Source organism: Chlamydotis macqueenii, chromosome 1 (assembly GCF_036417535.1).
Source record: "Chlamydotis macqueenii isolate bChlMac1 chromosome 1, bChlMac1.mat, whole genome shotgun sequence".
Lineage (NCBI taxonomy): Eukaryota > Metazoa > Chordata > Aves > Otidiformes > Otididae > Chlamydotis > Chlamydotis macqueenii.
In genome coordinates, this window is record NC_141556.1 from 79416216 (window position 1) to 79538111 (window position 121896).

The 121896-nt window shown below is 39.5% G+C and overlaps 4 protein-coding genes across 15 annotated transcripts; 2 read left to right on the top strand and 2 right to left on the bottom strand.

The window, feature by feature from the left end:
• Positions 1–27099: 27099 nt before the first annotated feature.
• On the top strand, positions 27100–67797 carry PPARA (peroxisome proliferator activated receptor alpha). 10 transcript variants are annotated; one of them, XM_086757903.1, is made up of 10 exons: positions 27100–27161; positions 27544–27747; positions 30411–30537; positions 50188–50264; positions 50640–50884; positions 53564–53724; positions 55116–55254; positions 57456–57658; positions 60587–61034; positions 62816–67797. In XM_086757903.1, exons 5-10 carry the CDS (start codon positions 50677–50679, stop codon positions 63061–63063), a joined length of 1407 nt encoding a protein of 468 aa, XP_086614029.1. In that variant the 5' UTR covers positions 27100–27161; positions 27544–27747; positions 30411–30537; positions 50188–50264; positions 50640–50676; the 3' UTR covers positions 63064–67797. The 10 variants fall into 10 exon arrangements, with proteins under 10 accessions (XP_086614029.1, XP_086614010.1, XP_086614037.1 ...); XM_086757884.1 differs by lacking the exon at positions 27100–27161 and adding an exon at positions 27172–27301; XM_086757911.1 differs by lacking the exon at positions 27100–27161 and adding an exon at positions 27172–27301 and having other exon boundaries at positions 30415–30537.
• A 1984-nt stretch (positions 67798–69781) lies between these two features.
• Positions 69782–93333, bottom strand: CDPF1 (cysteine rich DPF motif domain containing 1). Of its 2 annotated transcripts, XM_086757977.1 has the most exons (5): positions 93050–93330; positions 92723–92955; positions 82227–82350; positions 79884–79995; positions 69782–74184 (listed from the first exon to the last, which is right to left on the bottom strand). In XM_086757977.1, the coding sequence occupies exons 3-5, from the start codon at positions 82337–82339 to the stop codon at positions 74035–74037; spliced, it is 375 nt and encodes a 124-aa protein (XP_086614103.1). In that variant the 5' UTR covers positions 82340–82350; positions 92723–92955; positions 93050–93330; the 3' UTR covers positions 69782–74034. The 2 variants fall into 2 exon arrangements, with proteins under 2 accessions (XP_086614103.1, XP_086614111.1); XM_086757985.1 differs by lacking the exon at positions 92723–92955 and having other exon boundaries at positions 93050–93333.
• A 1436-nt stretch (positions 93334–94769) lies between these two features.
• Positions 94770–102755, bottom strand: PKDREJ (polycystin family receptor for egg jelly). Its single transcript, XM_086757995.1, has one exon. The coding sequence runs from the start codon at positions 102738–102740 to the stop codon at positions 94770–94772; it is 7971 nt and encodes a 2656-aa protein (XP_086614121.1). The 5' UTR covers positions 102741–102755.
• On the top strand, positions 95875–121477 carry TTC38 (tetratricopeptide repeat domain 38). 2 transcript variants are annotated; one of them, XM_086758013.1, is made up of 14 exons: positions 95875–95957; positions 106211–106288; positions 106733–106814; positions 107148–107319; positions 108326–108499; positions 109502–109577; positions 110729–110848; positions 113830–113889; positions 115007–115045; positions 115926–116007; positions 116894–117059; positions 119928–120087; positions 120379–120452; positions 121240–121477. In XM_086758013.1, exons 4-14 carry the CDS (start codon positions 107150–107152, stop codon positions 121331–121333), a joined length of 1215 nt encoding a protein of 404 aa, XP_086614139.1. In that variant the 5' UTR covers positions 95875–95957; positions 106211–106288; positions 106733–106814; positions 107148–107149; the 3' UTR covers positions 121334–121477. The 2 variants fall into 2 exon arrangements, with proteins under 2 accessions (XP_086614139.1, XP_086614132.1); XM_086758006.1 differs by lacking the exon at positions 95875–95957 and adding an exon at positions 103048–103131.
• The last annotated feature ends 419 nt before the right edge of the window (positions 121478–121896 follow it).

The following is a 121896-nucleotide window of genomic DNA, read 5'->3' on the forward strand; positions in this document are numbered from 1 at the left end:
GTCGAAATTGTCAGTATGTGTGTTAAAGATGGCAAGGATGAAAAATGAAATACTGGATTAATATAACACATCAAGTTGAAATAAACCAGACCTGAAAAGAGGCTGGAGAAAGATCAGACTTGGGCATCAGTGATCACAGCAGGGATGTGAAAGTATTACATCTACAGATGCATCAGAAATATAAAATGGAAAAGCACTGACACTTTACTTATGGCTTACAAACTCCCAGTATGAATCTGTCTTAACATCTTCCTCGCTTTGTACTTATTTAGCCTGTTTTCCCCGTACAATGGTGCCTTTATACAAAGTTTCAACTCTTTTGCAGCAAGTGTTACTGACTTAATATAAAGCTGCTCTTTGAAAGAAGAGTTACTTTCCCTTTTGGCACTTCTAAATATTTCTGTTTCAACTTTGTGCTCTGTTCCCCCCCAAGATCTGAGTTGCAGAGCTGCTTCCTTCAGTCCCTGGTGGAGGCTTATTTGTATTGGCTTTGATGTAAGCAGTAAGCTGCTTGGTTTAATTTTAACTTTTCAGGGGAAGAGTTTATTCACAAATGAATTACACAGCATGAAATCTTAAAAGCTGCAGTTAGATGCTCATGGAAAAAAAAAAAAAGCATAACGAGTTCGGTTGGGAAAAATGTTATGGAACTGATGTTCTCCTCGTCTAAAAAAAGACAAAGTGCTTTCCTGAAGAGGGAGTGGGCAAGATGGAAAAGGCAGGCTTCGACACCAACAAGGAAGGGCTGGATGTGCCTGTTAGGTGACAGACATGTGCAGACTGGAATGAGAAATGCTGCACAGGGAGAACAAAAATTTCTGACTTCCAAATAACACATCCAAAACACAGGCTGCTGAAGCGGCCGCCTTGCTTTTGGGATGTTTAGCCATGCACTTCATGATAGCAAGATACTCAATACTTTGTAAACATTACAGTTACTTTTTGTCATATCTTTTAACTCTCTGTGGTCATTTGTTTAGTACCAACAGTGTCCATCGTATTTAGAGCAATAATAAATTGTTAGGCTTGAGGCTGAGTAGCTCCTACAAGTAGTGTGTCTTTGATCCTGAGGAAGCCACAAACCTCACGGAAACTTGTAGACATCAAAGCTCCTTTCATCCATTTGGTTTATTGAAAGCTAAAGTAGTAAGTGCTACCATGACAGCTGCAAATCAGCCTGGCAATACCGGGGTAGGTCGTGAGCTGAAGCCTCAAAAATGGACCTCCTGACTCTGAAAGCAAATGTGGGAGCCAAGTCCTTGTTTTGGTGGAGTTGAGTGTGTCCAAAATGAAAGCCAGAAGCAGAAATGCAAGCAGAGAGGTGTTTTGGGGAAAAACAGCACTTTGAGTACCTTTTTCTGTAAATAAATAGGATTATATATATACACACACATATATATAAATAAGTACAAGTTGTATCTTTATCAGTTAGTCTTCCCAATGGAAATAGCACGCATGATTTTGAAAGCTGATTAACTGCTGGGGCTAAAGAGAATAAACTCTGACAGTTTCACAAAAATCAAAGGACCAAAATAATCTTAAACAAGAGCTGGATGTTTTCTGAAAATATTTAAAGCAACAGCAGGTACCTTCCCAAGATGAGCTTACAGGTGACATCAGATTGAGGAAATAAAACCTTCGGGGCAGCTACACAGTGTCTGGGCAAGTTGGGAAGCCCAGCTGCAATGCTGCCAGTTCAGATAGAGAAGATGGATAGATAAAGCCACCAGCCAGCTGGCTGCCACTGATCAGAAAATGTCCTACAAAGTACGGAAGAAGAAGAAAACTCCACTGCTTTGGCTTATACCAGCAGAGAGGAGCTGCAGCAGCAAGGAACTTGCAAAAGGAAATTAAAAGATTGTCTAGATTCCTTGATGTGCAGCCATGTGTCCTTCCAGTATCTCAAATTTTCTTTTACTTTAGATACAGGCACTAGTGTGTATAGACCCCAAAATGAGTGCCATAAGAGAGAGTGGAAGGTTATTACTATAAAACTCCAATTTTTCTAGGGACACAGCATCAATCAAGACCGTGTAGAATCATTCTGCAGCTCCTGCAATAGGAACAGTAAACTAAAATAGATCTAAATCATAAAGAGCTGGGATAGGGATACGAAGGATGGAAGTGATTGCTTTACCTTACAGTAACTAGAAAAGGCAAACATTAGCTGTAGAGAAAAATGTCTTATTTCAGCACACAGGCAAAAACCTTCCCTGAAGTTATAAAACCTTCCTCACTATCAGCCAGATCTTCTCCGTAAAGGAAAACTCACCAGCAGTTCGAGTACCGCAGGTGTATGCAAAATGTCACCAATTTTATGATGGGCAATTATTTCAAAATCATTCCATAAAGTCACTGTAATTAAGCTCATCAATGCTGTAATTGCCTGAGATGAGTAGGAGTACCAAGGCCAGATAAAATCCAAGACGAAGGATGGAGTTGTTGCCTTGCCATGCTTGCAAAACCCAGCAGTGACCCATCAGGTGGTGGCAGGAGAACCTTCTGTGGCTGGTCCCCATGTACAGTTTTTTTACTCTCCCTTATACAATGCAGAGCAACAGGTGATGATGTATTAGGTTTCATTAGAGACATTTATGATAAGAAATCACATTGTGCCTGAATGTAATGATGAAAAATTGCATAATGTCTCCCTAGGTCACAAGAAAATGTGGAAGAAAGTACAATTTATGGGAGCAGCAATAATGTGTCAGGTTTTTTTTTTTTTTCTGGGAAGGCTGCAAAGACACATAAAATACAGCAATGCAAACAAGGACAGTATAATTAATTTGCTTAATAGACACCACAAAGCCACACAAGATAAGCAAACAAGACAGATTGATGTGGTGCAAGGAGGGAGATTTAACAGCCTGTGAAGTAAGAAAGAGTCTCTCAAATTGTGGTGTGGTGTTTTTTTTGGTGAAAAGGTATGCTTGGAGGAGGTTCTCAGAAGTGAATAAATCAAAGCATTAGGAAATAAGTTTGTTAAAAAAAAATCTTGATTTGTGATTATAGAAGAGGGTTAGCAATCTATTGCAATGAGGTAGAAAGCAGGAAAAGCAATGCATGTGCCCAGGAAGCAGCCGTCAGGAGAGCACATGGGCTGCAAGGAGGGGTGGCGTTCTGCCGGAGGAGCTGGAGCCGTGGTCTGACTGAGGTGTGAGGAACTGGCAATTGTGTCAGGCTGCACAAGGGGGAAACTGTGGCATAGGCACCTGGCCGAAGAGCTGCTTACCTCTTGGTCCCATTTAAGAATTTGAGGACTTCAGTGAGACATAGGTACGATGCCAACCGTGGGCTAGCCAAGCATACATGTATCAGCTTTAGCCACCACAAAGATGTTTGGCTCTGCCAGTGACACAAGAGCTCGAAACCCTCCAGACTCCCAGCCCTCAGCCGATGCCGTTACCTCTGCTTACTGCGTGCTGTGTTGCCTCTCTTTCTACATCCCCTGAAAAAAAAAAAAAAGAACCAAATACGCCTGCAGCTGCAAGGGTTTCTCAATGTTATCCTGCCAGTAACGCACAAGGAACATCCTCATTCGCCATAAAGCACGCTCAAATTAATATAAATGTTTGTTAATCTAGGGCCCTTTTAAAGCTGTGTTACAGCATTACCTGTAATTCTCATTAGGCAACACTGCAGCTTGTATCTGCAATAACACCCAAACCCGTCGTTTTTCTGGAACATCTGTGTTCAGTTGGAGGAGGGAGGGGGATGTACAATCTTACTGATATAACCATGCAGCTAAAACACGTTTCTGCCTCTGAAAGTTAGAGAAATGACAGTCCTCTGCCAGCCCGTGACCTCAGGATTGGTGGGTATGGACTTCATCATGTGGAGCAGTCAGCTACAAATTAATAGAGAAAAAATTATTTTTTTGTCCTGTGAACCACATTATCCACAGACTTACGCCATTGTTTCTTTCTTCAACTGCTTTTCTGGTTCAGTTCCAGTTCAACTCCGCCTCGGCATAATCCCAGCCAGACTGAATATGAATTTCAGCTGAACCAAAATCTCTGCTGGTTCAATGCCCCTTTCTTGTTGTAATACATGTATTATCTAGGAATCAGAATGCAATTAAGATTGATGAGTACAAAGATTATTTTTCAGACTTTTTGTGACTCTCATAGCTGTATCTGTTCCAACCCCTAAGTCTTCATGACTATTGGAGAAAAAATTGAGAGATGATCCGAATACGTATTCTACAAAAGCAAGATATGACATCAGAAAGACGCTAAACAACCCCTGCAAGTACCACTTACAATGTGGCAGACATATCTTAGCAATATGAGAGGCCTATATAGGGACAAAACAAGAGCAGACGCTATCAGCCTTGGGTGTTTTGAAGCCAAGATACTCCAAACTGGACTGAAACTTTGTGACTCAAACCTCCCTCTACTGAGGTCAGAATTCATTTTTAATTCCAAGAGGAGATGAACCCCAATTTCAACTTACAAAAAATAAATCTGATTTTTTGGCCACCATGCTGTCATGTCAACAAAACTGGAAATTCTCAATTACTAAAATATGTAAAGAAGTTTCTTTTTATCTGGAAGAGGCCAACTTGTGTTTGCCCAAGGATCGTTATACAGCTTTGCAGCACTAGACTATATGTGATTTGAACACTGTATTTCTAAATGAAATAGTTTTGAAGTGCTCATTTCTCATATGCGTATTTTGCTGCAAGATAAAAGGAACTGGAATGTTGATTTCCTCTCAGCTGTCTTTCAGTTTCCCATATATATGTACACACATATATACATAGTGGAGCATAAATTCTTGGTACGTTAATGAAATGTCTAAGTTGTAGTGACCTATATATGTCAATTTGACCGCAAAGAATCTCTTCCCCATAACATTTCTTGGCATTTAACACTACTTGCAAAGTAAGTTAAGAAATTCTCACAAAATACTGTGGTGAAGAGGTAGATATTATTGTTACTGTTATTAATATGCTCTTTCTTACACAGTGAAACAAGGCAGAAAGAATTCAGTTCAATGGACCTGTATTACAGGTGGTACAGCATAGGGAGATCCAACCCCAAACCCTTCCCCTCTTCCCAGTCCTTTGGACCTTGTAACCTTTCTGCGTAGAGTAATATTGAGCAAAGACTATGATTTTGTATTATCATCTGACTTCTGGGTTGTCTATACTATTGACACAGTAAGCAGCTCGGTGGACTGAGAAACAAATAGCCAACACTGCCGCAGTATTTTTGGTGGAAATCATTCCGTAGAGCATCGCTGTTACTTTGAGAGGACTGCAGAGTATTTTGAACTTGGGTAAATTACAACCGTGAACTTTTTGTGTGCCAACTAAAACAGCACAAAAATATATTCCCTCCACGCCTAGCAGTTGCAAGGCTTTCACAAGAGAAAACGCGGTGATCTAACTAAAAATAGCAACTTAACTAAAATTAGATAGAACTAGCAGGCTCTCAGCTATGAATGGGAGCACTGTTAATATGCTCGTCAGGTACTGGAAGGGCTCCAAATCTGACAAGGCATGCTACGGCACAAACTTTCTGTGCCTGGAAAAATGAGCAGAAATGGCTGAATGAATAGGGCCAGGGATGTTTTCATAACTGGATAATAATGTCAGAGACTCCCTGAGCATGCTGATTAAATTTAAAGGGAGTACTGCAACTAGGGGTATTTCTCCATATTTTTTATTGCACTGCTTTGTTTGTGCTGACAGAAAATGCCACTAAATTTAAGGAATAAATAAATGTGGGAAGTCATTTAGGGGAAAATGAATACTGAGATAACTCAGTAAAGTTAAACGAAGCTGGGTAATGGTGTAAATTTAAAGCATGTAACTGCTTTTGGATGTTTTCATTCAGAAACGGTTAAGGCTTCTCTATACTCCTACACACTGAAATAACTGAACAGTGGATAAAAGCATGAATTGATGATACGCCAGGTACTTGGTACTAATGTGCTGCCTGTTCCTCTTCTACAGAAACACCAAAAATGCTATTTGGCTTTCTCCAGCTCAACACGGACCCTATTGCATAGAAAGTGCCATTATGGTCACAAAATGGTAGGGAAACTTCAACTGCACAAATGATATATGCTGACCTTCTGTCTACACGTAGCACCGCTGAAATACAATCACTTCTGCACCTGCTATCAATCAGCATACACTTCCATATATAGGTTTTTTTTCCCCTAAAAAAAAATCAAGTTACCTCATGCAAAGGCACCTTGAGGGCACGCTGTATTTCCACAAGGGAAGTCAGAGCAAAGTAGCTGATGAATTGTGAATTTACACTGAGCTTATTGTACAGTGTCTCTCCCGTGTTGATAAACCATTAGTTTACTTCAGTTTAATTCACTCTGAGCGTGAATTAAGTTAAGGTAATTATGGCCAGCTGACTCCTAAATGAATGTCCATAGAGAAATTATATACGCTTGAGTTATATTCGCTTTAAATTCACATCTTTTTCTGCTAATTCACTTTGACATCTTGTGTAGGACAAGCCATTGGGTATCTTGGGCTTGTGCCAAAGCACCCTGAAGATGAAGGAGATTTTGAACTAGTCTCAACAGACAAAGGAAAGATCTGGTTTCCAGAGGCTTCTAGATGAAATGTTGCAGAAATGTTTCCATTAAATAGAAAACATACAAAATGGCTTAAATATAAAAAGATGTTTAAATATAACTATGAGAATTTAATGGTTTTTATGAGAAACATTAAAATTAAATGAAATAGTACTTGGTCTACGCCCTTCTCAAATCAGTGCTTCTCAACCATAAGGGAAACACAAATTTACCCCTATTATGTCTCAATTAATGTGATTATTTAAATGAGCTAAAATATTTGCTATCATGGCTGTTTTTACAGAAATCGTATCTTTGTATAGCTGAACCAACTTGTTTTTAATGTACAAAATTATTTGAGTTGTACATAATTAGTTTTCATTCTGGCTTCATGAAATAAACATAAATTATTCTAACTCCAACTCAAAAAAATAATGACCCTTTGAAACTGATACTGCTCCAGCGCTCCTGCAGATTTGTCACCATCACGTTAAAAAAGACTGTATCAGTGGTCTGAAGGCTTCACAAAGCTTCAATGAAAAGTAGGTTTAACCTTAGCTTCCAGATAATGTTTTTGGCTTTGGCTTAGGAGAAAATTTGTGTAAACCAGCGCTTTGAAATCTAATCCTACAGGGGTTAAAACAAGACTGTTGCTTCTCATGGAGGAGATTTAATATTTGGATTAACTACTTGATTAGAAAGGTTATGACCTTTGTTTATGGAATAGCTTCTGTATTTTTAGCCCAAAAGGAATGAGGGCTTTGATGTACAGAGTGCTGATAGTGAAGTATGTATTTTCACTGGGGAAATGTTATGTGTCAGTTGAGAAGAAGGAATGAAGTCTAGTGAGGAGCCCAGTGTGCCTATTGAATAACCGCGTGTGCATGGAGGGGAAAGAACCAAAGCAACAAACTTACAAAAAATTTCCTATATGATGATATAAAACCTGTTAGAATATTGCTGTATTTTTTTTTTGGAAGAGGTTCACTGGCGAGGGCTCTCACCACATTGCCCAAGTCGCAGAAGACAAAAGCAGGGACTGGGAGAATGAAGAACTGCCCACTGTAGGAGAAGAGCAGATTCAAGATCATCTGAGGAACCTAAAGGTGCACAAGTCCATGGGACCTGATGAGATCCATCCGCGGGTCCAGAGGGAACTGGCGGATAAAGTTGCCAAGCCACTGTCCGTCATATTTGAGAAGTCGTGGCAGTCTGCTGAGGTTCCCGCCGACTGGAAAAGGGGAAACTTAACCTCCATTTTTAAAAAGGAAACAAAGACGACCTGGGGAACTACAGTCAGGTCAGTCTCACCCTGTACCTGGCAAGGTCATGGAGCAGATTTTCCTGGAAACCATGCTAAGACACATGGAAAACAAGGAGGTCACTGGTGAAAGCCAACACAGCTTCACTAAGAGCAAATCGTGTCTGACCAATTTGGTGGCCTTCTACAAGGAGGTTACAGCATTGGCAGATAGGGGACAACCAACTGATGTCGTCCACCTGGACTTGTGCAAAGCATTTGACACTGTCCCACATGACATCATTGTCTCTAAACTGGAGAGACATGGATTTGACAGACAGACTCCTCGGTGGATAAGAAATTGGCTGGATGGCCACGCTCAAAGAGTTGTGGTCAATGGCTTGATGTCCAAGTGGAAACTGGTGATGAGTGGTGTTCCTCAGGGACTGGTATTGGGACAAACCCTGTTTAACATCTTTGTTGGCAATATGGACAGTGGGATAGAGTGCACACTCAGCAAGTTTGCTAACAACACCGAGGTGTGTTGTGTGGTCAACATGCTGGAGGGAAGGGATGCCATCCAGAGCGAACTTGACAGGCTGGAGAGGTAGGCTTGTGTAAATCTCAGGACGTTTAACAAGGCCAAGTGCAAGGTCCTGCACCTGGGTCAGGGCAATCCCAAGCACAAATACAGGCTGGGCGGAGAATGGATAGACAGCAGCACTGAAGAGAAGGACTTGGGGGTACTGGTGGATAAGAAACTCAATATGAGCCAGCAATGCGTGCTTGCAGCCCAGAAAGCCAACCATGTCCTGGGCTGCATCAAAAGAAGTGTGGCCAGCAGGTCGAGGGAGGTGATTTTGCCCCTCTGCTCTGCTCTCGTGAGACTCCACTCGGAGTACTGTGTCCAGTTCTGGAGCCCCCAACATAGGAAGGACATGGAGCTGTTGGAACAAGTCCAGAGGAGGGCCACGAAGATGATCAGAGGGCTGGAGCACCTCTGCTATGAGGACAGGCTGAGAGGGCTGGGGCTGTTCAGCCTGGAGAAGAGGAGGCTCCAGGGAGACCTTATAGCGGCCTTCCAGTACCTAAAGGGGGCTTCTAGGAAAGAAGAGGAGAAACTCTTTAGCAGGACCTGTTTTGATAGGACGAGGGGTAACGGTTTTAAAATATAGGGAGGTAGATTCACACTAGACATGAGGAAAAAAAAATTTACAATGAGAGCAACTGGAAGAGGTTACCCAGAGAGGTGGTTGATGCCCTGTCCCTGGAAACATTCAAGACCAGGCTGAATGAGGCTCTGAGCAACCTGATCTGGTTGGAGATGTCCCTGCTCCTTGCAGGGGAGTTGGACTAGATGACCTTTAAAGGTCCCTTCCAACCCAAACTATTCTATGATTCTAAGTCCATGTACAAGCTTCTTAAGCATAGTAATAAACTCTGAAGATTCAAGAATAAAAGTTTCAGAAGCAAAAATATCCTGGATTCTGAACTGGGATCTCGATACAAAAGATAATTAAACAAAAACCAACAAAGCAACTAATGAAAGTTCAGGCCCCACCTCACAATTTCAGCTTACTCTATAACCATTTCTCCCCACCCCGTCCAACTGCCTCACTTCTTCCACATCAAGTATGCGTTAGTTATTGTGAGATAGCTGCCACTAGAGGTCAGATGTTTATCATTCTCTTTAGTGTCATTAATAACCATTAGTGCTGTACAATTTGAAAATAACATTATTGCAAACTGACTAAAATTATCGTTTTTCTTACTTATTTATATGTAGATAAATAAGAAATCAGAGCAAAGATTAATTTTGAACTTAGAGGTTATGCATTATTTACAGATCAGAACACTTAAAATTTAGTTAGAATTTCATGTAAGACATTTGTGGGTTTTAGTGTGCTATGTGTAAAGATGTAATTTCCCAACCCACAAAGAAATATTCATTGATTTGAATTATTGCTGTACTGAAAATAATAGAGAAGCTATAGTTTGCACATTGGTAATGGTGATGAAAATAATTGTTAGATGCGAGATTTGTACTTTTTGGAATGTGTACTGCAGGGTTTTTTACAATAATTTGCACCAGCCTAAAGTAGATAAATAAGCTTCTAATTTGGTGACAGATACTCCTGTCCCTTGCATTCAGCCTGGGTTCTGGTAGGTGAACAGTGAGATGGTGTGGACCTACCAACATAGACCCCACAATCTGACTTAAACCAAAATTGCCAAAGGGATATTACATTCAAAGAAATCAAGTCCTCACAAATTACAGAAAAATTGGCAACTGGATAATCAAAAGCAACATAGGTTAGTGTTTGCCTAGTGATGTGGTCTCTTACCACTGCAAATGTGAGTAGCCAGCTTGGAAGGTGGCACAAGCATAGGAACAAATCAGCTACTTTGCCCCAAAATGAGGGATGCTGGAGAAGTACCTTTCAGTAAAGGGCTGAAAACAAAGTACATGGAGATAGAGGAACTGGGGGAGAGGAGGTGACCAGCTGGTGTTCCCATCACCACAAAATGCATGGGCAATCCAGATTTGTTTGTTTTCTGGCACACAATGTGTGTATGCATAGAAACAGTTCTACTAAAGTAAGTCTTTAATTTTTCCAGCTTGATCCCAAAATCTTTATTAACTACACAATCGGTAATACTACCTTGTAGAAAAACACGAAGGATGTAAAAAGTTTATTGGGTTTGGTCTTTCCCAATGAATGCAGTGAATATTCATACAGACTAATGTGACTAGAACAATCATTCTAGGTCCAAATATATCATCGTTTCACAGCTCATGAACAGGTATGTATTTTTATACAGGATCATAACATAATGACTTCCTGAGCATATCAATTGCTCACAAGTGCCTAAGAAAAATCAAGAACTTAATTTGTTAAAAGAAGATGTTACTTAAATCAATTAACTAAAATAGCACAAGGCGGTGACATCACTGCAATTGTATCTAACTCAGCTAGATCCACCTATGCTGTTGCACTCCCAACATCAGGTCTCCATAGGGATGCTCATTAGAAGATCTTACGGTGATGCCATCTTTAGGCCAATGTCATGCGATAACCTGTGCAACAGGTATATAGTAGGCAGCCTTGCAGTCACTTGGAAATGCAGGCAGACTGCATCCCACTGATTAAGGGTGTCTTAAAGGACTAAAACAGCTCAGCAAAAGAGAAGAAACTCCTCAATTAACCTTCTCTTTCCTGAAATGATTTTCATGACGTGCCCCTGTTCCACAGATCTAAGCAAAAGCAGGTTGTTTTGCTTTTTATAGAAGAGAGAAAAAAAATCATCTTTGCTGTCCTTTCTTTGTCACATAAAACAGTTGGGTTCAATATTTTGTCAGAAACCATTCAGTAGTAGAAAAAGAGCTCTAGGCTACCTGGATGCAGCCCTTTGGAAGTGTGCTAATCAGCCCCAAGCATCGCTGCTGTTCCAGCACTTTAAACTTCTTGTTTTGCTAGCTTTTCACTGAAGACACGTTTCCCCAGGAAAATCTGGAAATAATCCAGCTTCTCTTTAACAGGTATTCCACCTGATATGCAGAATATCTCCTGAAAACTGCACAGCGACAATCTTCAAAGCTTACTCTTTCCTTCACTACCTCTTTCAAATGCAATAAATTCTCTTACATAGATTTCTGTGATGGGAACAGCAATCATTATGCATGTCCTGGAGCACAGCCTTTTATTCATTGTCATCACTAGGTTTTAAAAATATTTTCCAGCTGTGTTTGAAATACATAATTTTCATTTGTGATGCACTCTGTGCCTCCATGTAAAATTGCAGGGGACCTTTGGTGCAACGTTTTAGAACCCTGACAGGTTGAGGGGTGGTATAAATGTCATCACTGAAAAACTCAAAATGTGCCGATTCTGAATTTCAGAGAGATTCAACTTTATTATCCATTAGATAAACACAATAATTGATTAAACAGCTAGCTTTTAAAGGGCCTTACTGTCTTCTCAAGGCAGTTACCATCTTCTTTTTCCTAGACTTTTTCCTAATTTGTGTTCGCTTTGATCAATAGAGAATCAAGCTCCAGACCAATGGAAGACATTGAAATTACTATGGAAAGCCGTAGGCCAGAAATTAAAACAAACCATCATTTTCAAGACCGTAATTCAAAAAATTGCACTTTTCTCCTCAGAAATGCAGAGAAATGCAGGTCACTTCAGAATCTATTTGTAAACTCATTATATATATATTTTTTTTTTTTTTTTTTTTTTTAAACTTTCATCACAGCACCTGACTAACCTCAGGGCTGCTCTAGAGCTTCAAGGAGCTCTGCGATGCATCATTCAGGTTACCAGTAGTTAAAAGGTAAACGTGTAATCATGCTGTTAGCTGTCATGACAGAATGGAACATACAGAAGCAGAAGTCCATTACCCCCAATTGCTCAAGTCTCTTCTAAGTTGCTCAAGTCTCTTCTAAGTTACTCAAGTGTATTTTAGAACTTGCTTTACGTTTGGTAAAAGGATTCCTGTAAGTTCACTAGTATTTTACACTGAGGAAAAAAGTGTTATAAGAGCACGGCTCTGCAAAGCACAAGGTAGAGACAGCTGTAAAATCAACCATATTTGCAGGTAAATTGTGAATTTTGTTAGACTTTAAAACTTTGTCATTTTTTAAAAAAAAAAGCAACATGGAGATGGTCATTTCCTTGGAGTTATGATCCCAGAAAGGAACGTAAGAGTGTTTTGCATTGCAGAAACTGAATCAAGACATCAAATTCATGTCTCCAACTTCAAGGTCTAAGCACGAGGAGACTGTATCCTAAATTTCTTTGTGTTGGGACATGCCAGACTCCCCTCTCTTCAAGAGATAGATATGCTCAGTTTTTCTTCTAAGGGTTATCATTCAGGGAAGTGCACCATGGGCACTGCAGACAACATCAGAGATGAATTGTTGCTTTCTCTGCTACAGGTCTCTTCGATGATTTCAGAAGAAAGAATAAAAATCACAAAGCTTTGAGTACCGATCAAACGGTTCAGGCATAAGGAAGAACTGTGGTGCTACAAGTTTATTTGGGGTTTTGAGGGGCTGGGTTTTGGTGGTGGGTTGGTTTTTTTTGGTAGTAGAAGTAAGTCTTTTTGTCCTTGTTCAAAGGACAAATGGATATTCTTACAAGCAACAGAATGGAAAAGGGTGCAAGTTGTTTTATGTCCAGGTTTTTTCTAGTCTCTCCACTTTGTTTTTAACATGGCTTGATGCAACGTAATCACTGGTACAAAAGTCCACAGTTACTCAATGTCCATTTACTTCATGCAAATATTTTTGTTATGATAGAATCACTATTTTAGAGCACAGCATAATTGTCCTGTTACTATTTTAAACCAGCTGCTGGTAATATGAAACTATTCACAGAGTACTGTAGAATACTACTTTATGATTTGCTAAGACTGGATTTAGGGTTTACTTTAGTGGTTTTGATGGCTAAGTTGCTCAGATTCTGCTGTCTGTGCCATAAAGCTTTGTCTGCTTCTGAGAACATCTTCAGAAGAGGAACTACAACATTTTGATCCTATCAGAGAGTAGTTTAAACAGAAAGTTTCTTTTTTAGGTTTAAATAATTTCCAGGGCAGAGTATTCTTTGTTATTCATAGAGATAAAATTTCAGTGGGACTAAAAAAATACTAGTCTAAGGGAAATCACCTATTTATGTTCTTGTAATGCTGTAAGACAAATGCAAGGAGAAATATTTTTAAACAAGAGAAAACAGGTTTTATTAAATCTGAAAGTCATGGTGTGCTTTCCAACGAATCTGAATATAATATCAGTAGGTAGGCACTCATCTTCATTTTGTGCAGATGGTGCTTGCAGAAAAGTAATGTAAATATGTTGAATGTTAAAAAGTCATTCTAAAATACCACCTCTTATATCAAACTCCCACTAATTTGTCATCAAGCCTGAAATCTCTACAATATCTACTGTGTATGGTTTTAAATTTTTTTTTAATAGTAAATTTTCCTAGCTTCAGAAGCACCTTGGTATATGCTGAACTGTTATAGCAAGAAATGCTTATCCTCATGGAAAACATTTGTTTCTTAACAGTACCAAGATCTCTGTATCCAAGCAGAAGAGCAGTAAGGAAGAGAAAGTCACTTTTCTTTCTGTACTATGAACCTGGCAAAAAGCCACCTCATTGATGGCACCAGGACAAGGAAAACTTGCTTTGTAATAATACAGAAAAAAAAAAAAAAAAAAAAAAAAGATGAAAAAATTGCAGTCATTACATGGCAGTTAAACCCAGTCAATGTGCCAGATAAGCACGACAAATTCAACTGGAAAGAGGCATACCTAGAAGTTGTGAGTTTCTGAAAAGCAGCAGAAGGTAAAGCCCGGTGAATATCAGGTAAAGAGAAGCTATATATCCTAGTTAACAGAACATTCATAGCTCCTGTTCTGTGCAGCTGCTAGGTGCTGTGGAGAGTACGGCAATGTGCGTACGGCAGTATGTTACAATATGGTTTCTTTCGGTGTGCTACAGATGTAATTTCCATTTGTGCTGTAGGGCTGAAAAAGATGTGCTTATGGACTCGTTCGGGCTTCAGTACCATCTCATGTGGCGTCTGAGGATGTGTGTCTCCTGAGGTAAACACAAAAGGTTATTTGTTTTCTGTTTTTAATTATTCTATACATGCAATCCTTGTAAAACCTGCAGTAGCTAAACTCACTTTGAATAATGTTTAGAGGAATGGCTTGAACAACTTGTGAGTACGACCTGTCAGCATTCTCAGCAAGCTCTGCTCTTTTCTGCAGGGCTGAATTTTTAAAAAAGATTTGATGATGATGACTATGCACTGATGATACTCTTCTGAGTATGAGGTTTCTGTGGTTTCTGTGCATGTTGGCAAATAGGAAGAATAACTTGTTAACACTAGATGATTGCACTTCGTAAAGTTAAGCCACCGTAGATAGTCATTATTAATTTTTTTTTTCTGAAAAACAATGCTTTTAAAATCCATTTAATGCTAGAAAGGATTGTATAAAGCAGTGTGTTCTCCACTTCTGCCTTCATCTCTCTATAAGTTCTGGCACAGTTTTTGGAGGCATGTCAGTTAAAGGTGAATATATACATAAAAGATATGCATTCATATACGTTAGCCCTGAGAGAGGAATTATAACTTTGTCTTTGTTACGTGATCTGCATGAGAACTGACTTCCCATCAGCTGTCTCATAAGCTGTAGTTTTGTTGTGTTGACCACTCATACTTTTTGGTAAAGATATGAGAGGAAGACAAGAATGTAATTTTGCTGTTTGCTGGGGTTTTTAAAATAACTTTCTGGTTTTGTCTCTCTCCTACACCAGTGAATCTGGCAAGGCAAAAATAATCACAACACTTTTACCTCACAGAACCCCTGAAGAAGGAGATAAACCCTAGTCATTTTGCTCCAGCGCTCACAGGGTATGAGACGGACATGTTCCATGGTACAAATAGAAACCAAAAGGCAGAAGTGTCAATAGCTGTCTTGCCTGTAGGCTCCACTGAAAGTTCTTCACTGTCATTGTCAAAAGTACAATTTGAAGGTCTCCGTTTTTTTCCTCCATGATGTCTCTGCATCTGTTATATCTCAGCAGTACATTTTTTTTTCCTTTTTCTTATACCAGCTTCCCACTTCTGACCCTCAATCTGAATACCACCCATAAAAATTGATGAGGCAAGCTAAGTCCAAAGTGGCGTTAACAAAACACACGTGCCATGTCAAGCTTTCATCATGACTTTTATTGTGACCCCTGTGTACTCCTGCTCTTCCTGGGTGTTATCTCCTGCTGTAGCATAAGCTCCTCCGGGAGGAGCTATCCCTTTACTTGCTGTGAAGCACTCCACTTTCCCATGATGAATAAAAAATAACAACGGTGGGTTACAGTATGCATGGCATGAAGGACACGGCTGCCAAGAACGAAGGCTTGAGCCTCGTGTTCCACAAAAAGAATGGCTCAGTGTATTTAGCACATTGCTCCAAGTGATTAATCCAGCGAATAAAGATGTTTTTTTCCTGAGGCACATGAATATTTTTTAAAGTAAGTTTTAATTCTGCTGGAGCAACAAAGCCTTAGAATTGAATTACCTGATTTTTATAAGGCCTATGATGACTTGTGATCATGAATGGAAAAACAATATAAAATAGTAGTCTACTATATCAAACACATTTGCTCAATAATCTTTTTGGTATCCAGGAGCTTATCAGAAACCTCATATCAGGTACAGGCTGCTCTGGGTACAGTCTGTTGTTTCTCACTGGAACGGTATCCAGTTCAGCTATCCGAATTCAGAAAGCTGCAAACAGATATATATTGCAAGAAGCATTCAGTATAGATTTTCACGTTTGTATTATCAACCTTCTCTTTTAATGTAGAGTTTGTCCCTTCGCTATGGAGTAACTCTGCCTGGAAGCTATTTAGTGAACAGCCTTGCTGGACTTGCGCCCATTGGACACTACTTAATATTGTTTACGGAAGAGAAAAGCCGGGCCACCAGATTAGCAACCAAATCTAAAACTAATTTCAAGTACATTCTCTGGTAGTGCAGTACGCATCTTTCAAATTCACAGACATGAGTGCGTACCTGAGAAAAACATTAAATCAAACATAATTTGTACAAAGACAGCCTGACTTTCGGGCATAACATGTGAATACCTTCCAGAAGAAAACACTGTAGCTAGGTCTCAAAGGTAACTAAAATCTGACTAGATTAATTTAACATCTGTAGGTATATTTCTAAATCAAAGCATCATTAGTGTAATATGTATACCAGCTGTAAAGTTTCTGTTTCTGGAGTGAAAAAAAAACAATGTAAGAGCTAGAAACAGAAAAAAAATAATGAAAAAGGGTTAGTTGTTCCAACCAGGCTCTTCTAGGAATTTCAGCATTTTTTAAAAATCAGCATCATAGTAATATTTTCTTTTTAATCTGATATTAATTGGGTGTGGGTTAAGTACATTTTAGTTCCAGTATTCCACTCTGATTTTTTTTAAATTTATAGCTCACCTTTATTTACTTAATAATACATATTTTCCCATATATAGTTTATGGAATTGGTAGTGATAATGACTAATTTGAGTCTTTGTCGTTTCTCTAAAAGCAAATGAAAGTTGTTAAACTGTCTTAGGATCTTTAGCTATGTATAGGCAAAGAACACTGTACAAAATTCGGTGAAATTATAAGATTTTGCCCCAAAGAACTCTATACTGAGGTAAACAGGAGCAAGAATTCTAGCATAATTTTCTTGATAGCAGTCAATGAGAAGTTTACACTTTTTTTTTTTTAAAAAAAAAAGAGTTTGCAAAAGAAATAGGGCTTTAAGGACTGATATAAAGAGGACAGGAAAGGACAGTGGGTACTTGTTAAGAAGGACATTGCCCCAGTCAAGGGGTTTAAAGACACTGGGGAATAAAAGAGGAAGAACTGGAATAATACTGGTGCTATGGGTCCCACCAAACAACCCAATAGTGATTTCAACCACTCCTTGATCTACTTTTAAATATCCAAAGTAAGTGGCCTTTACCACCTTCTCGCAAGGTGTGATTTAACAAACAGCTGAACTGATGTAATACTTTACGGCTGCAAGGGGAAAGATCTCGCTTCCTCCTGCCCCCTGCTGAGGTCCTTTCCTCGCCCTCCTGCCTGCTCTAGTGTTTGGTGGCTCCCGGCTGAGTCGAGTCAACTCTCTAACCTACAGAAAACTATCCAGTCTGTTTGGCAGGTTAGTGAGTCAAATCTTGACTCACTAAGGGGTTTGAAAAGTACCAAAGCCCAAAGAAGGTGAATGGTGGAGCCCATGCCTGAAGTAAGGGGTAGGAGGAGGACATGGGATTTTCTCCTTTTCAGCATTGCTGAGCGACTACATCAACAGTATCCCAAAAGACTACTCTGCTGCCAGAACACCATAAAATAGTTCTCTAGCCTGTGACACCTCAGTTTGAGGATTTCTTCCTGACTCAGTTTCCAATTCTAAAATTAAGCTATGGCATTATCCTCGATAAGAAAAAGGATGCATTTTTACTGTGTGTTGTAATTAGAGCTTCACTGGGTCAAAAAAAAAAAGAAAAAAGCCTTGGGTTTGTTTTTACTTACACCAAAGCACTCGTCTTAGAGCACAGTGATATGTAATAGTTAATCTAACTGTAAAATCTGAAGTGGACAGACAGCACTTGTAGTTCTACTACCAAGTAATTAGGTGATGTCAGCAGACTCACACCCTTGGTTAATCTAGCCTCATTTACCCCATAATAACATAACAGTGCCTTCCCATCACCCCATTTTTTCAGTGGCACAAGTAGCTCCCTCTATGTATGTTGCACTAAAGGCTTGAGAGTGTGTGTGTGTGTGTGTGTGTGTGTGTGTGTGCGCGCGTGCATGTGTGATGACAAACCTGCTGACATGTGGGAGAGTGACAGGGCACTTTATCTTTTACATAGCTTCAACAGGTAAACTCCCAGAATATAAACATTTTAAGATGAGACATATAGGGTAGGTAGACAGACAAGATTTTTTTTTTCTTTCCAGATTAAACAGAAATAAATTTGAGGTATACTGAGCTATCAGACACATTTGAAAATCCCAGCCTGGACATTAAACAAACGTTTGTAAGGCTGAACCCCAGGGTAAACAGCAAATATTTTGTGTTCTTTAGCAAATATTTGCAGAGTTGCACACAGATGAATTAGGTAATCAAAGAAACTGGAATCAGGTAACACGACTCAAAATGCATGCATATGATATACCTCTAATTAAACACTCTCGTACAATGCTTCTTGTACTTAGCTTCTTCTGGATCGGTGATCCACCTGGTGCGTTTGCTTGTCTATCTTTGGCATTTCCCAGTGGCTTGGGAACCTTTGGGGTCTCCAGCTATGGCTGTCAAAACAGGGAATCCAGACAAGTGTATGCGAACCCTGAGAAGTAGGCAGCTGGCAGGAGACCAGCTTTGTAGTATTTGCTGCTTTGTGTTCAAATGTTATGAATTTTGCCTGCCAGTTTCTAGAGCCAAATGTACCTCAAGCTATCAACAGAAGGTTAAAAGGGAGAGAGGAAGACAATTATAGTAATATATGCAAAAGTTAATAACATTTGTTTCAGAAAATAAGGGAAGCCCTTTAAAATAACTCAGTTAGAAGCTAAACATCTGATGACACTACTATGCAGAAAAGCAGAATTCAAAGGCCTGCTGTTTATAGAAGACCTTGCTGTTGCCTTTTTTAAAGCATATAACCAGATTTTTATTCTGGCTCTCACTTCATTTGGAGTGAATGAAATGATCTGAGAAAAGAAGGTTTCTTACTGTTTGGTGTTTGTTTTTTTTTTTTATCTGGCAAGATATTAGCTCAGGGATCATTATGAGAAAAAAAAAACTGTTTGGAAAATACACTGAGTATTGAAAATGTTATAGGAAAGCTTTGGAAAACGTGCTGGATTTGCATCGAGCTCTGAATAAAACAATTTTTATTTTTTCTTGTAGGTTCAGTATCAGATTGTATCCATGAGGGTTCTAGAAGCGAATGGAGCATTTCAGGCACAGTTTCACCAAAGAGAGACAGGCCTCGCTGCACAAGGATCTGTCATGTGCGATTCTGTTTACTTCTGCCTGTTTGCTAACCTCCAACTTCAGTGAGTCACAGCGTATTTTTACTACCATGCTATCCATTCCATAGGCTTTAACACAGTCTTCCACTTAATTATTAACAAAGTCCAAAGGTATCCACCCATCTCCCACACAGATCTTCCAGCTAAACACAGCTCCGAAACCTCTTCTTATTTAAAATTGTTCTTTACAGTTTGGATAAGTACAGTGTTAGTAGTTTATGCTTTCGTGTTGCTGAAATAACATCCTTGCCCGGTTCTCCAAGCTCAGAAGGCTTTCAGTGTTACAGCTCCTGCTGCTGCTTACATTCCTCATGTCCAAACAACCAGGACTTGCTGCTGCTCCAGTCCTACAGACATCTCTGGCTTCGCTCCTCATTATCCAGTTGAAAACCACCTCCTTTTCCAGGATTCCCTGTAGCTGCCTTCTAAATAAAATAAGCCCTTTACTCTCTTTCCTTATCCCTCAGATTACCTACTGCAGTCATCATCTCTGTTTCTTTGGTCAGGCTTGACTGTGGTTTGATGCCAGGTGGATTTCAGAAGTAATGCATATGGAAGGAATTCAGCTAGCACTCCTTCATCTCAGCACACCACCTCTCCAGGACTTGAGGAGTGTGCCGTGAATTAGATCAGGAAATAATTTTTATTTCCTGCTGCTCTTTCTTATTATCTTTCAATGGAACAGGCCCCCTGATCTGGTTCACAGCATGGCCCGGCAAAGAGCTGGAGTTGGGAAAACTGAGGGGTGGTGCAGTATTGCATCAGGACAAAACATCCCCTGGGTGTTGGGATGTTTCTGAGGCAACAGGATCAGAAAACTGTGGTCTTTGTTCTACCGGCTGACATGAGCCTTTCCTCAATTTCTAGCAAACTTGTTAATATATCTTACAGTCCAGTAAATCTGCATGTGTTTTCAAATCTCATCTGACCTCCCTCTCATTTGCTTTCTGTGTTATTTAATGTCTTTTTTTTTTTTTGCAAATTGTTTTATTAAACACTTTAAACAATTCTAGAAGTACAGTCTTGCTTTAAAAAAATCTAGGTAGGAGTTACTTATGAGCAGTTCACACACACAAAAAAAAGCTGACCAGTCTAAAAGAACGGGGGGAAATACTTGAATGTGAATGTGGATGGACAAAGTAGGAAGGAAAAATGGGCACCTGAAAAGCATCAGAGCAACAGGATGTGTGCTACTTTTGTTTAAAAATCTGACTTGTAGATATGCAATGATTGAGCAAAGAGCCCAGAAATGAAATATATTACTGTTCTTCATGAAAGGCAGTTCAAGTGTACGCTCAATATATCAGTTGTGAATGCTGGAAAAGACTGGGTGTAGCACAGTGAGTGTTAGTCATGGCCTGGAAACCGGGTATGAAAACAATTTAAGCTGAATAGTTACTCAGCTAATTGCTTTGAGTAAGTCTCAGATTTACACACCCTACAACCCAAACTTGAAATTTTTACTTGATAGTACGAGACAAATACTTGCCCTTTCTCCAGGGGAAAAAAAAAAATATTAGAGGCTTTCTAAAACTGCATTTGCGGTAGTACAAGCAAGCAGGCAAAGAAAATGCTTGCATTAAGGATCTTGGAGAACTGCAAAACTGTGATTAGCTGAGCTCTGGAAAATGCACTGGAGTGGACACAAAGTGCCAGTGCTGCATGGTGCATATCCTGCCTGCTCTCCACGTGCTCCCACTCTGAAAGCAGCATGCAACCTGTACTTTCCCTTTAATTGCCTCAGTGAACAAAAAACACAACAGCTTAGCTTTAAACTTACCTTCAAAAGCCACTGGACTTTGCACCAAAACAAATATACATGTGCATGATTCATGCTAACTCTCCTTGGGTGCTCTGCCAATAACATAACTTTTAAAATCACCACATCTACTCGCTAAATAAATGTGCTTACATCTTTGGTGCATGAAGCACTTGGTCTGAAGTGTACATACTCAGTATAGAGGCAAACTAAGTTCCAACTTCAGTTTTCTTTTCTGCACTTGGACTGAATTATTTACAAAGAGATAAGATCACGGCAAGCTGACATTTACATGGTAATTCCTTCTTGAAATCTGCATAAAACACGAGCAAAGGTGCAGAAATTAGTGAAGCTTAGATTAAGGCTACAAATAAAGCTAGACAAGAGTAAATAAGTATTGATCGAAGTACGCTGGGAGAAAATACCAATTCCCGTGTAAGCTAATCTAGGCTTGCAAAGAAGTGCATACATGCTGCAGAACTAAATAGGAGGACACCTTTTAAAGACAATCAAGCAAACGTTGCTAATAATTGCATCAAGAAACATGTTCCACCATATATTGTTGCTTGTTTTTTTTTTGTTCTAGTATATCGTGCTAATATACAAGCTCTTCAGGGAAAGGGTAGATTTTCTGCATGATTATTAAAGGACAGCAGAGAGAGCACAGACTATTACAGGAAAGAAGGGCTGGAAATTGGAAGTAGACGTCAGAGAGGGGTACGGAGTTGACGTAAATAGTAGAGACTTGAGAGGGACCGTAAAAGATAGCTTTAGCTGGAGAGGGGGAGAATGGAGGCCAGCAAATGTTGCAATAGCTAACTAATGAATAAGATATGAATCACAGTTGTGGTGGTGATGACAGGGAAAGATTTCAAAGATGTGGCCCAAGACGAGAATCTCAGTGAGACAGATAAAACACTGAATGTGAAACTGAGATTGGGGAAAAAGGGGCAACAAAAACTTCATTGAGCCAACAGAGCAAAAGTAAGAAGAAGCGAGAAGCCTGGATAAGTAAAGAAACTCTTTCTTTGAAATAGGAAATGTTCAAAGAGTGTTCAGTAGAATTAGTATTTCAGTGGAAATAGTGTTTCAACAGAAATACAGGAATCGATGAATTAAAATGCATAAAGCAATTAAATTAAGAATTAATTAAATTGAGTATATCTATAGAATAGAAGAATAATAGGAAAAAACCTTACATACGGGAGGAAACTTACCCCTTCAGTGACACATCATGGCAAGTACCATGTGCATGAAGGGAGGAGCAAAAAACCCCAGTGACAGAATAATAAAACCTGTCCCTAGTTCAAGATACCAAGCAGTGATGTGTTTTCTAAAACTGTATAATCATATTATACTAAGTCTGATTTTTTAGCAGTTCTCAGAGACAACAAAATAATAAAAAAAAATCTGTTAAATTCTGCTAAAGCTGGTAATACAGTGTCTAGTACAAAAAGAAACGTACAGAAAAGGAATCTTACAATGAAGGAAGAAACAATTTGGTGAGAAGGGAGGGGGATTTGGAAAAGAAGAGCACAGCTGCATTTTAAGAGCAATTGCCTATTCTCATAATTTTTTTTCAAGTTGGTAATTTCCCCAATGGTTCCTTCACATCCCGCAGAAGGCTCAAGTGTGGGATTCCCCTCAGAGAAAGCTTGGGGAGGTGCTGTTTTCCCCCTCAATGTGTGCATCCAGCATTACTGTAAGAAAGGTGCTTGCTCACTGCAAATAGTTTTTCTTTAAATAATAACTTTTTTTATTAAAATAGGGAAATGAAACAGACTGACATTAATAATGGGGGGCCGTTAAGAACATTCTGGGATAAGAAGGGGTAATTGATAAGTTTAAAGCACCATAATCTTACATGCAACTGTTCTTAGTCTTTTTGACTAAGAGCTCTACGGCCATCTGGAATGCTTGATCTTGACACTGTGATGAATAATGAATTATTTCACTAGTAAGTAAGAGTAATGAGCAAATTTCAAATATGGAAATTATAGAATTTATATAGAAATTATTTGAATGACTGAGTTCATACCTTACATTGATGGGATGGCATGGAAAACATCTCTAACGAAAATTAAATATAAGTAACAAGTTTAATTGCTGAGTTTGTTGGGAAACAAAATCTCAGCTTAGATTTTTTTTTAAATATCCAATGTCTCAATAGTTTTGTGAAACATTAGACTTGTGTAAAGCTGTAACTTGCATCCTGGTTCCATCCCAAACCTGTCGTATTAAAATGAGGCAGATGAGCTTCATGTGATTTATCTTAAAATGTTTTCATTTATCATCTTTAGTCTCAGAGCTTTGTTCTAACCCAGCAGAGAGACGTGCATCTAAAAACAACCAAGGCTCAAGACCAACCTGCCCTAAAAACAACAACAAAGCAAAGTAGCATGAACATTTCCATAACAAGCCTGCTATGCTGGGACAGAGCTTCATAAAGAAATGTCAGGAGAGATAAATCTCACAGGTCTCCTCTATTTCACTAGTTTGCTTGTTTGTTGGGGTTTTTTTAAGGGAGTTGATTTGGTGAGAGACAACTACTCTTTTAACAATAATGTACATACTGTGTATGCATGTAACACACATATTAACTTAAATAAGTCATATGTAACCATCTCTTGTTCATTATCACATGGGACTTTCGACTTTCACTTATTTTGACCAGGCACAAATGGGCAGGATTCAGTATGCACAAAATTATACACAAGAAGTCTTAAATTACACTCAAATAGTTTTCTAGTGACCTCTGTTCATAAAATTTTTTGTCTGTGATGGTCCAGCCACTTCTGTGCTTTTAAGAAGAGTAATTCAATAATATTAAAATAATTTTAATTTAGTACATGTTATTTCAGTAAAACTGCAGAAATCACACAAAGAGAAACAGAACCGTACGTGTGCTATGTCAGCTTATAAAAAATGTTGACTACAATGCTTGGTGTCTGCAATTCCCATTCAAATAAATACCTAAATGGGAAGGCTCTATTTTACTTATTATATTGACTTGTCAGGAAAGTCTTTCATGATGACCCAGCAAAACCGAGGCACATTGTCTCTTAAATTCTTTATCATCAGATCAGCAAGAGAAACCACAGCAAATATTTGAGTATGGGGTCAGACCACTTCTTGTGTTTTACCCATAGTTAGAGGAGGTGGCGAAGGTGCTGCCAACTTTTCCTAGTATAGTCCATTTCCCAAACTTCTGAATGAGTCTCTGCTTCCACAGAATTGTTATGAGCGACTCCATATCTGGCCTTAAAATAAACTGAAAGGCGTTTTTGTTTTGCAAATGAAAACATTTTGTGGCAGAAATGCTGTGCATGACCGTGGAGACCTCTGCCAAAGCCAGCCGGCTACTGGAAAGATAGAAAATCAATGACTGCACAAGTCTGGCTGCTTGTTTCACAACTGTCAAGCTGTTAGGCAATACTAATATGGTTATTGCATATTAATAGAATATAAAACTAATTAAAGCTTATTCCAGCTAAAAGCCTAGTAAATAATCAAATTTCTGCTTTCTAAATGGTTGCATATTTAAATAGTTAAAGGCTGTTTATGATATTTAGCATGTTATTAAGATTTGAACTGTGATACAAATTTACACAATCCAGTCAGTAATCTACACTTCAAAAGTGCTTTTGATACAAAAGGAATCAGTATCGTCTCCTGGGTAAATGTTTTAAATGTGGAATACGTTTTTCTCCTTCACTACAGATTGCCTTCTGCAACACCAGCCATTTTTATGGACAAAACGTATGCAGCTTCTTTAGAAGAAAATACTTACAAAACAGGGATTAAGAGAGCTCTTCTCCATGTCCGGGATAACGCGGTCCTCTTCGCTGACCATGCTGTAGTCGGAGGTTGCTATGAGTTTGGTTATCAGCAAGTATGGGATGGGGAGCCCACAGCTCATAAACAGGAAATAGTCCACGACTTGTTTTACATTCCAATAAATATTTTGTGGTTTTATTGCCTTTGGGACAGCATTAAGAGTGTGAATCAGGACAAAATGTATGAGACATCTATTTGCCCCTCAGAAAAGTTAGCCAAGATCAACAGCTAATAATAAAGCCTAGAGAGTCTGGTATGCTTCTCACTGGCAACAGCAAAGCCCTAATGTGGTGAATCCCTCAAAATATGTGAATTCCCAAGGCAAAAGCCTGCAACCATACCGAGATCTTACTTTTGAGAATTGTACTGCAAGTGCTTATACAATGTCACCTTGGGGAATGGGAATACAAGTGCGCGTGCAAACAGACTTCCTAAATCCAGTCTGAAAGTTCAATATGGAAACTCAAACACAAGTGCCCTCACTCTCCGCAGCTTCCTTGCCAAGCAAGAGGGGAAACAGATTTAAGAGGTGATCACACACCCAAAGAAAACCAATATATATTTGTAACTGCATAGAATTTTATTTCGTTTGAGTATATATTAGGGTTAAAAAAAGAAAGAATTTTTAAAAACCAAACTGAATGAAAAGCTCGTCTGCTTAGATAACATCTTTTATGGAAATAGTCTCTGATCCGTGTTATCAGATGAGCTCTGTTACACACAGGCTGTGGGGAAATATGTAGGTGTCAAAATTGGGAATTAACTTTGTAAATCAGCTGAGTCTTGCAGTACTGGGTGTCGGCCTGGCTTGGGACAGACCTCGGAGCAGTACTACTGATTGAGAAATTGGGCCGTGACCAGAATTGGCTTGAAATAGTCTGAAAAAGCCTTAAATTACTGTAAATGTGAGGGCTTTCACTAGCTGGTTTTCTGCTGTTCATACTGACTGCTGTTCACATTGAGGCATACTTTCTGGTGGTTTTTCAGCCTCTACTTTTACTGTTACTCTTGTATGAAGTGCTCTGGCGTCCAGGTCCGTGTCCTTAACTCAAAAGTTGAGAAATCCATGGAGATAAACACTGGACTCGCTGCAGTAGGGGCCGAGCCTCCAGGACAGCGCTCTCCTTCCTTCCCTTCTGGGCCTGTGTTTCTATTTTCTGAACTGCCGCAACTGTGTTTCCATTGAGTAAAAATAAGCAGAAGCTGCACATGTGCTTGTCCTCGGTACATGTAAAACAACATCTGAAATAGGTCATGGTGGTTTCTCCTCCTGGCACCTGTGTTATTGACTACACAGGTCAGTAATGAAGTGCTGGGTTTTGGGGGTTTTTTTTCCCTTCAGATGGAGCGAGAGCATGAAAGTGAAAATGCAAGTGTATGATTTAAAACCGCTAGTGATTTTTTTTTTTTTTTTGTACAGTAATGACCACAATAGTGAGGATCATCAAGAAATGTAATATATATTAAGCAACTGAACAGCAGAAATCGAAGGAAGGGGTGGGGAGGGCGAAGCTGACCCCCTTTTTAAAACTGCTGCATTTATGCTTCTGGTTACTTTTCCAAGATTTAAGAGCCTCGGGAAGCCGAAGTCCGTTACAAAGCCTTGTTCAGGCATTTGCTGGGTTTTACTCAGGATTTCGGCTTTGCTTTACAGGCGTGACTCGCGATAACTTTCTCCACACCAGAAGGCTTTCCTCAGCCGGCCGAGCTCAAGGAGAAGCCCCCGCGCCCCCGTCCCCGCGGCTCCCCGGCAGCTCCCCTCAGGGCCGGGCCACGGCCGCTCGCCCTCCGCAGCCTGGCCCGAGCGGGCGAGAGGAGGTGAGCGCAGACTTTTGCCTCCCCGGGGCAGCCGCCTCGACCCTCCGCCCGGCGGGGCTCTATTCGCCCTTGAGGAAAAGCCCCGCCGCCTCAGTCTCGCCCGCGGGCCCGGCCTCCTTTCCCGCCCCTCGCCGTTGAACGGTCGGGGCGCGCGCGTAGGGACCTAAACGGGGGGAGGCGGGAAGGGAGGGTGAGGAACAGGGGCGGGGGGCGGAGGCGCGCGCCTGCCCCCGCGCTGCGCCCGGCCCAGCGCAAGTCTCTCCCCGCCCGGCCAATCGGGCGCGGCCATTGCGGGAGGTGTGTGCCACGACCTCACTTCCGGTACCTGTCACTCCGCCTGTCAGTCCGGCGCTGGAGCGGGGTACTTGTGCCCTCCTCCTCCTCCTACTCCTCCTCCTCCCCCCCGCCCTGCCGTTGCCCGTGGCTGACGGCGGTTGGGAGGTATTAACGGGCGCGCCTCTGGGCCCCCTCCGCCTACCCGCGGGCCGGCAGTAATGCACGGTATTGCCTTAGGGGCGCCTGCCCCCCACCCCGCTCTCTGCCTGCGTCCCGGCTGGGGCTCTGGGAGCGGGGGGGGGGGGGGTGTGTGTGGGGGCACGGGGAGGGGGCGGAGGCGGCGGGGTGACGCCCCCGCCTCGCTAACGCGGTGGCGGTTTTGTTAATGACCTGTCCTCTTTCCTCCTCCTCCCCTTCTCTTTTCCCTTTATTTATTTATTTATCGGCCTCCTCGCCGCTTTCTGAAGCCCTCTGCGAAACTCCAGCGGTGGCCCGACCGAGGAGAAGGCGTTAGCTGGCCTGGGGAGATGCTTTAGCTGTTCCTGCTGCTGCTGCGCTCGGGTTTGGCGCCGGCTGCCCGCCCGGCTGGGACCGCGGTGGGCGGCAGCCCCGGGTTAGAGGGGTAAAGGACGAACGAGAAGCGGCCCCGGCGGAACCTGAGGCGTTTGTAGGTAAAAAGAGGTCTTGGAAACTTTGTGGGGAGGCTTCAGGGTGCTGGGGGGTGGGGAACAGAAGAGAAGGCAATGTCCTGTCGTGTAAGGTGCTGCTTTGCGACTGTCATGTCTCTTAAACGCAGCACATTTGAATTGTCCTTAACCTGGTTTGAGAAATGAACTCGGGCACTGGGCAGAAAATACGTGCTTGGAAGTTACCTTTATTGGCTTGGCTTCCTCAGGCAGGTTGTACTTTTACCAGTCGGTTGGTCAGAGGAGAGTCCTAGATCCTCCTAGAGTGAGGAGTGGGTATGCGGGAGCTCGCCCTGTATTTGCTTTTGTGGTTTGATGAGAAAAACATGTCCTTGATTCTCCCTACGGGGCTGTCCGCTTGCTTTCTGGAAAGCAAGTGAAAAAGCTAGCATTCAAAAAGTAATGGAAAGGAGTGCTAAAAGGTATTGCATTGTATTCATATTAAGATCAGCGCAACCTCACTGACATGAGTAGCTGTTCCTAAGCTCTCTGATGGAAGAAGTATGAGTGCAGGATTCGTCAGACAGGATTATCTGGAATAACGATGTTTGGCACTTTGGTGGCATTGGATGTCTTAGCAGTGCGGCACAAATAAGGATGTTGCATAAGTTTTGTTGGGAAGGAAAATTTTGATCGAACTGTGCTTGTATTATAGAACATGAACAGACTTTCTTATTGGCATCTAACACTGATTACTGGATTGAAATCTGCGTGGTCTTTGCAGGTAGCAAAACTGATAAGCTATAAAGTGTTGCCTTTATAAATTCTGAATCACTGACTTAATATTGAGGCTACCTGGTCTCATGCTGAAACTGACGGCAGTCGTGGTTCATGTGATGTGGTCACAAGTCTACTCAAAGTCTAACCAGCATTGTAACCTTTGTTATTTGGCATGAGCTATAAAGCAGCCATTGGCTCTTAGTTACTTTCAGTGGCAACTATTTGAATTTTAAGTAGTGCAATGTAGTGTTTCAGAAGGATGAGAGTGTGCGCAGACTTTATCAGAGGTTTGTAGAACTGCGTAGCCAGCACGCTCCCTTTCTTTTCCCATGTTTGGAAGGAACACTTGGCATAGTCCAAAAAAAAGTTCTTATCAATCTGCCGATGCCTTATATTGACTGTCATCCTCTACAGTCAGGTGGTACAGGGAGTTTTGGCTACCTGTTACAAACCCATATGCCCTGAAAACCTTGTGGTTTTCTCACTTGCTTTTGAGTAGTTCTTTATGTATAGAAAATGAAGACATTACCCCTCAATAGTGTAGCCTTCTTAAAGGGCATTATGAATTTCAAATCATGGGGAAAGGGTTGCATTTCAGTTGTGATTTACTACCATTATGCTTTTAGTATTTTATGTATCGAGCATTATAAAAATATAAGAGAAGATAATATCCTACAGGAGAGCAGCATACATGGCCTAGGATATTAATCTTGTTCTAGAAAATAGACTGCAGTGTTCATTGTCAACCCGAAGTAGTGAAGGAAGGCAATGTAAATTTCCTTAATATTTTTGAGAAGAAGCTCTTACTTCAAAATCGTAAATAGCACTTTCTTTCTCTTTACTTTGCTTTAGCTTACCTGCTGAGATTTGAGTTCTGAGTTCTGTTTCTCTTGTACATGGCATATTTGTTGCAAGGAGGAAAAAAAGAGAACACCAGACTTGTCTTGGGAAAGAAATTAAGTTGAATTCATCTTTATAATAAAATACAAACATATTTTCTTACAGCACTTTGAAATTTTAACGTATTTATTTAGATGTAAGGAAGAAATTCTTTATTGTGAGGGTGGTAAGGCAGTGGAACAGGTTGCCCAGAGAAGTTGTGGATGCCCCATCCCTGGAAGTGTTCGAGGCCAAGTTGGATGGAGCTTTGAGCAACCTGGTCTAGTGAAAGATGTCCCTGCCCATGGCATTGGGATTGGAACTAGATGGTCCATTCCAACCCAAACCATTCTATCATTCCATAAACTGAATCTAACTGCTTTTGCAAAATCTCTCTGAATCTTTAATTTGTTTGGTTTCTAGTTGAGTAGACAGGGGAGTCAATTTAATCAAACTATTATTTATTTTTATAGCTATGTATGCTTTTTTTTTCTGTATTTTTTTTAAACAGGCCTTATAAAGTATATAAAAGTAAAATCTCTGCCTTTGGGGTGTAAATGGTACTTAAAAGGCCAATTGCAGAGATATCTTTTGGGACGTGTGTGTGTGCACCTCAGAAACCATAACTACTTTAACAGTTTGTCCACATGAAGACTTGGATGTTTCTGAGAATGCTCTTTATGAGTAAAAGTATTTTTCTTTATAACAGAGAATTAAAATAGCACAAGGTTTTCACTGTAGTGGTTAAGACCAGTTGAGTGCTTTGGAATTTTTATAGTGTGAAGAAAAAAGATCAGAATGATACTGCTTTACACCCGTCATATAGCCTAGTTAGCTACATGTCATAGTCTTGCTGTAAAATTAAGTGTTGTGTTAAAGGCCTCAATAATTTAAAAAGTAATTTTAGTCCAAGTGAAATGACAGTGGTCTTTTTCTGAAGAACCATAAAGCAATATTTAAAAGCATTTTATTACATTACATCAATATAAAATTAGAATAGTAAGTTTGGGGAAATTTTGTTGAATCTCTATTTTTTTTTTTTTTTTAAGAAAGAATGTCAGCAGTTTTTTATTAATGAAGAGCCACTTATTATCACCAATGTGCACATGAAATGGAAAGGGAACAGATTCTAGAAAACAACTTCTGTTTCAGCCTTGCAAGATGCTGCATGAAGTGGTGAGTACGTTTGTGGACTGGGAGCTATCTTGGCATTATTTTTGAACAACTAGAGAAGAAAAAACATTTGAGGTAGAATTTTTGTAAAGAGTGATTAATGTATAGTCAGCATAATTATAGATTAATGGAAAGTAGTAGCACAATCAGGAGAACAGAGTAAGTAAAATTTCCTTATGTTCCAGTATCTATTGCTGTGTTAGACCTCTATGTAAAAGTTTGTATAAAAGCGTTATCCAGTAGAATTCTGAAATCTTAGTATTTTAGAAGTAGAGTGCTCAGCATTTCACAGGACCAGGTCTGTAAAATTAAATATTGAATGACTTTTTGACGTAGAATGCCAAATATTCACTGAATGGAAAAGAACTTATCTGATAAGGTCAGGCTCTAAACCATCACTATCCTCAAAATAAAACTAAAATCTCTCAAGAGAGTGTGATATTTGGTTTGTTTTAAAAACATTAAATTGATATGAGCAGATTGTTGTGTGACCAGATTGCATGTGGCATTGAGATGTTGCCAAATCTGATTCCACTTCCTCATACCAGTTCTAATAGTTTCTGCTTATGAAACAATATTTATTTATAAGTGCATTGCATGTGTCTTTTAAGTATCTAGGAAGTATAATTTCTGTGTCCAGTGAAGGATTTCTCATGCACAGATTAATACAAATTATAAAATACAATTAATTGGTGTTCTAATCCAGAATTAGGCTTAGGTTGTTACATGACTGGTTTGTATGGTTATTTGCTGTGTTTTAAAATGCTGTAAGGAGAAGCTGTAGAAACATTATACTTTGCAGACTGAAAGATGAAAACTAACAAATAGGCATAGTATAGTGGTACTATATTCATCTAAATTTCTTGTTTTAAGTTCAAGTTGTCTCATGCTTGTGGAAACACTAACAGTATAAGATCAATTTGCAAGCATTTGGCTGATTACGTATCCCTTTCTAGAAATGCTAATATACTATCACTTTTTTTTTTTTTTTTTAATTATGAACTAAGAGATTGTTCTCTTAAACTTTCCAAATGGGAAAAGAATCTTGTTCTTAAGTGTGTCTGCCTTGAGGAACTCAGAGTAGTTAGTAGCTACTAAAGTTGTAAGATTCTTCGGCATTTGATTCCAGGTAGCTGAAATACATGTGAAAGTGAGTTAGTCCAGTATTTTTGTATTTCATATTTTTGTATCTCATTAATCCATTTTCAGTTTGTTGATAAGTACACAAAAGGAAACCAGAGCTGCTGTTCGGTGCGCAAATTAACTGCTGGTTGAGTAACTTCTTACTCATCTGTGACTGTATAAAGTCCTGGAGCTGAGAGCATTTATTGTTGTGAATAGTTTAGAGTTTGATATATTTTGCATGGAAAAATGATACCACAATCTGTCCTAATGTTACTTTGATTTAACAAAAAAAATGTAGCATTTGAAACTATTCTACAGCCTATGATTAAGGTTTGGAGGCAGGGTTTACTGTCTTATTGTATGAATCCACGCATCCAGCACAGTTATGCTGTCTGAGCAAGTTCTATTATCTGCGTATAGGCTTGTATTGCCATTCATTTTTTTTGTTACACAAATAAGAGTGCTACATGCCTGTTTTGTTTTGTTTGAAATAATTATTTACTGGAAATGATTGATATAACAATTCACATAAGAAAATACTGAAGTTAAACCAGAATGTGAGTGTTCAGTTGGTAAGAGGAACTTTTGGCTATTTGCAAAATCTATTTGAAAGTGAAGGCTTGAATAACTGTTGACATTTCCTAGCCTCTTGTTAGTGTTACTGCTTCAGCAAGAATGTTATTAAGTACACGGCATTGGAGTCATGGTGCAGGCTTATATTAAACAAAAGAAAACCTTCTCACATCTTTATTCAACATGTGAGGAAAATCTTCCGTAAAGTAGTAAGGCTGAACAATATAGTAAGGAATCATTTGGATTTGAGGGGGAAGAAGAGGGAGAAGGTGGGTATTGTGTCAAGAGGCTGCTTTGGAGACTCCTGGGTTTATTAGCAGGCAGTGCTTGACAGCATTCTGTACAATAGGTATGTACATTACAACAGTCAATGAATTCACCCACTCTGATGTTAAAATAAAATAAAATAAATGGCAACCCACAGGTCATAATGAATATTGTTGGCTTATCAGCAATTTTCAGGGGAAGATTAGAAAAACTATGTGTTACTAGCATAAAAACTATGTTTCTAATGGAGGCTAGAACTAAATCCTCAATGAAGGTTAGGAGTCCTAAGAATAACTTGAAACACTAGCCAATGTAGGTATGTAGAGAATATTGGACACTGAAGTTTACTCAGCAAAGCTGAAAATGGTTAAGTGTGGCTTTTAAAATGTTTTTCTTATCCTGTAGGTACACATTCAGTTTGGAGTAAGCGTGCTGCTTTGTGAGGGGGTTTTGAGTGGGTTTATTGTCAGTGTAAGATGCTGTATGGATGCAGTTTCACTATAAGAGAGCTATGTAAACAGGAGAATGTTCTGTCTGTGGTTGTTTCTGACCAGTTTGTTGTTGGAAATTTTGCTCCGTGGGCATGAGGTAGACTTACGTTGTTATACTGTGTATATGTGAAATTTAAAAATAGTGTAGTGTGTGTATTCGTATTCCACATAGATGCCCATGGAGAAGAGCACATAAGAAATCTGAACTGTTTTTTACCTCTGAAATAAATTTATTTATTTATTTATTTATTTATTCTTATCCACCCCAGGACAAAAGACTGCTGTGTGCAGTTAAGCAGGCCAGGCTGATTAGAAGCAAATCAGGTAGCAACTTTAGAATATATCTAACTAAGAAACAAGCAGCACAGTATACTGCTTTTGAAAAAAGCAGCAGCTGTACATTCTGTGTACTGTGCTTCCATAGAGATGAGACTGTACATAAATAGGCCAATACGTTCAAACAGCTATCAAATGTTCAACTTAAATGTATGTTTTGGGCACTTGATTTTCAGCAGACTGAGCTGCCGTAATTCTAACTGAATTTACAAGGAGTTGCATTTTTTGAAGATTACATTTCCATGGGATTTATTACAGGATTTATAATAGTGATTATCCTTTAAGAACATAGAATTGTTCTGTTTGCAGCTATCATTCACTTTATTTCTCTTCTACGTGCTATGCATGTGTGCGTGTGTATATACATATATGAACCCATAAATATGACCAAAAAAAAAATAGGATGTCCCCTCTCTGTGTTGTTCCTGATAGCCCTGCAAATATTAGGCTTACAGCAAGAAGTGTGGTTACACAGCATGGCCTGATCTAGCTACCCTTGTTAAAAGATCAGTCAGGCTCCCGCTCCATGCTTCTTTCCTTTGCTACCATCTGTATGTTTCTATCCTTCTGTTTTGCTGCTCTTTAGGGAGCCTGTTCAGCTATCTCTAGCTGTGCTTTTCCTGTGTTACATTTCTACTGGCTTAATGAGATGAATTGTTTCACTGAGACTGTGTCTACACTAGGGAAAAAAATATACTAGGGACCGTTACCTGGACCCAGAACAAAGTGGCAAGATTGCACACACCTAACAGTCTTTCTCCCTAAGCAGCATGGTTGCATCCAAACTGCCAGTGGAGAGCGGTTTGCTGCTCTACATCTGCTGTCCCCTTAACCGTGCCTGGGCATTTGTCTGGGAGAGTGCCAAGCTGGTATGGGCCAAAGTGGTGTCAGAGAGGATACTAACAGCATGGCTCAGGCCTGTACTCTGGCCCTGTTTTATTTACTGTTATGGATGTGGCCAGAGAGGTCAGACAAGTGCGAGAGCTAGGAGAGACGGGATGGAGCTGCGTGGCTGGAAATGAAGAAGGGAGAGGGAAGATGCAGGGCTGACAATGTCACGGAGCTACGGAAGGGATGTCCTTTTGATGTCAGAGAGCTATTATATTACTTAAAGTGGCTTGTCTAACTGTACTGCATAACTTTATTTTGCAGCCAACAACTTCAGTTTGGCTCTGCAGAGGGCTGTGAGCGCTGTGTCCCTATAACTGCTTTTTCAAAGTATGATTCAGTCAGCTAAAATGCCTTACAGAGTGAATTAAAACTGGTATATGAAAGTACATATATGATTTTTTAAACAGGTTTTCTTATCATGTCTGTTTCATTGGACTGTTGTTTTTCTTCCACTTTTCTGTTATTCAGGTGCTTCCTTAGTTAAAAGAAGCAGGGAGGAGAATTTGGGTGGCAGGCAGGCAGCAATGGTGATACTATTGTCAATATGGGGCTCTTAAACTGGTAAGTAGACAGCCTTCATGTCACATGAAGGATGAACCAAGAGCTTAGATGTCAGGAAGATAATTTGTTATATTCTGACATTTTTTGATCATGCAGGAGTGTGAGGCTTGTGATCTCTGTACTGTAGCAAGTGACCTGATTTAGAACTGTGAAGTCATGTGTCCTAAGAATATCCTCTACCTGATGTGTCAGTAGCTTGGAAGTACAAGTACTTGATGTCCATTTGCAAAAAAATGTAGATTCATGGCATTCATACCTGTTGCCAAGACTTGTCAACAATGCTAATGCAGTGTAAACTTTGGTTTTGTGTGATACATTTATCACAAAGAAAAACTTTTTAAGATAGGAATTTCTAAATTACCAGAACAAAACTGAAAGCCTTTTTTGCTAATTAAAAAACCCACCACCAACAAAAAGTGAAAGAATTTTGTTTCGCATTCCACTCTGGGTACTCTGAGTTGTGGCATGCAATTAAATCAAAGTAGGTTTATTTTTAGCAGTTATTTATTTATTTATTTAAATGTAATAGCTGAGCAACAAAAGCCTGTAAAAATACTTTGAAAGAATGAGTAAAATTGTAGTACACTGAAGAATAAGTAAACTACAGAATGCCGGGTGCTGTTTGTAGAAGACATTAGATTTTGTTGATGGATAAAAGAGTATGAAAACTAGTCCATTGGGATTACTCCATTGATTTTCAAAAAGACACTTGCAGGCAGAAGGGGGCTAAATCTGTAATATCTTGTCTGAAGGTCATTCTGTTTTACAGGATATAGATCCTTCTGTTAAGCTGAATTTAGGTTATCAAATATGTCTTGTTATTATGTCTGGGCAAGGGAATGAAGTTTATTAGTGAAACAAAACCACTGAAAATACACAGTGGTGGTGTTCTCTGCTAAGAAGGCGAATTCAGGCTTATTGAATCTCTTCCAGAAACAGATGTAAATTCCACTGTAGCTTTTCAAATAGTGAATAATCATGGTCTGTTATGTTTGGTGATGAATCATGCAAGGGGTTGCAGATGGTGAGAAGAGTGCAGCTGTGCATGTACTAGAGGGGCAGAGATAGAAGACTGGAGGACTCGAGGGGATGAAGGAGGTGATTTGAGGATGGGTTGACATGGCTTGTGAAAAAGAGGGATAAGACAGCTGAAAGAATATTGAAGCTGAGCGTGCTTCAAAGCCAAAACTGAAACCTGAGATTTAGGGATAGGGAGTGTGCTGGAGACTGCAAAGAAGGTATACTTCAGGCAGAAAGATATTTTTTGTTGTTGGTCTTTAAAGCAGAAGTTGCAGCATCAGATGCCAAAGTAACTGGACTTCTGTCGCAAGCCGAAACAAATAGACTGAGCTTAGATGTGGAAGTTTAAGCTGTAAATGAAAAGAGAAAACTAAAAGGCTTCATTTTCCTTTTAAAGGACTGCTAGTCATAAGTAGGAGAGCTATTGTAGTAACAGATACAGATGCAAAGTTGTGGTTTATTTCAATTGTTCTGAGCAGGACTTGCGTAATGAGATCAAGGTGGTAAAATCTGGTAGTTTGCCAGGTGAAGAATTTGTGTCTGATAAGGTGTTCTAGAAAGGGGGGATTGCAAGGCCTAGGTTGAGGCTGAAGGTAAGATTCAAGTGAAGCTTTTCACAGTCTTAAACCAATATGCTAAGAAGCCCAAAGCATCTTTCAATGTTTTGCATTAAGTAATTTTAATTTAAGATATGTTTTCCTTTTTTTTTGCCTTTCTTTCTTTTTAGATAAAAAGTATTGTTCCAAAACAATAGTTCTCTATTCAGGAAGAATGTTGCTATTAAGCTGTCTGTAAGAACTAGTATTTTTGCCCACAGGTCAGAAATCCTCAGCCAAAGTGAATATTTAACCACTATTTCAAGGACAGCCAATTATCTTTTCATTAATGAAATATACGATTAGGAGTCAAAGTGAGGGACCCTGGAAAATTGTAGAATACTCCAAGTACTGACATAACTTCATATACCTGTTGTACTGTTTCTGTGTTCTACAAACCTTAGTAAATATAAAACAAATACTGAAAGCAAACTGGGAAAAAAAAAAAAAACAAACAAACAAAAACCCAAAAAAGCAGGGGCAGAAGTCCAGATCTATCTTGGAAGAGAGTTATGCTTCAAAACTGCTATACTGAAAACTTTTCAGGATTGTTTTCTCATCTTTTTTTAGTCTACTTACCTAAGAAAGTCAGGTATATGCAGTATGGTCTGCTGTCCTTTCCCCTCACCCCATAACTTTGGACCTGCAAATCTTGTCAAATTTGGCAGAGGAGTAGTGCGAAGACATTAAAGTTCTGTAATTTTTGTGGAAGTTGGTAACTGGAAAGAAGAAAGGAAAATACATTATTGACACTACTGAGGAAATGATGCAATACGAATTCAACAATTATCTGTTCTGTTTGGCTTGTCAATTGCCAATCAGCATAGGAGCGCTAGCAAGCCAGTTGCAACATGTAGCTCTGAACCAGCTGCGGCGTGTTTGCTGTTTGCATAGTCAGTAGTTCAGGGACGTCGTGTGGGGAGGGAGAACTGTAAGCGCAGTGAGAAGGGGAAAGAGTGGGGAGACGTGATAGGACAATGTGGGGTGACAATGGTATGAAAATTGTATGTCTTTGGGAGCAAATCAATAGAAATTCAAGCTTTTTTATTTCTTCTCATCAAAGTTGCCCTTTTCCCAGTGTTTTAATGCTGGTAATAGTAAAAACAGACATGAATTCTACCTTTGAAATTTGTGTACTGTCACAACTTAATGCTCTCAAGCTTTTAGCATGTTGTGTAGGCTCACAAAATTATATACAACTTCAAAAATTTCATTATCAGTCAAGAAACTCAAAACTACTTGGTATCCATGAAATATTAATTATGTGGCAGAACAAGAATGTATTATTATTATATATAATATGTGGCCTTGGATTAGGTTGTATTCAGTTGAAGTATTTATGTCACAGGAACGTTCCTTTGCTCCTCTGTCAAAGAGTAAGCAAGGTTGAAATCATAAGGGAATAATAAATATGCTCTCAGAACAAAATATTAGTTAATTATTTTTTATCCTTCATTTTACTGTAAATTTAAGGCAGGCATTTTTATTTATAACACAGCAAGGATTCTAAGTTCTGAACAGTGTGTTACTGCCAGTCCTGCCAATAAGAAATTATCGACAATATGTATGAATTGCTATCACACATAAAGGTCTGTGGATATAAAACAGAGGGATTCTTATATCAGAGTTTGTAAGAACACTTTTTAAGGTATCCATACATATACATCAACCCCAAGGATCGCTGAAATATTATCAGAGTTTTAGAAAGTGTATCAAAGTCTTTGTTTGACTCTGTAAGTTAGTTGCAATTAGTTTTTTTTTTTCATAAATATAGTATGTCTAAAATTTCACATTTGTTAGTAAGAGTTACTAGATGGCTTTGTTTGTAAAAGTTATGATGTCTTTCTGGATAGAACAGTCATGTATGTTGTGGGGTTTTTTGTTTGTTTGTTTGTTTTTTATCAAGCACGTGAACAAGTAAATCTTCTGAGTTAGAGGTTTGTGTAATAGCACAGTCAATACTTTTAATGGGAAATAGCCAAAAATTTTCCCTGGCACTGCCTCTGTATGTATTAGATTATAATTTTAATCGACAATTTTAGTTGCACAGATGTCTTTAATTTGTTACCCTCTGAAGTTTATTTTTACCATATGTAGTGAAAATGTACTCTCCAGGAGACTTAGCAAGGGGCTTACATTTTATTTACTTCAGAAATTTATTATATTGGAGATAATCATTTAGTCACCACGCTAAAATGCAATTCGTATTTGCCTTTTACCCTCAGATATCTTTATCCTTCAACAAATGAAATCTCTGTAGAATATCAGAGTATAGTTAGAAAATAGTTGAGAAGCCACTTTGCATAATCTGAGATGCCGTGATCACATGTGTAAGGAAACAATGGCAACATTCCAATTTAGTCTTGAGGATCTAGTTTCCAGTAAGCAGCATGTTAGGACAGATAGGTAGGCTGTTTGTAAATGCTGTAGACGTCAGAGTTAACTTTGTAAAAATAAGTTTGACTGATGAATTCATATTATTTTTAGAAAAAAAAAAGGATAATTGTTTAGGACATCTAGTATATGCATGCAGTTTGTAAGACATCATTTTTGTGTGATTTTTGGTGTGTTCCTTTTTTAAAAACTTCTCTTAATTCTGGGCATACCATGCAACCAGATTTACCCTCAATCTGAGCACTGATTTCTGAAGTCGAGGTATTCCTAAGTGTTAATCAATTCTAAATCTTTGCTTATGTAGTTAGCTTGTCAGACATTTGTGCAGGAGTGCAAAACTTGGGAAAAAAACCATATGACTTCCAAATAAAGGAGTAAGGAGTTTTTGGACACATGGGGAAAGTAAGAGAGCTTTGAGTTCATTAATGCAGTAATAAAAATATAGCAAATACCCAGATGACACATTTGTGTGAACATGACCTTGGATCTTGGATCAAATAGCAAAGACATAAATGTCGTGTTTGTCCGAATGTGACCTTGCATTGGTTCAAATATCAATCATAAATCAAATCGTACCTTTTAAGACACATGTAAAGAAAACAGCTTCTTACATGATGCATCAAGTCTTTGTTTCTCAGTATTTGTGGTCTTCACATTTAAGTGTTTAGCAAACACACAGAGCATCTGTGTGCTAAAGACTGTATTCTTTTAGCTTCGTGAATGAATTAGAGTCTGTAAAAGTTTGAAGCACAGCTTGCAATGGCTGCTATAATTAACATGTAATCATTTACATCTTGCTCAAGTATGGAAAAATTTAAGTGGAACATAACAGTGACCTGAAGAGATATTGACATTGAAACGCATTGGATAAAGAGCAAAACCTGGACATTCTTTAGAAAGAAGAAAAGAAAAAGGGAGAGTGTTTTGCAACCATAAAGGTATATATAACAGTGAAGTGGGGTTTTTATTAGAAACTGTGGTGAGCTCTAAGTAGTATTTGTGGTGAGCTCTATTTGAACTTGAAAGAGAGCACATATCAGAGAACACAGAATGATCTATAACATAGTGGTTACCAAGATGTTGCTATGGCTTAGTTTCCTGCAGGAAAAAAAGCCCAGTCTATTGTTCTTTTGAATATCTTGTTAATAAAATATACTTGCTTCAATGGTTGTGCCTAAAAAATACTGGATATTATTAATTCCAATCTGAATATTTGCTTTATGTGTATTAATAACTAACATAATAAATTGGATAAATTTCCCTCATACTGTTGTCCAGGCTATTTTTATAATATAATATTAATAATATTATGTTTATTCTATAGATTAAGGTTGTAGTCAATTCTCAGCCATGTGTCAGAGCTCATTATTTACTATAAAAGTGGAAACAGAGACAAGATGAATAGAGAAAGAAAAAAAAATTTACAAATTGCCAGTTTTTCAGGATTTCTAGGCATCTTGACAGTAAATGTTGAAGCAAGACTAAAGAGTTTAACATGAAGTTTTCCACTTAAGTCTTTGACAGTGCTTGCCTAGTTTAGAGTCAGGAATCATCTAGACATCAGACTGTATTATAATGTAGCTTCAAAAAAACTCCCACAGAAAACAAACACCCCCCTCCCCCCCAAAATGACAAAACCAAACAGTCTCAGGAAAACCAAACCAAACAACCAACCAAAAAAAAAAAAACCACCCAAAACACCACCCAAAAAACCCAAAGAAAAGACCCCACCAAAAACACTTCTTGAAAAAAAAATGGTAAAGTGAAGGAAAACATTATAGATTACCAGTAATCTTAGTATAATAATGTATATTGTTTGTTAACTAGTATTACTATTCACTGATACTGAAGTCCTGACTAGCCAACTCTTACAAGAATTTAAATGATTCAGTAGGTATAGATTCAAAAGAGATTTGAAAGCTTTACTTTGACATATAGCTACTTCTGACTTTAGTTTCAGTTCAGCTTTCACTAGACAGAAAAGTCAGGTCTTCCTATTCCCAATTACAGAAACCACTGAAGTATTCACTTTTTTGATACAAAAACTCACATTTAGAAGAGAGAAAAAGAGACAGATATAAACTTCAGGTGACAAACGACAGATGTAAACTTCAGGTGACAAACCTGTAAGTCTTGTCTTTGGAGCCTGAAGGCAAAGGTTGCAAAACCTTTATGTGGCATTGCTGATGAAGTCAAATCTGGCTCCTGTTGTTCAAGGGGTTAGCAGTGGCTTATTTAAAGATGGGCTTCAGATCTCCTTGTACTGATAACCTAGAACTGTGGTATTTGCATCTTAAGTTGAGCTCTGTCTGCTGGAGGTTGACTGGTCTAATGTTGTGGATCAAATACGATGAAATGTCTTTTCTGGTTTCATATAAAGTGTAAAAGTCACGTATGTAAAAGTAAATTGTTCTCAACTGAGTTCCTAGTTACTAAGTTCTTGAGGACCTTGTTGAATTTAAGATTTCCCATTAGACAGATGTTTGATGCTGGGATGTTGATTTACTCTTTACAAGCAGCTAGTCTTTCTTTGAGCTAGATTCTACTTTCAGCTTAAGTTTTCAGCATTGGAATTATTATTTTATTTTCTTTCTTTTATTTATTTATTGGAGCACGTTGTTTCAATACAGAGTAAATGGCTGTATCTTGCATTACTAGTGCTGGAAAGATGATGAATAACTGTGGGATGTGCACGATCTCCCCAGCCTATATGACAGTTCCATGGCCTTGTCAAAAGACGATACTGCTTTGACTAATAGCGATGCTATCTGATCTGTAGAGCAGTTTTCAGCTCTAAGACTTAAGAGGCATGGCTGCCGTACTTCAAGCAATGCAAATACCTGGTTTACAAGTCCAGCCTGTTGATACAATCGTTGAATTCTTCAGAGAGGATTCAGGCTGCACATACATGTTTGTTAACCATGCAACACATGTATCCCTCTCCCCAACTGCTTATTTTTGCTCCCTCCACTGAGCTAGCACAAATATTTGTAAGGCTTTGCACTGTACTGCATCCCGTAAGCAATCTGATGAAAACGTACTGCTTTTAAAATTTGTAATCATGGCATCAAAGATCAGTCATGACTGGGAAGTCCATTGAGTTCTGCTCAGCCCAACCGTGTAAGTGATGTGCTTGACATTAGGTGAGATGAATACTCCTCTTAGGTCTGTTTGCTGAAAATTAGTTTCTGTTTTGTGATTTTTTTTTTCTCCGTTAGTAATTGCATCTGTTGTGTGAAAGTGAGAGGGTATGATATCGGAGATAAATAGTTTAATTATCTCCTGAATAGTTTTGTTGCTGTCCTGTTATTTGTTACTTCTTAAACAGTAATCTTGGCAAAGCAAGTGATTTTTAGAACTATTTAGAGTATAATGATGTGTTACATAATTGAAAGAAAACATTGGAGGGAATTGTGAATATATAATCATGAAGGTGTAGAAAGCAGCTGGACAGTTCTAAAGCAGAAATATTGCATTTAAAAGGAGGATGAGTGGCCCTGTTCAGAGACATTTTTCTTTCTTTAATATATTCTAAGCAATGCAACTGCACTTCAGAGAGTCAGGTCCCATGAAGTAGCTTCTTCCCTATGCCACTAAATCTTGGAAAGAAGCTACAGGGAGATGCCAACAGGAATTTAATCTGGCTCAGTAACTGCAAAACAGTTGAATGTGACTGTTGGTGATTATGTCATTGTTCTCTGTATTTTTTTTTTCAGTCTGTGATTTCCCTTGCTTCCTTGGCTGCTTAGTTGCTTTTTTCCTTTCTTTTTCTGTCTGTTTCTGTGTAGGGTCTGCCCAAACTTTCATAACTGAGCAGTGTTAAGCAATCATTTCAGTAAGTATTTTGGGCTTTTTTGTCTTTGTATGTTGTGATATTGATGCAAATGCTACATTTTTAACTGTGTCTTTGTATATATTGCAACTATAAGCAATTAAAAGTTCTCTTTCATAAGGAGATATGATATAATTTTGTCTAGCAATCCAAGATGACAATGTATGTCTTGCCTTTAGCTGAGTGTTTTTGTAATTATACAGGTTGAGGTTTTAGATTTTTGTTTGTGAGGGATGTAAATGTTAACCAGATGTTTCTAGAGTCTTACATTTCTGTTAATGCAGGTTCTGCATTATGGCTGCTTTGCACTTGAATAATATGTAAGGAATCTTTCGTCTTTAGTATGGCTACCTCCTCTTTGACATCCTCGTTTGTTTTCTCTACAGAATTTGTATCTTGATGTTACGTTTTACTGTTGGTAGTACTCTTCTTGTCACGTGGCAGGTGGTGTTTATGTTAGTATTGCCTTACATATGTTCTTACTTTTAGAAGAACTAGTGTGCACCAGTAAAATGTAGATGTGTAGCACTGACTTGTAAATTACATGTTATAATTTTATTAAGTAATTTCCTTATTTTTTCAAAGCAAAAATAGCTGAACGACTAGCAAAACAGCGACATCCTAAGAACTGAGATTTTTGTTAAACTAGTGGGAACCTGCATGACAAATATCATGTATATTGTGTGATACAAGAGTTTCTGGCAACGTCATTATACCTTTCTATATAGCTGGAAAACATCTGTTCTGCATATGCATAAATTTAATTTTAAAATCTCAGCACTTTGCCTAAATAAGCCATGTTGGCCTTATAATTACATTTTCTTTGATTAGTGGTAGGCTAACAGTACCTGGTGCTACAACATAGAGGAATTGTATATGCTCCTGACAGGCTGACAGAGTACATCTAGTGGAAGTATGCTTCGGCTTAGTGTAATGTAAGTCAGTCGCTCGTGTGGTACTGTTCGTGCCTGAGCTGTCATTAATCAGCACTGCTCTTGAGTGCTTCTTATTGCTGACTTACTTGTACAGCATGTTAATTTATCTGTTGTAGGCCTGTCTTTAAAAGTACTTGCTTATGGTGTTGGCTAATTACTTGTATGGAAAAGTTGATAAAAGTTGTTAATTTTCAATAAGAAAATCTTGCCTGTCCTCTCTCTTTTTGAATCATGTCTTTTAAAACCCAACGGGACAGAAAATCCTGCAACCAAAGAAATGCTGCTGCCCGGCTCAGAAAGTTCTGCTTGGGTTTGGCTGACTATTGTAAAACCAAAAAAATATTCCCATGGTGTTTTTACCACTTTTAATATCCATCAGCAAAATGTTTGGAGTGTTTCAAAGCTTTATCAACTCTTCCCATGTGAGATTAAAAGTGTCTTATCTCTGTGTCTTCTGATGCAGTTAGAGAAATGTGCTCAGGGGAGGAAAGTAAAACTCATCGTGCTCCCCATTTTCTGAAGCAAGTAGACTTGTCTCTGTGGCCTATATTCTTCCTTTGAGAAGCTCTCTAGAGTTCCTTCAGTTCTGCTTACGAATCAGAGAAAGAGGATTGTCTCTTCTCCCTTTTTTTCCTTAGGCAAGAATGTTCTTCCTTTTTGATAACCAATAAATTAACAGCTTTTTTTCCTGCTGCAGAATAATGTAGACCAGGTTGCCTTACAAGCTATGTAATTCTACTTCTGTCTAATGCACTGCCCAATTTTAAGTGGAGCAATCTGGGGAAAGAAGAACATTGTGCAGTACATATATACATTCTACCGTAGTGCATAAAAAAATAAGGTAGCATAATCAAGGTTGCATAGAACTTTTCATTAGTTAACTTTTAAGAGCTTAACTTTGCAATTTTAGTATAATTTTTCAAAATTAGAGTGTGTGAATTTTGATTTCTTTTAAAGGCAAGGATACTTATAACTTGTGTATGTACCTTGGAGTACAACTGTATAGAGGGAAAAAATACAAAGGTTTTCTGTTGGTTTTTTTTTTGTTTTTTTTTTTTTAGGAGGGGATGCAACTGGCAGTCTGGATAGAGAGGTAGCTCATGAAAGTTTTGCCTCATGTACAGTAAATTCTCTTTGTCTTAGGTTCTTAATACTTTGTAAATTTTAAAGTGTAACTAGTATGTAAGGTTACAAAGTATCAAAACTGAATCAAATGTCACAGGATAGAGGAGAAAACATGCATCCTTTCCCAGATAGGAGACTGGACTTCATATTTTAGGTGTCAAATTTTATTTTTTATTTTCAGTTACTTTTAATGTGTTGAATCAGGATATTGGAAATATCCTGTAGCTTATATATTTTAGGCTCTTGCTTTTCACCTAAGTTTTCTAAAAGTATCTACTGCAGCCACTAGTTTTAAATGTGCTGTGTTCAGCTGCAACATTCTCAAAGTGACCTAGAGGTAATGATTATTTCAACTTTAACCCTGATATGTGCAAGCAAGCCCTTTACACGATCAATTTGTTTATGCAGTAAATCCAGACTTTGTTACTGCTTCTCAGAGACCTTTGCATCTCAGAGAGCTGTTTCCTTACAGGGATTATCCCTTGCGCAGCAAGTATTAAATGTGGAAGTGCCAGGGGTTTAATCTCCTACCACGTCTTTCCAAAAATGAAGCAAAAAAACCCGATTGCTGCATGATTAGGTATTTTTCTTTGATAATCTGACTGTGATTTCTTTAAGACTTGTTTCAAGTTTATAGGTAAGTTACTGAATGGGTATTTGCAGTCTGGTGGTGGGAAAGGAGGACGACTTCAGAAGATAGGCATATTTCAGAGATAACAGACTGTGAGAGAGCACTAGTAAAACCTGTTTACCCCTAAAACCATAATTTCATGAAATTGTGTTCTTATTTTTCTATGTCATAGTCTTTTGTTTTCAGTTTACTTTGTGTGTGTTTGTATGTGGGTGTAGGAAAGGGAGTATGGACACTAAAATATTGTACAGGAAACTGAGAAAATCCCCTGCCGATGTCTTTGTGCCACCAAATTTTTCTAAAGTCTTAAGAGTAAGAAGAAATATTGACTTCTGCAGATGCTTGAGTGGAATCATTATGCTGCAGCTACCACATCTACTGTTGTAACATATAAAGCATTTTTTTGTAAAGCAAAATAATCTCTGTGAATACTACTTAAATAAACATCATACTCATTACCCTTTTTATTTTAGAAGCTTTATTTTCATATAAGCAAGAATCAATGCATATTAAGTGAAATCTGCCAATGAAAGCACTTGCATGTGTAAACATGCACAAAATAGAGAAGTCAGAATGCAAATGATTTATTGCATGAATACTAGACGTTTTACTTAAAGGTTTCCTGTGCTTATAAAAAAAAATGACAATTTTTTCCAATAATGAAAATATTAGTACATTTTGACAATCTTCATAAATGGTTATGTAATGGCTATGCTTGTTAAGGTAGCTAGTTAACCATCGACAAGAGCAGTAATGATTAAGCAGCTGTAATTTACTAGTAATGTATGAAAGCATCAAATGTTACGTAATTTAATAGTTAAAACAATAAGCACTTCATTTATGCTTCAAGGTTAGGTTCTTTTTGTATAAATTCAACTAAAAAGACAGCTGAATTTTAAATATTTACTGTGAATGTGGAAAAGCATGGTGCAATTTGGGCAATACCAGGCATGTTGCTGAAAGAGCTGTTGCCATGTTCAAAGTTCAGCTATCAAGCCTTTCCTTTGTTTTCCTGTCAAATAATGCCTGTTTTGTTTCAAAGCAGCCTTCAGGATTCAGTTCATCTTTTAAAAATACTTGTGCTGGATGAAGAAGTCATACTTGGAGAGATGCATGCGATTCAGTAGAGAACTTGAAGTAATGTTGGGTACAAGAAGCACAGTGCCTCCTGGAATCTCCCCAGCTATCCTGAGGCAGAATACTCTTGCTACATATCTGCAGAAGAATATAGTATTTCTGTGCTGTGAACAACTGTTCTAGCCTAGGAGAACCTCATGAAGAGCACACTAGAGGAGCAGTGCTGACCATATGCTCTGCCATTCCTTTCTTCCTTTTTTTGTTGATGGATTGTTAGGGAGACAAATTTGGCAGTCTCCTTTGGATTCCCGGAGAACAGTTGTTATTATTCTTGGCTATCATTACAAAAACAACTTACGTCAAGGTTTCTTTACTCGTTTCCCTCACCACGAAATAGCCATGTCACAAGGATAGCAATTTAGCTTTGCTTTCACAAATAAAATACATAAAAGTGATTCTCATTTCTCAACTGGAGTGTATTATCTTCCAGTTATATCAGGGATATCAGATGCATAATGTAATGTTTTGGACTCTGTTAGATAACTAACAACAAACAGCAGTTAGTTCCAGGTGTTATTGAGCTGGTTCATGCTGCCTCAACAAAGAAATTGCACAAAGGTAGTAAAGATTAAAAGTATTGGCAGATAATAACAGATTATATTAACCAGAAGTGCTTGCAGTTGATTCTTTTTCTTACTTTGTGAAAGTAATGTTTTGTAAGAGCACTCTACATCTGCAAAGTTACTCTGCATCTGGAGTCTTCATGAGATTGGAAGCGTTGCTCTGAATAAATGCAGGTGGTGTAGCAATAAAATCTTTGTCAGATAATCTACGGTAATCTGTGCTGTTTTCCTGTGGTGTACAACCATACATTCCTGAAGCATTAGGCTAATTATTTTCTTTTTAAGCAGTCTTTGATTTAGAGTCTTCATGTAACTGTGGTCATGTATGTTACAATAATTTTAATTTCTATTTTATTTTCTGACAGGCATCAATGTATCTGATGTAGAAATTTCTTAATATTTTGCCAGGTTACAAGGTGGTAGGATTTATAAGAGAAACAAAGGTGGTTCTTGGAGACAGGACAACTGTTGAGCTTTAAAAGAAAGTGACAATTGGAATTTATTTTACTAAATAGTTTCAGATTATGGAAATTCTGTAGGGGCTGTAACTGATAGAAATCAGATTTCAATTCTCTATGAGAAACAAGCTATTTTGTTCCAGTTTTCCAATATAATGTTCTGTAATGTTTTAAAATAATTAGACATCACAATCAGTATTGCTGGGATGCTCTTAAAATAAAAGCTGCACCAGCCTTTCAACTAATCCTTTCAGAGGGAAGTTGAGATGTGCATGAAAACTCTTGTATTGCTTATAAATGTTCTGTTACACTGGTGGCCATCTGGCAGAGTGTTCTAATGAGTATTTAATATATCAAATTGGAAAACTTAATTTGACTGTTATTTTTAAGTAAAGCCAAGGTGTGCATAGTGAGAGAGTAGCAATGTGACCCGTCCAAGTAAAATCAACAGTAACATATCTGTTGCCTGTAACTGGTGTTAGAAAATCTTGGATGAATTCCCATTCTTAATCTCCTAGATATTCTTGTTTGCTACAGCATGTGATATAGAACATACTTTCCTTTTCTAGTTAATACTGTCCTGCTTCAAAGAAATTGAGCAAATAGATCTTTTACTAAGGATCCTTGTAGAATGAGATGTCGAGCTAGTAATAGTGACAGCGTTTGGGTTTTTTTCGTACTCAAGGGAGAGTGGAATTCTGTCTCATTTGGTTTATAAAATCAGATATTTAGAGATCTGATTCTTGTAATTTGTGATTCCTTTCAGTCTTCAGCCTTCAGAACTGTCTATTATATTTGGCTTAGTTTTAATAGTCAAAATACAATGAACCTTTTGAAAACTTTGTCATCTCAGTTATGCTGGACAGATCCTGAAATCTTCAGTGTTTACTTTCATAAAGAACTCCATTTCACTGTGTGAACTGAGTAAAATGAGTAGAAGCTCTGGATTTTGCTATGTGTTTGTGTCTGCTGCTACTTTAGTTCTGTCCTTCCAGGTATGTGTAAGCTATTACACTGAGGCATTTATATCTTTGCTCTACAATGGTATTCGGGTTGGAAAAAAATGTAACACAAGCAAAATACTATAGCAGTAATATTTTCATGAATTGCAGGAAAGATAATCTAACTTTACACTGTTTAAGTAAACTCATTTTTTTTAGCCTCAACATAGTTTCTTTCAAAAACCAGATACAGTGGTGCACAGAGCTGTAATAAATTGCCCAAGGATATATAAAACATATTATTTTGTTCTAATCAGAATTTATGATTACCCTACCATTTCAATCTCCCCTTGTACCTGAGGGGTTAGCATGTTTATGTCTATTCACTTGGCTAGAAATGAATAATGGGTACACAGGATGTACCACTACAGCCATTTGGTATCACAATTTAAAAAAACTGTGTTCTTGACAAAACTTTCCTTTGATTTTCAAAGTCTAATGTATATACTTTGATTAGCTGGAAGGATGCAAGTTGTGCAATAGAAAGCCTTATGTAATACAGGTTGTTTTTTAATTGCTTGTTTGCTTTACAGTCATATAATGAACACACTGGAAAACACTATAGGAGTGATGACATACATGCTCCATTGGTTTTCCATGAAATAGCAGAAAGAAGTAGCAGTGTGCACTGATAAGTGTCCTGAAAAATAAATCATTTAAAAACAGCGTGCTCACTGCAGGTTGTTACAAGCATAACTTTCAGTCTTCTTTGGAGTAGGTCATTCTGCCCTTAGTTATATCTGTTTAATACCTTGTAAAGTTACGCAAACATAATTGAGTGCAAACTTTTGCCATCAGCCTAGGGATAAAAAGCTTGATTGTAGATATCTTGCTTCATAACAATTTGAAGTGTTTTTATACAACTGAATACATGTGAAGGCTGTCTTGTGTCATTAGTATGTTAAGCAGTGGTCAACACTTTTAACCATACCCTTTTGGTCAATTACATAGCCAAGAAATACATATGTTTCTCCAGAATAAATGCCTAATTTTCATGGGATGAATCTGTCACAGATTAAAAAAGAAAAGGATTGATTTCTTAGTATAAAATGTTTAGTGTCATAGGAATCAAACTAATTGATATTTGAAACTTTAAATAACATCAAAGAAGATTTTTTTTTCCCATAACATAGCACTTTTATTGTAAAATCAGCATTTGTATATTCCCATATTAGCCAGTTATTGGCAGCTTCAAGCTTTACAATAAACTCCAGTGAACACGTGTTCTTTGCAAAGGCCAGCGTTGAGTGGTAACCACAGTAACAGTCAGACCTTCTCTAAATGTCCCTGCATATTCATTGCAGCAGTACGTGTTTGTACGCGTACTGATTATAACATAGATGTTAGTTACTCGGTGTAAAAGTTTAGTTTCTTTTAGCAGAAGTATTTCTATGCTGCAGTAGTAACATTCTGCAGTACACTTATTAATTCCTTACCTGACAAGTCAATAGAAGAAGAATTAAGATTTGTGACATTTTCTTAGGAATCTCTGCTATTACTCAAAGTTGATGACACTAGTGGCTAGTTTTGAAGGCAACGTTAAAAACCTATTTCACTGTAGGCAATAAAACTAACTGTAGGAACTACAGACATATTGGATTGTATATGCTGGAGCACTTTTGCTGAAGGTGTTCTTTGACCAAAGTAGGTCACAAAGTATTAGTTTGTCCCGCTTCTACGAAGACTTTAGTATAAGACGGTATTTTGTTCTCTGCAGTGTCCTAAGCCTTATCAAACGAATTTAAGAGATGAGACCAGAGGACCAAGTCAACATATCTAAAGCTGTTAGATAAGGTGAGAAAAGACTACTCAAACATAATATGTATGCATATTGATCTTTGTTATTTTTCTACAAATTTTGGTGAGAAGTGTCTGATTCCCGCTATAGAAACACAATGTGTAACTTTTATCAGCAAAGGAGAGAAACCAACAATCAAGAGATTGACCATGTCATAACTTTAATTCATATTGAAGTATTTTGTGGATGTTTGGTTTTGGTTTTTTTTCCTCCCTGTCCTGTTGCATACATATTCTGTAACGACAGAATGTTGTATAGTATTTCACTATTGGATTAAAATTAATATATTTGGTGTGCTGTAACTGATTAAAATATTTTTTTAAATTCTAATATTTTAAGTACAGGATTTTAAAAAATTATTCTTTCACCAGCATAAAGAAGTTTAAGTGACTGCTCTACTTGATCAAAATGGTGGACACTGAAAACCAGCTCTATCCCCTTACTCCCTTGGAGGAGGATGATATAGGCAGCCCTTTATCTGGAGAGTTCCTACACGATATGGAGAACATTCAAGACCTTTCTCAGTCTCTAGGTGATGACAGCTCTGGAGCTTTAAGTTTAGCAGAGTTCCAGGCACTGGGAAGTGGTCCAGGTTCTGATGGATCAGTTATAACAGGTAAGAGAGTTTTGGTTTACCATAAAACTTTCTCTTATAAATACATAGTGATAGAAATTAAAAACTTTTAAAATGCAATAATTGTTGGTCTTGACTAAGTGACACTAGAAATATATAAGCTGATCATAGCATGATCTTAAAATATTTAACGTTAAAGTTAATTTATTAGACAAATGTCCCTGCAAAATTACTGTAACATAAAGTTGCTATTTTAAATTATCATTAGTATCAACACCTTTTTCAAAATAACTTTTAAAAATCCCTACTACTAGCAAAGAGGTTACTATGTATTGTAGTCATATAGGAAGTCACAATATTGCACTAAAGGAAATCCCCATTTTTAAAGTTTCTTCAAATCACATGTATTTGGAAAGAATCGTGAAATGTTTGCCAAAATATTATAATCTAACCCTTAAAAACTCACCTAGAATTCCACTGATGTTTTGAACATGCTGTTTTCTCCCTCTTCTCAAGAGTAGCATTGTTCTACTAATGACTTCTACCCTGGTTAAAGTAACAGTCTCAGAGTGCTAATACATTACATAGTCTTTAGTCAAAAGATCTTTCTGAGAGGCTTTGTTTGAGATGTCAAAATGGAAATCATTGAAGTGGTATGGGACACTGCAATAATGTCAATAAGGTATTCATTTTGAAACTGTGGTTTTACAAATCTTTTAGCAGTAGAGCCAATTTAAGCAGTTGATTATTAACTTTCTGGTTAGTTTACATTATGTTTTGTTTTGGTGGTTTTGGTGGTTTCTTACTTTTAATTGATTCACTGTGATCGCTATTTTACCTTATAAAAACTGCACTGATACAACTGAGGTGTGCCTCTCTGGTAAAGTGATTTAAATGAATAATGTGAGTTTTGAAGGAAGAAGGGAGAGATGCCTCTTGGCACTACTCCCCAAAGGAGTGTTTGTAGAAGTACGATTTGTGTCCCTTTTGGTTGCAGACCTTAACATTAGAGAGGTGCCTTGTACAGGAACAATTATTATGTGCTGGATTTATAATGTAGTCCTTCTGAGACATGAGGGTTTTTTAATTATTTGTGTGTATGTGTGTACAAGCCATACAATAATTTAGATCAACTTCTACTGTCACCTTCTAATTTGAGTATTCAGTGTTCATTGCAAAGCGTTGTAGTTCTGCTGTTAGGAAAGATGGAAAATGTAAACTTTTAAGTCTCAAATTCCATAAGGCAAGTAAAAAGAAATTAAAATCACACTTAAAAAAAAATCCTGGGTTTTAGGCTGTTCTTGATGACTCTGATGCCTGTGGGCTTGGCAGTGCTGGCAATGCAGACGCTGAGTTCTATGCCAAGGCATTTTCCAACATAATACTTGCTGGCCTACATTCATGAGTGTTTCTTAATCTTTCTGTTAAAGTAACACACCCATTAATTTGCTAAAGTCTTGTGGTGCAAGTTGCAAGATGGAAGATAAAAGAAATTCTGGCCTCAGAAAATATTTTCCTTAAACAAGGTGGAAATATTAATTGAAATAATTAAGGTTGGAATGTCTTAGTTTTGTCACATGTTCATCTAGTAGTAAAATGTCTGGGGAGTTTATTTCACTGTACAACAGTTCAAATATGTTTTTCCCGTTATACTCAAAAGATAAAATATCTGAGCAAGGCTTCTATTGCTGGATTATCTTAGAAGCAGACTTTTTTGTTACCTTCCTTGTAATATCTGTTCAGCCTTCCTACTGATGTGAAGCAGTATGCTTTCACTTAAAGAGCATCTCTGCTTTAGAAAAAGAAGTTGTCTTATTGCTTTTTAGGCCTTAGTTTAGGTCATCATTTAAAACTAGGAGTAGCTCTTCAAAAGTCAGTGAGGCTTTTACGTGCATCTTCAGGCACTGGGCTAACTCAGCATGAGCTAGGAGTATGGCTCGTGTCATACCATGGCAGTAGATCTGATGCTCAGCGCTACAGCACAAGAAATGGAAGGTGTAACAGCAAGATGTCAATAACTATTCTGGAAAGAGCGACTGACAGGTTGAACAGATATTGTGATATGAACTTGAAGTCATGGAGGGGTTCTATTTCATTGTGGAATTTTTTTTTTTATTTTTGTATTTTGTTTGTTTGTCTTAAGCAATAGATACATGTTGAATATTGCTTTTCAATTTCAAATTCGCGTTATTTGTGAAGACAGTGTATCTGCATTTTTATGGTTAAGAAAATTTCCTTGACTTAAATTAAATATTCGTTCAAGTTTTTTTGAGTTACTTATTTTAAGTTGTGAGATTAAACAATGTCATATTCACATCAAATTGAGAAACATTTGAAAAATTCAAAGTAAAAAATGGAACACAGGGAAATCCAAAAAAGCTTGGTTTCTCTTATTTTGTGTGGTGCATATTTATTGAATGCTCAAGAACCATTATCACCCTTCTAGTTCTTGTTATCAGAGTTACTTCAGTAAGGCTTTTTGTTTGTTGACATTGTATGTCTCAACAAAATTAGCAAGGTACACCCTGTATTTTGTGTGTTTGCACTGCTAATATAAATATTAATTATTTTTTAAAACCTTATGACCAAGTTATTAGTTCACTTAATGACTATTAACTCATTATTATTTTTTAGAATAAGCTCATTTTTGTGTGATTTTAGTATAGAAATGGTATCAGTCTTGATAGTATAGTATTTATGAAGTGTTCCTTTTTCTTTTAGACACCCTTTCACCAGCATCCAGTCCTTCATCCATTAATTTTGCCACAGCTCCAGGTAGCATAGATGAATCACCCAGTGGAGCATTAAACATTGAATGTAGAATTTGTGGGGATAAAGCCTCAGGCTACCATTACGGAGTACATGCTTGTGAAGGTTGTAAGGTACAGTCATAATTTTCTTTTTAAGAACCTAAATCATCTTGCTTTGTTTACAGGCTTATATGAAGATAAACATTTGTTACATAAATGTTTAATTAATGTAATTCTAGCCATTACAATTATTTCAATAATAAACACAACTGTGATCTTTTTTTTCTGAAATAAATTGTTCAGATACCATAACTGGATATTCTAACTCAATACCAGACCTTCATCAAGCAGGGGCAATACACAATGATTATTTTAATGCTGCTTTTCTGAATATAGTTAGTTAAACACTAAAACAACTTAAAACACTAAACTGACCAAAAATCAAAGCCTACTTGCTCCACTAGTGTTTTATTTGTGTTGAGAATATAGCTGTGCAAAGCATGCCAGTTTGCTACGTTTCCATTATAACACTAACAAATCCTGAATTTCTCATCTCCACCTCATTCTGCCTGAACCACTTAATATTGTACCTCTTGTAGTTTTGGGGCCAGTGCACGTCTCTGGGGCAAATTAATGTATCATTAATGTATAATTTTGGGGGTGATATGGCCCATGAACTATAAGATTTTTTTTTTCTTTTTTCCTTCTAATGTTTTAGTTTTCCATTTTTTTTTCCTAAATGATAAAGTAAAGTAAGAGAAATAATTATATATGTGTACACTTTTATTTCATGCACAATGTCAGAATATGATAATTCAAATATAAATTTTAGTACTAGAATATCTATTAGACATGGGGAGCCAGTTCATAGTCATTTGTGTCCCACAGTCTAAATGGTATGTTGTTATGTCATGTGAAGCAAAGTGTTGCAATGTCTCTAAATTTGCTAACCCTATGATTTCGTAGTACGAGACTAACCTTACATTGCAGTACGAGACTAACCTTACATTGCAGTATCAAGATGTCACGGTAAGATCTGTTGAGTTATAGGCTTTTCTGTAACGCTCATTTTTGTATCCTTGGCTTTTTCTATATACAGTGCTTTGTTGTCATACTCCTCACATTTGCTGGATGAAAAAAAATGATGTGTTAAATCTGTGTTTGTGTGATTTACACATATGAAAGATGAAAGTTATTCCTGACAGAGGATGCTGAGAGAATGTGTACAAAAGCAATATGTGACTGTTTTCTTAAAAGCAAATCTGCCTAAGTACTCTGGGCTCTTGGTCCTCTCCCGAGAAAGAGGGCTGAGAGTGACTTCCTCCTTTTGTGTTTTCCATTCTATACATGCCTTCATACACACCACCTTGCTGCATTGCTTCTTACCTGTGGACAGGTTATACTTTGTGTATTGTTTTGCTAGTGACATCAATAAACAATAAAAGAAAAAAAATTACCTGTATGATTGAAGTTTAGTAGTCAACATTTTTTAATATTAGATATTGTTTTCTCAATTTTTATAGGGTTTTTTTAGAAGAACAATTCGTTTAAAACTCATCTATGTTAAATGTGATCGCAACTGCAAAATTCAGAAAAAAAATCGTAATAAGTGCCAATACTGTCGTTTTCAAAAGTGCCTTTCAGTTGGAATGTCACATAATGGTAGGTAAGAGTGCCCTTAATTTGTTTGTTCCTACCCAGAGCCTGTTTCTGGAAGCAGGCACTTGGATAGTGTTTTTACTTATACATATGAGTTGAACCTCAGATTTTTACAGTATAGATCATGGCGGGGAGCACCAGTTTCCCTAATGAGTAGTTAATATAATTGATGCACAGCTGCCAAATGTACTGTTATGAGTTTTACACAATTGTGCTGGATGTCTGTTTGTGCATATGAATGTTCATTTAGTTGTTTTCTTCACCCAGAACTTTGGCACCATTACTCTCATTGAAACAAATTTCAGTACTGGAAGAATTCTGATCAAGGGCATTGTGGAGGAGTAGGAGGAGAACAACTAGCTCATTGTGGGAGGGAATGACATAGGATAGAAATCTGTAGGAAACCAGACTTCATTATTTTTCAGGTCACAGTGCAACAGCTCTTGGGCAGATGGTTCAGGGAGTGTGGGGGGAGGGCGAAGATCTGTACTGACTGTGAAACAGGAATCTGGTAGGTTACTTTTTAAATGGAATGGTAAAAATTCAGAGCGTTTAGATATCCAGTTTTAAAATTATGTTATTGTTTGTGTTAATGATTTAAGATAAGGCTGGTAAGCCTGTGGCTTACAGGCCAATTTCAACCCACAAGGCAGCTTTATGCACAGTATGTAGCTTGCTAAGCAACTTTGGTAAAGAGGGAGAGGCCAAGCCATGAGAAAGCATATTCTGGTTGGCCAGATGACAGTAGTTTGCTTTTCCGACGTGGGTCTGATAGTGGCAAGGCTGAACTTGGGAGCAGGTACAATTTGGGAGTAGGTGAAAAGTAGGTGAAAAGCTGTGGATTAGGAGACGAACTTCCTAAGGAGACTATGCAGTCAAGATAGCTGGGGTGGGGACGTGGTTGCGGAAGCTGCCTATGAGATTGTGGTCTAGACTCCTAGCAAAGACATGGGGAGAGCTGACTTTCTGGTTCTGGGGAAGTCTGGCTCCCTTGTGGTAAGCCTTGACTGAGATTAACGTCCACTGGGAGAGGGTTGGATAGTCCCTGCAAGTCTGGTGATAACCTTTCTGAAGCATCAGACTTGGGAAGAGTGTGCCAGGCAACAAAGTAACATCTCGGAGGCTGGAGTTAAGCAGGGAGCTGTGCTGGTTGGCAGATTCAGTTGAAGCTGTTTAATCCTGCTGAAATGCTGTGAGCACTTGTGCTCTAGCTGAAGGCAGTAGTAGCAGTTTTACTGCAGCAAACACATGGGAGGTAGTGGAGGAAGGAGATGACTGCTAACTGACAGGCGATACTTCTCAGGAAAAGAACTAGAACTAGATTTACAGCCATGACCTTAAAACTGTAAGTTTCAGTTTAGAACAGATATTCTCCCAGTTTTCCAATAGACTCATGGCCAGAATCTGAAAAGGCCTTCCATGTTGGACTTCCGCTGAAGTCCAAAACTGTATTTCAGTTCACGCCTAGAGACACCTCCTTATGTCATGAGACACCTCCTTATGTCATGAGAAAATTCCTTGGGCGTGTTGAAGGGCAAATTCTGCACATGCTCTGAGTTGCTCAGTCTAAGCAGTGAGGTTCTGTCCTCTCGCTGATTAGATGCTGAAATGTGGTAAGAGTGACCAGCTGTATTAGCATCTCAAAACCTTGCACACCATCAGAGGGTAAGGCCCTTTTTAAAACAGCGCTGGTCTAATTTTAAACTGAAAACTGAAGAAGGAAGTGGACATACCTATTTTATTGCTAAATGGCAAGGCCACTTGGCCAAGAACTGGGAGACCTCCATACCCAGTGGTATTTCAAACTCTTATCTCCTGCCTCTTAAAAGAATATCCTGACACGAGCTTTTCAGAATTCCCAAGGTGGACTTTGAATTTCGCATTGGGAGTTGTAGAACACAATAAGGAGAAAAGAAAATACGACTACTTAGGTAATGTAGAAGGCAAAAGGCATGTATTCTTGCTCATTGCAGGTACCAGTTTGTGTTTTGAAATATCTGATTACCTGCAGTTTAACGTATTGTCTTGACAATTAGTCACTGACTATGTTGGAAAGGATGAGATTTTTTCACTCATTAATTTATCATAATAAAGATACTACCTCTGTCTCAGTTTTTCTAGAGAAAAGGTCTTACTGCTCTAATCAGCAATGGTAAAAGACATAGGTTTTTGTATAACTTACATTTGTTTTGTTTTCCCATCAGCAATACGTTTTGGACGAATGCCAAGGTCTGAGAAAGCCAAGTTGAAAGCGGAAATTCTAACAAGTGAAAATTATGTTGAAGATTCAGAAATGGCAGATCTTAAATCTCTTGCCAAACGAATTCATGATGCTTACCTGAAAAACTTCAACATGAACAAGGTTAAAGCCAGAATCATCCTTGCAGGGAAAACTAATAACAATCCAGTAAGTACTTCTGTAACTTTAAAGTAAAGCTGGCAAGTATATAAGGTGATTATTATAATTTTTTTAAACTCTTAAGCAAATCTTTTAGAAAATAAATATCATGTTAATACAGACATGAAATATGCAAAAAGAATACCTATAGTAAATATGGTTGCTTTTAGCCACTATCAGAACAATAGGAAGCTTTAGGAAAATCAGGTCATTAATCTGTAAATGGAAGCTTAATTTGTTGTAGACATACAAGGGAAAGAAAACTAGTTCTTAATTAAAAAAAAAAGGTGACATCTAAATGTGAATATCTCTTGCTGTGAGTGGGTGAAATGATTCAAAATTATTTTTTAGTATGACAGTGAAAAAAATTATAATGTTTTTCTGCTACAAATGCCCGGATAAATACTGTTATATTTTAGGGTGTACAGGAGCTCTGTATGACTTTCATTTTAATCACAACAATATTGATGGCAGGAGGGGAAAAAAAACTTGAGTTTGTAATTCTTTGTTTACAGTTCTGGCCATTTCCTCACTTGGCCTTCTTGATCTTTACTGTGTGGTTACTTTGAAAGGGAGAAGCAAGCAAGGTTGTGAAGGCACATATGCTGTAGAAATTTTTCTTTCAGGATAATTTAGCCAAGGTCTACCTCATGCTATCAACTGCTTTTTGTTTTGTAGCACATGAGATTGTATAACTATTGTAAGGACTGGCTTGTTTCACTTTATGCATATTTTTAATTATTCTGTTGTGGGTTTTGTTAATTATGTGTAGAAAATAGGTATCTTATTTTACCAACAATTCAAATTTCTTTAAAAACTTGCAGGGAAGAGGTTTTACATATGCCATAATAAAAACCATGTAACTGTGTTACTGTGTAAAACCATGTAACAAGTGTTAAAACAATTGTAAGCAAGCTGTCTTCTAAATTATGGAGTTTGGCATTTTATAGTCTAGTCTAGCCAAGCATAAAGGCTTCTACATTAAAAGAGAGACATATGAATAATCCCAGTCTTTTTCATTGGATTAAAGAGATGCTTAAAATTAAGTACAGGCTTAAACTGTTTTGGGCGTACAAGCCTACAGTAAATATTATGCTTTAACACCTTACCAAGTAGCTATCTGCATAAAGTCCTTTTCAAGCTTGTTACCACATGTCAGAATCCTAAGTTACAACATGTGTCGTACATGCAGGGATTCTGGATCACTGCATCCTAATTTTTGTGTTTGCATTTATGCGACCAAGACTCTCAGGTGATAGCCATCCGACTGACTAGCTAATAGTGGCTTGCATGTGTCTTGGTGAATTTACAAGTAAAAATTAATAAGGAATCAGACCTAATATATTATAAACACACTGCTTCCTCATTCTTCAATATGCAGGGAAGAGGAGAGGTTTTTTTAAGCTATTTCATCATCTCTTGGGAAAACAAACATTTTAATTTTCTTTTGATTTTTTTAACAGAAAAATAAAAAAAAAATAGGGGTTTGTTGTTGGTAATTAGTAATCCACCTGTTTCTGAACAGTGCATTAACAGTTGATTTCCGTGAATCCTCATTCTCGGCACCACTATAATTGAAGAATGAACTAGCATTTTTCATTATGACATGGTATCTTTTTTAAATTTAGCTCCTAAGTCCTTGGCCGAACCTATTTTCTCCATAGTGAAATGATGATAAATTCCCAAAAGATTTACAAGATACTCTACGTCTTTTAAAGGGTTTAGAAAGGTGGTTGGTCGAGTGCTTTGCCACTTCCCACTCATACCCACATGCACATAGAAAGTTCTGTTCTGTGTAAATCTTAAATACTGAAGTGAGATGGAATATGTAGTTGCCATAAGCATTTTAAAAGTGGACAATTGTGGTAAACTAGCATGTTTGACAGTTTTCTAAGTGAAATAGGTGAATTCTGTGAGTTTCTAACAGAACACCAAGTGTTCCCTAGGATATTTCATGAGACAAGCAAAACTCCACAGGGAAGGTACTTTGCTTGGCATTTATGGAACTAGATTCATGTTCAAGGTCAATTGCCAGGACTTGGGTAGTCCGGGAAGCATTGGGTTTTGTTGTTTTTCTTTAGTGAATTGTTCTCTGTTTTGATTGCTGCTCTTCAGTTATGTATAAAAATATTTGTGAGTTCTGATTGTTCTTAAGAAAGTCTGAATCCTTTTTTTGTATGATGTTTTCAAGAGACTGGCTCATCAGTTTGTAATGCATGTACCTTTTTAAACTAAGGGTGTTATGGAAAAGACCATGATCAAAATGGAAATTTTGTGTTGTCTGACATTCTAGTGGGATTCTGGGTTTAGAGATGACTTAGGACTAACTGCAGCTAGAAAGATGAGCTGAATTTCTGTGGAAGATCAGCTCGGACATAGTCTATGAAAATCTGATACTAAAACACAAGAGTAGTACAGGGTTCACATTCTTGTGCAACTATGCTGTCCTATGTGCAAAAATGACTGTCTGTATTCCCCCTAGGATACTTCAGGAAAGCATCGTGATGTGCATCAAGTGTAGTTAGTTTAGGAATCGATAGGAGTGTAGGCAGAATAACCTGGACTTCTGGAGAAGGTAATACAAGTCTTTTGTGAACCTTCTGGGACTTGCTCGGAGATGGATATATGCATACTAAGCACAGTACTTCTGGATCCTCTCTATAACTACTACACAAAACTAGATTAAAGATGTGTCATACATATTTACATTTTACTGTTTGCATTGTTGTTTGCAGAGCAGACTTGTTCTTAGGTATTGCAGTTTGTAGTTCTGTAATATGTGGTTTCTCTTTATGCAGAAATAAGAAAGAACTCATGGTTTACTGATAGTTGAAGACTGATTAGCATGAAAGTTAAAGTTTATCAAAATTCCTATTCTTTAGGAAATCAATTAGTAGTCCTTATTTTGTAACTGACTTAGTATTTTTTTCTCTGTAGCCATTTGTTATACATGATATGGATACCTTGTGTATGGCAGAGAAGACCCTAGTGGCAAAATTGGTAGCCAATGGAATTCAAAACAAGGAAGCAGAAGTTCGGATCTTCCACTGCTGCCAATGTACGTCTGTAGAGACTGTCACAGAACTTACTGAATTTGCCAAATCTATCCCTGGCTTCTCCAATCTTGACTTGAATGATCAAGTGACACTGTTAAAATATGGAGTTTATGAAGCCATATTTGCCATGTTAGCATCTGTGATGAACAAGGACGGGATGCTGGTAGCCTATGGAAATGGTTTTATAACCCGGGAGTTCCTGAAAAGCCTGAGAAAGCCATTCTGTGATATAATGGAGCCAAAATTTGATTTTGCAATGAAATTCAATGCACTGGAATTGGATGATAGCGATATATCCCTTTTTGTTGCTGCCATCATTTGCTGTGGAGGTAAGCACTACATATTTATTCTTTAAAGTAGTAAATTTTAAAATTTTCTTCACATTAATTAATAATTTTAATGGAAAAAGCTTATATATTTCCTGAAGATTCAGTTCTACCACTTAAAATGTCATTTTCCGTTTTAGCGTGTTTCATGGAAGATACTGTGTAACTTAACAGACTTGATCCTATATTTTGCTTTGCAGAATTGTAGATCTGCTTGGAATTATGGTTTAACCTCACTTAGAGGAATCTAATCTAGTTACTCTCTGTTTTTAAAAGTGGTATGTGAAGAGTGTTCGTGGTTTTTTGTTTAGGGGTTGGAGGATTTTTTTTTTAGTGTTTAAATCTGGGTTGGAAACAGTATTTGCATCTGCCAAATGGGCACAAAAATACTGTGTAAGGAGACTATAGTCAGGTGCAGATTATAGCTGTACTCATCTTTGACACTTAATGGTTGGATCATGTAATGAGTCCTGCACAAATGCAGAGCTCTGTTGATGCACTTCCTGTGTTCTGATTTTAATATCACAGGCTATTTAAAAAAAAAACCAGCTTACTCACCTAATTTTAAAAAAAAATAGCTGATGGTATTTTAAAAATTATTTAATAGCACCTAAGGATATGGTGTTTGGATTTTTTTTTTAAATGCCCATTGTTTGAACTCTTTGTGAGTGAAGGAATACAAATGTAATCCTTTCTTTCCGCCAGAAAGTAAGGGCGTTCATATTTAAGGTTAAATTCAAAACTATCCATAAGCATTTTGAAAAAGGGAAATAGAAAAGATCAAGAAAGCTCCAGCAACTGCTCCTGCCTGCCTTTTCTGCATTCTGCCAAACTCATAGTATGTTTCACTGCCCCGGTTGCGTCCTCAGAAATTAAAAGAAGAGAGATACAATCTGTAGACGTTCAAAGGCTTCATGTGCTACTTTAGACAGCAAGTTCCCATCAAATCTTGAATTACTTTTGCACAATACATTAGTATTCTGACGTTTTCAAAAGTAAAGAGAATTCTTGCCAGGTAAAATGTTTTGGTGGTTTTTGGTTTGCGTTTTGTGGTTTTTTTTTTTCTTTTATTGTTTGTTTGTTTGTTTGTTTTCTCTCTCCTCTATCCTTCTCCTTGGAACTAGCTTAAGTTTAAGAAATTTATTTAGTCTGTTGCCCCAGACTTTTTACAGAGAAGTTTAATCTGGAGAGCAAAAATATTACAGGACTGTAAGTAGCAGAATATGAGATCATATATTAGAAAGAGTGAAACATCCTTACTAGGTCCTTCTGTACATCCTCTCAATAACTTGGGAACCAAGAGTGTTATTTCTGCTATTTCTCTCTTGCTGTATTGCTAGCAAACTGACAGAACTCTCTAGAAATAGTCACATGCTTTTTCTCCATCCTTACCATTTGAATTCAGTTATCACGACATACAGTACATAGAACTGGATACCTAGGCTGGATGCTGAGAATGTGGTGTGGGTTTTTTTCTTTTGTAGCACAGGTTGTATTTAATAGTATGAAATGTTGCCTCAAATGACTGTGGGCGTTGAAAAAACTTTGGCTGAAGGGATAAGGAAGACTGGTTTGGGGTTTTTTGGGTTTGTTTTTTTTTTTTTGTCTAGTTTTTTGGTTTTGTTTCTCTTTTTTTTTTTTTAAGATTCATTTTGAGCCTCATTGCCCTTAGTGTATAATGTAAATATACACAGTAGCCTACAATATAGAATTTATAAAATAGCCTACTTTAAAGAATAATTATAAAATTATGACACATATTCTTTTATTTCTCTTGAGAACAGATCGTCCTGGTCTTGTAAATGTGGGACACATTGAAAAAATGCAGGAGAGCATTGTGCATGTACTGAAACTTCATTTGCAAACCAACCATCCTGATGACATCTTCCTCTTCCCGAAACTTCTCCAAAAAATGGCTGACCTCCGACAACTCGTCACAGAGCATGCTCAACTTGTTCAGATAATTAAGAAGACTGAATCTGATGCACATTTACACCCTCTACTACAGGAAATCTACAGGGATATGTATTAAGGATTTTTAGTATTTTTTTCCACAATATTTAAAGACAAGAGCAATACTAATAACAGATGGGAGCAAAACTACTTGCACAGTTATCTGCTGTTCACTCAGTCCAGAGCATGAAAAAATCTAAAAGCTGGGTAACTGGAGTGTTACACTTCCTTTGATTTGGGATCTTTTGTCTTCTTTTGAAAGAGTTCTGCAGGAAAATGCTGATCATAGTGCTCTTGAAGTGTCTTACAATGGTTCTTTTATTTGGAAATTTGAAGATTGGTAAGGAATACATATTTGTATCATAAATCAAAATGTTAAGTAACAGAAATAAACAAAATTGTATTTCCTGTTGGCTTAGTCACTTTAGAATTAATATAACAAATTCAGCAAATTCTCTCCAGGTATATGCACAATCATCAAGATTATGCACTTTTGGCTAATGGTAATTACTGAGAACCAACTAACATTTACTTCTAACAGCAATCAGTCTAGGTGTATCAAATGATTGGATATTACTGTACATACACTTCTAAAATATTGGAAAGACCTTTGATCTGCTGCTGCTTTAATTCCATGAAATGCAGTACAGCTTCATAGTATTACATTGGTACACCTTAGGATTAGCGTGTTGAAGAGATTGTTCTTTTACGAAATGAAATAAAATCCGAAGAGTTATCTAGAATACAGCAGAGATGCTCCATTCAGGTGTTTCTTGAAGAGTAAAAGTGATAAAGTGATGGAACCCTTTGTTTCAAAAGTGTTTTAAGGAAATATGAAAATGTCCCTGAGTAAAAATATATCATACCATGTGTATTTTGGAGAACTTGTAATAGCTCAAGATGCGGTTTTGACTTAAACATACTGTTTGGAATTAGTAAGAGTTTTGGAGAGACTGAAAAATCTGATCCTAGCCCAGAAAAAAAGAATTTCAGCTGTGCAGCATTCTAGTGCAGTGATAGCTGACCCTGAAGAAATGATTGTATAGGAAAGGCACCTTCTTTCTTGACAAGTATCTTGGCAGTAGAGAGTTGTTTGGACCTGTTTACTTTTCTTATGAGTACACTGTTTTGTTTTTTTCCAATTATCTACTTGGATATATTTCTTTCTATTCCTTCTTAGGCCTTGTCAATAGAAGGATTAGCTAGATTATTTCACCAAATTTTGTCTTTGTCCATACAGTGGATAAGGTGGCAATATTACCAAGAACAGCATTTGTAGGTGTCAATTCTGTAATATTCTGAAAGCGAGCACAGTTGAGAATAAGTTTATCATGTTCCTGAGAGCAAGCTCTGATTTTACAATAGTACTTACTCCTGATGCAAAATAAGCCGTAAGGAAACTGCTTGAGTTTTGCCATTTTACAGGACTTTTTAAGAGTACTACACAGAAATGCTATTTGCATGCAAGACACTGGGCTATTAGTTTTGGTTTTTTTTTTTTAATACGGTAATTTCACATTATTATTTCATCACTGTACCATTTGTTTCATTTCGGGAGCCAATTTTAGCATTTTCACAGCAGTTAAGTTTTCAGTGGCACAGGAGGACACTTTGCACTTGTTTTATTGTAGCACATTTGAAGACTTCAGAATCTTAAACCTTCACTGCAAGAATTAAGGTCAATAAAGTGAGAACATCACACTATGATACTTATTTTAGTCACAATGTTTGTTTCTTTAAAGGCCCGTTGGCATGGTTAGACACTGGATAAATTGCAGGTTTAAAAGCAATTTGGTGTTTATCCGGGCAGTGGTCATCAGCAGAGATTTTAGTGTCAAATATATTTAGTGTAACATATAAAAGCATAGGCCTCAAATTTGGTGACCATCAAGGGCAGGATAGAAACAATAAATGTATGTGCACAAAACGTTCTCCCTTCCTTGTGGCTGGTTGGCAACAGGAAGAATGGGCCTTACGTTACAGCTATTTCTAACACTTCAATAGGAGAAGATTGTTGATCTTGCCAGGAAACAGCAGATGAGAAATGGGTTGTCTTTGGTGTCTTCCAGCAGTACATAGTATGCCCTCAGAAATAACAAGAGGATTTTAGCAATGATGCTGCTTTATTCTTCAAGTCAGCCATGTTTCACTAAGGGACTGTAGGGCTTCGGCATAAGACATTGAGCATTGAAATAATTGATAGATAATATTGCTTATGTAAAAAAATTTTAGAAATATCAACCATTCTGTGGTGGCATACTGAAAATCTAATACCAACTGTTTTCAGTTTATTGTTTAAAAAAAGTATAAGCTGAATTTTTTTTCCCCCAAAGCTCAGATTTTGCAAAGGGCAAATTTGAAAGTTGTGTTCCATAGTTTGGGTGAATGGAAGTTTCCCAGGAAAATCAGACACAATCAGTGTAGACAAAAACTATTTTTCCCTGCTATTCTTCTTAAAAGCAGCTAAAACACTTTACTGAAACTTTTAAAAAACATGGAAAATTTAATAATAAATACTTAAATTCCAGGCAAAACTATAAAGGATTGAAAACAGCATAATTCAGTGGAAGGCATAATGTTTAGCTATATTAGCTGCTGCTTCTAACAGGTTCCTATTATTGACATTAGGAAAGTGCATAATTTGCATTTTTCTTGTTCCAGATCCATTTTGTTTTGTTATTTGAAAAACAGTAAGCATTTTTTGATCGCTCCTTGGAAGCTGAAGGTTGATTTCTGTTTTAAATTAAATTGCAGACCTTTAATGGAAAAAAAAAGTTGAAAGAACACATCTGAATTACAGAAACATGAACAAGATGTTAACATAGCTTAAGATTCTGGATAGATTCCACTGCCCACACTGCTACACTGTGCACATACCCACAATCTTTTCAAAGAACAACACGGCAAACAATTCACTTCCCGAGGGTTAATGGGCAAAAGAAGTTCTTAATTTCTACATTAAACTTTTAACGAAGTACATCAGCTGCTTCAGCCAGGGACTGCGGCAGGCTTTTACCAATTAGATTTCAAAATGACTCAATTTGTGTTTGGATTTTTGAAGTTTGGAATCTGAATGAGTTTGAGAGATATTACTGAGGAACCTTCCGCATCTCCACCTTGTACAGATCGTCTAATATTTTAGAATACTCATTCTGTGGAGGGAAAGAAACTCATCAGATTCTAGGATTAAAAATGTGCTAGTTTACTGGCTTGCTAGATATAGTTTTTATCAGATTCTTACCAACATAACTTATTTTACTGTAATAGCACTGAAGAACTCTGGTTAGCAACCAGGTACCCACAAACAGCTTAAGACCAAGAGACAACAGATGGATAGAGAAAAATCCTAGGAAACAATGGAATGACTTAAGTTTTCAACAAACCTACAGCTTACTAATTTCTGAGGGTGGTTTGGGTTTTTTTAAATTTATTTAGTGGAATACCCTAGGTACTTTGACAAAGGGGAAGAAAAAAAAAAAGGAAGGTTTTGTGTCAAGTGTTAGGGATATATGATGTTCATTTTTATCTCCTTAAATATTTTCTTTAAAGGTGTACTTTCATCAGTACAGCAGCACACAAATGCCATTAAAAAAAAAAATTACATTGTACCTTTTTAAAATTTCACAATCCCCCTTTTACTTTTAAACACAAATTGACAGACAATACATAGGAATGTTTTCCAGTTGCGGAAATTGAATCTTTCTTTGCATTTAAAGAAATTTTCTTTTTTATTTAATTGCCATTTCCACGTGCCTTTGTGCTTTGGTTCTAGCCAGCTGCTAGAAAGCTGAAGTGTTGCCAAAGAGCAGATTCTTGCATTATTTCTGGCCCACACAGATTTAGGAAATACCAGCAGTTGCACTAAGTCCGTTCTCATGAGAGAGCTAGCACAAGTTTGCAAATCAAAGAGCTTATAATAAGCATCTAAACACTTGTTTGTTTATTCAAACTGCTAAAACTTGGGAGACTTATTCATCATGAGAGCTGGGTCACATACTATTAAATTTGAATTTCCTCCTTATTTCCAATGGAAAGCCTGGACGACTTATGTACCATCTCAGACAAAGCAGTTGACGATTCTGCCGTAGCTGCCTGTTCTGTGTCTGAAGAGGAACAATGTCAGCTCTGTGTCTCCTTAAAAGCATCCCTGTTAGCTGAAGATCTGCAACTACATTTAACAAATGCATTTGCAGCTGTTTTGATATTGCTTAAGCGTAAGGTCTTACAAATAATGGTCCTTCCCTGAAAACCCTAATCCTTTAGTAAGTGTTGAAATGTAGCATGGTATCTGCTGCTTGCTTATATCACAAGTGTGTTCTCGATAATCAGTTGCATATAATCTTTTTAATCTAAGTTTAATATCAGCTTTATTATCCTTCTTTTACTAGAGATTTAAGTTATATGTGGGCTTGATCTAAGATGATTGCTATTGTTATGTATTGTGGGATTTTTTTAAATGCAATGTAATACCATTTCTTCATGTTTTAATTTGTAAAATACAAGAATATAATTGCAAGATATAAACTTTCACTAAATTATATTATAGAGGTGCTTTAAGAAAAATATGTAAATTATTTAATTTAAATATTTGTTTCATACTTTATCTTGTAAACCCTTTTGTACAGTGAGGAAAGATTTACTTTTATGGGTAAGGATGATGGGCCTGGCGTCAAACACAAACTGCTATTTATTCCTATCTGGTCTTTATTACTGTATCATTCGTGAAGAAGCAGCACAAATTCTGCAACTTATCAGTGTTCCATATTGACAACTGTAACAAGACTTTAAAATATACTTTCACATAGACCACAGACTTCCTTTTATTTAATTTTAATACCAGCAAGTCTAGGTGAGGAAGAGCTGCAATCCCAAAATCAAGTTAATATTTCTAATGTTTAAGCTCAAGTTCACCAATATGAAAGATAGCTTATAGAACTGAGTTCATCCTTGCTTTATAGCACAGTAGTTCGTTTTCCTTAAAAGTCTGAAAAGAGACTTACAAAGAGCTAGATTCCGTTAGTACTCCACTAATGATATTTTCTGAGGAACTGGTTTGTGGCTTACAAGAAATAAAAATGTGTATCCAGGATTATTTCCTGCTACCTGCACTGAGGCTGATCTGCAATTTTTATAGATGTATTTTAAAATATGTAATTTGGCAGTGCAAACCGAAATGTTGAAATGCCATTGTTGGCTTTTCTATAGGAGTGTTCCCTTTATGAGCTTAAGTAGAGATGAGCTCATGTTCTGTTCACAGGGATTCTGTGTCCTGTGATTCAGTGTGACAATCTGTGCCTACAGCATTCCTGCTAATGACTCCTGATATAGGAACAAAGTTGCTTTTTAAGGCATACCTTTTATTTTCCTGTGGTCAAAACACAGCATCTATTGCAAGCACAGTATATTACAGATGTTCCAGCAATGATTTATGCTTATTGCGTTTTATTTGTAATAGATAAAACTTTATTTCTCCAAATCGCTGCACCTTGAAATTTTCGCTTGATGAGTGTCACCATGCAGGTATATTGTCTACTAAGATGTCTGTGTCATATTTGTAAAAGCTCTATTGGACTTCCTTGTGGTAACATACAGCTGCTTCTTTTCTCAATTTCTTAGGCAGCAATGAAAAAAAAAACCTAACAGGTACTAACAGATATGTCACCTTACACTGTAAATATGTGATACAAATTCATTGTTAACTAAGCCCATCCTAGGGCAAGGATATTTCCTCTTTTGTTTTGTCTAATGTGCTTACTGGTTTTAAATATCTTTTTTTGGCTTCTGAAGCAGTTTTGGTTGGGTTTTTTTTTACCTCTTTTTTTTTTTTTTTTTTTTTTTTTTTTCTTGAACTCCTTTATTGTGTTAGTCGATCTTGTCAGATTTCATTGCAAGGATGTTTCGAAACAGAATTCCTATTGCAAGGACCTCAATTTCAGATGAGTTGCCTCTGCCCTGGGGATAGGCTGTATGCACAAAAGAGATGAATCTGATTGCAGGCTGGGCCTTAAATTAAGGGCTGCAAGATAAGACATAAGGTACTTAAAGTTGTTTTTAAGTGTGTTTGTGTATTTTCTCAGGTTGGATATGCAGGTACAATAATCCCTATTGTGGAAAATTTACCAGTCTTGTGATCAGTGTAACAAGTTTCATGGCATTCTTTACACTTGAAAGAAAAAAAAAAAATTGCAGTATGGGAAAATATTAATTAACCGAAATATTGGCAGCATCCAAGTACTGCATTCTACTCCTACTGCATAGGAATTCCAAATCTGTTTCTGAGGTGCAACGGGAACTGTAAGAAGGTTAGCAAATCTCCTGCTGGCTGATTCATAGGCAAAAAACCACACAGAGTGCTGTTCAAATCCACGCTTTGTTACCGCTGGCTTATTTGGATACTCCAGGTGTACTTTGCCACACGGTAGCGTTGGGTTGCTTTCATGGAGACACAGTGCCTTTGCTCTCCTGTTAGTAACAGGGTTGTTCGTGGTGCCGTGCGTGTGTGTGCGGAGCGCCGTTCGGCAGACGGTTCCCGAGCAGACTGCTGTTCTGCCGGTGGCGTGTTGTGCGGATAGTGGGAGGGAGCTGCTTCTGATCAAATCATTCATCCCTCTCCCTTGGGAAATGAATCCGGTGGGATAGGTGGATATGTGAAGCCATGGCTCCATCGCAGTAGCCGCAAATACTTTCCTCTGGTTTCAGAAGTAGAAGAAGATTTATGGCTTTAGTTATTTCTTCAGTAATAACAAATTAATCAAAATTTTAATATTACGGATTTTAACAAGAACACACCTCTCAACTGTTTGACAAACTCTGTTTAATCAGCTTCTCAGATGAACTCCATTTCATATCGCTCCTGCTATTTCACAACTTTTACAAACAATTGCACTGAATGTAACACAAGAGTTTAATTACATCATGATGTTAAAACCCTTTATCATGTCTTGAATTGTCTGTTATCTGATATGACACAAAAAAGCACATTTTTTTTTAGCATTGCCAAACCCTAATCGCTAGAACTAACAAGTGTTTAATTAAATCAAGATAGCAATACTAAATAGAAAAAAAAACAAAACAAAACAAAACAGAAAGATCCCTAACATTGTTTCCAGTCACCTATGTTTTTAGGAGTTCGGGGGCATGTTTTATTACAGTGAGTATGGAACTTACAAAGAGCTGACATTTCTTGCAGGGAGTAGTCAAACCTAATTCTCATGGAATGCTTGTTTCCCAGTAAAATACCATTAATTCAAGCCAAGTTCCCAAGTTTTTTTTCTGTCAGAACAATGCAAATGACATTTTCAAGAAAGAATGGATGCCCTGGTCTCACAGGGATTTATAGGAAAGACAAAGTCTCTTGCACTTGTGAATGTAAAAATTACATAGAGCTAAATATGATGATGGATTCTCAAATGTTACCAGCCTACTGATCTAGGATGAAAAAACTTGAACTAAACATTTTTCTTCTTTTTTATACTCTGATGGTTTTTCCGTCTCTTTCAAAAATAAGAGGTTGAATTCATAGTGTTTGTATAGAGACTGGTAGGAACCTATGTGCTTTAAAAAGAATTTAAAAAGTCATCCTTTAAGACTGAATGTAAACATAGTTAATTTTGAAATACGGTTTTGCCTTAATGGTTTTAAAAAAATAAAATATTTTTAAAAGTTAATTTAATGACTTGTGCTGATCTGTTATTTCCAGGAAAGTAATTCACAGTAATGTCATGGTTCTGAGACAAATACACTTGTTACTCTCTGCTGGCTGCCTCTTGTACGTTATCCAAAGCAGCTGCCAAGTCTTAACTGAGTCCCTCATTCATTGACCGTGCACGCACGAATAGCGTTTATGTTCACGAAAGCAGTCCTGTTCTCCGCTCTTGTACAACCACTTAGGATCTCAGCTGATAGCTTGTGTAAATGTTTGCAGAATCAGAACCTGGGACTGCAGGGTGGTAGTGCACCTGAGAATGGTGACGCCTGTTGCTCCTTCCACAATAGTACCAGTGACCTGAACGTGCATTTTGTGCTGCTCTCCTGTAATTAAGAACTTGAACGATTTTGCCTTAGCTTGATTGGCCTTAGTTTGGTATACAAGGCTCTGCTTCAGAAAACACTTAGCTGCTTAACTTTATACCAACGAGTAATTGTGCTGATTTTAGTAGTGAACAAGTGCGGATAAACAATTTTTGTGGGACTGGTGCCCAGATTCTTTGGGTTGGCATCAAGTATCTGTTAACAAACTGTATTAAGTGTGTTTACTACATAATAAGATGTGTGTATTGCAAGGATCTCTTAAAGGCAGAATGATATTTGAAGCATCTTTAAAGTGCTGGTGCTTACAGATTAACTGTTAGACACACCTTTTAAATCAGGAATGTGTGTGTAACATATATGACTATCTATTATACATGCAATGTATATATATTTTTCATCAGTTTGTCTGCTGACCCACTGTCCTTCTTCTGTGTCCTTCCATTCTCACTGACTGTATGACCAGCTTGAGACATTTGTTGAATTCAACAAGCATTGAATGCACTTCTACGTGAAGTGTAGCATACTAATTTGACGAGCATGGTTTCAATGAAATCAGTTGGGAGGATATGTCACAGATAATTGTTTTTCTTCAAGAACCTGGGGATTTATTAAGCTGGTGAAAGAGTGCTGAAGAAAAACTACAGCAAAGGGTAAAGAATTAGATTTCTTCATCGGCTGTGCTCAGGAGCATTGAGGGCCTGATTTTGAGTGACAGAAAGTTCTCGGGGAACCTGATGAAACCAAACTGTAAAGCCTTTGTGTATTTTGAAGTGTAGGCTTCATGGCTGGTAAGTTTGGGCACGATGGCATCCGGTCCGTGAAATCACATATATACCAAAACATTATAATACAGAGACCATAATGCCCACGATCAATGGGAACATGAGAATGTGGAATACCTAAGTTTTAACAGCTAGGCATAGATAAGAATCCTTTTTAATTCCAGGAAATACCAAATTGCACATAGGTCAGCCTTCTTTCCCTAAAGCATGGACCAGAGATGACAGAATGTATCCGATGACTCTGGGCTACTGAACCACTTTGTGGTGCTTGCTGGAAGTATGCTTTTCTTCACCAAAAAGGTATGTGTAACCAGGCAACTGTGAAGCATAGGTATCCTCAACTTGGCTTTTTCTGTTGTACTAAAAATAAATAAATGATCTGTACTGGGCCAAATTAAAAAAATCCTGTAGTTAGAGACACCGCTTGCTCTTAATACCGAGTCTGCTCCCCCTCTGGTTCAACTTCACAAGTACTTAAAGGCAGGGTCATTTCTGAGGGCTTTAAATTACTCTTCTATCGTATCACAATGGCAACGATAATGATAAAGAAAAAAATGCATTAATTTGATTTTTCTTAAAGAGCACAGAGGAGGTTGAAGAGGAAGGAAAACTGCTCAGTGACACTACGTCCTTCCCAGCACATTAGTGGGAGCATCTCCCAGTCCCAGGATAGGCCTGTGCGTCATACAACCCAAAGGCACGTTCTCATTTAGATAGGAACTGTGCTACCCAGGCTTTTAAAATCTACTTTCAAGCTATGAGTTAAGATACAACCTGCTGCAAACATTATGAAATACAGGAAATAAAATATTTTATAAAGACATTTGCTGGTATAAACATAGAATGAGATCTCACATAACAATACTGCTTTTTGTCAGCTTGATCATAATAAATATCTGCAATTTTAAGATGGAAAAGCACTGTGACTCTCTTTCTAGCATCTCTCACTCTTGTTACAGCTCTGGCTTTTAGCATATGATATGCCGCTGTTATTTGTACAGAGCAGACACTACAATTTTTAAAGAGAGAGAGAGAGTGTGTGTGTGTGTGTGTGTAGGGGCCTAACATGAAACTGATATTTAATACCACCCATTCTAAGTAAGTTTCCTATCAATTTCCTTGAAAGCAAAGTCTCTTGTTACTGTAGAAAGGAATCTGAAATGTTGACTTCTAACACACATCTTTTCTTTTGCAGTTAAAGACGTATATGTATTTTATGGCTTAAAGCACCTAGAGCTTGAAAAGGGTACTAAAAGGTTCATTATTGCTCCTCTAGTAAGTGCAAGAAATTCCAGTCCCCAACAGAGGACACTAATATACTAGGTTCAGAAAAAAGAAAAAGATTTTAAGGATGCTCAAACGTTCTAAAGAACTAGAAGTAGCTCAATGAAATCATGTTGATTTCTTTTAACAGACCCATGGTTCATTTCACTGAAATGACCAAGCTTAGATGTCGACATATGCCAAATAACATGGATGGAAGAGTTGAGAAGAGAGATGTTCACCAAGGCATTAACAGGTCCTCTCCTATTGCTCTATTGACGCAGACTGGAAGACAGAGTGGAAAGTGACTGCAAGTAACTTGTAAGTTTTGGGGTTTTTATTTTTTTTGTTTTACAATTGGTATTTTGTTACAAGAGCACCTACCTTCAGAAGTCTTAATGCTGTAATAGTATTTGGATTATAACCTTGAAGAATTTAGATATTTCTACGGGTATCTGTGACATTTTATCATAACAGTTTTATTTTAGACTTAAAAATAAAGCTTTTAATCCCTTGCCTACTGTAGTCTCATCAGGACAACAGCCCTGCCAGGTTAACAATCAGTGTACACTGACTTTCTTGGATGTATACCAAATTAAGTGAGATAAACCTGTCTCAAATTTTCATAACACTGTAGGAGTGTCAAGAACAACCAAAAACATTAAAATAACAAATATGAAAAACTGATCATGGTTCCTGTGCTGCTTAGTATGTTATTATATGGGGTTTACATGGTGACAACAGGCTTGTCTGCCTTCCTTTCTGGCTCTTCAACACCTTAAGGCCATACCGCTGGCACTGCAGTCATTGCATAATGATGTTTGAAGCCAAGCCGACTGTAGGGAAATGTGTTACTGTGTTCTGCAGTAGTGAGCTGATGAAGGTCACTTCTTTAAATGGAGCAACATGATAGTCTCCAAAAGAAGAGAGGAGGAAACCCTAGCCAAAGAACTGTCTCTCTTGGTCTTCAGTATTTATGTTCTTGTATCCCTTTTTTTATAGGGGAAAGATTTTGTCTGAGGCTTCCTTTTATCCATATCTTCTTTTATTTCCAAAGGAAAGGCGTCTAGGTTTTCAGTCACACAGGGGAGGCAGAATCTTTTGGAGTAGAACAGACTACATTCCTGTAAAGAAAATAACATCATTAGCAGGATACGCAAAATGGAACTGCTTAAGTTCCAGTCTCATTAAACCACATTTACATTTAGAATTATTCTAAATTAAATTATTCTTCTATGTTGAAATATTCCAGCAATTTTGCTTCTTCCCATTCAATAGCTCTAACATCCGGTTAAAGGTAACTGGGTGAAAAATAAAAACTATGTCTGTAACAATTGCTAACCAAATCAACTATCACATTGCTCCTTTTAAAGAAGTGACCTTCATCAGCTCACTGCTACAGAGAGCAGCACCACATCTCCTTACAATTGGCTTGTCCTTCAAGCATCGTTCATGGTTCTCCTGGTGTGATCACTAAATTCCAAACAGGATTTAATGGGTAATAGAGCTCGTGTCGCTGATGGATTATTCTTGGAGACTTAAACAAATAAAAGCATCAGCAGGTATGGATCAGGACATCTTTCAGGGTGTAATGGATTCCATGGACTTTACCCAAATGGCAAAGTTTTCCTCTAAAGCCAAATCTTCACTTAGCTTACAAAGATTCCTCCCTCCCGGGAGGATCTTCCAAATTACTGCAATGGGATGTGAGACTTCAAGTCTCAGAACGCTTTTCCTCACCAATCTCCGCAAAAATCGCCTGAAGGCCAACACAAGCACAAAGAACACAGGCCAGGGGCTGCGGGCTCTCACAGACTTTAGTTGCATCTACACAACTACCTACCACAACTCTCCAAAAACTACTACCTTGAATAAATGTACTCGCTGACTAAAAACTAAAAACATACATGGTACTAAAGGCTGAGCTGATGTCTCCTCTCTGAATTCCTGATGGCAAAGTATAAAAGCTGCTGTGCACAAAGCAGCTATTTCCCCTGCCATCAAAATGGAACGACACTATGATCTGACACGTTTCATTCACAGCAGATTCAGTTAGCAAGTGTTACAGACCCAGTATTTATTTTTCATCCAGTTAGCTCTACCCAGGTATTAGTTATTGACTAGGAAGAAGCAGAACTGATATTTTAACCTATTTGCAGTACAGCTTTTGGACAACTGGAAGAGAAGCTTATTAATGTATTATTCCTTTGCCCTGTGGCGAGACTGAAGCCCATGGTTCTCCTGGCGTGCTGATCACTAAATTCCAAATAGGATTTAATGGGTAAGCTGGAGCTGGTGTTGCTGATGGATTATTCTTGGGGATTTAAGCATGAATAAAGACATCAGTTCAGATGGATCAGGACATCTTTTGGTGAGTAACGGATTCGGTGTGTTTTACCTAAATAGCAAAGTATTCCTCTTGCCATGGTCATTTGTGACTGGCCTTTCTCTGAGGGCTCGGCTTGGATATTTCTGTGTTTCTGTTCTTGCTTTTGTTTCCCATGTCACTATCTGGACTTCAGCAGTAGATTCAGCAGATTATTATATCAAAATCACAATCAGCCTGCCTCTGTGCGACTTTCAAGCCTGAGGAACAACTTCTCTTCATCTTTTGTCCCTTTCTACACTGACTGCCAGGCCTGGTGTATTCAGAGCTAGTGTGAGGCCTTGGTCTCTGAAAAGCCCTGAGACTGGATTTCAGTTGCACAACCTCCAGAGCCTATTGTTTTTTGTCTCTTGCTATCCTTAATACTTTAAGCTGCCAATTAAAAATGGAAGATTAGAGTTTAAGTTTGCCCTGCTATTCTTGTTTGTATTGCAAAATGGCACACAGGTCCTCTTGCCTCCAGGTTAAGTTCGTGGCTCCACAGCGACGAACACTGCACCACTGGTTGCTACTGGGAAATAGCAAAGGAGAGGAGAGGCTTTTGCCCCTAATATTAAGATGCAGCTCCTCACAGACATACAGGTGCTCAACTTGCATTCTTTTAGCCGAAACATGTTGCCAACTTTTGCGGATTTTAGCCAATGGGACTTAAGGCAAATAATGAATATGAATCATTGCACATCTGGGTGCTGGGTCCACACACCCTTAGTCCTACTCTCTGGCATAGGATAATTCAGCCTAGCTGTTGTTTTAAAGCCCTACGACTTACATTTATTATGTATAGTCAAGTCCTTCTTTGATCATTATCCTGATAGGGTTCTGGGTTCAATCAGATAATTCTTTAATATGTTTTACCCTTTCCATGACCAAGGCAAGAGGGGGCCATTTCAATTTCAAGCTTAGCAATCCAGTTCAGGCAAAACTGAGCTGCCAAAGCATGCTGCCAGAGTTTATTTCTGTTTTCACACAGATCTTGTGTGAAACTAATACCTACAGGGATATTATCTTTACCACGCTTGTGAAGCAAACTCTATGTAAAGGAAAGGTTCTGCCTAACCATGTCCAGGACTGACTCGCATTACTGAAAGTTGAGTGGAAAGTAGCTGTAGTATTACGTTTACTAATTAATACCTACAATCGTGTCCAACATCAGTGATTAGTCACCTTCTGCTGAGGTGAGCAGTAAGGGATGAAACTTGCTCCCTTTCCTCCTTTCTTCTCCAACAGCCAAATCTTTTATTTTCCTATGCTTAGTAAGTGTTGCAATAAAAAAGAAACAGCTGTTTTAATGGTCAGATTATATCATTTCCTCTCCCCTTTTCTGAAAGGGAAACAGGAAGCAGGGCACTCAACCTTCCTAAGGACTTTTAAAAGCATCTTTATTATCTTCCTTTTTGTACGGTTTTTGTTTTAAGATGTTATACATCATCACTAGAATTATTTCCGTTTGGACTGAAAATAATGGCAATTACCAATACACTGTGCTACAGATTGGTTCAGTAGGGTGACTGGAGTAAATTAACTGAGTGAGACTTAGGAGAATATTTGAAGAAGTGAGTTTATGAGCATTACACAGAACAGTTGCTAAGTCTTGACTTTTATTGGCACAGCAACTGTAAGGAAAGACGCTTCAGCTTGCATGGGTTGTCTCATGAAAAGCCTAAAATCTGATCTGTATCTGAGCCTCCTTAGATAGCAAAGCTACCACATTACATCCCTTGGCCAAATCTAAGGTCAGAAAAGTCTTAATTTCGCCACAGGTTAATCCAGTACTAGTTCTAATTAACATAAAAATGAAAGCAATGTGTCACTGAAAACTTTCCATCACATTAGTCCAACTTCTTTGTCAAAGAGGCCCAAGAAAGCACGATTTCCTTCAATTCTTATGTTATAACATTATGGAAACATTCAGTGTAGGGCTGAGTTGAAACATTCAGCGTAGGGCTTGGGTCAAGCACAAGCAGGAACCAAAACCAATCCACAGAGATATTATCCTAACTTTAGCTCTCTCTCTCTACTTCCTTGGATAAGTTTTTACTTCTCTGGACTTTTAATTTTCCCTACACGAAAGTGGAATAGTATGTGTTTACCTACTCGGTGGTGTGGGTGTTTAAAGCACTAATTATCATTTCTGCAGATCTCTTTCAATGTTACCTAAGCAGTATGGCTAAATAAATTTTGAAACCATAGTCATTTGTGTGATTCACTATCTGGCCTGGCCAGTTTGGTAAGAAATTTATTCTCATTTATTTACAATCAAAGTTTTGCTTTGAGTGATACCATCGGGGGAATCTTGAAGACCCAGATAACAAGAAGTAAATGATTGACCTATTTCCACAATAGCCAAAATAGGCAGGAATGTCAAAAAGATTATGCCCTAGATTAACTGAAACAATTACTAAATCTTTTAAGAGAAAAAGCACTGCCTTCATTCAGAAACGCACACTGTGTGGGAAAGATACTGAGAGGCTGAAACTCTGTCTTTCTGACAGATTTAACTGCCAGGCATGGAAATATCTGTTGAATCCTCCATAAATTCAAGACGCTTCATTTGGAAATGAAAATAGCTAAATGTGCTCAAGTTTACCCAAAATGTGAGTTGCTAATCCTCTGCTATTAAAGAAGGGATAAACCTGATATGTCAGGGCAGGAATCAAACTCCTAAGCCCGTATGATCTGACTAGCTGCACTTGCCTCTTCCTGTGGCTGTGCAGGGAGCCAAGACAGGGACATTGTCACTAGGAAGATCGTGCTCACATGTGAGCTTTGGCTCCACACAACTGCCTTGAGCTACCTGGCTGTGGAAGCTTGAGCCCAGCTATCAAAGGCAAAACAAGAGAGCACTGGCACTTCATCTGAGTCCCATGTAGTCCTCACATAGTTCCAGAAAAAAAAAAAAAAAAAAAAAAAAAAAAATCTCAGTTGCACTCTCTAGTCTAACCTTTTGGTGATTTTCATTAATTTAAATGACAGAAGAGACACCAATCAGGAGAAAGGTGTTATTGCACGCTCCTCTTAAGAGAGTGGACCAAATCCATCCTTTGTGCTAACTGCGTACAAGTCAGAATAGCAACTAAACACATCCAAGCGTGCCAATTTCCCTTTGGCTGTGTCTGTCCAACCCTCTAAATTTTGTCAGTGTAATTTGACCCTTTGTTTTGCTCAAGAGAATTTCCTCTAGTCCCCACACAGAAACTGGCATTGGCATATGAGCTGTCTCAGTTGCCCAGATTATCTCACCTCATGCTCTGAGGAGGCCAGAGGTGTTACTTTGTCCTACCAGAACTATAACTGGCCACCAAACATAATGAAAAAAAATTTCTACATCTTCACAAAGTCTTGAACAGGTTTCTTTTAAAACTCCTGCTTCTAGCTGCTTCAGTAAGGATCATATCACTGGAGCTGGCCCCTAACTGCTCCAATTAGAGAACAAGCTGAAAAGGTTGAATTTGAAAACTGCGAAAGATGACACTTAAGACCAAGGTATGCTCTCACACATGCTGTTAGCTGCACTCGAGATTTAAGCACACTACTCTAGGATAGCAAATGACCACTTTGAATGAGAAGGCCAGGATCTGGCTGCTATTAGGGCAATGGTGTCTGGTATAACAAATACGCCATTGTCTGTGGAAACAATCAGGTGATGTCTCCTCATGGGTTGAGTCATGCATGCGTCCCGACTACTGCATGAGTCCCAACTCTTTCAAGCACAGAACTGGCTTGTCGAGGGAAAGGAGTGGAACCTCGGTTTTCCCAACCCATTGTACCACCTCAGAGAAGCACAGTACAGCCTCCAGACACTGAAAATTATGTAATAACTTGTCTTCATTTTTGCTTTGAACTCGCAGCAAAGAGACCAGTTCTGCACTGAAGAGGAGGAATTAAGACATCTGTAATTTTACACCACCTTTCTGGACCACACTCAGATTTCATAGCTTCAAGGTTGCCTACCAGGTGCTACTCAAATTCATTCTTCTTCAGAGAGCTATCATAGCATTGCAAAACTCCCCTCCCTGCTCACTTTCCAGCTTTTACAAATAGGAGGGCAGCCCAGTGCTGTGGATGCAAACCTAACAATCTACAGGCATTTCTATTCCCTTTATGGAAAATAAAATCTACTGTTGGTACGGTATGATCTACTGATCCATAAAGGTCTTAAAGTGACTCTCCCTTGCATTTTCTTGTGCTGAAAAACTGGAAGAGAGCACTTGTGTTTGTGAGGCTGGACTGTGCTGATCTGCAAATAGAACACTTAAAATTGCTGATCATTTTCATTTATTATAAAGAGCTTTATCTGGGGGAATCAACAAGAGCATGCAATTAGCTTGCCTTAAAAATAGGCTGTTTGGGTTTTTTCTGTTTGGTCTTTCTCTAACAAGTCACCAGAACTTGAACAAAAAGAAATTATTGAAGAAGCTTGTTTTGTTTGTTACTTACTGTACCAACGCACACAGATCTGCTACATAAACTGCAGTGAGACCCAAGGATGAGGAATTTGTCCTTGTCAGGAGTGAAAGGATCCTTCATGACATAGCTTTCTTCCAAAAGCCTGTAAGAGAATAATTCCAGACTTTTAAGGGTAGAATTCACAGTATGGGAAAGTTGCAATGGGGAAATTGTGGAGGCTGAAAAGGTATCAGCCCTTTCTACTTTATTTGCTCGGCGTGGTGTTGTACATGAGGCAATGTAGCAGCTCTGCATCTCCCTTCCTCTTCAAAACCAATATTGTGGGTTCCTTCTGTCCTTTACTGCACTTTCATTCTGTTTTGCAAAATTAGGGCAATTGATTATCATCTCTATGTTGTCTTATTAGTTTTTTTTTCTCAGTGCTCTACCTTAAAGTATTTTTTTAATCTTCCATTTTTATGACAGGCATTCTTCTGCATGGCCAACTTAGTACCTTGTCAAGTTATCATTTCAATTGCACAGCTTTTAATTAGAAGTTCTCTTCCAAAGCTGTGTGCATGCGAGTATAAAATAAAAAGTTTTTACTGCTCTTAGTTCTGCCACTACTGTAAAGCTAAGGTTCCCACCTCTTGCAAGCAAGAGCTACTAGCACAGAACATTTCAATGACCTGAAATATGCTTACTTTATGTCAGAGACTGTACTATTTGCTCCAGGATTTTAAGGGAGTGCATTTATTAATAATTTGTCAACCTGCCTGGGAGAGACTAAGGCCTTATTCTTCCTGTGAGCTCCAGGCAAAATATTACAGAAGTCACTTGAGTGTTTGTCTGCACAGGGCACCCTGTGAGGCTGACTTACTCTTGGACATAAATCGAATTTAGATTCTGTAGTAATATGGAGGAAAATACAAAATTAAAAGGTATTCTGTTAACTTGTACTGCCTTCTCCTTGTCTACATACATACACAAACACACATACACATATGTGTGCATCTGTGAGTGCATTCCTTTTTCCCTTTTCCTCTCTACTCAAGAAAAAAAAAATGGTATGGCTCAAGCTTTCCACTGTCAGGAAAGATCAGGCATCTTAACATGGCAGATCACCTTGTCAACAAGTCTCCAAGTGCACAAAGACTGGATTACCTTTGCAACATCAGTGCAGAGACCTGGCCATTGTAAGAGCCTTCACGTCTGCCATATATTTTACTGCAGCATTGCATTTAGGGCATGTGAGCAGACTAGAATGTAAGCAAGCTAATAAAGATAGTGTGTAAAACTATTTCCTATATATACGTATGGAAGTGTGATGCTTCAGCATTATTCTTTTGCTTTTTGAATCTCAGCAATCCAAATAAAGCTGAGATGTTAACATTGAGCTTGGATAGCCCAAAGTTAAAGTTCATGTTCAGCTTTGATTCAGACTCTTCACGAATGGACCTCATCAAAGATAGGCCATTGCTCTGCTGAGTAGAAGAGGGAAAACCAGTAGCACCAAGGGATTTGGAATGATAAAAATACAGCTGCCCAAGGAAAACAGATCTGATATCTCAGCCCAAGCAGGTGGTGATCAACAGCTATTTCCATTATATAAGAAACTGAGCAGTCTTAGAGAGGTGACGTGCTGACTACATGTCTGACTTCCAGTTCCAGTGAATTCCTGACCATGTTTCGTTGACTGGGATGGCCTCAACAGAGCTACTCGTACATTTAAAGCTAAGTGCTTTGTTTTATGTGGAGTTTAAATTCTGCACACAGAGTTGTAACTGCATAGTTTCTGGTCAAACTATCCCTACTTGTCAGAGATGGAAAAGGCTTCAATCTCCTAAAATATAAAAACATCCTAAATTTCCACACACTTTCATGTCATACAATCTGCCAAAGAATTGTCTGATTAATGCAAAAAAAAAAAAAAAAAAAAAGCATTGCTGTTCAAAACTCCACATCAAAATAGCTCTTAAAAGTGTTTTTACCATATGTATTTAATTCATGCTGTGTTTACGTGTTGCCCAGCTGACACAGTTGTGAGGAAAGGGCTATTCCCAGAAATGCTAGGCTGACAGTCAACAGTATTCTAGCAAAAAAAATATGGTATAGGTAAGTAGTAGGGTGGCCAGTGCGGTTAGGAAATATGTTAAATACAAATCTTTGCATGGTGTTGAAGCAGGATGGGAAAGTTGATTTTTGCCTTTGCTATCAACGCTGACAATTTTTAACGTTTCTTCCCTTTGGAAAAAGAAGGTCACTTTACCAAGTTTCATATTCAGGAATAATATGGGATGTTATTGGGTTCATGCAGTGCACATTATTCCACAGTAGAAGGCTCTTAATGCTCATAGTATAAATGAAGTCTGTAATACGAAAGACTGTACTTACACAATAGCGCGTGTGTTTGGTGGTTTCTGCCCATAGTACGTATATGGAGCTGTTAAGCCACACAGCTGACATTCAAACTCTCCTGTAGACTGAGCTTCTTTGGGAGCATCCATCTTTAAGGTACCTACAAGAAATACAAAAATCTTTTTGCTCCAAAATGCAGTACTGGGAACAAGCCTCCAAGAATATTAAACTTCAATGGGACATCTGGCTATGCAAATTAAAATCCAATGAAAAACTGACTACTGCAAACCTTGATTAGTAAATTTTTTCTCTTAAATCAAGTTGGTTTCCCATGTCCCAGTTGAATTTTGAAATTCCTTACACAGGTTTAGAAATTGCAGCCTAGGAGCCTAACCATAAAAGTGAATCTATTAATTTAGAACTTGATCCATAAAAGACTTTAGGTAACTAAGTATATGGCTGTGACTGTAAAACTCTTTGCTCAACCGAGGCCTACGTTCTCCCTAAGTGCTTCCCAGGAAATGACTCCCCGTCTGCTGTGCAGAATCCCAATCTAGTTCCGCAACGCCTGTGTCCTCCCACAAACTGCAAGTGGAGCCATGAAAGAGTTTGGGACCGTGCTCAGGAGGCAAGTATCAGAAAGGTAGGTGTTGCAATGATTTGCCATGTCTTTTTATTTGCTTCTGGTTCACGTTCGAATAGAGTTTTGGGAGCTTAAGCTTGGCCCCACGTTCTTATCTGGCTTCCTATGGAAATGAGGCTGATGTAATCACCCTGTGCCTAGATAGAGCATTGGCCCATTCAAGCTACAGAGGTCAGAGGAGAAGGTACCTTCAAAAAAGTTTAGGTCCTTAACTTTTATAAAAATAGACAGAAAAGGGAGACTGTGCTTTTTTCCTCAGGGAGGATACCCATCTATTTCTATAAATCAGAGAATCTGCACATAGGAAAGATATTGTTCATCTGTCTGAAAGATTTCGGACACCCGTTACAAAGGCGTAGCCACCACTCATGAGATATAAAACGCAGGAAGCCATGCTTCATCAGCTGTGGTGCTGATAAGATGCCTTGTTTAAAATCCTGGCCATTGACTTACATTTGGGAGCTTACGCTTCACTCATACCACTGTAGCTGAGACTTACACCCTGTGGTTTTCAAAAAGCACGGTGTGGCAAGTATGCTTTTAGGACTGATTTTGGTATGTATGCGTGATCAGATTAAACACAGCTAACATTGTGCATGCCCAAAATTGCACCAATTCATCAATGAAATGCGATCGCTTGTTTGCAAATTGAATATCTTCACTCACCGGCACCATTTTCTTGAACAGACACATTCCCCTTGCAGTTAGCAAGAAAACTCAAGCTTTTAGCTAAAAGCCCTCACGCTTTCCATGGCGCATAGTTTTCTGCTGCAAAACTGGCAGCTTTTTTAAGTGAAGCAGAGCTGGCATCAAGCTGTTAGGAAAGTGAGCGCTAGGAACTTGGATTTGGGCAATATCTCAGCAGTTACATTGTGTGTGCTCACAGCTGAGCAGGCATACAGCCTGCCAAAGGACAGCAGGTCATTTCGACTCTTCTAGCTTTGCAGCCATACCTGTCCCCTACCGAGCTGATTCAGTTCGCTAAGGCCGTGTCTCTATTTATGTTTTAGCTCAGCTCAGGGGTTTTCTTTGGGAACAAATTGCCTGACTGTCCCCGCTTACCACACTTGGTTTGCATTGTGGAGCAGTCTTAAAGCACGCAAACTGGACAGTTTCAGATGAAACTAAACTGAAAGATGAGCTCCAGAAGAACACGTAACACACTCCATCCTGAATGCCCAACTAATGGCCATTCAGTCGACAGCCCAGGACCAGAGGCAGTCTGGTCCTGTCCCCTGGAGAGTGGGCAGCTGGTATCCAACATCAAACACTTTGGTCTATGGTTTCACTCTCACTGCATCACACTAGTTACTAATGTGGTAGCAAATCAAAGAACTACCTTTTTTTTTTTCTTATGTCTTTTTTTTCTCCTGTTTTAGGTGACTAAATTGGCTTGCAAAGTAATCCAACAACTGTTAACAGTAGTACAAGGTAAGAGGCAAAACTGCAAAGCCAGGGGAGGGCTGAGATGAGGGACCTGTATTTTCCTCTTTCAATGACAGTGAGCTGCTATTTCTGCTCACTCTATGTGGTGAAACTGAATCCTTAGAGACATATGCTGCTAAGGTGAATTAGGGGCAAGGTGAAGCAGAGCTGTGACTACTTGTCATCTAATGTTCCAGAAGAACAAGGAGCCCCAAGATCCTCAGAGGTTACAGAGGATTCATAAGGGACACCCGGTTCAGAAAGCCCTAGCCTGCTAAGTCCTGAAACTTCATTTTGGAAATAATCTCCCTTACGCCATCATTCCATCACCATGCGCCTTTCCACTGCCATTCCTGGCATTTCAGTAGTACAGTGAGTTCTTCAAATGGGGCTGGGTACTGGTTTAATAAATAAATCCAACTTGTGAATACCTTAGGCAACTACGTTTTTTTTTTAAATTGATGTAACCCTTGGGTATCATGCATTTTCCCTACCTCACAGGGATGGTTCAGAGAGTTTAATTAACTACAGTGCTTTCAGATTTTTCAGTTAGATATAAGGCATGTACACGCTACCTGTTTCTCCCTGTTTATTCAAACTGAGATTCTTCAAACTATACACAAACTCAACTAAGAAGTCTGCTTTTTGAACCCTGCATTTTAGGCTTACCAGATAAGTCCCCCAAACACACCTAAACGTACCTTTTCTGTAGACAGTCAGCAGCAGTACCAAGACACTGACCTGTCTGAACGAGACGCAGTCCTGAACATTGTATACATTTTTTTGCAATGAATCTTTTTTTTTTTTTAAAGGTGAAATAATTAACCCCATAAAAGTAGAGTATGGAAAGTCACTTGAATCAAATACTGAAGACCATAATGGTGAACTTTCCTTTGAAATAAAGCAAAACACTAAGAACAACAACAACCAAAAAAAAGAGTATTTATGGCAGTAAGGATCATAGACTTTGGAATGAATGTGTCCTGATTCCAAGTCAAAATAACAGCCCTGGGTTCAGAGCTGAAGTATGTTAGATATAGAAACACCTGCTCTCGTATAGACCATTGGCATGTAGAACAGAATCTGTTCAGTGACTACCACTGGGAAGGAATGGTATCTATGTACAAACAGATTTTTGGCTATGCCAGTTGAAAAGCATATGATCCTGCCTGCAACGCACAGATGAATTTATGATGTTTTCCATTTTACTCCCAGCTTACACGTCACTAGTATCAGCTGTACCAAGTTTTATTTCACTGGGAACATCATTTGTCCTGAGAACTTGTCTATACAGCAGCACTTGGGAAAGTTAGGGTCACTAACTCAAGGTGTGAGGTTAATACACATGCAGATTTAAGGGTGAATATTCCAATTCAGAAACAAAGTTTGCTATACAATAAAATAAAGCCATTTTTCTTCTGAAGAAAGAAATTTAATGGCAGATGTAATTAACGTTTAGTTTACGCATGTGCTTCATACCTTCAGTCTAAACCACCAAGCCCACAAATCCTAAGATGCACTCCCTCACAAACTTCTAGTACTTCCTGAAAGCTTGTCTGCAATTATTAAATAACTGTATCTTTATGTCAGATGGCAAATGCACAGAAGCAATTCTGGGATGAAACCACAGTCGGTTTATCACAAGGTAAGCTCATTGGTTTGGCCCTATACACCATCTTTGTAAGATGCTTGATATGACAACTGTGACAAGGTGTCTGTCTCCCCTCCAAGCAGACATATGAAGCATGAGTGAGAACCCCTCTAACATACCAACAACAGGACAAAGGATCTCTTGAGGAGATAAAAGTCTAGTGCACGAATCCCTTTGTAATCATGACAGGCAAATTTGTGACCTCAAGTGATTCAAACTATCACCAGTGCTAACACTGGCTTTTTCTCCTTCCTCTGAAAATTTTTGAACCAGCACCATGTCCCATGAAGCAGTAACACGCCAAGTATCTGGCGGCTGGTCTGTACAGAAGTCATCTTTTAGAACAGCTTGTTTAGAACTGAATTCTGCCCAAGCGTTTGCCATTTTGGCTGGAAGCTGCAAGGTACTTAAACACATACTTACTTCAAGCACATGCATAGCTCTTCTGAAAAGAACACAGCTACCCACACACACTTGATTACGAAGCAAACACTGAACTAGCACGCTCAGCAGAAACCTGCCAAGTCAAGCCCAGAATGCTGCAGGACGTGTGTGAGGTTGGCTCACATGTCATGGCGAAAGGTGAAGCAGGCATATTTGAATGCCATACTAAGGAAATAATAGCAGCAAAAGAAAGGCGCAAGTTAGACAGCCATGCTGTAAGAGTGTTTCTCTATGCTGTAACTGATACGTGATATGGATGTGGGGAAATGGCTCTCAGTGCAGTTCTCTAGGGACTCCTAAAAACTTCAGGGCAGTTCTGCTCAGAGCATTCTGCTAACAGGCCTGAAAGGCATGTCAGAAATAATAAATCACCATTAAATGGTCAGGGTCAGTGGCAAAGTAGTGGCAGAGATAAGTAATCTGATTTTCTTTGCTTCAAACCTCATTAGCACAAGTCTTTACAATGCATAGGTTAAGCCCCTCTTAATACTCCACAAGAGACTCATGTATTTCTGAGTCACTGATAAACTAGAGAAACTATACAAGAAACAAACAGCCTACAAACAGATATAGACTCTGATTTGAAAGGGTGTCAGATAAAACCAACATCGACACACCTTTAATCCTCTCCAATTAAACCCTTGTTTCTTTTTTCTGCCAAGATCTTCCTGCAATATCCACTGTTGATGACGATGACCTATTAAAATATTCACAGCTTGATTCTCTATGGCAAGGAGTGCTCTCTCATAGAGGGGTAGGAGCCACTGAGTTTATAGCCTAGTAAATGCTAAGTTATTTTGTAGTGTTTGGTGTGACACAAATTTAAATACTCTTCAGCACCAGGAATGCACTCACCTCCTTCAGAAAAACGAACTGTTGCCTAACTGCTCAAGTAATATATGAAACAACAGAACCTTCTTACTTGCTAGTTAATCACCTGGTGAACAACTCTCTCCCTCCAGTTCCTTCATGTCACTGCCCTGAAGGCATGCTTAGGTCACCTGTTGGCTGCCTCCCGGCTCTTCCTTTGAGGTGACATACCGTGGGTTCAGCGTAACAAATTAGCCCAGGAATGCAATTTCACCAAGCGTACCCTTAGTACCTCTCCCAAAGATCACTGGACTGAATTAAACCTTGACTTGTTGCAGCAACTTCTCCCTTCAGGCCAGGGTAATGTGCTGATACTGCTATGCTCTCTTTGCTCTGAAGGAACTGAGATCACTGCAGCACACAGGCTTCCCTCTAGGCACAGGTCATACAGCAGGCCTCAAGCGCTGCTTTTTAACAACAGCTCTTGTGGACTTCCTGTGGCTCTGTGCTAAACAGCCTAGATGGTCATAGATGGTGCAAGCGTGCTTTCTGAACAGTTGTAGGGAATGTTTGAACACAGCGTGTCAGCAGCAAGAGAGGAGACAAGCAAATCAAACCCCTTCCTTATGCAAAAAGGCCTTACGAACACAAGACGCATCTCAAAAAGGCATCTACTGATGCATGATTTAACAAAGCTGAGACACCAACACCTAAAAAAAAATCTAGCCCAAGTATTCCTTACCTGGGTATGACAGGCAGCCAGCTCTGAATTAGACAGCATTTAATAAAGACGAATCTCAAATTAGGTGAGAACTTAACAGCTTCACACAGGAACGCTGCGACAAGGCACTGAATAACCGGTATGTACCACTGTCCTCTAGTGGAGACATCGGCACTGTACAGCCCGGGTGATCGGCAGTGTCACTGCCACCGGCCGCGGGGAATTCTCGTTTCAGCACCTCGGCTGTTGAGAGTGACTCAGTTGTAAAAGCCCAGTTAAGTGGATCACACAGTAAGAGTGAATGATAGAATAAAATAAAAGGAAGTTGCCCAGGCATTTACACGAGAGGCCACCTCCATGCCTGGTTAGAGAGGCACGGCGAATGGTGGATCTCTTTGCTGTGTAACAGAACAAACAATCCCGACAAAGGAGGGACAACTACAGTGTCATTAGTTCTTCCTTTCCTTCCCCCTAAAATTAATCTATGGTCATATCTGGTTTTCTGCTCCATCTCCCTCGTTGCTGTTTCTTCTTGTCTTCCAACAGCCTTTCCTAAGCAGCGTACAAAGCTTATCACATCATCATCATCATCCATGATGCCATTCTAACACTCTATATAAAAAATGGCCTAGGAATTAAAGGAAGGCAAAGCAAGCTTCTTGTTCTCACAGCACAGTCATAGAGACTTAATGGAGAGGAGGTAACACAGGTGAACATCAGTTCTGCATTACAGTCATTCCTTGCCAAAATGGGGAAACCAGACCTGAGGTCTGATTTCAGTATGTCTGCCTTCTGGTATGGCCACAATAAATAAGCATGCTATGGCCATCGGCTACCCGCTTCCCTGAGCTGATTTTGCTCTTCCTTCCAAACTGCAACTCCCTATTATAGCTTTGTTAGAGTAATGTCCATAGTGGGGAAGAATAAGACAGTAAGGCTCTATTAATACATAAGGGATGATGACTCCTTTTAAGTTGCCCTTTAAGAAAAGTCATGGAGGGCCACACATGTACCATTGAAAGTATCAGCTTGGTTAAGCACAATCTAAACTTAGTGCAACACTTTCCAACAGAGTCTAAAAATAGGAACATCAAGATTTTGTGGAAATACACGAGGAGAGGCTAACACAGTCTTTCAGGAAAGGAGACACTGCAACTTGACATAATCCTGAAATAAATAAATATAGCTTCAGTGATTTATCTCCCTACAGACAGCAAAGTTGCTACTGTAAGGAAATACTCAGCCTCCACTACGTGGGATTGCATATTACAATGTGCTTGCTGTGACAGCCAGTGCCTACTTTCCCTTGTGACCAGTGAGATATTCAGTGTTAATATACTTGGGGAAGAGAATTCTTTCCAGCACAATGTGACTGAGGCTCTCAGTTTGTTAGTACTGACCTCAAGTTGAGGACTGCATAACAAAGTAAAGCAAAAGCTTCAAAACCAAAAGAAATCACAAAACTATTGGGGAGAGGGTATGAGGTAAAGAGTGTCAGCTTCAAGAAACCCTGTGAATAAAGACCTGTACCTACTATACGTATACTTTCTCATACACGTACCCCACACACCTTCTTACAGGCATGCCCATTTCCTCTGAAAAACATGTTCCTCAAGTTTTGTTATCCCAGCCATTGTGAACAGTGAGCATGAGAAAACACCAAAGAAAGGTACTTCCAGCATATTTAATAAAGCAAAAAAGTTCACTGTCACTCAACCCTTAGAAAGTTTTCTTTTCCAGAGCACTTGCTGGAGTTCTGTCACAAGAATTTACATATAGGTGCCTTGTTTCACACCTTCACACGGAGGTCATTTCAGTTTCGCCCCTCTGATTACAGTTTACAGTAGAAATTAGTCCTTCAGGCAGGGCCTAGCGGCTTCAAGACTTCCTGACTTACACTTAGGGTAAATTCCTGTTTCCATGTAGCAATATGAAATATGCTACGTGAATTCAGCCAGGCACAAACACAGTGAATTTTAGCATGTTTTCATGTTTAGTCTGCTTGTTCCTCTCAGAAGGACTTTGCTTCTCAACCAGTACTTGGATTACTTTGCCAAAAAAACATGCAGGTACTAAGGCTGTACTTACTTCTTTCAACGCCTGATATTCTCATCAAATAGGTGTCAAGGAACATATATAAGAACCACTTCCATAATCTTCTGTAGGATATAGATAAGTCATACTTGTTCTTACTGAGATGGAGAGATATCTTATCATAGACAGCCAGGCCAGTTCTTTTGGGCAGGCTCTGTAGTCTCCACAGCCTGTTCTCCAGAGCATGTGTGTTTACAGTCTTCCCCTCCAGAAGTTCTTTTGGACAAATTTACTGTTCTGTTCATCACAGGTAAAACAGGAAGAAGGTGGGTTTCTCACATGTGACAAAATTCATCATGGATGGAGATATGTGGATCCTAGAATTCACTATAACCAGAGTGGACTACTCCTACTGGGTCATATGCCAGGAGGTCAGTCATGCAAAAATCTTTGCAGTTCTGGGTTTTTTTTCCCAAGCAGCTCAAAATCCAGTGAGAATTAGCAGCATCCTCAATGTGTCACAGATATTTAAGTAACTTCCCTTTGGCTTCAGATCTCCTGTCTGCTCAGCAAGCACAGGTAGGTCTGACTAAGATTTCACTGAGGTCCAAGAGGAAAGTGTGCACTGCAGAGTGGAGCTAATCAAGCAGCAGTGTTGATAGCGTCTTGATAGAAATTTTACGTGCCATACGTTCAGGTTAAGTTTTTTAAAGTATTGGCTACAGCTATAGATAGATAAATAAGGCTTAAGAACACTGTGATGTTTGTTACAGACTTAAATGCAGGTTCTCTTTTTGCATGTATGCCATATGCATACCTCTAAGTATGGTTATTAGTAATAACTTTACTCAAGGTTAGGAAAGTTATGACAAAATAAATAAACAGGTGGGGAAGAAGGCTAAGTGGAATATTATTATGGTAGGTAGTTAGAAGGAGACTTTATGGGAGTCGGCATGGCTCGTGTTAGCTGGCCAGTAAAAAAGAGAACAGAAAGAGCAGGTGAAAAATGCTTTCATCAGGCATTGAGAAAAGGAATGTAACAAAACACTCACTGACCCTCTCTTGCATTATCCTGGCCTAAAACAACAACAACAAAAAAAAAAAAAAAACAAACCCTTGCAGTGAGATAGATAACTAATCTATTTCTTAATCCAAATCTCAAGTTTGCTCTTCTCTACTGGGAGTTTTGGGGCTCTCCACGGCTTTTTTGGTTTACTGATTTTTGTGCCAGTAAAAACACTGCTTTAGCAAACAGGCCAGCGCAAATGTAATGTACAGGCTAGAAAGTTCAGCATCTCAAGAAGTCTGGAGGGCAAATCCCCATTCCAAGACAGGTTAACAGCAGAATCCAAATCTTTTCCTACCATTATCATCAAATAAAACTCTTCTTTGGTCAAAACAAGCAACCTGCATCTGTGCAGAATAAAACTTTCAGGGAATCCTCCACTGTTCTTGATGCAACCTCGTCATATTTGTAGATGTATATCTTGACTCTATTTGAGGCAAGACATAAAGTGAGGCAAAATATAATGTCATGCTCTCATTATAATCGCTACTTTACCTGGCAAACTTCTCCTTTTACATGTTAAATTAAGGTACAAGGAAAACAACACTTTTGACATGGGCTCCTGGAGCATGAAAGTCTCAGATTTTGTCTATTTTTAATCATAAGGTTATAGTTAAACTAGTGTAACATTTTCATGTAGAATTAGTTATGCTGACAAAAAGGGGTTCACATCAATACAACTTCTAAACTATACCAATTAAGGGAAATTAATCAGCATATGGTGTATTTTGGTATACTTCTAGTGGTCCCTCCAAGGTGGTATATTGGTAATATTACAGCAACGGAAAAATCCCAACCGAAAAAAAAAAAAAAAAAAAAGAACTTAACCAATGCACAAACCCGCAAGTACTGGTATAACTAACTGCTAGTACATAAATCCAATTCTTTGACTCACAGATGTCTAGAAATGCAAGACAGCTCAAGAGATTTAGTCCATCATGCCCAAAGCACAACCGACTTTATTTTGATGGCAGTTTTGCAGTGTTTATAAAGGCTCTCCTACCAGCTCAAGTGCCTTAGACACAAGCAACAGGTCAGTGAGCGAGTCTGGATTAAATGTGAAGGCACATGATTAACCTCTCTCCTTAAGCAGAGAGACCATTTCTAGCATCACTGAGATATGGAGATATTTACTGGGGTTCTCAGAGCAGATTCAGAAAGAAACTGTGATACTCCATCTCTCATACATCTTGCAAACTTCCTACCTCCCTCTTATTTTTCAAGAGGGGTTGAATACCTGATTGTTTCCATGACTCTGTGGTTCTTTATGTCCAAAGCTGTGATCCCCAAACCACTTTGTTCAGGTGCAGCCTCATACTGGAAATGCCTACATATCACAGGACATAAGGATTTTCCCTAAGCTCCCTAGGCGCCTTCAAGCTCCTTCTTTGGGTATGTCCAAAAGCAGTGCCCTCACACAGCTCTGAGCTTCCCTGGAATCCTTTCCAGTCCCCTTCAAGGCTTCATCCTGTAGCTCCAACTCCCAAAGTTCTTAATAAAAAGCAATCTGTGGCCACTACATTCTGATAAACAAAGAATACACCTTACACTAAAACCCTGGTGGAAAAAAAAAGAAAAAAAAATCAGAATCAAGCTTTGGATCTGGATCCAGAATCAGTGTCTCCTGCTAAGCAGCCACCACTGCTCACCGGGCTACTCTCAGGAGGCTCATGCTCGCTCTTGTCACATTTGCTTCTGGAGTTCGAAGGGGAGGGTCCCTCCACTCCGCGTAACTTACACTCTAGTGAGTCAGGCACTCTGGAGGCGGGGAGCGAGGATCCGAAACCTTTCCCACTCCAAGCAAAGCGAGGGTTTGAAGGCTGCTCTCCCACCTCCGCAGCACGGCTTCCTCTACTCGCCGTCTTCCGCGGCGGGGAAGCCCTGCGCTCGACCTCCGCAGCAAGAGAGGGGCCAGCCGGGCCCTGTCCTGGGGAGGGCTCTCGCCACCCGCCTTCCGCACAGGGATCCCGGCTGGGAAGGAGAAAAGAAAAAAAAAAACACCTTTCTTGAGATCCCAGACGCGCTCCCTCCTGAAGAGAGATTACAGATTCATTCACGCCCGTACCTCTTTGTCAGTAATAACGTTATTTATTAGCGGAACTCTTCCCGGGGACGCTCGGGTTTCCCGCGCTGCCCCTAGGCCGCGGCCTGGTTGCCAAAAGGACCTGGCCCTCAGCCCGGCTCTTTCTATTTCCTGGGAGGGGCAAGGCCGCAGCTCGGTTCAGGCAGAGCCACCCGACTTCTGCCCACCGGGGCCACCACGGCCACCACCCACGCGTGACGACACGCAGGGGGAGTCACCGGATCGCTTCCTGGTTTCTGGCGCTGACGCCAGGGCTCCGCGCCGCCCCTCCCTTAAAGGGCCAGCGCCGCAGGAGGGCGGCGGTGGGTGGCGCTGTGCGCCAGCGCGGGGTTGCGCCTGCCGCTTCGCCGAGGCTGTTGCAGGCAGGGGCGTGCATCGCGGTGCGGGACGGGCCCGTTCCCGTTCCCGTTCCCGTTCCCGTTCCCGTTCCCGTTCCCGTTCCCGTTCCCGAAAAGCCCAGGAGTTCAAAGAGAGTAAGGCGTTTTGGGGTTTGGAACCGGCAGGTCGTGCCTGGCCCTGCCTGGTGCAGCCAGGAGCAAGTGGCTGAGGGCCGATGGGGACACCCTCCCCACAGCCGTAATGCTCCCTGAAAACTCACTGCACTGCGAAATGCATGTGAGATTAAAAAAAAAAAAATATATATATATATACACACACACACACACACACATACACACATTGTGTGGTCTGCTTGTATTCAAAGTGAACTGCCTGGAGGATGCCTCCAGCTTTATCAATCAACAATAGGGGTTTTGACGAAGCTGACCAGTCTTCCCAGTTGACTTGGACAGTCTCACCTTACAGGAGGTCAGAGAATGACCAGTGTGGAGGTACAGTTTTATGATACAGAAGTCTAGTAACCCCTACCCAGGCTACGCAATGGAATTTTATAGTCCATGGTTATCACCTTCCAAAGTGGCACTGTAACAAAGTCTTCTGCATACAAATGCAATGCAGTGTTACGAAGGTTTATTTTTAATTGCTGAGTCACACTCTACTAACTTATCCTGTCTTTTATTCCTTATTCCCTGAGTAGTAAGGATTTCTCGGCATTTTCAGATCTCAGGACATTTTTGCTCTTATATTAGCCTGTGCTCAGCCAGAGGCAAGAATCCTGCTCAGATGGCTGAGCTCATTCCTTACCCATCACCTCTGTGAAATGGGCACCAGTTCCCACGGGTGCCAGCTCTGGCTGGCATGAAGTTAGTAAGGCCATGAGATACAAGGTCATGCTTAGGGAGAAAACTGGAGCAAGGGAAGTTTTTTGAAAGTAACTTTTACTCAAAGACTGGCTGGGCACCACTCTGCAGGTGGTGAGTGACTGCTTTCGTATCACTTGTGGGTTGTGTCTTTTCTGCCTTCGCTTCTTAAACTGCATTTATGTCAACTCAGAAGTGTTTTTCTTACCCTCACTCAGAGTGTTTTTCTTTGCCCTTCAATTCGCTCCCCGTGCTGCTGGGAGGGGAGTGAGGCAAGCATCTGGGTGGGTGCTTACCTACCAGCCAGGATCAACCCACCAGACCATCACAGCCAAGTACCACCAAAATTGATGCAAGATAGTCTGGAAAAAAGCTAAGCGCAATCATCAGTAAGAGGCTGAATGTTAAAATATTTTTTAAAGGAAGTGGTTTATTTCTGAACATTAATTTGAAATGCAAGCATTACTGAGCAAAGATTGTCTGGAAACAAAATCTTTCCTTGCTCAGATGACAAGATAAACCATTTTTTTTCCATTTATGTTTCTGTTCTTGAGCCCTAAATGCCACTGATGTCTTCTCTCGGGCTGCCCATAGAGTACAGTGTGAAGAAGTTCAGGCTCGCTGGTTTTGGGTGTTTTACAGATCAGAAGATAAAATATCTTTCTGAGTCTTTGCACTACAAAAGTAACCACTTCTGCTTCATCAGATGGTTCTTCATGTATGTGTTGTTTCATATCTCCGTAGGCAGACATAATAACAGCTTGGAAGAGGTTGATCAGGACACAGATCATCACCAACACGAAAGAAGCTAGGAAAAGACCACCCAGCAACCTGTTGGATGAAAATGCGGTATCTCTGAAAGCTGAGACACAGTAAGAGACTATGGTCTGAGCTGAGTGAATCATGTTATTGTAATTCCATTCATGCTGCCCAAACACAAGGTATCCAAAAGCCATAAATACAAAGAAGTACACCACCATCACGAGGGCCACTGAGGAGATTCCAGGAAGGGCTGCCAAGATTGATCTCTGTGCCAGACGCACGTCGTGAAAGAATTGAAAATATTTTAGACTTTTCAAAACTACAAGAAATGCTAAAAAGCCCACAGTAATCCTTAAAATCTGATCTACATAAGAAACTGCATGAAAAGGAATGAAATCATTTGGGTGAAGCAAGTAAAATTTCACTATATCTTCTCCCATCTTAAACTTCCTGGCCTTCAGAAAAACAGAAAGGAGGAATGCTGATTTTAAGCCAAAGTTGACTGTATTGGAAATGTTTGTAATATAATCTTTTTTTTCTTGGCCTATGACGCGAAGCTCATCTGCGATGTAGGTGAAGAGAAAGGCGAGAACAATTACGGACACAAACATTTGAGATTTAGTTTGCTGATGAAAAATGGGCAGTGCAAAACAGTGTACTGACAAACTTGGCTTTATGATCCCAAAGTGAGACATCTCAAATATGACTGAGATGGTGCAAAAGAGATCTGCATCTGAGTTAAATGTAGTTAGTTCAATGATCACAGACCATGTCTTTTCATCAAGCCAGTTGCTCTGTTGTAGAGCATCCAGCCTTGTCGTTGAATTAGATTTTCCTTCTTCAGGGAAAAAGTAGAACGTGTATCCTGCTGGTCCATAGGTGTGCAGACGTCCGTATGAATAATACGTCCATGGAGTCCTGTTGTGCTGGTAAGTGAACCCTCCACAACTGCTGGCATCCCTGGAAACAGACTCGTTGGCAGGCTTTGTCCAACTGCCGGCATAGTTACCTTTCTCTAGGAGGTCAGTGCCGTATTTGTGAAGACAGTGGCTTTTACTGATCACAGAGTTATTGGCAAAGCTGTGAGGATGGAAACATTTTTTGTCAGTACCTTTAGCCCGCACTTGCCTCATCCTAGGCAAACCAATGATTTTGGACCAGCTCTCGGGAAGAAAGGTTGGCTGAACGTCGTTGTGGATCAAAGGCGAGAAGAGGTCTTTCAGCCACACGTAGATATGTTCTGGCTTGTCTACACTGGAGAGTCGTGGAGACAATTGGTTATGGATGAATTGGTTGTAGTGGAAACTGTTGGCGTTCTCGGTGTAATAGGCAAAATTCAATAGCAGTGTTAAAAAGACAAGGTGACTGATGAAACTTGTTGTGAAAGTAAATGCTTTGACTTTAATTTTTGCCCTTTTCAGTATGTTTGCAATTTCGTCAGCTTCCAAAGGCTTATACTGCTTGGTGCCTCTGGCTTTAGCGAGTTTCAGGTGCGTCTCTCTCATCTCCTCAGCACTCATAGTTTCTTCAGCCAACTTAATCTCAGAGTACTTGTCATGTGTTAACCATGGGATGTTTTCACAGTATTTTGGACGAATTGTACTCATAGCTGAGAAAAAAATGTTTTTTGGAATAGGAACGAGAAACACGGTCTGAATAAAGGCGACTGCAGATGCTAAAAGCCACTCCATTGAAGTTTGATAGCCGTAAGACAAACCATATAGCACAATGAAAAATGATGATAGCCCGGTTACAGCTACAACTAGCGCCCACGGGAGACAGATGCACCACCAGCACAAAACTATGTGTGGTCTCTTGCGAAAGGGCGTGAAGGTAATGCTTAGTGGTTTCCTTTCTTTCTGAACGTTGGCCTCTTGTGCGTAATTATTGCTAAAATTGGCATGTGATGGTTGCCTTCTCTGGCAGGCCTCAGCCACTGGAGGGGAATTCGTTGTTTTCGTCTGCTCCTCTGTTCCAATTACATTTGCATCTCTTTCAGAAACTGTGCAATTACTCCAGTTTTGGGGAGCTCCCTTGCTTGTTGTCTTTCTGGAACACGGCGGGCTCTGTGAGTTGCTGGGAGCGGGAAGGTTCTGTGAGGGACTGATATTCCTCGCTTGTGCTGAAGTTTCTGAACGGTATAATTTTTGCAAGCATTCCTTACAGTTCTTAAGACTTGTAGAGAGGTGGGGTGAATTTACCTTTGGGTCCGCCTGAGCCACACCACGAGGAGAAGGTTCCTTCTGGGAATACTTAAATGAGGCAATTATGGTCATTTGCACAGGTATGATAATGAGAGCACATTCCATTCCTAATGTTATTGATCTCAAATACCTCAAGTGCCTTGGAGCTTCCTCATTCTTGTTAGCATTAAAGAACATGATGTTAACAAGCAGCTTTAATAATAATATTGCTAAACAAGTAGACAACCTCTGGAGCCTGCTGAAAGTGCCAGTGAGAAAGTGAGCAAAAATGGAGAACCACAGATGGCTCTGTGTCAGGCGGTCGTTAAGATCAATCAAGAAATAGTCGATTCTGGGCAGAGGTGTCTTGGGGTTTGTGACAGCAAATGTCCTTTCTAGTAGGCGATCACTTTTCTCAAGAGAAAGCCATTTCCTGCACATAAAGAACCAGGTCTTCCTGGTGGACATATTCTCAACTTTGGCTCTGCTTAAGAACCAGCTTGGAGATGGGCCCGTGTTATTGTGCCAGACCCTGAAAGAACAAATGTCTCCCAAGTCTTTCTTAGTAGCTAACAGAAAGCAATCAATGCTTCCTTGTTGGAAAGATGGGAAATGTGGGTGCCATAAACAGTGGACGTCACTCGTGCCATTCTGGCCAATGAGCTGAAGGAAGACATGTGCTTTGGTTCCAGCTCCCCAGCGACTGCCGGTGTATAAAGTGACCAGATATCTCACTTTATCAAAGGGGTCGTTGTCTGGCAGAACTATAATCTTGTTTTTGCTGGCCCTGTCGGCCCTGTCTTTTCTTATGGCCCAGAGGGACAAAAGAAAGTAGACAGCAAAAATAAAGAGCACTGTTAAGAGAGTGACTGGGTTTTTCGGTATGTCGGCTATCAGGGTTTTTCCCAGATCTACTGTGTTGGGGGTAACTATTACTTTGGCTGCCAGGAACCTAATGTCAAAGGTGGGTGCAGCTGACGGAGCGTAGGCTGACAGACGTCTGTGACTCCGCTTGGTATAGCAGATACAATGTACCCTCTGCCAGTCGGTCAAGGAGCCGAGCCTGCACGTGTCTTCTCTCCACGCACTTTGAAACTCATCCAGAAATAAGCACTGATCGCTAAAAAGATGTATGCGCACCAGTCTCTGGGTTTGATACCTTACGACGTAGGGTGTCAGAAGGACGATGGAGATGTTCTGAGCGTCTGTGCCGCTTCCTTGAACTGTGGCTGTCAGCAGTGACTCTGGGAGACAAATAATATAGGGAGCCTTAATCTTACAGTTGATGTTCGCTGTCTCATTTTCACTTGAAACTGTTGGCTTGTTGTGAAAAGCAGCAAACCAGGCTATGGGATGAGCACCAGTGACATTGGTGCCTGTAAATACTAGCACCTTGAAAGTAGCTTTTAATTTTGTGAGGATCTGGATGTAGATGCTCTTGGTGTTTCTGTTGACTTCAAAACGGAATCCTCCAGTTGTGTAGGCGTGTGTTTTGTCGGGTCCCATTGCTAATTGAAAAGTTGAAGATTCCTTATCTTTCCTAGCAACAGTAATTTCTGCTTCTTGAGGCACAATCCTTATTAGATCCCCATTAGCCTTGGTCTCTGCCATTTTGAACCCCAAAAGCATTGTTGCGATTTCTGATGTGTAACCTAACCAAGGGAAGGGGTTTTCGTCAAACTCAAAAAGGGCAGTGGAAATCACAGCATGGTCAGGTAATCCTGAATAATCTCCCGTATTCAGTGAGGGATAAAAGCAGTTTCTGCAGTTGTTTCTGGCAGAGAAAGCATTGGAAATGTTCCAGGTTTCATCTTTCTTCAGAGTGATATTCCAGTGTTTTGTTTCCATCAGAGTTTCTCTTTCTCCAGGGACTTTGCCCTGGAAGACTATCTCCGTTAGAGTTTCCATGATGGAGAGGACTTGTTTCACTCCACTTACGCTGACGTTCCTGCGATCCAGAAGAGCAGCTCTCAGGATGTTGGACAAGCATCTTAGTATTCCGCTGGTCTGAATTTCTGCTTCCTCAGACCAATGGCTCTCATTCCTCTGTATCTGCAGTGTTCTCGTTACTTCTGTCAGTTTCGTAATGGCAAGCTCTTGTGATCTGAGGTTCACTTCATCAGCTTCCTCTGTGAGTTCAGAAAGAGAAGCAACCACTTGGTTGATTTCCATTGTGCTCTCAACTGAAATGCTCAGGGCTGTTTTAATCAGGGTTTCCTGAAACAGAGCTTTAGGGAGCTGGAGAGTTGGTGTGGCTTTAATATTGTTTAAGACGGAGGCTGCCAGATAAGCTAAATAACCGGCACTAAAGTAATCTCCAGTCTGGAGATAAGATGTCATCGGTGCGCTTACACCGTTCACTGAGGCCAGCAGTTCATGAAACACAACCGGTACTGGCTGACTGTTAGCTGGGTTCCGTACGTGGGCAGATAAATTCACTTGGGTAAACGCCCCAAGGGAATTGCGGACTTGAACGTAAATTGTCAAGAGGTACTTCTGAGAGGGCGCTCCAACTGGGAGAAAAGATGGAGGAGTTTTAGGCTGATAACCAAAGTACAGGATTGTGCCAAATGTGTTTTCCTCCACAGAAGTTACTCTGGTAGTTTTGGGTACATTGGAAGCTACTATCACTTTATATGTCAGAGGTAAATTGCTGTCAGAAAAGCCACTGCACTGAACAACAAATTTTGTCAGAAAGGCTGTACCCTGGCGTGGGTTGATGCTGCACTTGCCAGCCCTAGGAGGAGAATTGACCTTAAACGCATATCTGTAGGTGGAGGACCTACCGTCCCCGGTAGTTACTTTTAACTGAAGTACGTAGGATCGATGTGCAGTCTTTGTGAAAGTCAGAGCATGTATAGAGAGGTAAGCCCCAGACCTCCCCGTTGAGGTTCTGGAAGACCAATCAAAGCTGATTTCTGTAGAGTTATCTGAGTAAAGGGACCAGTAGTAGACTGGCCGGCTGTTTGTTCTACAGTTTAGGCACTTTCCAGACAAGGCAAATCTCTCTGTTGGAATTAGAGTGCTACCACAGTTTTCAAGGCATGCCACGCCCAGCAGGAGCTGGGAGCCGGGCTGCACATCTACGGTTTGGTCGGCATAACTGCTTCTTGTGTCCTTTTGAATCACTAGGCGAAAGTAGTACATGGTGTTTCCTGGGAGGGCTTCTGCTGGCACTCTTTGAACCGGGCCTGAAGATCTCAACCATTTCAAACCACTCTGAGCTGGATGGCATTTCTTTCCCGGGCTGACTTTCATGTTCTGATAGTCTGACGGATCTTTAGTGCAGTACCAAGTAAATGTGATTCCCTTTAGTCCTTCCTGTGAATCAGGATCATGGGATGCAGAGCCATCAAGCTTCCATCTTTCAGAAAAACCCACTGTGCGGAAGGTACCTCCTGCAATGTTTGCCACTAGATCGGTCCTCTCAATCTGAACATAAATTCTATCTGAGCCCCTGAGGACGGTTTTGGTCATAATTGGGGTTATCTCAACAGTGAAATAGAAGAGATACAACCCGTAATCTAAAGTATAACTGGGAACAGTTAAGCGTATCATGTCTACGCCATACATGGAAGAAGAGTTCATGGGTTTTGACCAGTCTGGAATAGTTGCTGTGTCCTGAACGGGATAGATTCTCCACAAGGGCCTGATAGATATACCGACATTGCAGTCTACTAGCAATTTGACAAAGAAGTAAAAAGATGCCGCCCTTTTCTGGCGTATGACTGAGGTGTGAGGAGCAGGTCTCTGAATCCGCACAGAGTGAATGTAACAGGCTTCTTTCTGGCAAGACACTGGTGCTTCTATGGTTTTTGCGGCATAGTTGTTGACTGTGACTCCTAAAAGGGCCGGCACGTGTGCACTTCTGGTACAGTCCACTTTTGCCACAAACCCTGTGTATTTCTCCGGATCAAAGGGTAAAGCAGAGCGCCGGACAAAACGAGTGGCGTTTCTGACGTGATCGTTGTATGTGTAGGTGCGATTGTGGAGAAGGTGGTCTTTTTGTGTGCCAAAAAGCTGCAGGTGGAAGGTCCACTTGCACTGTAGCATAGGATGTTGTGCAGGGACAAACCACACTAAGTAAGCGTGGTTTATCTTTTTCTGCCCACTCTGCAGAAAAGAAGGATGGCCACTGCTGAAAACGTGGACTTCAAGGTCTCTTTCTGCCAGAGACCTAAACAAAGCCCTCTTCTGATTCATATAAAGGTACATGTTGAACTTGTACCACTGGAAGGCCACCGACTCTATGGTGATGAAGTAGGAGAGCTCCTTGTGTTGGTAGAACACGGTCTGTGTGTTAGAGCCACCTATGGAAACCGAGCTGTTGTTTTCTTTGGTTGTGTACAATGTTCCGCGGTTGTACCTGAAAATGTAAGTGCTCCTGTTGGTGTTTCCCAGGTGAAGGTTGAGACGGGTGTGAGTTTCTCTGTCTGCAGTTAGGCTCAGGGTACCATTGAGCAGATGCAGTTCTCCTGTCAGTTCGTCGAACCTCTTGCCATCAACGTGAAAATAAATACTGGCCACCACCACCTCACTGAGGCTCTGAGGTGTGGGAACAGCACAGAAGTTGCTGTGCAGAGTAAAGGAGCTGTAGGAACAGAGCCAACCTCCTATAGCCTGCGTGTCCACCAGCCTGTAGGCCAGTGTCTTTGGCGTGAGGGGCTGAAGCCTCCAGGAGAGGCTGAGGGACTGCTGGGGAAGGCTAAGGAGCTTGGAGCTGACACTGAGGACACGCACCAAGTCAGGCTCTACCTGGAGAGAGAGGCTGAGGCTTATGTGAGGCATCTGCTGGATGCTGACTGAAGCAGTGTGGAGCCCGTGGTGCCTGTAGCGCACGGTCAGGCGGTAGCTGTAGTAGGTGGCACAGGTCTGTTGCAACTCGGCTGTTGGGTAGATAGCAGGTGGTGGCGTGTCTTGGTGCTCACTGCTGGGAAGGAGAAGGGTAGAGGGGCTGCCTCCCCGGCTGCTGAAGCGGTACTGCCAGCTGGCACTCTTGAGGCGTGCGCACCAGCCCAGCTGTACTGGCTGCCACACACGGATGAGCTGTGTCTGCGGCCATAGCACGAACAGGCGCATATCCTGGCCAAGTATCTGGATGCTGACGTTGTGGTGAAGGCAGTCGGGTGCAGCACACGAAGCAGAGGAGCACTGCACCGTGAGGAGGCTGGAGGCCACGGGTGAAGGAGGGCTTCCTGGTAGGAGGCCTGCCTGCAGCATGACTTGGCCTGACCAGCGTGACGTGTTCTTCACCAAGGCTGAGTTCAGGTACCAGAAACAGCATGGCGCGGGTGGTGACCCCCCCGCTCCCCCCTTTACCTCCGGTCTGGCTCCTGGGGCGGGCTGGTAGCGGAGGTTCATCGTGCCGTTCCAGAGGCACAAGACCCTGCGCTCGTCGTCATGCCGTTGGGAGATTTGACCGTGAGGTCCCCAGCAAGTGACCAGCAGAGGTGTCGGCTGGAGACGGGGAGCGGAGGCTCGGGGGCAGCAGCTGAGCAGGTGGAGGAGGACGAGGAGGAGCGGGGTCATTGGGGTGCGAGGTGAAGGAGATCAGGGAGGCTGACGGGCGGGGAGTGGCAGCGCTGGGGAAAGGCTCGACGGCGAGCAGCGGCTGCTGTCGTCCCTGTCCTCAGCATACCTGGTGAGGGAGATAATTGGCTTTAGAGACAGCACATGGCACGAGAAGGAAGTATTGCGGCGCCGGTAACCTACGCGAAGCGCATCCCTCGGGAGCGAGTCGTTGCTTAGGAACCGGGGGGACGCCAACAGCCGCCCCCGCAGCCGCGGCCACTGCTGGCCTGGCCCCGCCCGCTGGCCCCGCCCGCTGGCCCCGCCCCCTCGTTCTGCGGCGGCGGGGTGGCGGAGCCGGCGAGCGGCGGGGCGGCGGAGCGGGATCATGGCGGCGCTGAGGGACTGCAAGGTGAGGGCAGGGCTGAGGCGCAGCGGGACGGAGGGGCGGCCTCCCGCCTGCCCCCGGTGCGGCGGCCCAGTGCGGGGCCTGCGGCCGCTCTGCCCGCGGCCCCCGCTCCTGCCGGGTGCAGAGGGGCGGTTGGAGGGAAGGCCCGGGGGGTCCGTGACGGGAGGGCAGGGAGCTCATCGGCCTGACCCCCCGCAGGAGCCCTGCGCTGAGGGTGGGTTTCGGGTGGGGTGCGGCTGCTGTTGGGATCGTTGCGTGGGCTTCAGAAGCGGGTCAGGCCTTCTTTCAGCGCTAAACCGTCTTCAAGTCCAAGGGTTCAAAATCTGTCTGCGGGCGGTAGTTACTGATTAGTCGTTTGTGTGCTTTCTTCCCGATCTAGTTAATGCTCTCTGTCACCCCTTTCCTTCTCGTTTTTTGCTTAACTGGGCAGGAGTAGGTAAAAAAAAATGTTTGGGATCTTCTGAGTGTGTCATAGGTTCGTGAGCGCCAGAGCTCCGGAGAGCCGCCACTCAAGTAACAGAGGATGTGCTAGCAGCAGCCCGCACAGAGCAGAGATTCCTGAGAGCCAGCTGGATTCTGGCAGGGCAAAAAATACATCTAAGCGGTCACCAGGTCCCCTGACTAAGCTCCCATCTTAAAGCAGGAGGAAGGGGCAGGGGTTTGGTTTTGCCGAGAAGCAGTAAGAAGAGCCAAGGCCGTGGCGCTCTCCTCCGAGAGGCGTCCCAGAGAAGAGTCTCTTCTGTAGTTTGAGTGGAAGATTGTGGGAGATTAGTGTAACAGAACCCGAAGGCAGCCTCTGTGGGAAGGGGAGGTGATAATTGTTTTGTGTACTCTCCGGTTTGATTTTTACCTGCTCTCACTCGTGGCTTTCTTTTGTCACCGTCTGATACCTGAGTCCAGACAAGCCCCAAGACATGCGTGTCCCAAGGCGTCTGGGCAGGACCGCTTGTGTACGCACCAGAGAACGAGGGGTGCCGTCTCTTCTGTGCTGCCAGTGGCGCTTTGGTTCTTGGTTGAAAACAAGAGATGAGGTTTCGAGCAGATCTTTTCTGTCTCTTAGGAGTCAGCAGCTGTTACAGGGTGGTTCTTCCCTGCAGCCCACTGTGGCGGTGCGCTGACAGGAAGAGTAGGGGCATACGTGATGTGCAGCAGCCTGGCTGCCATCCTTCTGTTGGCAGGGTGGGAATCTTCCAGTGAGGAGTCAGTCACTACAGGGCTGTAGCCTTGGCAGAGCCGAGGCTTTCTAGAGTGGCTAGAAATAGCGTGTAGCACAACTAGACCAGCAGTGTCCTTAGTGATGGATGCAGGCCTTTTTTTACTAACCCTAGTTCTGTTTTTTTCTGATGCTTATGCACAGAATCCTTTGAATTCCTTTGAATCTTACTGTTAAGAAATCTTCTCAGAATGGGATGACTTTTTCTACTTGGCAAGTACCTCAAGCTGTTGTCCAAAACGGGCACTGGCAGGAAGAGCTGCTTGAAATGAAGCTTGTTTTTGGTAACTGGTGATGGAAGTGGTTCCTGGGCTGTTTTGCAGGGCACCTTGAAAGGTAGCCTGTAAGTAGCAGGCCTAATTTTGCTACCCTCTTGACTTCTCTCTTTATGCTGTTTCTGGGTATAGTATGAATTGTAAAGAAAACTTGTAGTTTTATATTCAGGTCTAGTCTTTTAGGCTTGTAATTTGAACACTGAAGTGCTTGAGCTGCTGGAATATGAGCCTTTAATCCAATCACAGTGGGAAAGCTTTAGGATGTATTAACAAAGATGTCTTTGCCTGGGTACTTAAATTTTTTGACAGTTGGGTTATTAGAAGCAGGAAATATGTTAAAGCGTAAAATGAGACTAGCTGAATTCTTGCAGCATCCGCAAGGACTAATCCCCCATTAGAAGCAGTCTGAATTGGCTTGCCCCAGGTCTTTTTTTATGTCTATCCTTTACGTTCTGTATACTGGAATGAAAGTGATGCTGAAGTGATTGGGGCAGCTTCTCAAATGTGTGTAAACATTCCTGTAAACAGGAATGTATATGGTGTGCTGAGTGTAAGTCTGTGCTTGAGAAGCTTACAGTCTTAGAGGCAAGGATTGGTGCAGTATAGGAACACTGAATAGGGAGCGATTAGTAAAAATAAACCTAAACGTTGTTGAACATATCTGAATAGGTTACCAAGCGAAGCACCTCAGCTTGTGAGATGACAGGCTTTGTGGTTGTATGGCCATCCTGTTTGGGGGGGTGGGGAGGGAAGAAGTCTGCAAGCACCTAGAGATTATATGCCTGTTGGCTGTAGACACCCACATGAGTAAGCTAGGCGTTTTGAAATAGGCATTGGATTTTTCGTTTTGTTGCCTGAGTTACTTAAAAGAGCATGGAGAGAACGATGAACCAGAGTGCCGTAGCTTAATTACAACATTTAGTAAACTGCACGTCTGCCTAATGAACTCTTCATTCTCCAGCAGCTAGCCTGGTGTAGCTCCTCAGCCAGTGTTACATAGCTTGTTAAGAAAATATGGCAGCCTGATTCTGTTTTGCATTTTAGCTTTATCAAATGCCTGCGTTCTTCCTTTTTGTAAGGCTTGTGTACAAGTCTGTGGTCCAAAATCTGTGTTGGTTTAACTCCAACGACTTGGTGGGTTTGCTGTGCCAGGCTGTTTGGGCTGCAAGTTACTTAAGGTATTGATTTCAGTTATAAAAGAAAAGGATATTATTTTACCATGTCTGTACTTCATACAAGGTGTGTCTGCAGCAGAGGGTCTAGCCAAAAGTGGAGTTGTAATGAGTTAAGAATGGATCTCTCATTTATGAGATACATAACTGATCAAGATCTTCTATGACACTTTATAATTTGTTGCTTCTTTATTCCCACTGCTAACCCCAACTAATTGAGTCTTCAGATGTAACTACAACTGCACAAAAGGTTTGTGTGTCTGCTCACATTGTCCTTCTAACTTTTCTTTTTTTTTTTTTTTTTTTTTAAAAAAAAGCATAGGTGGTGAAAATTTCAGAACACCATCAATTTGAAAATCTGTTGATGTAGTCTGGAAAATGAGTGTGTAAAATGAGCAAGTTTGTATTTGTTTGTGGTGCAGGCCTGGCAGGATGCTGGACTTGTCCTATCCACGACTAGCAATGAAGCCTGTAAACTGTTTGATGCCGTGCTGACCCAGGTATGACCGAAAAGTGTAAGAAAATATGATTTGAAGGGACTCATGCATGAAACAGTCGTTGCTGTAGTTGATGTTTAAATTTCTGATTAGCTGGGAGAACCTCACAATCAGGAGTCCAGCCATTAGAAAACCCTTGTAGCAGAGGGCTGTGCTGGATGCTGCAGCTGTGGGGAACACCTCAGCCAGTGTGCTCATCCTGCTTTACACTGGAGAATCAGCCAATTGACATAATCCACATAGAAGTCCACAGTTACTGGTGCTGCTGGTGGCCAAACTGCCTTAAAGAAAAGAGTTTTTCTGTTTTCCTACTACACTAACCCTATCTGAATGCAAAGTTTGTCTTTTAGTCATTTGCGTTGCTTGCTTTTGAATTTTAAATGCCTGGGAGAACGAAAAGAAGACCAATATCATAGGGGATTCCTCAACTGACTGTCTCTCTTACAGTACGCAACTTGGGCCAATAATGAGAGCCTTGGAGGTATTGAGGGGTGTCTCTCAAAGTTAAAAGCAGCAGATCCAAATTTTAGTAAGTATAACCTTTAATTCTTAGCATAGAAGGTGATGGAGAATACCTGATGTCTTGGTATTTGACTTACTTGGTTTAAGCAAGTGGGAGATGTTGGGTTATAGAATTCTGTAAAACTTCTTCGGAGACTAGAGCAGGCTGGGACAGTTCTGTGTGTTTTTTTTTTTTTCTTTTAATTTGAAGTCTTTTTAAATAGTTGTCATGAAAAGCCTATAAAAACCTTAGACTTACGAGACTTCCTGGACCCCTGGGAGTACAACCCCCCTCGTGTTTATGTAGAGATGAATTACCTGCCGTGCTGAAGAGCTCAATGTAATGTGTTATTTTTCGTAGCAATGGGACATGTCATTGCTAATGGTTTGGAGTTGATTGGCACTGGAAGTTCAGTGCGGCTGAACAAAGAGCTGGACAGTGCGATGAGAATGATGATGACGCTTTCAAAATCACAGCCACTGACCGAGCGGGAGAAGCTTCATGTATCAGCGCTGGACATGTTTGCCAGTGGGTAAGTCCACTGTCATCCCATTTAAAGGACTGTGAAGAGTTTTAGCTGCCACAGGTGGAAGAGGTAATTGGTAGTAGTGTTGCCTGATACTAGCTGACACCTAGCAAAGGATCAGGGTGAGATGTCAGTGTTTTTTGTTTTTTTTTTTTAATTTATCTCTCCAAACTGTAAGTGCTATGACTAGTTAGTGAGCAGCACTGTAGGAGGAGAAGTGCTCTCTTGCTGCTGCTTAATATCATTAAGCACTCCATGTTTTAAACCTGTCATAGATCCATCAGTGGAATATATGGTTTAGAACAAGGAAACTAAAAATTAACTGCAGTAAGGTCCAATATAATATAACACAGACTTGGATCTACAGATACAAAGCTACAAATGGACTTTTCTTCTTTCTATTGTCTCCCTGTGTCAAAAACTATTTCTTCTGTAAAATAAGGAGACAGCAGAATGTCAGAAGTGCTGTAGAGGCTCACTGTTCCATTCAATATGATGAATTTATGTGCACTGCAGAAAGTATGGGCTAATGATTCACTTTCATTATTTGTTTGTCAAACAGGTGAGCATGGATTTACCTCACGTATTTCTTAGCAAAGGTAAAGAGGAAGCTACTGAAGCCCGGTTACTCTGGGTTTGATTCCCACTAGAGGAGAGGGAAGGTGCCTTTGCGCATGTGAAGTTAGATTAATTGTGTTAGGGCTCTGTGAAAACTTCGGTCCTGTAGGAAAATTTTTAGATTTGTCGTTTAAGCTTGTTTCATTTTCCTTGTATGTTACAGTGACTTGTTGTAACCCAAGGACGTTTCTTTCAAAAGATTTTTTCAGAAGGTGCTCAGTGAAGATAATGCCATTATTACTTAAAAAAAGACTAAGAAATTCCTTCAATGAAAAACAAAAGTCATTTGATGTTAAATTATCTAGTTTTCAGAATAGCATGAGTTTAGAACTAACAGTAGAGGCAGGTATGTCTGCCTTCTCTCAGCAATCAAATTATTTTTTTTTATTCCTAGCCAGCTTCCAAAAGCTTGTGATCTATGGGAACAGATTCTGCAGAGGCACCCAACTGACCTGCTAGCCCTCAAATTTTCCCAGGACACTTACTTCTACCTGGGATATCATATACAGATGCGAGATTCTGTCGCCCGGGTTTATCCTTTCTGGACACCTGATATTCCACTAAGCAGGTGGGTCATGCTTCATTTTGAAAATTGTTCTTTGTCTGGTGTGCATGCATTTCCTGGTTTTTAAGTTCAGACACATCTAAATTGCAGGACCTCTTGGAAATGAACAAAAGAGGAAGTTGTTGTCCACTTAGTTATAAAGCAACAGGAAACACACATATGCCAAACATTTCTTGAAGTATAAAAACCTGGCAAGTACCCCTTGTCCTCAAACTTACAGGCAGATAGAGTTACACGTGAATTGATACATTGGAAAAAAAATAAATCCACTTTTATTCATCTTGATCCATTAAATAAATCAGTTGCAATATACCCCACGTGTTTTAGTAGTTCCTTTGCCTTTGGAGTTTAAAAGCAAATGCTTAACAGATATTTTGAGAAGCAAAAATGTATCCTGTGGTATTTTGCAGTCTAAGAATCTGCAAATACAGCAGCAGTTAAATGTTTCCTAAAATGACTACATCGGCTATCTGCGTAAAACCATATAACATCCCTAATTTTCCTTTATGTAGGGCCTTTATGGCTTAATGGGGATGCTTCACAACCAGTTTTAAAGGGCTAGTTCACATAAAAGTACTCTGCTATAGTTTTGTGGGTACTGGAGAAAGTGCAGAAAGCTACACTCGTGAGCCTTTGAGATGCTCACATAACTTTGTCTGGCTTTGATGTCTTGCTTCCAGCCTTCTAATTCTGCATCTTGCAACAGTTATGGAGATCAGTGGATTGTTTTGTGCAACTCTTAATTCCAGTTTATCCAAAGATGTAAATGTCAGTTCTCAAAACACGGGTGATGTGCATCTTGTACTGTTTCCCATGCTGGTGTCTCTGGGCCTCTCATTTCCTATGAGGACTAGCTAGTTGTTCTGTATTCTGCAAGCTTGAACTCTTGTCGTAACTTGCATTGTAAGGACTGTTTTGAGTTAAATGCTATTCCTGATAGATTTTTTTAGCCCCAGCTTAAATTGTTCTAAGTGGATAATGTACTGTTTTTGCCCTTTTGCTTAGCTACGTGAAGGGCTACTACTCTTTTGGACTCATGGAAACAAACTTTTTTGATCGTGCTGAGGAGCTTGCTCGTGAGGTAAACTGCCTGTTATTGGTGCTAAAGTGTTTTAGTGTTCTTAAACCTGGTCCTTATCTCTTGGTGGTGTTTTGTGCAAATGCCATGAACGGACTCTCTCTATCATCCTAGTTGTTAGTAGAAGTAGCAAAGAGAGAGAGCTTAACTTGGAAACACTCGCAGAGTTTCATAAGAGACTACTGATAACTATTCCTTAGAAATATTCCCACGTCTATGCCATACCATGGCAGTTTCATCTTGATTGTTTTTCCTTCACTTGCTTATGACCATATTTTGTCAGATGGTGTCAGAACACCTGTATGAAATCCATGTATTACCCATCTGCTGTTTGCCCCGTGTATAATCGGCTGTTTACTCCTATTAAAGAACGTTGGATTAGTTTGATGTAATCTGCTCTTGACAGTCCATCCTCTTTGGGTTCCCTTTCCCTTTTTTCCCAGATGCTTGTTCCTTGATTATGGAACAATTAACTCTACAATATTCCTGGGGAATCAGTATTAGGCAGTCTGTTGCCTTTTTATGAAGATAGTAATTATACTTGACTTTCTCAAGTTCTCAGGATTATCCCTATCCTCCAGGAGTCTCAGATACAATTAATTTCTAATGGGTGTTTTTGCCAAACTTCTGTTACATCAAGTTGCTGAAAGTGACAACATGAACATTTAACATTTATGAGATTAGTGACTAACCTTGCAAAATGCCTAAGACCTAGTGGGAGTTGTTGGAGCAAGAAAGAGGAATTTGCTGAATACTCAGAGCTGGCCATGTTCTTGGAGAAGTAATGACTACCTGCAAGGCACTGTGTCATGGAATATATCGTGCCTATGGATGCAATTCTTTCATGGCTCCTGCTGATGCATGTCTGTGAAATAAAACATAATTTGATATTCTTCATTAAAGCCTGCATTTTAAAGTGTTCCGCAGGTGTTCGTCTCTGTGCAGTAGAAGCTGGGAAGTGAAGTCAGCCAATAAACATTTTCTCCCTTTTCTGTCCGAATCAATTTCTGGCTGTGGATAGTTGGAATGGTACTGGGATGTACTTAACATGCAGCAAGTAAAAAGTAGTCTCTTGTTTCTAAATCAGCAGTGATAAATATTGTTATTTGCAAGTTTGCAAGCTTCATCATGTTTTTCCCTTTTTTCTCTCATAGGCTTTGGCTATAAATCAGACGGATGCGTGGTCTGTTCATACTATAGCTCATGTAAATGAAATGAAAGCAGAGGTGAAGAAAGGGTTAGAATTTATGAAGGAAACGGAAGCCAACTGGAAGGTAAAGCATCTTCTAGCATCTCTGAAAAAGCTCCTTCTAGGTCGTCTTTATCTCGTCCAGCCAAGTTCTTGATTCCTCTGCATGCAGTTCCTTCCTGTCTGCAGATGTGTTACAAGCAATTAAAATTTTACGTATTAGAAGAAACTGTCACTTGAGGTGCTGTTACTATCCATGCTGCTTTTGAAGCAAGAGGCAGAAAAAAAATGGCATATTATGAGGGACACATACTGTAGACCACTTTAAGTTGTCATTACTATGACTGCTGAGATTATGCGAATGCCATGTCAGTAGGCTGGGTTTCACACAGTCTATCTTCTCACACTGCCTTACTTTGGTTAGGAATGTTGTAATAAATACCACTTTTCAACAAGTGTGTGTTTTGTACATGCATGTGTACACGTACCCCTGCCTGCCCCTCTCCCCCAGTTTCTTTTTCCTGGAGGAGCTGGTTAGGTATTTTACCTCTTGTAAAGACGTGGCGGTTGTGGACAGTTGGAACATCAGATGTGAAAAGTGATTTATTGATATGCGATTTATTATATGGTTTATAAAAGTAGCGTGACCAGTGGTATTTTCACACTCTTTTTGCTTTGACTGAGATGAGCACTGAGAGTCAGTTGAGGAACCTGGCTAAACCTCTTCATGGGAACATAAGATGATGTGTAAAATGACACAGTCAAATCAAATGTTTTAGAAGACATTAAATGTTTGCTTCCGGATAGGGAAGGATTTTTAAAGGTCAGCTATAAAGAAAAGCAAAATGATTCTTTTATCTCTTTTCTGGTATACTGAAGATATATATTTGGATATATCTATCAGATACTCGGCAGATATTGAACAGCTTAATTAGTCAGTCATGTGGTCCTTTGCTGTAAGTGAAGCTTATTTTTTATTCATGTTGGACAGCATGTGTTTCCCAATGATGAAGCGTGTCATATTCAGAGCAGAAGGCTGTGAGGTTTGAACCTGCAAGAGTCTATTTTAGTCATCTGAGTTGACCATTCCACCTCACCCAAAGAGCAGAGCTGGATAATGAGGCTAGGAGGACTGTTTATTTTGTGCTTGTTTTTTTTAAGTTAAGGATTCAGATACTGAGCTTGGAAGTGCTTGAGCTTCATATCTGTCATTTCTCAGAAAGCATTTTGTCCTTTGCTCTATTAGTTTTAATAAAACAGTGATGCAGGTGGCTGACAGTTTGGGTGATGCCTTAAAAACCTCCAGTCACTGACTTTTGAATCGATTTTTGAACTCCTAAAATGGTTGCATGCCTCTGTCACTTGTACCCTTTATCCAACTAAAATAAAGTAATAAAGTACGAGATCAGTAAGTAGCATTGTCTGATGGACCTTTGTGCCTGACTCAGTATAGTTAAGATTTACAACAGCTGACATGGTCATAATGTAATATGTACAATCACTTCTTTCGTGCAATATTTTTTATCTTTCACATCATGAACACAGAATGTTAAAATTTAAGTGCATGGGAAAAAAAAGCAGGTCTCTCTAAGGGCTTTAATAAAGTTGTTTTTTTTTTTTTTTTTTATGACCAGGATTTTCTATCTGTACTGCGATTTGTACTGTATTTGGGCTCCTTCTGTTGCTTTTAATTGATCTTTCTCCATCCCAATAAGAAGTTTTGATATAGGATTTCTTTTCTTTTGTTTCTCCTCCACCCAAAAAAAAGCAGAAGCCATTTGGTTTATATGTATATTTCAGCACAAAATCAAAAGGGGCAAATTATTTTACCAGAGGAGACCTTTCTGCCAGTGCTGTTATTAAATAGGAATGTTTCTTCTCGTGAGCTGTTGGAATGAGTTCCCATAGCCTGCTTTTATTTATTCATTTATTTATTTATTTATTTATTTATTAACGTGCAAGCCCACTTCTCCTTTAGCAATTTATCTCATTCAGAACTCAAAATCAGCAGCAGAAAAACAGTTTTGTTTTATTCAATGAGGTAATCCTATGTTCTTGTTTGTATGACATTTGGAATGGTGGTATGGTAGTAAACTTGATACTACCAGGTTTATGCCAAGCACTTAAGCACTTTGTTTGCTCAGATTTGGTTTGTGATGTAGTATTAAACAAGGAAAGATTACCAGGATGTTTATCTTAGCACCATAAAGTTCTGACATTCACTGGGAAACTTTGTGCTTCCTGAAAGAGTGTGTTAAGAGTTGTGACCATGAAAATGAATATGCTTTTTCCCCTTGAGAACATTATTTAACTACAGCACTGGGAGAGAATGGGAGGAGAGGGACAAACCTTTCTGCTATTTTAATTTTCACTAAAGGATTATGGAATTATATTCCTGTTTGTCTATTCTCAGTGCACGCACAAAAGTGAGGTACAATGACATTGTTTTGCAGTGGAGGCTAGGGAAGAGTATTTGAAGTTCTGGTGCCAGCTGAAAGTGCAAAGTTGGTACAATCCAACAAATACTCATCTCGTCTGATGAACTGCCAGTGTGTTTGGTATCTAGTGCAGCTTCTGTAGTCCAAAATAAAGTATATGTTTAAGAAGTGATTCCTCTCTGTCTGAGCTGGGTGTCTAGACAATGGGATGAACAGCCCTCGTGAGTATCTCTCCACTATCTATCCAGGTTACTTTAGACAAGATGCCTAAATTTTAGGTGAGAGAAATCTTACTCTTGTTATAGATAACGCTTTTTTCCTAAGGAAAAAAAAAAACAAACAAACCAACCAAAGTGCTGCAGGAGGGTGAATTCTGAGGCATCCAGTTGAAATTCTTCTCTGGAAAATGACACGGGGGAAACTTTGTTTTTGAGGTATCTCTCTAAATAGCTGCAAGGAACAAATGTGTCAAATGAGTAGGTATCCTGGCCAGCTGATGGAAGTTCTTGTCTCTTCTGTCTCATGAAGTACTCAGTTTTGCTGAAGGAGACAGAAATCTGACTAGATATGTATAAATGGGAAGTTATTCTGTAAATAATATTTTCTTTTCTTTCTTTTTTTTTTCCAGAACAGCGATATGCTTGCTTGCCATAATTACTGGCACTGGGCTTTATACTTTATTGAAAAGGTATGAGATATTTTCATATAGGTGTTTTATGGTCCAGATAGGTCGTTCATCTAATGCTATTTAAAAGGCAGACCTGATATTTATAGGGTTTTTTTCCAGCTATTTAAAGGGATGTTTTCAAAACGTGGCACAATGCCATTTTTACAAGCTAGTCCTTCATTACAATTATTTTGAGAAGTTTTAATTACATTGGTCAGATTTCCAGGATCTTTGTTAGGATGTTGACAAATTGCTCTGAGATTGTTGCACATTTGAAGATGAAATAGTCTCACTAATTACACTTGGCACAGTTATTAGAAAGAAAGATGAACTTGGATCACTAATTTTCGGACAAAAAATAAACAAAATTATCTTCAAATTCAATACTAATTTGCTGGCCCAAAAATTTGCTGACTATGAGAAAGAGGCAGTGAGCACTAAATTTGGTCACCAGTGTTATTACTTATTAACGTTACTAACTCTTGTTATTGAAACACTTTAAAAATGGTTGCAATTTTACCCAACCTGTCAGGTTGCAATGTAGAATCTGCTTGGTTTTAATAATGCTTAGCACTTGGGGGGTTCATTTCAGTAGGGAGACAGATGTGACATCTTTGAGAAGGCAGTGTATTTGAAAACAGAGCAATTTAGTTGTGTTCGGTATTTTTAACATAGAAGGAGCATAATTCTTGATAGCAGTCTAGTAGCTTGTTTATTTTGCCACCTCCTATCTATACAACTCTTCTGTAGCCTGCTTAAAATTATTTTTGTTCCTACATCTTTGCATACACCGGGGGATGCGCTAATTTTTGCGAAAATTCCTGAAAGGAACACTAGAATGAGAGGTAATACCTTGTATTTCTCCATCATGTGTAACTTAAACCAGTATTAGTACCTATTATTAAATGAAACCTAAACATACTGATTAGCTTGCCTAGTAAATCCTGGTTCTTAGGCTTCATTCTTTCTCTTAGTATTTCAATGTTTCTTTGATTTGGTTTGTTTTGATCAAGTCACAAGGCAGTTGTGAAGTAATATTATGACATCTATTAATTGTATGTATGTTTTTGGTTACTACCAGTCACTTTTGGTTACTGTATCTGAATGTTAATCATGCAGTCCTATTTTGCTTTTACAGGGTGAATATGAGGCTGCTTTGACAATTTATGACAGTCATGTGAGTAGGGGCCTTTTCTTTTTTACTGAGAATGTGCTTAAGACCATGATAAATGCTTGCTTCCTTCTGTGTGGGATTGAAACCTGTCCCAGTGTGCCGTATCTGTATATGTACTATTTACATCTGTTGTTACAGTTTTTCAGGGAAACTGTTTCTCAGCTGGTAAAATGCCCCAAAGACTTGCATGTTACATAGTTCAACTGTTTCTTACACTTGTGCTTGCAAGAGCTAACATTGCACTGTTGGAACTGTTTTCCATTCTGTCCGTGTTTCTCATTCATGCTCTGTAGGTCTAAATGCTCCTGCTGAAAAAAAGCTTTTTGAAAGGATGTAAAATATTTTTCCTATAAAGTCAAGTTATCTTTACAGAGAACTGATTTTGCATGTTAGCTACTGAGTCAACAAAAGCATGTCTTTTCATTCCTAGTTAAATGATTAGAGTTCTTTACTGTCTAGATTTCAAAACAGTATTTGTAAGTAAGCAAGATCAAATTAGATAGCATAACGTATCCTTTTAAGGATTATAAAAATAACACAAGCATTAAGAAAGCTGCTAGGCATACTCCTATCCACTAACCTTAGAAAAGTGAAGTAATATTTATGGCACTGTTTTGGAAAAAATAAAGTATCTTGGTGACTCTCCATACTTACTGAGTTTAACTTCGTAAAAGGAAAAACAACACAAGTGAAGCAATGTGAGTGTTTTGTCATTGCAAAATGCTGTATTTGGGAAAGCTGCATTTGGGGCTATTGCAAGCCAGGTATTTTTGAATGAATAAAAAGATAAAATTTAGTCTGTACCGTGAAAATAAGTTTGGTTATCTGAATAAGTTGCCACTAGCACAACAGTTGGGCAGTTTATGAATGCCTGTGATTACAGATTGCTCCCCGGTGTCTGTCAAGTGGAAGCATGCTGGATGTGGTCGATAACTGTTCGATGCTGTACAGGCTTCATCTGGAAGGTAAGATATCCACCTGCCATTCTTTTTTAAACTATAACGGGAAAAAATTTTGCCTCCCCCCTTCCCCTGCCTTGCACATGGAGAATTAATTAAAGATACTTACAGAGCAAGCTTGGTCAGTGTTACAGAAGAAAATTCTGTTCTTGAGAAAAGCCTCAATGTGGAATTCCTAATAATGTGCATAACCTTTATTCTTCCCAAGAACTATTTTTTTTCCCATGCCAGTGTGGTGTTTCATTCAGCTGAAGCTAGCATAGGTCATATATCTCTCCCCTGGAGATCTGAGGCTGGACAATCAAGTACATAAGCCTCTCAAAATCTGTAGAGCTTCCTTGAAGTAAATTTCAGGTTATATACTTAACTTTCTGTTTTGATACTGATTGAAATAGCTAGTACACATATATTAGCCTCTGACTCTTGTGTGCTCTCCTAAGTAACTGGCATTTCTGCTCAACTTTTTAAAGCTGATGTTTATACACTGGAGTTTGTGAAGGGAGAAGAATGTTATTTTCACAGTATTCTGCTGAAACACTAATGATGCGTTGGGTTTGTTTATGAAATCCATCATATCACTCTGTATAATTAAAGGCAATTCATTATGAACATCATCTCCAACAAGACATGAGCAATCTCATAATAAAGGCAGAGCCTCACATAGTGCAATTCAGAATATTGATTATAAATTACAGACAGTCAATAAACTCTTTGCCCAAATATGGTAGGCTGCAGCTGGGCATTACGAAATGTATAGACGTTTTGCCACATTAGAGAATGTTTTACTGAATTCAGTAGGAATGCTATTTATGCTGGATGACTGAAAGTATATTGCAAAGTCATGGTTTTGCATGTGGTGTTTTTATTGAGAAAAAGATTTTTTTACTCTTAGGTGTCAAGCTTGGAGACAGGTGGAATAATGTTCTCAAGCTTACAAAGCAGCACACCAAAGATCACATTCTTCTGTTCAATGATGTACACATCTTGATGTCCTCACTTGGAGCCAAAGACCAGAAAACTACTGATGAGCTTCTAACAACTCTTCAGGAACTTGCCAAGTAAGCAAGTGAATTGAAGTACTGTATTCAATACATATTTTGTCCTCTGAACTTCAGGGTGATAATGTCGCTGGCTTGCTGGAGCACTGCAACACGCTCTTCTCTGCTTTAGCGTGTCACTAGGACATGTCTGGTTTTAGTAGGCCAGTCTCCAGTTAAGAGATCCCTATAATTAATTCTTTTTTTGAGTTGGTGTCTACAGGGGCTTCTAATCTCGTTAAGCAGAAATTTTGTATGTTTGACATCATGGACACTAACTAAATGCTTGCTGTGTATTTTCCTTTTAGTGGGTTCACCCAAAGCTTTGTTGCATACAATGAATGAAGTATTTCACCTGTATATTAGTAAAGGCATTCTACAATATATGTCACTTATCTGTGGTGGTTCTTTTTGCTCTGGTTTAAAAGGTTCTTTCATAATAGAGCATTAGTTGGTAGTGATATTCTGCTAGCTACAGTTAGATGTGTTGTGAAGTACCTCTGCAGGAAGTTGAATTTAAAGTTCTGCTAAAGTAATTCTAGAGAGTATTTTACTTTCAAATTCAATTATTTGCAAAATTTGAGTATTTAATCTAAACATTTTTTTTTCCTGTTCACTTACGTACTAAATAACTGTAAATTGCCTTGATTTTCTTTAAAGGGGTTGATATATAGATGCTTTACATGCAATTTCTCCCCCCCCACACCCCGTTTTTCCTCTATTTCAGGATCTATTGCTTCCCTTGCCTTTAAAGAGAAGGAAGGAGAACCTGAAACTGTCACTATTTGTTCCTGACTCTAATACTCATAAATCAAAAATAATAAAAAATAACTGTAATTTTTAAGAATACTTCCAAAACCAAATAACTGTCAAATCAAGCCTAAGTATCTTTGATTTGACTAAAGTAGGAAGTGGGAAATACGTTTTATATAAGTATATTAAAAGATGTAAATCTATGTAAAAGATATAAAACTGCACATGCCCACCACTTCAGGGAAGCTTTAATGAACATATGCTACTTAGCCTCGTACCCCTTGCTTCTTTTGCCTGTGTGTTCAGCCCTTTGTAGTAATAGAGCTGTACATTTTTAGCTGTAGTTGGAAGTATTATAATGCTTAATTTTATTATTTGAGAAATCAGACTGTGAGATGAAGGGATTATATGAATGATTGGCATAATGGATTCATTTATGTGTATCATGAATATGGAACAGCTAAATGATACCTATGACGCATTTTCTTTTTGTTGAAAAGGCAGTCATAAAACTTTGGCACAAACAACACTCATTCTTGGCTTTTCATTACCGGTTTTCCCCCTAGGCTTTGCAATTTAAAGTTGACAAGATTTTTTTTTTTTTAAGTATTCCACAGTGCTCTCTGGCAGTTGGTACCACATACTTATTGGCATGGTTGGAAATGTTAGTTGGTGCAGAGGGTACTTTGTTCTTCAGGGATCAGTACTTCAGATCAGTTGCAAGAGAAAGGAGGAAAAAAAAAAAAGTCTTACGTCTCTGTGCATTCTCTCAGAGAGCTGGAACAAATGTTTAAATGAAGAATTGTTTCATAATTAAATATCTCAAACTATTTAAAATGCACATCTGTTGTGCACTTCTGACTTTCCAGGATAGAATCATAGAATGGTTAGGGTTGGAAGGGACCTTCAGAGGTCATCTAGTCCAACCCCCCTGCAAGGAGCAGGGACATCTTTGATGCCATATTTTGTTTAAAGAATGATAAACACATAGGGCAACACCGCATACTGAAAAATCAACATCGACCTAGTGGAAGAAGTGGGCAATTTATAATACTGACTCAAGAAGGAGAGCACAGAGTAGACTCTGTGTTTGGTAAATTTAAGGTACTGGCGTGGGAGTGTGACTCTCAGCTGTTGTTGCAAGCACTCAATACAGAAGCCGGTGACTAAGGCTCCTCAATGTTAAAGATTTAATTGGAAAATTCACAGAAAAATCCGTTCTAAACAACAGACAGAATTTATAGCGTTGAACTGTGCATTGTATTCTCAGGAATAATTTATATCCCTTGGGACAGAAAGCCCTTCTCTCCTTGTATTGCCAACCAATGTTTTGGCACTGAAATGGCACTACCTCCAAAACCTGATCCCTGTCAGGTCCTTCACTGGCAGTGGAAAAACACAACTCCACATTGTCCCATGCAGGCATTTGCTATAGACTAAAGAGCTAGTCCAGTTACTTGTATTTTTACTTATTTATTTATTTTTTTTCTTTGAGCTATTGGGAAGGATGCCTCCTAGAATGTATGCACTCTTCTGCAGGCATATTGTCATACTGTACACCTCTTCCACTCTTAGATGAGTTAGGATACAAGCACTAAAAATGAAAAGAAAAGAAAAAACCTTAAAAGCTAGCTAAAATCCATTGCTGTTTGTGGACCTAAAAGCAGTCTGTCGTGGTTAGAATAAAAGAGCAGGCTTTAAGAGGTGTCGTTGGGTATGCAGTTTATCTTACAAAGCCGGTGAGGCGCCGTGCTCTGTGGCGAGTTGTTTTGCAAGATTATCATTTGGAGCTGTTTGCAAGAGACTGCCACTTTTGGCAGAGATGAGGACAGTCAAAGAACTAGCAGTAGGATGTTCTGGTGAGATTATCGGAAGAGAAACTGTTTTCTCACTTTTCTAGCCAAAGTTGTTTATTGCAAAGGCAGGAGGGGTTGGGCTTGTGCCTCTTGCGTATATGTTCAGAAGAATACAAAAAGATGAAAGTTGCATAACCACACCAAAAGATACTATCTAAATAAAGTACCTGAAACATCAGGCTTTGTACAGTTGAAAAAAAAATAAATCTGTCTGTAGTGACAGACTGGCACTGAAATACGCATGTTTATAATTTGACTTAACCACTTTTTTGTTCCACAGAGCACCTTGTGAAGACCACGAGCTTTCCCTGGTTCCTAGTTTGGGGTTGCCGCTGTGCCAGGCTTTTGTAGAGTTTGAAAATGGAAATTGCGACAAAGCTGTGGACCTTCTGTACCCCATCCGTTACCAACTAATCCAAATAGGAGGCAGTAATGCTCAGGTAAAGGAGATCAATAAAAGACTTTTTGAAGCGACTTAATCCTCTTTCGGTAACATCCATTACACACTTACTTTATTAACAACAGTTCTTTCTTAGAAAGTGAAAAGCTAAGCTGTGCTTGTGACTGAATGCTGTTAGCAAACACTTATTAGCAGTGTTAGCTATTTAATTTTTCTTGTCTGTATGTTTGATTTGTCAGTGTTTTTAATAATTTGGTAAACAAGACATTGTAACTAGCAATACTTTTAAAGTTACTTACTACTTTGTATTTTTGCTGACTTCTTTTTTCAGAGAGATGTTTTCAGCCAGCTATTGATTCATGCTGCTTTAAATTCTAAATCACAAGCCAAACAAAACCTTGCAAGGTGAGTAAAGATTTGTGGAAGTAGTACTGTTAGAAGTAGCAAGTGTATTTCAAACCAAAGGCTAAAACTATATGCAAACATTTGTGTTAAATGTAGCAATATTTAACTAAGATAAGAAGTAATTGTGCTTCTAATTCCAAAAGTACACTCGTGAGGTCTGGGTGAAGGATCTGTATTTGTTCAAAGGCAGTTGATTTTCAAATGGTTCTGTCTTAAAATCTTCTGCTGGTTGATCAGTGTTCTTAATGGACTGCTAAAACCTCTGTGAACTGCTGAAAATCAAATCTGTCCTAATGATGGCATCTGCTTTATTGGGGAATAAGATTTGCAGAGTCTGATATGTGAGCTTGCCTTAGTACAAATCACAAGAGCCTCGTTTGGTAGAAATCATAGGTGTTGCTTATTCACCCATATTGAATTCTACTGGAATGTATTGACTGGGTCTGCCTGTGCACTTAAAATAATGGGTCCTTGGGACAATATGAAGCCTTGCCTGTTCCCCTCCTGAGGTCTCTTTGAAACATAAAAATTAGATACAATATCAAAATGACTTCTGTGCACTGTGATCTCTGGGTGCTCGTTTTCTTTCTGTGCTGCAAACAACTCTGTTCTGCCTAAACTTACTGCCAAGGCCAAATGTTTCCAGTAAGGGAAATCTGCACCTCAAGAGCAGGTCTTTACGTGCTGTTTTCCACCTTTTACAAGAATACTGCTGCTGATCTTACAGGAAAACTGACGTGGTACTCATGACCTTCCTGTTTCTCTGCTACCTCTTCTTCTTTCTCAGGTGCCTTCTGAGAGAACGTGATATGATGAGACCAAATTCCCCAATGACGGAGCGACTTATTAGGAAGGCAGCAGCCGTTCATTCAGTGGCATAAGTTTTTCCTCTGTGCTTCAGCTGAAATAGCAATAAGCTTACCAATCAAAGTCTGGGTGCAGAGAGTGGAGGGGTGCTACGCTAGAGATTCACTTTAGGTAAGAATGCCCTATGAGTCAGAGATCTGAGGACGATTTCCTTAAAAAAACCCTGGAAGTTCCCTCTGACTCTGGTTATATACAGTACAGTAACAGTGCCTCAGTTTCAGTCATTCATTCACCCAATTTGTTACTTCATTAATACATTAAATAATCAGGAAACTGCTCCGTGATTCAAATGGACCTTTTAAACATAGCTATTAGGAAAGTACGGGGCCAGAGCCGATACAGACACAAGCTGAATATCCCTATCAAGCTTCCTGTCCATTCAGGCATGAGTCACAGACTCTGGCATTACAGGTGGGTCTGTATTCAAGGATCTCTTTCCAGGTGCATATTTTAAAACTCCCGCTCATAAAATATTAAATTTTTTCCTTTCAATATAGCACCTCAGAGCTTTCTGAAATTACTATGTCAATGAAACCAGACAAGAGGGATAGTAGCTGACTGTGACTATTCCTACACG

Bases quoted from the DNA above. Each gene is read 5' to 3' on its own strand.
- CDPF1 (XM_086757985.1), bottom strand. From the start codon at position 82,339: ATGGATGCTCCCAAAGAAGCTCAGTCTACAGGAGAGTTTGAATGTCAG. The intron at 79,996-82,226 runs GTAAGTACAGTC...ATTCTCTTACAG, and splicing joins CCAAACACACGCGCTATTGT to GCTTTTGGAAGAAAGCTATG. The intron at 74,185-79,883 runs GTAAGTAACAAA...TTTTCTTTACAG, and splicing joins GATCTGTGTGCGTTGGTACA to GAATGTAGTCTGTTCTACTC.
- PKDREJ (XM_086757995.1), bottom strand. From the start codon at position 102,740: ATGACCCCGCTCCTCCTCGTCCTCCTCCACCTGCTCAGCTGCTGCCCC.
- PPARA (XM_086757903.1), top strand. From the start codon at position 50,677: ATGGTGGACACTGAAAACCAGCTCTATCCCCTTACTCCCTTGGAGGAG. The intron at 50,885-53,563 runs GTAAGAGAGTTT...TTTTTCTTTTAG, and splicing joins TGATGGATCAGTTATAACAG to ACACCCTTTCACCAGCATCC. The intron at 61,035-62,815 runs GTAAGCACTACA...TCTTGAGAACAG, and splicing joins TGCCATCATTTGCTGTGGAG to ATCGTCCTGGTCTTGTAAAT.
- TTC38 (XM_086758006.1), top strand. From the start codon at position 103,108: ATGGCGGCGCTGAGGGACTGCAAG. The intron at 103,132-106,210 runs GTGAGGGCAGGG...TTTGTGGTGCAG, and splicing joins CGGCGCTGAGGGACTGCAAG to GCCTGGCAGGATGCTGGACT. The intron at 113,890-115,006 runs GTATGAGATATT...TTGCTTTTACAG, and splicing joins CTTTATACTTTATTGAAAAG to GGTGAATATGAGGCTGCTTT.